The 102,938-nt window shown below is 49.9% G+C and overlaps 2 protein-coding genes across 2 annotated transcripts; both read left to right on the forward strand.

Annotated features, from left to right (window-relative positions):
• Positions 1-1,338: 1,338 nt before the first annotated feature.
• Positions 1,339-55,887, forward strand: Zc3h7b (zinc finger CCCH-type containing 7B). Its single transcript, XM_038344111.2, is given in 28 exon segments — positions 1,339-1,616; positions 26,278-26,336; positions 27,268-27,301; positions 27,424-27,621; positions 29,688-29,846; positions 31,386-31,466; positions 32,417-32,473; positions 34,913-34,955; positions 35,367-35,557; positions 35,832-35,859; positions 35,862-35,996; positions 35,999-36,028; positions 36,031-36,063; positions 36,066-36,109; positions 36,111-36,153; positions 36,943-37,001; positions 37,770-37,869; positions 38,246-38,407; positions 39,715-39,920; positions 41,262-41,362; positions 42,341-42,522; positions 45,239-45,324; positions 51,619-51,752; positions 51,906-52,011; positions 52,124-52,232; positions 52,447-52,580; positions 52,687-52,850; positions 53,182-55,887. Coding segments are annotated over 27 exon segments (2,934 nt in total). The 5' UTR covers positions 1,339-1,616; positions 26,278-26,283; the 3' UTR covers positions 53,444-55,887.
• A 17,259-nt stretch (positions 55,888-73,146) lies between these two features.
• Positions 73,147-86,049, forward strand: Tef (TEF transcription factor, PAR bZIP family member). Its single transcript, XM_038342102.2, is given in 7 exon segments — positions 73,147-73,764; positions 76,990-77,307; positions 82,473-82,546; positions 82,548-82,583; positions 82,585-82,660; positions 82,663-82,694; positions 84,469-86,049. Coding segments are annotated over 7 exon segments (903 nt in total). The 5' UTR covers positions 73,147-73,613; the 3' UTR covers positions 84,685-86,049.
• Positions 86,050-102,938: the final 16,889 nt, after the last annotated feature.

Below are 102,938 nucleotides of genomic sequence, written 5' to 3' on the forward strand. Positions count from 1 at the left end.
TAGCCACCTTAAATCCCTTCTAGAGAGAGCCCCAACAAAGAGACTTTCTATGATAGAATTCTACTTAGGCTCCCCTGAAGTTCTCAAATAGGTCTGGACTTTTGGGCTTCTGTATTTATCTCTGAATTGTATGAATTTTGTTTTACTTTTTAGACTTTTTATTATTATTATCATTATTTTTTGAGATAGCATCTCTCTATGTAGTCCTGACAATCCTAGAATTTGCTATTTAGACCAGACTGGCCTCAAACTCACAGAGATCTGGCTTGCCTTTGCTTCCTCAGTGCTGGGATTAAAGACCTGTACTACCTTGCCTGGCCCAGTTGTCCAAATTTTAGCAAGAATCCTGCTGAACTTGAATAGGGGTTTAACTAGAATCCTCCCATCTCTGAATACCGTGAATACTCATCTTCTACCAGTCCTCAAGGTGATGTTCCGGTACCTGACCTATCTCCAAGAAAAGACAGCTCAGCAGTTGCGAGCACTGGCTGCTCTTCCAGAGAGCCCATCTTATATTCCCGGCACCTAGACAGCGGCTCACAAACCTCTCTAACTCCAGTTTCAGGAGATCCAACGCCCTCTTCTGGCCTCTGCCAAACACCAGGGACATGCACAGTACACACACAGCCAAAACATGCTTACACACAAAATTAAAAGCAAAAACAAAAAAAAAAAAATCCAAAACTTGAATTTAAAAATACTTAAAAAGAATCCTGTTAGGTAGGGCTAGTCGAAATCACATCTTACCTTTCTTCGCTTTCTGTCCGCTGACCCTGCATTGCTCGTAGGAATTTCTAACTGTTCATGCTAAATTCAGAGATGAGCCCTATGTCCCTGCATCCACTGCAGTGGTCCCTAAACCCACCATGATGGCACTTCTTTGAATAAAACCAGTCTGGCTTTCTTAAACAAGTGGTTTTTTTTTTTGTTTTGTTTTTTTTTTTGTTTTGTTTTTTTTTCCCCCTTTAACTTTCCATACATGAAACCTCAGCCAAATAGACCGACTGAGTCCTGATTATCAACGAAAAGGGCACAAAACCACCAGGGGCTTGGAGAAGCACCTGGAAAGTCGAGTGTGGCTTTTAGCTCAGATTGGGGTTGGGGGGGGGCGGTGGAGAACGGAGGCGCTGGGTTGGTCCAGCATCCTCCCAGAAATGCAGAACTGTCAGAAGAAAAGCCCGGACAAGGAAGGGCACTTTTAAAAGAAAATCAAGGTGAATTCCAGGCATGAACCGTCCACTGGAAAGGGGGGCTTCCCGACTCCCCACCCCTTCCCCCCAAGGTGCGCAGCCCGCGCCGCCCACCCCGGGCGCGACTAGGCGAGGAGGAGCTGCGCTCTCTAGGACCCGAGGAGGGAGAGCTGCAGGGAGACGGAGCCTCCAGCGGGTGCTGCCGCGAGTGGCCGGCCGAGGGGGCTGGAAATGAAAGTAAAGCGCTCCGGAGCCACATGGACCGAGCTGCCCGGGCGGCGGCGCCGGGAGCAGGATGCGGCCGCCCGTAATTAAATAGCATTTACTCTTATTATTACTAATAATAATAACGTAATCATACCTCTAGTCATAGCATACCATTTATCGGGCTCGGCGCAGGCCCGCGGGGAGCGCAGCCCGGCCGAGGTGAGTGCTTTGGCGCGGTGGAGCCCCGTGGGGCAGAGGCCGAGCCACCGCGTCGCCAGTGGCGCGCAAGGTTGGGGCGCGCGAGGTTGGGGCGTCCGGGCAGGGCCAAGCAGGGCCGCGCGCGGAGGAGGCGCGGGAAGTCGGGGCCCGGCCACCTGGAAAGGCGGCTTTGCAAGAATAAAGCAATAGCACCCCCATTACCATGAACTATTTTGGGGGATCCCTGTGCAGATCCCCGTACCCCTGCCCCAAAGTTTCAAAGTTATTGTGTGGCCGGGCACCTGCCGCCTGGGAGATTGAGTCTCCACTGCAGCCCCCAGGGGATGTCTTGGCATTTTCTTCCGTGGTGGTGGTGGGCAGCAGTCTCCCCTGGGTATGGAGCTTTAGGGGTGCACGGATGCTTTGCGGATGCCACTGAAAGGGGGTGGTCCGAGCCTGGTAGTGGGGCCCCCCGTTTCTTTTGGATTCGCTTTGGATTCGCAGTGCCTAGGATGTGGAGGGGCCGCGGCGAGGGCTAGGGACAATGGCCGGCAGATGGGTTGCACCAGTCGGTTACAGCGGCCACGCGAGTCCGGGGATCCAGGGCCTGTGGGCCTAGCCCTGGGGGAGGGGGCGGCAGGAAAGGGGGGCGCGGTCTGGGTCGGCTGAGCAGGAGGACATTTCCGGTCGTGGCATCCATCACTGGCCTCAGAGGCCTCCCGGGTGGGCAGTAACCAGGCAGGGAATTTACGGGGGCTGCTGGGTGCTGGGACTCTGGCGACAGAGGGGCGCCCTTGCAGGTCTGGGACCCTAAAGAAGCAGAGCCGACCCCCACACACACACACACTACCCTCAGCGGGCAGAAGGTCCCCTCTGCCACTCATAATGTTTTTCTTTCCCGCTTAGAAACCCTTGGGTTCTGGTATTTGTAAAGTGCCTGGGTTGTGTGGTGGTGGTGGGGTCCTTCGCAGCGACAAAGCCCCACCCCCCATGCCCCAGGAGTGGGAATCGGGTAGAAAAGAGTTCGCTCTTGACAGAACAGGATGGCTGAGGTGCCAACAAGACATTAATGGGGAAGGCTGGGGGCTGAAGAGCCGAAGCTTCAAGTCCGGGATGCTGGAGGCCCACAGCAAAGTGATTGGGGGGGGGGGGGGTCGGTTTTCGGTTGTTAGCCAGGACATCAGTGCTCGGGCACAAGAATCAGAACCCCCACCTTCTTGCCATTTTCCCTAGTGTCTGCAGTTCATCCAGTTTGATGAAAATAGCAGAATGCAGATCCTTGAATTTTTACACAAATGCGATAATTATAGTACATTTAGCAACTGTGTTGGACATGAAATTCCAGCAGATTCTTTCCTTCTACTACCAAGGCTTACCCTACCACAGCTACAACCGTACCCTCCTTGATATCTTGACTTCTTTCTCCCATAGAAGTCTGCTGCAAGCTAGAAATGATGGGAGGCCCAAACCTGGGTGAAACAGGTTCTAGATGGTGTTTGTCTTGTGTGTGTGTCCTGAGTTGGGCATACGTGGGCTCATCTGCCCCTCATGGAACTTAGGCCCCGTAGACATTTTTCCATCCTTCTTTTCCATTTGTGGAACCGAGGGCTTAGAGAATTGGGTATCTTGCTGGAAATTTCCAGCTAGGATTCTTAACTAGTTATCTGACCCTGAATCTCCATTTTCAGGAGGGCGGAGATCTGAGGATGAGAGAGGGGCTTTGTGTTTCCTAGGTTGCCATAATGTCTGTTTAATGGTTCCTGTGAGCTTTAACCTAGTTTAGGTACAGTAGTTTGGAATGCGGCTTGTTGAATCTTTTTGGAAGTGGAGTTCATTGGGATGAGCCCGATTCTAAATTCTTAGGTTTGACAGTGCAATTGTCAGTGGGTTCGAGACTCTTTAAATAATAGTCTGTTTATAGCATTTGGTACGTGGATGTCAGTGTGTATGTGCATGCATGTGTGCACACAAGCACCAGGGTTTCTGATACACACCTCCCAGCACTCAGGAGTTAGAGGCAAGAGAACTGTGATTTAGGGGACAAGTTGGGCTACATTCCGAGACCTTCTCTCTCTCATTTGGTTCAGGGTTTCTCTTTGTAGCCCTGGATGTTTTGGAACTCGCTTTGTAGACCAGGCTGGCCTTGAATTTGGAGATCTGCCAGCCACGCCCAACTGGAGCCCTTGTCTTTAGAAAAAGAGGGGTGAAAAAAAAGAAAAAGAGGGGTGGTGGTGGCTGTTGAGGTGACTCAGTGGTTAAGTACTGTTGCAAAGGACCTCAGTTGAGTTCCCAGCATCCATATCCTGCAGCTGATAACAGTCTAACCAAAGGATCTGACATCTTCTTCTGCCTCTACCTACACTTCCATTCACGTGTACACACCTACATATACAAACACATAGTTAAAATATAAAATCTTAGCCTGGCAGGGGTGGCGCACGCTTTTAATCCCAGCACTCGGGAGGCAGAGGCAGGCGGATCTCTGTGAGTTCAAGGCCAGCCTGGTCTACAAGACCTAGTTCCAGGACAGGCTCCAAAGCTACAGAAAAACCCTGTCTCGAAAAAAAACAAAGAAAAAAGAAATAAAAAAAATCTTACCCAGGCATGATGGTGCACGCCTTTAATCCCAGCATTTGAGAGGCAGAGGCAGTCAGATAGATCTCTGAGTTTAAGGCCAGCCTGGTCTATAGAGCAAGTTCCAGGACAGCCAGGGCTACACAGAGGAACTGTCTAAAAAAAAAAAAAAAGCTGGGCATGGTGGCACATGCTTTAATCACAGCACTCAGGAGGCAGAAGCAGGTGGATCTGTGCATTTGAGGTTAGCCTGGTCTACAAAAGGAGTTCCAGGACAGCCAGGGCTGTAATGCAGAGAAACCCTGTCTCAAAAAAAAAAAAAAAAAAAAAGAGAAGGGAAGAAAGAAAGAAAGAAAGAAAGAAAGAAAGAAGGGAAAAGTATGTACAGTGCTTTTTATTTAGTTCATAACAAAAGGCCTTTCACATATGTGGGCTCATCTGTCCTTCCTAGCAATTACCGCAGGATTTCTTTACTTTTTTTTAATATACCAGTCTGGGTAGTAGATGGCTCAGCGAGTAAGAACACTGTTGATCTTCCAGAATACCAAAGTTCGATTCCCAGCACCCGCCTGGTGACTCACAACGGTCCTCACCTCCAGTTTCAGGGCATCTAAACCCTCTTCTGGCCTCTGAAGGTACCAGGCACACACATGGTACCCAAATATATATGCAAGCAAAAACACCCATACACATAAAATTTAAAAATAAAAATGTCATCCCTGATTATTTACTTACTGGGAGGGGGCGTGCATGTATCATGGTGTGTGTGTGTGTGTGTGTGTGTGTGTGGCAATCAGAAGACCATTTGTGGGAATCCTAGGTGTCAGACTCAGGCTGTCAGACTTGGTGGCAAGCACCTCTTTACCCACTGAACTATCTTGCCTTTCACGGGGTAGACATTTCAATACGTCTTTTCCAGATGGGGAATCGGAGGCCTGGAGAATTGGATGTCTTGGTAGAAGTTTAGAGTGGAGTTCGGACTCCTCTGTAGTTCTCTGCCTCTAGATATTTGTCCTTTCCCAGAGTCCTGTGCAACCTAGCGAGGGAAACGCTCCTCTGGTTAAGCTACTGTGAGGCAGGTCAGGAATTGAGCACCTTGTAGTCTGGCTGGAAATGGAAAAGTAAATTCATTAGGAAAATGGGCTGGAAAGTGGTTAAGAGCCTAGAATATATGAGTGCCAGATCCAGGGAGACCAGGGAGAGGCCCTGCCTCAAAGGCAATAGTGGACAGTGAGAGACGGGGACGCTTGGCACTCTGTTCTGTGCTTGCTCACAGGTGTGGGCATCCTGAGTGCATCCATGTACACACACAGTAAGTCTTTGTTTGTTTGTTTGTTTGTTTTTGTTTTTCGAGACAGGGTCTCTTTGTGTAACAGTCCTGGATGTCATGGAACTCACTCTGTAGACCAGGCTGGCCTCAAACTCACAGAGATGTGCCTGTCTCTGCCTCCCAAGTGCTGGGATTAAAGGTGTGCACTACCATGGCCTGGCACAAAATAAGTCTTTTAAGAATGAAACTGAACCCGGTGGTGGTGACACACACCTGTAATCCCATCACTTGGGAGGCAGTGGGGGGCAGATTCTTGTGAGTTTAAGGATAGCCTGGTCTACAGTGCCAGTTCCAGGACAATTCTGGGATGTAGCCAGGGCTACACAGAGAAACCTTTTCATGATAAACAAAAAAAAAAAAAAAAAAAAAAAAAAAAAAAAGAAAGAAAGAAAGAAACTTGAGAACTTAGAAAGAAAGGAAAGGAATCTGGCGTCAGCACACTGGGAGAAGACAAGGCAGCAACCTGGAAATGCACCGGAAGGCTTCCTGGAGGAGGAGAGAGCTGGGGATGAAAGAATAGGATGCTTGGCCAAAGTGGAGGACGAGGAAGGAGATCTTGGGTTAACATCTATTATTTCTGTGCTGGGAGGCTGATTTGTGTATCTTTTAAAATTTTCTTCAACTGTTTGTTTGTTTGTTTTTGGAGACAGGGCTTCTCTGTGTAGCCCTTGCTGTTCTGGAACTCGTAGACCAGGCTGGAACTCAGAGATCCTCCTCCCAAGTGCTGGAAATAAAGCCGTGTGCCACCATGGCCGGCTTTTTTTTTAAACATTACTATTTTTAAATTTAATTTTCTCTATTTGTAGTTCACGGAGGGTTGGTACTTGTGTTTGCATTTTACTGAAGAAGTTGGGGCGACTCAGGATTTGTGTGGTCACCCCAAAGTTACCTCACTGTATTTGAACCCAAGCCTTTCTGGCTTTGCGTGAGCTCCCGCCCACAGTTGTTGCCTTCCTCTCCACCGCCATGGAGGTGAGAGTAAAGGCCAGGGAAGCAGGAACTAGCAAATGCCACAGCCATAAGGGCTCACCAGGAAAGGTTAGCAGGCTCCTCAAGGCAAAAGTTTAATGAAGTATTTGAGTTCCCACACCCCGCAGAAAAGGCAAAAGGGCTGTAGAGGAAGCAGAGTCCTGAGCGTGGAAATCTGAATAATTCCATTCCATGGGGGCTTACCACCCTGGAGCTCGGGCACAAGACAGATATGGACCATTAGCCTAAGCTCTCCATGGACAGGAACTGGCTCTGCTTCAGCTCCTGCCTCCAGCTCTGGTGGACGTGCCAGGAGGACACATTCAGCCATTATGCTGTCAAATTGAATTATGCCCCAGTGTGGAGGAGGCAGGCTTATTGCGCCTGGGGTGGAAGGTCTTCCTAGAAGAATTTCTATGTGAATGCTTGAAAGATCAGATGAGAGAGGCCATTCCGAGCAGAGGCAGCGATGGGCGGAAACTGGGACATTTGAAGCCTGAGGAGTAAGTCACCAGGTACGGCCACAGGGTCGGGGCAGCCGTAAGTTCCAGCTGAAGTCCTGCGCTGTTGCTGTTGGCCCTTCGAGTCTCTGCACTGGAGTTTCCGTTTCTGGAAATGAACCCTGAGGTTGTTTTCTTTTCTTCTAAACTTTTAAATCAATTTTATTATGATTGCCCTTATTCTTTTGAGAATTTGGAGACAGGGTCTCACTGCGTTGCTCTGGAACTGGCTCTAGAGATCCTAGTTGGTGTCAGTCTTGCATTGACCTTCTGCCCTGCCTCTTAAGTGCTGGGATTGCAGGCATGCACCAGCATGTTGTGATGAGTCCTTAGGTTTGATGGTGTTTGACAGTAATCCAAGAGAGGTCAATGAAAGACGCAAGGTCAGGGCTGGCGAGATGGCTCACTTGTTAGAGCATTTACTGCCCTTCTAGAGGACCCAAGTTTGAGCCCCCCCCCCCCCCCCGCAATCGCATGTAACTTGAGTTCCAGGAGATTCATGGACACCAGCGCCCATGAGCACATACCCTCACACAGATAGACATGTATATGCATAATTTAAAATAAAACTATAAAAAAATAAAGAAAAAGTACCAGCATGACCTTTAATCCCAGTATTTTGAAAGAAAAAGCAGGCAGATTTTACCCTGGTCTACAGAAGACCTGTTTAAAAAAGAAAAAAAGTGGGGCTGGAAAGATGGCTAGGTGGTCAAGAGCTTGTGCTGCTCCTAGAGGTCCTGAGTTCAAATCCCAGCACCATCGGGTGACTTACAACTCCCTGTAACTCCAGCTCCAGGATCCAGTGCCCTCTTCTGGCCTCTAGAGGGATCTGCTCTTGCATTCACAATCTTCGCACAGGTACACATAATTAAGAATAAAGTTAGTCTTTTAAAAACTTATTTATATTAATATGTACATTGGTGTTTTGCCTGCGTGCATGTCTGTGTGAGGGCACCGGATCCCCAGGAACTGGAGTTGCAGATGGTTGTGAGCTGCCATGTGCGTGCCGGGAATCAGACTCAGGTTCTGTGGAAGAGCAGCCGGCTCTCTTCACCAGTGAGCTCTCTGCCCAACCCCCAAATAAAACAAATATTTTTAAAAAATGCAGTCAGGTGGTGGTGGCATATGCCTTTAATCCCAGCACTTGGGAGGCAGAGGCAGGCGGATTTCTGTGAGTTCGAGGCCAGCCTGGTCTACAGGAGCAAGTTCCAGGACAGGTTCCAAAGCTAGAGAGAAACCCTGCCTCGAAAAACTTTTTTAAAAAGTGGATCTAGAGGGACTTTAAAACCTTTTACTAATTTAGCAATCTCACCCAGTAATTCCCCTGTGGCCAACCCCCCATCATTGTATAGTTATGCACCATGATTATCCCCATCTTACTCAGAGAAGAGAGGTCAGTAATAGTTTAGATGACTCTGTTAGAAAAAAGGGGGTAGAGTGGGGTGGGGGCATGCTGCAAACGAAGCCCAGCCTGACTCCAGTAAGGGAACAGAAAGGGTGAGGGAGAAGCTGGTGGGACCAGCAGTGCAGGCCTGAGACTACGGGGTGGGGAGATCCGCTGAGGAAGGCTGGCTGCAGCCTGCATCTGGAGGCTACTATGTCAGCTCTGGGAGCCAGCACAGAAGCCAGCTCCCTTCACCGTAGTATTTAATGGCCCATAGCAAAGAGGCTCATCTTCCCTCCTCTGTCAGCACCAGCCACACAACTCCTTCCCACCTTATGTATCTCCCTGCTGAGTCTTCCCATGCAGGCATCGCAGTGCTTCCTGTGATGGCTTCTGCAGGTGTCTGTTAGCTCTGCTGCCCTAGCAAGCTGCGGGCGCCCTGGGGATCGAATACAGCATCTCTGTCTTCCGGACCCATCTGCTCTTCAGAACCACCTAAGTGACTTCTTCAGGAACAGTCCCGAGCCTTGTCTCGGAAGCTGAGGTGGAAATAAGGGCAGCCGCTGCTGCAGATGTACAGTGATTGGCACTTCTGTGCCCTTTCCTCTTGCCACTCCTTGAAGCACAGCAGCTATTACTGCCAGCACAGTTTTGCAGTGAGGGATCTGAGTCCCCCAGAGACAAGGAACACCTCCACAACCTATGGAGTCAGAGGCAAGCCTGTAGACTCCAGAATCCAAAGTGTTTTCTAAACCAGGCTGGTCTCAAACTCACTGTGTAGCCGAGGTTAGATTGGAATTCCTAATTCTCCTGCCTCCGTCTCTCAAGTGCTGGGGAGATGGCTCAGTTATAAGGTGCATGCTATACAAGCATGAAGATCAGCACCCATATTTTAAAAAGCTGGGTGCAGGGGCTGGAGAGAGAGTGGGGTTGAAGAGCCCCTGTTGCCCAGTCATGAGGAGTTTGCATCCAGTACCCTTGTAACAAGCAAACTTCTAACCCCAGATCCGAGGAGGGCGGGGACGGGAGGATCGCTGGCGCTTACTGGAATGCAGTTTAGCCAAGAAAATGTGAGCTGAGGTTTAGAGAGACCCCGCCTCAAAGAAGCAGAGAGTGATAGATAAGGACACTAGACAAACGTGTACGTGCACACACACACACACACACACACACACACACCCCTAAAAAGCTAGGCATAGTAGTGCACCCCTGCCTGGGGAATAGGAGACAACCTCACACATACACACAAGGCAGGATTCTGCCACTGAGCTATGTCCCCAATTCCTAGCCCAATTCTTTTTTCTTTTTTTAAGGCAGGCTCACATACTATAGCCCAGGTTTAGTTCTGCTTCAGGCTCCCCAGTGTAGCATGAGCTACCACACCTGCCCAGCCTGTTTCATATCTTATGTCTGGACAGGTAACATTTTTTTCTATCACCAACATTTATTTAGTCGATTATTTATTTACAGTAGGGTCTGATGTCTTGTCACAAACGGTGACATGCTTGTGCCACAGTAGTTTCGTGGCCGCCCTTCAAAAGGATGTACATCCACCTTCTAAGGCTCTTGTGCCTAAACTGTGGCTCTGAAAGGGATCAGGGTACCTGGTTCTCTGAGGTCAACAGATGCATCCTCCTGCCAGCTTGAGTTTCTGAAGTACCAGTGTCAGCAAAAACCATTTCCTGCCTGTGAGCTACGGTGACAGTCCGGGTGACAGTCCGGGTGACTGTCCGGGCCATGACCAGCCCTCAGGGGTTTTCAGAAGCTGCTCTGGAGCAGCTGTTCTCTCGGTCCACCCCACAAAGCCCGGCTCTGCCCCAGGTGGAGGGCAACAGAGCAGGGCGGAACTTTCAGGGTCTTACCTTTCATCCCCTGTTCTTGCAATGGGCATGCTGGCAGCACACACAGTATGTACCGTGCACACGGTATGTCACCGTTCTTGGTCTCTCTCTCTCTCTCTCTCTCTCTCTCTCTCTCTCTCTCTCTCTCTCTCTCTCTCTCTCTCTTAATTGGTGTTTTGCCATGGGTGTTGTGTCCCCTGAAACTGGAGTTACAGACAGTTGTGAGCTGCCATGTGCTTGCTGGGGGAATTGAACCCGGGTCCTCTGGAAGAGCAGCCAGTGCTCTTAACCTCTGAGCCATCTCTCCAGCCCATCTGTCTCCTTTTCTTTGGTTTGGTAACATTTGGCCTGTGTTTGGTGTGAGGGTTCAGCAGTGGGTTTTGAAAGCTCCAGAATGTTTCTGAATCTCCTCCCTTCTCTGCCTCAATCCAGCCTGGACTATTGTATGTAAGCCTCCTTAGGTTCTGACATTCTTCTTGTCTGTCTTTCATGCAACAGCCGGAGGGAGCTTCTTGAGATTTGAATGACCCTGTCATTTCTGCTGGAAACCTAGAATTTTCTGGACGTAGGCACAACTGAGGCCTGTTTCTCCGGTGGTGTTTGTAGCTCTCTGTTCAAGCCTCAGCCTGCCCCCTGTACCTCATTTTCCCCTTGACCTGCGTTTTCTTTGAACCTGCTCAGCTTGTTCTTACCTCAGGTCTTCACCCTCTGCTGGGTGCACACTTGTCCCCTCGCCCGTGGCTCAGATGCCACATCTTCTGAACTTAGCTCCTGCTTTACCACCATGAAACATCTCCTGTTTGTTCCTCACTCTTGTCATTGCCGTCCTTGTCTTATGTTTAACTCTGACCTATCATGTGAGCATGTGTGTTCATGTGTTTGCAGATATGCAGATGGGTGTACATATGTGTGCCTGTGCATGTGTTACTCCTCAGGAGCCATTCTTCTGTTGAGACAGGTCTATTGTTGGCCTGCAGCCCCTTAGGAGGCCAGAGTGGCTGGCCAGTGAATCCCAGGAACCCAGAGTCTGCCTGCCCAGCACCGGGATTATACGCATTCATCGCTGTGCCTGGCTTTTTTTAAAATTTATTTATTTTATGTGTATGAATGTTTTGCTTACATGTATGTAAGTGCATCATCACGTGCATGCATCAGATCCCCTGGGACTGTAGTTACAGACTGCTGTGAGCCACCATGTATGTGGTGCTGGGAATTGAACTTGGTTCTCTACAAGATCAGCAGGGTTTTGTAACTGCTGAACTCTCCAGAACCTGTGACCAACTTTTCTTCCTTCCTTCCTTCCTTCCTTCCTTTCTTTCTTTCTTTCTTTCTTTCTTTTTCTTTCCTTCCTTCTTTCCTTTCTTCTTTTTCCTTTTTTCCCTGAGAATGGGTGTCTCCATATATCCCTGGCTGTCCTAGAACTCCCTCTGTAGACCAAGCTGGCCTTGAACTCAAAGAGATCCTCCTGCCTCTGCCTCCCAAGTGTGGGGATTAAATGTGTGCGCCACCTAAAGGCTATGACCAGCTTTTTAATGTGGGTTCTGGAAATCAAGCTCTGGTCCTTGTCTCTTTTATGTACTGAGCCATCTTCCCAGACCAACATGTGACCTTTTTGTGTGCCTGCTCAACCATGATCAAGATCTGTGAGGGCTGGGGTACTGGAGAGATGTCTCAGTGGTTAAGAGGACCTGGGCTGGATTCCATGACCCACATGGTGACTCACAGACATCCATAAATCCAGTTCCAGGTGATCCAACAGGCATGCATGTGGTGCACATACATGTATGCATGTAAAGTTTCATACACATAAAGTAAAATAAAAAGTTAAAAACAAGCTATGAGGGCAGGGATTTGTTAACTGTGTCCCCAGTACTGGTGACAGCCGTGTTTATGTGTTGCATAAAAACAGCCGAGTTAGCCGCAGAATAGGCCTTACCAGAAAGGCGTGGCCCAGACAAAAACTGCAAAATCAGTGTCGACTGAGGCACTCAGTGAAGTAGAAAATACGGTCTGACCTGCTCAGGGAAGGACATACTAGTCTTGCCAGGTGGGTACGGCCAGCTCCGTCTTGCATATAGTAAAACTGAAGCTCAGAGAGGTCCCAGAAAGCAGTATGGGACGGTGATGGGAGTTGCTCCCAGGGCTGATGGCCACCACCAGAGCCTGCCTTCCTCTTGTCACTGGGCACCAGAGTAGGCGGTGCACTCCAATGCGACAGGAATCCCCCCTACACACACACCCCAGCAGAAGCAGTAACAAGCTCACTGCTCAGGGCACGAGAAGACACTGGAGGTAGTGTTGGACTGTGTCGCTCTGAGTGGTGACGTCTGTTTATTTTGCTCCTTATGCTTGCTTACAATTCCCAAGGGTGACCTGCTACTCTCCTCTTCCTTCACTTCCTTTTTAAGCTTAATGACGGCTTTATTGAAAAGGCTGGAGAGCCAACTCTGTGGTCAAGAGTACTTGCTGATTTTTCTAGAGTACCCAAGTTTGGTTCTTAGCACCCAGGTCAATCTGGTGGCTCCAAACGATCTGTAGCAGCAGCTTCAGGAGATCTGCTGCCTCCAGCCACCCCAGGCAGCTGACCTCACTTGCACACACCCACGTGCTGACACACACACCTATGGTAGCTAGAAGTCACAAGAATAAATCTTAAACAGGCACGCAGCACGCTCCCTTAATCCCAGCACTTGGGAGGTAGATCCCTATGAGTTTGAGGCTAGCCTGATCTCTGATCTACATAGAGAACTATATAGAGAGACCCTGTCTCAAAAAAAAAAAAAAAGATGGCCAGTTTCCAAGAAAGCAAACTTTAGGCTGCTGAGGCCTGTGGCTACTTTGTCGCATTTCTTTCTTAACCTACTTCCCTGGTGGAGCCTGGGGCGGTGCCAGCAGCTTGGCTTTCCTCAGCAATGGTGTGGCCTTGGGCCAGCCCCCATCCAGTCTGAGCCCTACTGTTCTGTGAACATGGGATGATAAATCCTACTTTTGCGATGATTACGGACACACGTGATTCTTTAGGATCAAGTCCTTCATTTATGGCCCTTCTCAGATCTCAATATTTAAATGCACCAAGTAAAATCTACAGGATTGCAAGGAAAAGTAGCTCTGTTCTACCAATGTGTAGTGTGTGTGCACATGTGTTTATGTATGGATGTGGATGTACATGTATAGTGTTTTGGCTCTTGTTTGTGTGTATGTGTAGAAGCCAGGGGACAGCCTTGGGTGCCATTCCTCAGGAGCCGTCTACTCTTCTTTCTTTTTCAAGATTTGTTTTTATTTTATGTGTATGTGTGTTTGCCTGCACGTATGTGAGTGTATGTCCCATGTGTGTGCCTGGTGACTGCAGAGGCCAGAAAAGGATTTCAGATTCCCCCAGAAATGGAGTTACAAATCGTTGTGAGCTGCCATGTGGGTGCAGGGCCGAACCTGGACCCTCTGCCAGAGTGGCAAGTGCTCTCCACTGCTGAGCTCTAGCTCCACACTGGGTTTTGAGATAGGGTCTCTCTCATTACCCCGGAACTCAGCGAGTAGGCTAGGCTGGCTGGCCAGGGAGTCTCAAGAACCTGCCTGTCTCCACTTCCCCATCATTGGGATTATAAGCATCTGCCCGTATGTCCGACTTCTCTTTTTGCATAGTTCCAGGGATGGAGCTCAGGTCCTTGTGCGTGCAAGGCAAGCACTTTACCGACCAAGCTGTCTTCCCAGCCCTAGAGCTCTTCCTTAGTTGATTCAACAAGATTTACCAGTGTGTCCGATGCAGCTACTGTAATTTCGAAGGTGTGATAAGCAGAACGCTTCATTATCTGCAGCCACTGAAATGCAATAAGAATGCAGCCTTTCTGAGTAACTCAAGGACAAGACTACAGTGCCGTTGCAGTCGGAGGGAACGCGAATGCTAGCTCTCGGGAGGGGTTTTCCCCGTCTACCCTTACAGCCCTGCCACAGATCATAGGTAACATGTTCAGGTGATCTGTGGAAATTAAGTATGACCCTCCCTGGTGGCCACGGAGCAGGAGTCCAGGAGTGGGCAGATATGCTTGTGAGGGCTGTGGGAAAGAGAGAAGGGCAGACCCAGGATGCTGGCCTGTAGGGCTGAGGATGGCGGTGAAACCTTCCTGCTCTGACTGAGGGAGCGAGACGGGAGCTGGGGTGGTGAGTACACGGTATGTAGCCGCCCTGCATTCTGGGGTCTGCTGCTCTGTAGTGAAACCTGAGGCCACGTGTGCATGAGGACAGAGTGAAGACGGTGTAGGGAGAGCCGTGCCCATGGCGAAAGTGATAAATAGGATGGGGCCCCAGAGCCGACTGCCAGGGTGCAAGTCCCAACGCTTAATCATTTCTCACAACGCGACTTGGGCAGGCTACGCCCTGTGCCTCTCTTTCCTCATGGGGATATAACTGTTCCTTTTTGCAGAGTATCATAAAGGCTAAGGGGAGGTTTCAGGCTTTCTGTGGTGGGAGGAAGTGTGTGTCCTGGGTGACTGCCATCAGCCTCCTGTTGTCCTCTGGTTCCTGGGCTCCTCCTGAGGGGTTCCCTTGTGGGTTTTTTTGTTTTGTTTTGTTTTTCAAGCAGGGGTTTCTTTGTGTAGCCCTGACTGTCCTGGAACTACCTTTGTAGACTAAGCTGGCCTTGAACTCACAAAGTTCTGCCTCCCAAGTGCTAGGATGAAAGGCGTGCGCCACCACCGCCGGCTCCTGATGGGTTCCTAAGCACTGTTTCTCTGGGCTGCTCAGAGATGAATCAGATGCTGCTCCACCTACAGGAGCTCATAGCTGGGGACTCAGGGACAGCACCGTGGTTCTAATGAGCTTGGGTGGGGTTGGGAGAAAGGCTTCCTAGTGGAGGACGCCCCCTGCAGGGGAGACAGCCCGATGATCTACCGGTCCAGGATTTGCCATGGCTCAGGAGAGGCCAGGCGTGCCTTGCTATGTGTGCTGCAGACACTGGCTAAAGAATGTGGACTTTGTCCTTTGGGTGATGGTGTCACAGGAAGTCTTGTTTGTTTGAACTTTTTGTTGTTGTTGTTGTTGTTGTTTTTCAAGACAGAGTTTCTCCGTGTAGTCCTGACTGTCCTGGAACTCACTCTGTAGTTCAGGCTGGCCTCAAACTCACAGAGATCTGTCTGCCTCTGCCTCCCGAGTGCAGGGATTAAAAGCATGCGCCACCATTGCCCAGCTTTAACTTCTCCTTCACAAGAAGTTGCAGGGCTGGAGAGATGGCTCAGCGGTTAAGAGCACTGACTGCTGTTCCAGAGGTCCTGAGTTCAATTCCCAGCAACCACTGGGTGGCTCACAACCACCTATAATGAGATCTGGTGCCCTCTTCTGGCTTACAGGAAGGGTACTGCATAAATAAATAAATTAATTAATAAAAAAAAAACAAGAAGTTGCAAAAACTGTACAAAGAATCCCCTTCACTCAGCTTCCCCTAACGGTGGCATCTTGTGTAGCTGATGTATAGTGTTAAAACCAGAGACCTGGCATTGGAACATTACTAGACTGGACAGTTTATTCAGGTTTTACTGGGTTTTTGTTTTGTTTTTTAGTATGTGTTTGTTAGTGTGTACACCACATGCTTTGAGAAGGAGAATGACATCAACATATGTAGTAATCAGATGCCTCTAGCCCCCCCGGAATGGGAGCACATTGGAGGGGTCTCAATGGAGGTTGTTGGTGAGAGGTGATGACGGCCTGTGGTTGTAGAGAGAAGCTGTAGTTTGTTTGTGGTTGTAGAGAGAAGCTGTAGTTTGCCTGTGGTTGTAGAGAGAAGCTGTAGTTTGCCTGTGGTTGTAGAGAGAAGCTGTAGTTTGCCTGTGGTTGTAAAGAGAAGCTGTAGTTTGCTTCTGGTTGTAGAGAGAGAAGCTGTAGTTTGCCTGTGGTTGTAGAGAGAAGCTGTAGTTTGTTTGTGGTTGTAGAGAGAAGCTGTAGTTTGCCTGTGGTTGTAGAGAGAAGCTGTAGCTTGCCTGTGGTTGTAGAGAGAGAAGCTGCGGAGTCAGGTTAAAGGTGGCAGGAACTGGGAGCTGAGACCAGATGACGGTCAGAGCTCTGGCTAGGGCAGAGGGCGAGAATGGAGAAGGCAGAGGTGAGGGGAGGAGAGGCTAAGTTCAGTTTGGAATGTGTTCCGTGGGAGGAGGCTCAGTGCAGCTGAGAAGGGCCTCCGAGACGGTGTGGTGGACATGGAAGTAAGTCTTCATTTTAATCTAATTTTATGTGTATGAGAGTTCTTCCTGTATGTAATTCTGTGCACTCTTGTAGGAACACCTGGAACTGGAGTTACAGGTAATTATGAGCCACCGTGTAGGTGCTGGGAATCGAACCCTAGTCCGCTGGAAGAGCTGCCTGTGCTCTTATCTGCTAAGCTATCTCTGCAGCCCACAGGCATGGGCCTTTTTTTTTTAACAATTTATTTTTATTTCTTGTGCATTTGTGTTTGCTTGCATGTATGTCGGGTCCCCTGAAACTGGAGTTACAGACAGTTGAGCTGCCTTGTGGGTGCTGGGAATTGAACCCGGCTCCTGGAAGAACAGCCAGTGCTCTTAACCACTGAGCCATCTCTCCAGCCCCAGGCATGGGTCTTAAAAGAGGAACAGGAATTGTCTGGGTGGGGGAAGTGTGGGGTTCTAGTTAGAGGGCCCAAGATTAGGAAAAGGGTGGAAGTCAGAGACAGCCTGGGCAGTGGGCATCCAGGTACCACTCTCCAGAAGGTGAGAGCTGAAAATCTGGCATGCTGAGGAGGGGGCATGCTTGGCAGAAGGGTGGACTCGTGAGTCATCGGCATGACTCATGAGATCATGAAATGCAGAAGCTCATCTGGGGACAACACAGGAGCAGGAGCACTGTCCTTTCCGTGGAATCTCAGGAACGTGGATGTTGAGGCCTGGGCAAAGGAGAGTCAACACCAGAGACAGCAGGAAGGATCCTAGAGGTGGGAGGACGCGGCAGATGCAGCCCGAGGTCCAGGAAGAGGCGAGTCAAAAGCTGCTACCTAAGCAGCAAGGAGGTTCCTGGGGCTAGGGGTCCACTTGGCTAATGGCGCATTGGAATGGTAGAGAATTGGAATGGAAAGGGTGAGAGCTGGTCTCTGTGTTAAGGAGTTGAGTGGGGGTGGAGATGTGTGTAATCAACTCTGGCTTTAACTGCAGTCAAGGCTGGGGGCGGGGTATAGTGTATTGTGCCGAAGGGAATCGGAAGCAGGAGTTATTGTGAACCAGGGAAGACTTTGAGCATGATGGGAGGTGGCCGGGGCCTGGAGCTGGGTCTGCTTGATTTACAGCAAAGGCGATGGTGCTGGATGTAGGCTCTGGGGCCAGACTTCCGGGGTTGGAATTCCATGTATATACCAATTCTGTCACTGTGGATGAGACAGTTCACTTTTGTGTACCCACAGTGTCTTGTCCTCTGCAAAATGGGGAATGTTCAGTGTCTATCCCATTAAGCCTTGTGGAGCTTCGAGGAAGTGATGACTTCCTCTGCCCCGTGGTAACCACTCAGCAGGTGCGAATGCTCTGTGAGTGTTCGCTTCTTTCAGTCTAAGTTTTTTTTTTTTTTTTTTTTTTTTTTTTTTTTTTTTTTTTTTTTTTTTTTTTTTTTTTGGTCTTTCGAGACAGGGTTTCTCTGTAGCTTTGGAGCCTGTCCTGGAACTAGCTCTTGTAGACCAGGCTGGTCTCGAACTCACAGAGATCCGCCTGCCTCTGCCTCCCGAGTGCTGGGATTAAAGGCGTGCGCCACCACCGCCCGGCTCAGTCTAAGTTTTATTTATTCAGCATCCACTAGTTCTTATCTGTGAAATAACTGGGTTGAATGAGCTGATGTCCGTCCATTCCTTCTACCGTCATTAATTTACTCTGTGGCCAGCACAGGACCATTAAGATGTCCAAAAGGCCAGCACAATTCCTCCAGGACCAATGTAGACGTGTCATGTCCATCTCTCCTTCATTCTCAGCTTTCCCCCTCTCTCCCTCATCTTGGTGCTAGGTTCGGAACCTAGGACTTTGAAAACCAGTGTTCTCAGGCTGCTGGTTCCCACCAGGTACCTGCCCTACTGAGTTGGTCCCAAGTCAGTTCTGTTCTGTGACTTGGATTTTGCCTGTGGAAAAAAATCCAAACTTTGCTGCGGAAACTGTTCTTGGCCCCCTGCTGTCGAGCAGATTCCAGCCCCTAGAGAAAATGACAGATGCTGGAGCATATTCTTTCGAACTCCTCCCCTGCGTGTAAACACACGGCACACAAAGCATTCTGGGATCTTCTGTGCTGTAGCTACACATGGAATCACTGCCATCAATGAAGGTATAGATTTAGTAGATGTGTCGTATTTAATTACTTAGGTGGATCCTTTATGGGCAAGCAGTAAGGCTGCTTCAAGTTTTTCTTTTCCTTTCTTTTTTTATGATTTATTTATTTATTTTTGTTTGTTTTTCAAGGCAGGGTTTCTCTGTGTAGCCCTGACTGTCCTGGAACTCACTGTGTAGACCAGGCTGGCCTTGAACAGGGAGATCCACCTGCCCATGCCTCCCAAGTACTGGGATTAAAGGCATGCACAACCACCTCCTGGCATCTGTCATCCATTTTTTAAGACTAATAGATTCCGTTAGAATTGGCCCATGCTAGCTGTATATAAGTTCTAAGTTGTATTGGACTTTGGATCTATTTATTTGGTGTGTGGTAGTTGTTTTTTGTTATCATAATGCTCATTTAAAAAATAATTATACATTTATTGACAAGATGGCTCAGTGGGTAACGCACTTGCTAAGCTTGAGTATCTGAGTTTGGTCCCTGAATCCCATGGTGGGAAGGGAGAACTGGCTCCTGAAAGTTGTCCTCTGACCTCCACATACGGCTGTGGCACATGCATCCTGCACTTATACATGTCCATGCACACATCATACACATACAAAAGTAACAAATAGAAATTTAAAAACAATATATTCCATGCCAGGTGTGCAGCACATGCCTATAATCCCAGCACTTGGGAAGTAGAGGAGGAAAACCAGAAGTTTAAGGCCAGGCTCAACTATATAGTGAGTTTGAGCCCAGACTGGGCTTTGATTGGTATACTTGTCTAAAACAAAACAAACAAAACCACCAGTAGCAACAATAACAAAAAGCAAACATGGGGCTGAGGGCTGGAGAGATGGCTTGGCAATGGAGGGACCCAGGTTCGATTCCCAGCATCCATTTGCAGTTCACAACTACCTACAACTCCAGTTCCAGTGGAATCTAACGCCCTCTTCTGGCCTTTGAGGGCACTGCACACACATGGTGCATAGACACAGATGCAGGCAAGACAGAAGAGGTGTCATATTCCCTGGAGCTGGCGATAGAGACAGTTGTGAGCCATGACAGGGATACTGGAAACTGAAACCAGATCCTCTGGAAGAGCGGCCAGTGCTCTTACCTGCTGAGCCATCGCTCCAGCCCGGAACCATTGTGAATGTGGACTTGTTCTGAGCCTTCCGTCTGTGATGGTGGCCGTGTGCTGGGGGATGGCAGAGCCCTTCGCCTTCGCTCACCTCTGCCTTTTATAGTCCTCGCTTGAATCACCTTTAATATTCGTATTTCTGCGTCTAGTCCCTGTACCAGCAGTCTGGGTTTTAAAGTTTGTTTATTTACTTATTTGCGCTCTCTCTCTCTCTCTCTCTCTCTCTCTCTCTCTCTCTCTCTCTGTGTGTGTGTGTGTGTGTGTGTCTGCCACAGCACACTTGTGGGAGTTGATTTTCTCCTTCCACCATGTGTGTCCTGGGGGCTTGGCAGCAAGTGCCTTTACCCACTGAGCCATGTCACCAGCCTCCGCCCCTAGGCTTTTTCTAGTATGCAGTTCAAATACTTCCAGTCTCTACTCCACCCCTGGCTCTATGTGTCCAGTTATCTTTTATAGCAGTACCCACTTTCTGATACCAAAATCTGAGCTAGACTACCCAGGCTGCCATGACAAGATGCCCGTTAGGACCCCACCTTCATGATATTTCACTCCCGCTCCCCCATAGGCCTGGTCCTCAGATGTAAATAGCTGATAGCTCTGCATAGAAACTTGGAGGAAACTCAAACATTTGGTGCATAATAACTGCCTATAAGAATTGTCTTCCTTGAGGAGGGGGAAGGGTAGGTGTGGGCTCAAAAACCACCAGGGCTGGGAGGTACTTTCCTGACACACCACTGAAGCTCCCTCCTGCCCGTCTCTCAGGTCTTTTTTAACTTGGGCCACTACATGGCCTTGCCAACCTTCCTAGCCTCAGGGAGTATTGTCTTCCTGTCCGTTTAGTAATGATATAAAATAAGTCTTAGGTATTTAATGCCAACTCTGTTTCTCACGGAGCAAAGCCTGACATGGAGCTGCCCTTTTTGTTCAAATTGCACCTTAGAGTGGAAGCCACAAATAACCCTTGCTGCACCTACAAACCCTCAAACCATCAAGGGAGGGTCTTTGTATTTGTTTGTTTAGCATGAGAAGTACACACACCCATGTGTGCACACACACCTATGTGCACACCCCACACGCACCTGTGCACGCACCCACACCCATGTATGCACACACACACGTGCATACACACCTACGCGCACACCCTGCGCATGCACCTGCGTGCACACGCACACACACCCGCACGTATGTGCACACATGCACACACGCTATTCACAGCACTCATTTCTTCTCGTCACTGAGATTTCTGCTCAGGTGTTACAGTTGCTTTCTCTGACTCTAAAATGTACCTTCCCGTCATTCTCATTTTTTGTCACGTGTTCTTCTTGTATTGCATTACCTCTAAAAAAAGACACTAATAACTTTGACCCTGGCTAGGTCCTGCTTGTCCAAGAACAGTAAAGATATTTCTGCTGGGGAAGTGTGTGCATGTGCGTGTGTGTGTTGTGTGTCCGTGATATATGCGGGGATGTGCGTGTAGGTGCCAGCATACCACAGTTCATGTCTGGTGGTCAGAGGACAAGTCTGGGCATCTGTTTTGTCTTTAGATTCCAGAGATTGAATTCAATTCATTAAGCTTGGTGACAAGTGCCCTTAACCACCTGAGCCGTCCCACCTCCCGCAAAAGATTGTATGACTGTTTTGCCTGCATGTGTATATGTATGTATGTCTGTCACAGGTATCCCTGGTGCCTGCAGAGGTCAGAAGAGGGTATCAGATCCCAGGAATTGATGTTACTGATGGTTGCAAGCCATCATGTGGGTGCTGGGAATCAAACCCAGGTCTTCCACTAGAGCCATCAAGTGTGCTAAGCCGCTGAGCCATCTCTTCAGGTCCCCTCCGGAAGATACTCCTGAAGTGTGCCCACTGCATTCCCGGATGGCTGTTCAGATGGATGCGTGGATGATGAGCACCTGTTGGTCATCTTCTGCCTCTGTTAGGCTTCTCACTGGGCAGTGAACCCTTTGAGGGCATGTTTCGCTGTTGTTATTTTTGTTTTTTTGTTTTGTTTTGTTTTTTTGTTTTGTTTTTTTTTGTCAGGGGGAGGATATGAGACAGAGAGATACGTCACTTATAGTCCAGCTGGCCTCAAAGTCCTTATGAAGCCAGGGCTGACCTTGGAACTCCTGGTCTTTCTGCCTCTCCCTCCCAATCCTGGTCTTTCTGCCTCTCCCTCCCAAGTTCTGGGATTGCAGGTGTGCACCCCTACACCAGGCCTGGTTTCCCCTTCTTTGTCTGGCTTGCAGAGTGTTATTGTCCGGGAGCTGTCCCTCTATCCAGTCTGCCACTCCCTGTGGGATTAGTGGTGTGTTGTCTGTCTCTGTGGGACATGAATAGATTGTTTTTGTGGTCTTCTTGTTCTCAGCAGGAATCATGGGGCAATGCCAGCAGGAGGCCTCTCAGTTGGAAGTGTGGAGTCCATGATATAGGGAAGATGTCTACATTTCCCCTAGAGTTTTCTCCTGGTCATGGGATGGGGCACCCCACTCACACTGCAGCTCTAGAGAAGAAGGGGACCCAGGCTTTTCTGATAGCATGGTTATACAAGTTCTGGGGTAACACAGATATTAGGGTGTCAGGCCAATTTGCATCCTTCTTAGCAGACTTCCTATTGGGACTCGCAGCCCAGTCACTACTTCCTGCATCACCCCCATCCTCCCTCGAGGATCTGTCCCCCTCTGACACCTGGCAGTTTCGAGGGCTGCAGCACAGCTCTTCCGCCGGCCCAGGAGTTCTCCAAGGGCAGCAAGTGGCCTGAGAGGGCCCCATCTCGTCCCCAGCAGCACCAAGTATGAAACTGTAGCAGTCATTGCTGGAACTGAATGCAGTTCTGTCTGGGTCTGTGCAGGTTTTTTGTTGTTTTGTTTTGTTTTTAGACTTGGGGTGGGAGTGTCTCTGTAAAGTCTTAGCTATCTTAGAACTCACGCTCTGTAGACCAGGCTGGCCTCAAACTCACAGAGATGTGCCCCTTGCTTTGTCTGGGCTCAGGTTAGGGGCAGAAAGGGCAGCTTTGTTACAGCCTGGCTTCTCCCCACGGTTTGCCTATACCACCACAGACCTGGGTCTCTGGCTGCACGTCCCTTTGCATTCATGTGGCTCTCAGCAGTAGTGGCACTGACGGGGAGGAGTGGTTGCGGGCCTGGTGAGTGTTTCTTGCTGGACCTTTCTTGTGGTGGCAGTCATCATGTATGGCAGATTCTTTCTTGAAAGCACTTTGAGAACCCAGGGGTCCGCTTTAGCCAGCACCCCTAGGTGTCCCCAGCAGCCTCTACCTGCCTTGTTGTTCTCCGAGCTGAAGTCTATTGACTGGGCTTGCTCTGAGGTCTTTATACACAGCAGGAGGACCTCAGTGATCCATGGAGACCCTGAGGCCTGAACTGTAAAGAAGCATGATATTTCCCACAGGGAGTGATGTCAGACAAATAGCCGCCTTGGGGGGCTAGGGGCAGGCCCCAAATACACTACCAAAGCTGAAAGGGTCTGTCTCTGATTTTGTAATTTGTTTTTATTTGGTTGTTTTTTGGTTTCTCTGTATGGCTGTCCTGGAACCTGCTTTATAGACCAGGCTGGCCTTGAATTTAAAGATCTGCCTGCCTCTGCCTCCGACATGCTTGAGGAGGGGTCTGCTGACCTGAGATCTGGTGCTCCAGAAGGGCCTCCACTTGCTGGCTGCATATCTTATGAACCATTTGAGCCTCAGTGTCTAGCTCTCAAATATGGATCCGTCACTTATGACTCTACACCCGCCGAGGTTGAATGAAAGGCAGCCAGGAGCCCTAGCTCGTGATGAGAGGAAAGCCCAAGAGCAGGTGGTCACCCAGAAGGCTTCTGCGCAACACTGACAAGCCTACTCCTGTTTATCCTTCAAATTCAGCTGTTTGTGGTGGTGGATACCTATAATCTCAGCACTCGGAAAACAGAGGCAGGAGGATCACCCAAGGCTGGAGGCCAGGCTGGTCTACGGAAGCCAAAGCTACATAGTGAGACTCATCCTAAAAACAAACAAACAACAACAACAAAACCCAGACAAATAAACCCAAAACAAGCAACCAAAGTAAAAGGCCAGTGCAACCCCCCTTTCCCAGGGCGCGAGCTGTCCCTTTGTGTCACCTAGTCTGTTCACTGCGGAAGTCTAGCTTCAGGTGACGCTTGGGGGCTGTCTGGCCATGCCTCTAAGTAGGTTGTGAAGCAGGCTTGGGGTATAGAAATGCCAGCTTTCTCACTTCATACAGCCGTTGTTGAGTTGAACACGCAGCAGAGGAACTCTGATCTGCCAGTGGTCTGCTGATGAAGCGCCTGCTGCAAACCAACCCTACAATTTAGGATTTCCTGAGTGCTACTTCTGCCAGTATCTGGGTGTGTGTGTTTGTTTGTTTGTTTGTTTGTTTGTTTGTTTGTTTCGAGACAAGGTTTCTCTGTAGCTTTCGAGCCTGTCCTGGAACTAGCTCTTGTAGACCAGGCTGGCCTCGAACTCAAAGAGATCCGCCCGGCTTCTGCCAGTATCAGGTTTTTGTTTCCCAAGGCTAGAGAAAAGAATAAGAGGCATCAAAGTCAGTCAACAGAGAAGACTGCTCTTAGCTCTGAGGCGGGAATTCTTTACCTGTTGGCACTGTGTCCTTGTTGAGTCTGCTGGGATGTCAAGGCTAAGCCTGATGTGGAAGTGTTTCTGCCTGCTGGGGTTTCCCGGAAGCCATGGACTCAGGAAGGTTGGTCAGGCTGGCCTCCGTCTCATCAGCTCCGAGTACTGGGATTACAGGCATGCGGCACAACACCTGGCTCAGTGTAGGACATCTTGATTGGCCGAAGAAAGGGGAAACTGTGGGATAGCCCTGGAAACAGGCGGGGGTCAGACAGGATCAAATGTCTGAATTTGAAAAACCCTCCCCGGGGCGTACTTGAGAAGGTTGAGGGACAGTGAGAAGATTTGCCCAGTATCTGGGAACAGTACAGGATAGGGGGTAAGGAGGGGCAGAGGTCAGATGATGAACGAGGTCCAAACACTGGGGACTCAGCAAACATGGGTCGAGACCATGCCATTGCCATGTGGTGCCCACAGAGGCTTCCCCTGCGTGGGACTGGGCCCCATTGCGTGGTAACTGGCATGGCCTTGCCTTCCCTGCTCAATTGTACGTCCAGAACAAGCCTTGACCCTCCAACGCTACCCAGGTTCCTGGCCAACACTGGATGAGTGAGGGGTGGTGGGGCTGTTTCAGGGACCCCAGAGAGACTGGTGCAGGAGAAAAGCCTTTGCACAAAGGCCGGGAGGGTTGAGGGAGCTGTGAAAGCAGGATGCAGGGTTGTGTGACAGGGGCAGAGTGGGGTGCAGGGGCTCATTCTGCAGACAGAGAAACGGAGAATAAAGATTGATTGAGAAGCCAGAGCTATCATGGCTGGCCTCCTGCCATGGCATTGGATTGCAGCCAGGTATCTGACCCAAGAACCACGATGTAGAGTGTCCTGTTAGAGGGAGGGGCAATGTGTGGTGACACATTTTCCTATGGTGTTTGACTATTATCTGTATCAGGAACTCGGCACTTGTCACCTTCCAGACCCTCATGCTAGTCAATGTGGCAGAATCTGCCATCAGCCCTATTACCTAAAGTCATAGTAAGTGTGAATGTTGAGCTCACACCCAGGTCTGAGTCCAACCAGACGGGTAGTGGGCGCGTGTCAGTGCTCCATAAAAACACACGGGGACTCCCAGGGATGACAATTATGTCCCCATCAGCTGAGAGATCCCCAAACTCCCTCATTGACTGGTGAAGACCGATAGCTACAGATGTGCCATGGAGAGGACGGAAGGAATAGACTCCCACATCCCAGTGCCTTCCTGGGCTGAGCTCCACGCCCCGGCCCAGGCCCAGGCAGGATGCTCACACCATCGTTCTTCCTAGGCAGCCATCACTAGGACTCACTAGTGGCCTGAAAGAATTGCTGGTGGACGTGAAAGAAAGCACATACTGTTCAAGTGTGGCTTTAGCTTCCTGCCACCTCAGGACCACAGCTGAGTTTCCCTTCGTGTGTCAGGGTGACCAGGACCCTGATGGAGCTAAGGGCAGGCCCTGTGCCAGGTGCCCTCACATACACGGTCGCCGGCCAGCTGTCCTTCTCACTTCTGTGTTCCTTCTCCTTGGCGGTCCTGTGCCCCTTGTCCCTGGGGGCACAGATGACTGCGTTCAGTGGGGAAACAAGGTTTTTCCTTTGAACTTGAGGTGTCCCAAGCCATCGTGTGGTGTTGGACAGGTGGCCCTCACCTGTGCCCTTCAAGCTCATCACACAAATGAGGCCAGTGGGTCCTGGGTCTGCAAGATAGCAGCATGGTGTGTGGTCTGTGTAGTCCTGAGATGGTCTCTCACTCTAAAGACCCCTTCAGCCAGGTGGTGGTGGTGCACGCCTTTAATTCCAGCACTCAGAAGGCAGAGGCAGGTGGATTTCTAAGTTCGAGGCCAGCCTGGTCTACAGAGCGAGGTCCAGGACAGCCAAGGCTACACAGGGAAGCCCTTTCTCAAAAAAATGAAAACCAACCAACCAAACAAAAACCCTTCAGACCTCTCCAGTGGGATGAGTGGGAGGGAAAGAGCCAGCCGCAGGTGGGGGAGGGACATCAGCCGCCCCTGGTCCACTCTGCCCTTGCTGTCTGACTGATGGACTCTGCTCTCCCTGCAGACACTGATGGAGAGGCAGAAACGGAAGGCGGACATCGAGAAGGGGCTACAGTTCATCCAGTAAGTGGGCAGTGGGCAGTGGGGCCGGCTCTCCTTTTCCTCCTGGCTGAGCCCTGCTCAGTGTGTACTGGGGTGTGGAGAGATGGGGTGAGCTGGGATGGGACCAGCAAGGCAGAGGTCATGAATTCCACAAGTCCATGTGTCTGGCCTGCCTGTCCTGCCTGTCCCTGGGTCTTATCCAGTATATCATCCTCCCCTCACCCTCTGCATCTTCTATCCTATGGAGCATCAGTTCTACCCTCTGTGAGGGACCAGGAGACAAGCCCCGCCCTTCCTCCAGCCTGACAGGTGCGAGCTCTCCAGAGCCTCTTCCACACGGAGCCGTAGCTGTTGGCCCTGAGTGACTTGTTGGTGTCTGACCTGACGGGTTGATGGCTGTCAGTGGGTCAGGTGCCGACAATTTGAGTTAGGTCAGAAGGGCGGGCAAAGCCTCCCAGACCAAGGGCACCTGAGGTGGACTCTGTGACTCTCCCTTGGGCTGAGGTACAGATTTGGTTCAGTGAGGTCGTGGTTGCAGAGTAGGGGTTAATTTCCTAGCAGCATTTCTGTCCCCGTACCAGCCACCCTTGCCTCTGCCGTGACCAGAATCCGATTATTCTCCTCTTGTCCTTTCCCAGGCCTGGGGGCTTCCTAGACCTGGCCAGGGCTACTCTGCCTTTGTGAGTTAGAGACCCCTGAAGTCTCGCTTTCCTGAGGAGAGGGCCGAGCTCACAGGCAGAGCCCAGCTGCTGGCTGGGCGAGCCTGGGGAAAATGCAAGTCTTTCCATCAGAACTGAGGGGTCTCGTGCAGCCCTCTCACCTTGTACCTCAGCCACAGCTGACTGAGGTCTAAGTGGGAGAAGCCTATTCCTGGCACAACCTCAGTGCCAGCCCTGGGGCTCCGCATTGGACCCATGGGCTCACACTGTCCTATGTCTCTTTTTCCTACCAGGTCAACACTACCCCTAAAGCAAGAAGAGTATGAGGTAAGTGTCACCTTGGTGGGTGGGTGAAGGGGACGGCTGTTGTTCGTGTTCAGGGCAGAAGGTTGTAACTGAGCTAGTCTGGATGGAGACCTGCTGAGGTCCCGTGTACCTGCCTTGCTTAGGCCTTCCTGCTCAAGCTTGTTCAGAACTTGTTTGCTGAGGGCAACGACCTGTTCCGGGAGGAGGACTACAAGCAGGCGCTGGTGCAGTATATGGAAGGGCTGAACGTGGCTGACTACGCTGCCTCTGACCAGGTGGCTTTGCCCCGGGAACTGCTGTGCAAGCTGCATGTCAACAGAGCGGCCTGCTACTTCACCATGGTGAGCCTGCCCCCTTTCCTCTCCCCGCCCCTACCCTACTCCCTTCTTCACCCCCTCCCCCTGCCTTCACCATGTCTCTGCATGCTCCTAACCTAGGCTTGATTCCTCCACTTCCTCCTATCTCTCTCTCTCTCTCTCTCTCTCTCTCTCTCTCCTTTTTTTAAAGATAGTGTCTCATTTTGTAGCCCTGGCTACCCTGGAACTCTCTATGTAGACCAGGCTGGCCTACAACTCACAGGGACACATACACCTGCCTCTGATCCTAAGTGCTCAGATTAAAGGTGTGTGCCACCATGACTGGTTTTTTTATTTATTTTTATTTATATGTATACACGTATGCCTGCAGGCCAGAAAAGGGCACCAGATTTCATTATGGATGGTCGTGAGCCACCATATGGTTGCTGGGAATTGAACTTAAGACCTCTGGAAGAGCAGTTAGTGCTCTTAACCGCTGAGCCATCTCTCCAGCCCAATATTTTATATTTTAATTCTATGTATATGGGTGTTTTGCCTGCATGTATATCTGTGCACCATGTAGGTGCCTGCTGAGGGAGCTCTGTCTGTTGGTAAAGCACTTGCCTTGTTGCTTTGGAAGCACAAGGGACCTGAGTTTGATGTTTGATTCTCAGAACACATACATATGTACATATGCACACATATACATATAGATATACTCATATATATATACACACACAGACACAGATGCCTACATATAGACACACATGTACTTACATATTTACACACACACACATTCACCCCCTTCTCCTTATATATAATATCAGTTGGCGCTCGCTGTCTAACTCAGTTCTTCTCAACCTTCCTAATGCTGTGACCCTTTAATACAGTTCCTCATGCTCTAGTGGCCCTCAAACTTAAAATCATTTTTTTAAATATGTATTTATTTATTATGTATACAATATTCTGTCTGTGTGTATGCCTGTAGGCCAGAAGAGGGCACCAGACCTCATTACAGATGGTTGTGAGCCACCATGTGGTTGCTGGGAATTGAACTCAGGACCCTTGGAAGAGCAGGCAATGCTCTTAACCTCTGAGCCATCTCTCCAGCCCCTTAAAATTATTTTTTAATTAACTAATTTACTTCTTTTTATTTGTGAGTGCACTGTCTACATGTCTGCCTGCATGCCAATCAGATCTCATTACAGATGGCTGTGAGCCACCATGTGGTTGCTGGGAATTGAACCTAGGTCCTCTGGAAGGGTAGCCAGTGCTCTTAACCTCTGAGCCCTCTCTCCAGCCCCCATAAAGTTATTTTTGTTGCTACTTCATAACTGTAATTTTGCTACTGTTATGAATCATAATGTAAGTACCTGTGTTTTGCGATGGTCTTAAGCAACCCCTGTGAAGAGAATTCAACCTGGGGGTCGGGATCCACATCTGAGAACCGCTGGTCCAGCCAGTTTCTTCAGTCAGTGACACCAGGTCCACTGAGACATCCCGTCTGAAAAAATAAGACGGAGGCCTCTGGCTCCTCCATGCACACTCCTAGGCACAGACACCCATAAACACAGTCATAGCCACAACCAAACAGCATCAGAAAGCATCCTCAGCCACAGCCCCACCCCAGATGAACTGTTAGAATTTCAGGGGTGACCTTTCTCCCTGATTGCATCTCTGTGAGGAGGGGCTACTGTCATTCTTAGTCCATGACGTTCCAAGCCAAGGACAGACAGGTCAACAGCTGTGTCACCCAGCAGGCTCACTGCTGCGGCTGTACCCAGTGTCCTGCTAGTACCTGCATCAGCCTGTCATCTTTACGCCATCAGAGTGAACGCTGCCCTCTCTCTCTCCGACCTCTGCCCTGAAGCTCTTCAGCCCGGTCCCCGAGGCCACTCCCTTTGCAGTTCCTCCTAGGGAAGTGAGGTTGCTTTCCGTGCCCAGGGTCAGAGGCGCTGACCAGCGGGCCCCCGGCTGTCGTCTCCCGCAGGGCCTGTCCGTGCCCAGGGTCAGAGGCGCTGACCAGCGGGCCCCCGCCGTCTCCCGCAGGGCCTGTCCGTGCCCAGGGTCAGAGGCGCTGACCGGCGGGCCCCCGCTGTCGTCTCCCGCAGGGCCTGTACGAGAAGGCGCTGGAGGACAGCGAGAAGGCGCTGGGCTTGGACGGAGAGAGTATCCGGGCGCTGTTCCGCAAGGCGCGCGCCCTCAATGAGCTGGGCCGCCACAAAGAGGCCTATGAGTGCAGCAGCCGGTGCTCCCTCGCCCTTCCCCACGTGAGTCCTGTCTCCCAAGCATGCGTGCTGGCCCTCCAGTGCTCCGTGCCACCACATACTTCTGAGTCGTAGGAGGTTGATGAGCTGGGACTGTGTGTCGCCATGGGTAAAACTGCAGTGTAGGTATATACCATCCCTCAGCCTCCAACAGCCCTGTGCTGCCAAACGTTTTCGAGATGAAGAGATGTTGGTGTTGGGCTGTCGCTGGGTGGGGAAGTGACAAAGAGGAATGACCAGAGAGCTTTGCTGGACACTCACACGTATGTCGCCCCTCGTGATTTAGTCACTGAAGACGGTATGTGCCTCACTCTGCCATTTGGTCACTTTATAAGTCCACACAGGCACACATCAAGACCCACTGCCCAGCTGGGTGGCGGTGGTGGCGCACATTTTTAATCCCAGCACTCAGGAGGCAGAGGCAGGTGGATCTCTGTGAGTTTGAGGCCAGCCTGGTCTACAGAGCGAGTTTCAGGACAGGCACCAAAGCTACACAGAGAAACACGGTCTCGAAAAAGCGAACGAACTAACTAACTAAATAAATAAATAAATAAAAGGCCCACTGCCCTTTGGTGACTGACTAAAACAATCCTGGGATCCAGGTGTGTTACTTTCTCAAACTCCCAAGCACTTCCTTTTTTTCCCCCCACCCCCGAGATGGGTTTCTCTGTGTAGTTCTGGCTGTGCTGGAACTCACTCTGTAGACCAAGCTGACTGACCTTGACCTTACAGAGATTCACCTGCTTCTGCCTCCCAAGCACAGGGGTTAGAAGCGTGCGCTGTCACCACCCGGCTAGCACTTATGTTTATCAGGTATAACTACAGTGTAGAATCCACAAAATGTCCTTCCTAGAAACTTTGTCTCTGGCCCAGTGGCTGGCTGTACAGGGACTCCTGTTCTCTTCTTTACTGGTCTTTCTAGAAAAGATATGGAGGGAAAAGTCAGACCAGCAGCATGGCTCCCCCGGGGAGAGACTGAGGCTGGAGTGAGTGAGAGCAACCAGGGCCTCTTGCACTCACTGTCACTCGCTGAATTCTAGAAATAAATAGTTAAGGGCTGGCGGTGTGACCCATAGTAGAGCACTTGCCTAGGATGTACAAGACTCTGGCTTCTTCCCCAAGTCTACAAAGAAAAAGAGATTAATAATAAAGAAACGTTAATCCCAGCATTTAAGAGGCAGAGGCAGGCAGATTTCTGTGAGCTGGAGGCCAACATGGTCTACAAAGAGAGCTCAGACAGCCAGGGCCACACAGAGACATATTTCTAGCACCACTAGAAAATGAAAATTACAGTCTGGCACAGTGGGTTGTACCCATAATCCCTGGAGTTCAAGGCCAGCCCCAGCAAAGGTAGCAAGTCCCTGTCTTAGAGATAAAATGGAAAAAGATAAAAGCAAATGTATTCCTTTGCCTCCCCCACTGTTCCCAGCAGTGACTTGGAAAGCCATTGTCACATCCCAGGGCCACATGAGATGTCCAGGAGCACAGCCGTGTGCACCGGGGCTACCTAACCCACCTAACCCCATGTCCTGCCTTCCACAGGATGAAAATGTCACTCAGCTGGGTCAGGAGCTGGCTCAGAAGCTTGGGCTGCGGGTGCGGAAGGCATATAAGAGACCCCAGGTAGGTGGGAGCTGGGGTGGGCATAAAGAAGTGGGGTGCGAAGGAGGGACTAGGCACTGTAGGGATCCCGAGTGAGGTAGCCAGAGCCTGGTAAGGACAGAGGGGATGACAGCAGGTGACCTTCCTCCCTGTTGGCTGAAAGCCCTGGAATGAGTAGCAGGACCTTGGGGAAGCGGAAAGAACAGCCAAAGCTCCCAGCTTACCTTAGACACCAGCTGTTAAAACACCTCCGTCCGCTGCCCTGCACGACTTGAACCACCCTGGAGATGGCCCAAGTTGACACTGGCGCCCTTCAGTTTTGTGTTCTCAAATGCTGCCCTCATGGTGCCTGTCTGAATGTTAGTGTCTGCTGGACTCCTTCATGTCCACATAGGTCACCTGCCGTGTGTCTGGAAACTGCGTGTCCCAGAACAGATGGCTTAAGTTTTTCTGGCCTGACCTTGGACATGTTACTGGTGTTTCCACCAGTTTCCACATCTGGAAGACAGATAATTAGGCCCACCTCAGGAGGCTCATGGGAGGACTAAAACGAGAAAATACGAGATGGCACCTGGCACATCATAGGAATGTGTATGTTTAGATCTTCAGTCCAGGTCACACTTGGAATTAATAAAAAATAAAAAGATAAAAAAAGCCAGGCAGAGGCAGGCGGATCTCTGTGAGTTCGAGGCCAGCCGGTCTACAAGAGCTAGTTCCAGGACAGGCTCTAAAAAAGCTGCAGAGAAACCCTGTCTCGAAAAACTAGAAAAAGAAAAAAAAAAAGAAAAAAAGCCCAATGTGACCCTGGGAGCCAGAGCAGGTGGCAGCGGCAGTCTGCAGGTAGGGAGTCTTGGGTGGCACCGAAGACCCCACAGCTGGTGTCAGGGTCTCTGTGTTGTCCTGACTGTGTGGGATGTTTTGCCTGTTTCCACATTCTTGATCTCTGTCCACCTCTCCCCAATCTCTGGCAGGAATTGGAAACATTTTCTCTGCTTAGTAATGGTACCCCGACTGGCGTGACAGATCAGGTAGGCGTGATCCAGGACCCCAAATGCTTCCCCAACTTCATACCAGTCTGTCTCTCTCCATCCATCCTAAGAGCTCAGGCCATGAACTACAAAGGCCCCAAACAGCACCGTGTCTTTCACCAACCCATTTCCTTATCAATCTATCGAACCTCATCCACAAAGGTCAGGACTGGTCACAGTTATGGAGGTCTGTGGGAAGCCCAAGCAGAGTGGAACTCCCCATGAAGAGGATAAGGCGAGGCCTACCTCAGTACAAGGACCACCTGAGAGCATAGACACCGGCAGCAGGTGGTGTCTAGGCTGAGCCCCTGGCATCCTGTAGAATCTACAGGACAGTCACATGGGAGATTTGGTGCTGTGTGCCCTATGGGCTTCTCCAGCATGGGAGTCACTTCTCTGGCCAGTTGGTCACTCCACCTGTGTGCCTAGAAGTGGGTGGCCTGGGCAGTGCTCACAAGCAGAGCTCAGACTCTACAAGGCGCTAGAACTGAGAAAGCAAGCTGAAGGAAGGCTGTGTGGGCTCCTTGTTGGGAAGCGGTTCAGCCTGGTAGAGAGGGAATGGGATTCACAGGCCAGAGAGAGCAGCCTGAGCAGAGGCCCTATAGTCAGGAGAGGAAGGGGCTCTCTCCACTGGTATAGTTCCTCAGGGTTTGGGAGAGTTTGCACATGTTGGGGGTCAGATTCTGAGGGCATCCTGAGAAATGACTCTGGTGCTGGAGAAGCCCACAGAGAACACAGCAGCCAGATCTCACATGTGACTATCCTGTAGATTCTACTCGGCACCAGGGGCTCATCTCTGAGGTGACCACTCCGCCCCTTCCCTCGGGCCTTTGGGTATCTTAGGCCATTATTGCAAAGTGACTATTAGTAGTAGGGGTTCTGTGCAAAAGGGCAGGGAGAGAAAAGCCAGGACAGGAGGGCTGGGTGGTCACTCTTGTCCTGCAGGGCCTAGGCAGCACTGATGGGGAGAATGACAGCTGTCCGTAGAGGTGTTCATCCCTGGCCTCCTTTGTTTTCCCCTCAACTCCTGTCTGTACGCACTGTGGGAAAAGCAGCTCCCCGATCGGCACGGCAGCCTTGATCTGAGCAACTTATCTGTGGTGTACAAACACCCCAGGGAACAGATGTGCACGTATTCACTGTGTGATCTGAGGACAGGCTCAGGGGTGGGGCCAGGAGAATGCCTGGTCCCAAAGAACTGACAGACCGGACAGGCTCAAGGCAGGCCTTAGTCAGACAGCCCTACACTGACCCAAGAGCAGCAGCCGCGGAGCATCTCACAGAGTGTTGGCTAAAACAGTAGGTGAGGCAGGGTGCTGGATGACTTCTGCTACCGCCCTTAGGGAGGGGCTAATGCTGAGAGTCTGGGCCTTCTCCACAGAACAGGAAGGAGACAGGGTCATCCTGGACACACAAGGTTCTGCTGGATGGTGAAGGGATCAGGGAAAAGAGGGGGTGTGTTCAGGGTTGAGGAGTGACTTGTGTCTCTTGTGGCTGAAACAAGGCAGAGGAGTTCACTGGGGCCCAGAAAGGGAGGCTGGAGAGCTGACTTCTCAAGCTGACCTCCTGACAGCACACACTACACTCGTGATGAGTACAGAGAGCTGCTTGTGCGGCTGGCCTCCTCTGCGCTCCGTCTCTGTAACAGTTCCGGACAGTGTGGCTCTGTGTCCTTTACAAACGAGGAAACTAGTCCAGATAGGGTGCGTGACTTGGCCAAACCAGAGAGCAAGCTCCAGCCTTTCCCCCAGCCCAGAGGATGCTCTCAGACTGTGACCCCAACACACACAGCCACAGAGTTCAGATTCTCCTGAACTAGGCCTGGGGTCTAGGGAATGGCTCTTCTGATTACTGGCCAGGTTGCTCCTTGTCCTCTGAATTCTGTTTCATCTACGTAATGGGGATTGGCTTCCACCTCAGATAACATTCTCCTTTGAGGGAAGGAAGCTTCCTGTGAGGCTGGGGGCTGAGCCTGGGAGGTGGTACGCCTTTGTCTTCGAATTAGAAACCATCTGTGAGGTGAGGGGCTCGGTAAAACCCTTGTCAAAGCCTTTAATCCCAGCAGGTGGATCTCTGAGTTCAAGGACAGCCTTGTCTACATAGTGAATTTTAGGACAGCCAGGGCTACACAGTGAGACCCTGTCTCAAAAACAAAAACAAAATAAACCAAAACCCTTGTCTGAGGATATGGCTAGGACTTCAGGTAAGGAAACTGAGACCCAGAGGTATAGCCCTTCTCTGGGACCACTGCGCCCTGTAGTGCACCTGCTAGGCTAGTTACACTACACCTCTCCTAACCCAAGCCTGCCCAGGCCCTGACTGAAAAGCCGGGCTACAAGTGTGGTAGGTGTTCGTTCCTCAGTGAGTGGCCGTGGGCTTAGTCATGTGGGCCCTGGGGCATCCCATCCTCCAGCTGTCACCTGACCTTCCTCTCCACAGGGAACGTCGAACGGATTGGGATCCATAGATGACATCGAGACAGGTACTGTCTCAGCTCTGCCGAGTGGGACACCTAATGCAGGACAGGAAGGGACACTTCCTCAGCTTGTCCTTTCCTTCACCTATGCCTGCCCCTGTTGAGTACCACAGTTCAGAGTCCTTGCTTCTTTGCTCTGTTCATGGGCTTCCAGGTTATAGCTAATAAGTGCTCAAAGAGGGCACTGCTAGCCCGAGAGAAGGGGGACACTGGTATGTATTGGAATGGAGTCAGGGCCATGAGGACCCCCCAGCTCCAGGCTATCTTCCTTCCTTGACTAGCTCTGGGCCTGGGGCAGGGAATAGGGAAAGCAGGTCCCCGTGGAACTGGGGAAGGAGGGAAGGTGTTGGCTTAGTGACTAGGCAACACCCCCACCACACAGGGCCCTTTCAGCTACTGAGCCCACCCCCTCCACAGACTGCTACGTGGACCTACGGGACTCCCCGGCCCTGCTCCCCTCCACGCCCACAATGCCCCTGTTCCCTCACGTTCTGGACTTACTGGCCCCCCTGGACAGCAGCAGGACACTCCCCAGCACTGAGGGCCTCGACGACTTCTCAGATGCGGATGTGTTTGGTCCGGAACTGGACACCCTCCTGGACTCTCTGGTGAGCCATGTTGCCTGACTTCTTGTCTGTGCCTCTAACCTGTCGCTCACGAGAGGCAAGGGGAAGGCCCCAGCTTCACATCACAGTTGGGAGGATAGAGGGGTCTTGCCAGAGTCTTCAGAGAAGACCCCAGGAGGAGTGAGTAGAGAGCCAGGGCCTCTTCTTGGAGCATTTAAGGCAAGGCTATGGAGGACTAGCTGGTTCCTAGAATGCCCCACCCCACAGCTGGATGGTCAGTTCGCTTCTGACCTCTGACTCTGTCCCCACTTTGCAGTCTCTGGTCCAGGGTGGCCTGCCTGGCAGTGTGTGCCTAGTGAGTTGCCTCAGCTGATCCCTGTGTTTCCTGGTGGGGACCACCCACTGTTGCCACCTGTAGTGGGTGGCTCCATCCCTGTGTCCAGCCCACTGCCTCCTGCCTCCGTTGGCCTTGTCATGGACCCCTCCGGAAGCTGGCTGCTTCTGTGCTGGATGCCCTGACTCTCCAGGGCCCACGCTGGACCCCCTGGATCTTTACCATACTCTGAGGCTCAGCTAGATGCCCTTGACAGCTTTGGGGTCAGCCCGAGGCTCCCTGGACAAGCCTGACTCCTTCATAGGTGAGGCCTTGGTGGGTAACACACTCTCTCTCTCTCCTACTCCCTTGACCAGTGCTTCTGTGTCTCTGATCTCTGCAGCTCTGTGCCTGCAAAGCACATACCCTCATCCCCATCATAGTCCAGGGCAGTACACACTGTCTTATCTCCTGTGCTCAGCACTGTCGGAGCCTGAGTCTCAGGCTGGGTGTCTTCATTCTAGATCAAACAGTAGAGCTGTGTTAGTGACTCCATCTGGTGCTCTCCCCAGGCCTCCAGAGCCCTGAACCTCCAGACTCAGGTCCCATGGATATGATTCTGATGCAAAGTTCTGAGCTCCCTTGGCTCTTCTCTGGGCTGGGAGCCAGAGACATAGGAAATTGAGCAGGCCTTTATAGGGTTGGCTTTTGGAGGTCAGAGATCGTCTAGGGCACTCAAGACTGAGGGACCCATGGGATGGCAGGGGTAGAGAGGAACCAGGGACTCCTTCTGGAGGGACCTAATGGCTTGGAGGCATAGGGTCTGTATGGTGGAGGATCATGGATGGCTGAGGTCCAGAGCAGGGGTCCTGGGGGAAATGTGGGTGAGCCAAGCTACAAGTCTGAACTTTCTCCCATGGGCAGCAGGAAGCCTCAGAAAGCATAAGCAAGGGTGGACATGTTGGAGCCTCTTTGCTCCAGGGCTGTGACCATGAAGATAGGAGGGTGGGCCCATGAAGCTTCTCTGACGTAGAAATCAATGTACAGGGCATCCCAGAAAGGCCCCTCGTGTCCTCAGTGCTAGGGCACATGACTTCCGTGTCTTTTTTCCTAGAAGAGACCAGCTCACAGGACCACCGTCCTCCAAGCAGTCCTCAGAAGCCAGCCCCCTCTGTGAGTAACTTGAGTGGGGATCCCAGACCAGGCTTCTTACTCATCCTGGGGTTATGAGCCCCAGATTGGGGGTAAGGTGAGCCCTCTGCATTGGTGAGATGCTACATTCTCCAAGAGGGACACCCTCAGAATAGACCAGCCCCAAGTGATCTCCTGGCCCTTCCTCCATGCTTTATGCAGAGAGCACACATTGGGCACTCCTTACCCTCTTGTGTGAGGGGGAGGCTGAGCAGCCGTAAGTAATGGCCCTGGTATTATCATGTCTCTGTCTCTGGGCTCAGCCTGCTCTGGATTCAAATAAACCACGAGTGAGCAGCGTGTATGTCAACTTCGGCTTAGATGCTAGCTGAGTGGCCCTAGAAAAATCACTGGCTTTCCTTGGGTCTACTTTTCCTGTCTTGATTTCTGGAACCCTGCAGGGAAGAGCATGGGTAGAGCCCTTAAACAAGCCTACTGGCATTTCTCTACCTTCAAGTTGATCTTTAATTCAAGGAAATATTCTGGGGCCAAGATGGCTTTTATTCATTGTCCTGCCTAAGCCCAGAGGCTTCAGAGGCAGGCCCTGATGTTTGTGGTACAAGAGTCCCCTTGTACCACGAATACAAGGCCTGGGAAGATGTGGAGGAGGGTCTTAGGCTACAGTTCTGATACTGGGTAGGACAGATTGGAGGAGGGGGTCAAAAACATACCTATCTCCACTGCATTGGCTGGCCCTGGTGGTCCAGGTACCACTCAGGGCCCAAGATGGCCAACATCCTCCCATTATAGCCGGAGCCCTCCATGCCCAACACCGCCTTGCTCATCAAGAACCCTCTGGCTGCCACCCATGAGTTCAAGCAGGCCTGTCAGCTATGCTACCCCAAAACAGGTAATCTCACATATGCAGCAGCACCCCTCTGCCCTGGAGATGCTGGGACTCTCAGGAATGTGGAAGCCAGGACCAAAAGTACCTGTCTATCAGTGGGAGATTCATGTAGGAAAACAAGGCCTTCCCCTGAAGGAAAGGAAGGGGTGGGCCCTGATGAGGACCCGCCCCCCGCCAAGCACCACCTTCACAAATCCAGAGCAGACTCATTATTAGGCCCAGACCTGTTGGGCAGTCATGTGGTGGCTTCCTTGGAGGGCTTCCCAAGTCCTCTCTCTTCCCAGCAAGAACATCCCAGGGGAGACACAGTGGGAGCTACAGTGACCCAGATGAGGGTGTTGGGTTGTCCTCGAGTTGCATCCCTGTTCCCTGTCCACAGGCCCCAGGGCTGGTGACTACACCTACCGCGAGGGCCTCGAACACAAGTGCAAAAGGGACGTCCTTCTCGGCCGACTTCGGAGCTCGGAGGACCAGATCTGGAAGCGCATCCGGCCCCGGCCCACCAAAACCAGTTTTGTAGGCTCCTACTACCTGTGCAAAGGTGAGTGGACCATAGCGGGGCTGGTGCCAGCCAGGTCTAGCTCCTCCCAGGCCTACAGCAGAATGGCCACAGGAGAAGATGAGGGAGCTCAGATAAAGCCCTGGGCCCGCCTGAGAGTCAGCCTCTCCTCTCTTGGCCTTGTCCAAAGACAGAGATCACTCAGGATGTCCTGTGGACCTGGAGCCATGTGACAGCCTGTACCATCCCATGTGAGATTCCCACAGCCCAGAGACAGCCAGGTTCTTACTCCACAATATTCCCAAAGGGATGGGAAGAGTCCATAGAAAACACATAGGAAAGGCTTGCAACTATCAGTTTTTTAATGATCACACTATTTTCCTTGTCCTCACTTCCAGCTCCTAGAAATTGGGTTAGCAATGAATAGACCTTATTTGTTTTTTATTAGTTTCCCTGAACAGCCATGAGATTAAGCACATCTGTACTGCAGGCACTTTGACCTCAACACCAGACATCTGCATAAAAACCCTTCTGCTCTCTGCCGGTGTGTGGTGGCGCACGCCTTTAATCCCAGTATTTGGGAGGCAGAGGCAGGTGGATCTCTGTGAATTCAAGGCCAGCCTGGTCTACAGAGCAAGTTCCAGGACAGGCTCCTAAGCTACAGAGAAACCCTGTCTCAGACAACCAAAACCAAAACTAAACCTTCTGCTCTCAACACCAGATATCAGGATAACTGTAGGAAAGAAAGAGAAGTTTTGAGAGTCCACCATGGCTCTGGCCTTGTGCTCTCACCCAGCTCATGGCAGCCGCACACACAGGCCTCCTAGACCATTCCGTCTCTGAAGCTGGGATGAAGGCCAGTGCATGCACACATCCACATTCCCCATCCTCAAACAGCCCCCCACCCCATGGCACATGCTCTGCCCTTTGAGCCTGATGGCCCAGGTCTTGGAAGCCATTTCCTGTACCACTTCCCTCTCCCTCTGCAGCTGAGGATGCAACCCACTCCTTCGAGACCTGTGGCCCGTGTTCCTGACCCTAGTCATGCAGTTAGTCACTTCCCTGGCGAATAATCCTAAACCCCCTCCTCTTTATGGAGATGTGCGTATTCTACAAATCCCTTGGCACACTTTGTCTTGCTTGACGTGCACAGACACAGTGGGGGTGTGTGGAGGTGCTAAGCATAGAGGTACTGGGGCCTGGTATTGGGAAAAACATTCTTCTGGGAGGTCATCAGCCACCAGTGCTCTGTCTTGGTGGCTCCGAGTCCTGCTGCCCACAGTGAGTCCCAGGTGCTGTGGGCTGCCTCCCCCACCTGGCAGAACATGTGTCCTACTGTCTCTTTGCAGACATGATTAACAAGCAAGACTGTAAGTATGGGGATAACTGCACCTTCGCCTACCATCAAGAGGAGATTGACGTGTGGACAGAGGAGCGGAAGGGCACCCTCAACCGTGACCTGCTCTTCGACCCTCTAGGGGGTGTCAAGCGAGGCAGCCTCACCATTGCTAAGCTCCTCAAGGAGCACCAGGGCATCTTCACCTTCCTCTGTGAGGTACCCACCTGCCCAACCATTTCATCAGTCCCCAGTAGTCCCAGGCATGCTCGAGGCTGGGCTGTGCCTCTGGTCAATTAGTCGTTGTAGGAGCTGTTGGCCCTGGAGCCTGTGGGTGTGGTGAGGCGTGGCTGGGGATCCTATTAGAACCCAGATCCTGTCTGGCTTCTCATTCTACGAAGGTGAAAACCAAAGCCAGGAAGAAAACAGTAATGACCCCATCTGTTCTTCCTGGGAATCCCGTAATGTGCCAGGATTCAGATCTTTATCCATACTTCCTGGGTGGCTCCAGCACACAGATACTGTTCTCATTTACTGGCGATGCTGGGGTTTGAGGTGAGGTGGAGCCTGAGGGCCATATGGCCAAGTCAACTTGCACTCCAAGCCCCAGCGCCTAAGCCCAGATCCCAGGACGAGCCCCACACTTCCTGGGGCCAGGTAGACCTAGAAGCTTGTCCAGTGTCATCCCCAAATGGTATAGTGAGTTTACCTTAGCTGTCTAGAGCAAGGTGTCCTTGGCCTGCCTTTCTGCTTCTCCCTCTGCCCTTCACCCATGTTCCAGGCTGGCCGTGCCTGCTCTGCTTCCTGTCAGTGACCCAGCTGTGCCATCCTTCCCAAATTTCTTCATTTTCTCCCAGGCCAGCTGGGATCCTAGTAGATCCAAATGTTAGGGGTTTGTTTGTTTGTTTGTTTTGAGGGGATACTGAAACAAAGACTCACTATTTGGCCCTGGCTGGCCTGAAATTTGCTATGTAGACCAGGTTAGTATTGAACTCACAGAGACCCACCTGTCTCTGCTTCTGAGCACTGGGATTAAAGGTGTGCACCAACCTTTCCTAGTCTTGGCTCTGTAGCTTGTTAAAAGTGGAGACAGTGTAATTTTCATCTCTGAGGAGTAAGGGCCTAGGCGGAGGGGTTTGGTGGGGCTCCACCCACCCCAATCTGCTGACCTTTAGAGCAGATAAACTTGTGCTGTCTTTCTTTAGGGAAGAGTTGGCTTGGGAATCATAGCTCACAGCCATAAGACAGGAGCTACTGAACTCATTTCTACCGTTCTGTGGCCTGCACAGTGAACCAATGGGACAAAGCAGGTTAATTATCCACAGCTTACAGTTGAGAAAACTGAGGCCCAAGGGCATGGAGTAACTTCTGCCCCAGGCACTGGAGTTGTGTGATGAGGAGACCCGAGGTTCGGTTCGCAGAGCCTGAGTTCTCTTCCACACTCCCCCTACCTAGGGCAGGGCTTACAGGAACCTTGCCTAGATAGCCACTGTGGAGTTCTACCCCATCCCCTCCCCAAGTGGCCTTGTGAAGGTCCCAGCCCATGCCCTCCCCGGACAGATCTGCTTCGACAGTAAGCCCCGGATCATCAGCAAAGGCACCAAGGACTGTCCATCTGTGTGCTCCAACCTGGCTGCCAAGCACAGCTTTTACAATAACAAGTGAGTCCTGCAGCTGGGCCGAGGGCCAGACAAGGGTGGGGCGGTTCCTTGACAGATAAGGAAAGGCCTCGGCCAAAAAGGACAGAATAGGAACCACATTTGTTGAACACTTACTGTCCAATCATTGTCTTGTGGTCTTGGGTATTTAATGGTCTCCACAGCCCTTTGGGAAGGGGTTACTGCTCCCCTTGTACAGAAAAGAAAGCTGAGGCTTGGGAAGAGCTTGGTCAGCAGACAAATATGGCCAACCAGCACCTTCCGTTGTCACGGTTTCAGTGTCAGACGGGATGGGAGGAGCTGCGTCAGGAGGACTCCATTGCCTTTGCTCCTTCTGGTTCTCTGTTCTGCTCCACCGTTAGGGATGGAGTCAGGCCCTGGAGTTATGCAGTCCCGGGTTTATAGCCCAGCCTGGCCAGGGTTGCTTGTAGGTTGGAGCACCAGCTTCTGCAGCCTTGTGTTTCCTCTTCCCTGAGAGTAATGCTGTTTCCATCTTGTTGGGTTCATTGAAGGCCACTGAGTTTCCCACCCAGAGGAAGTGCCTCACTATCATCCTCCTGGGTATAAGACCAGCTCTGGGGCAATGCCTCCTATTCATGGGCCCTCCCTGCTCCCAACCTGTCAATAGGTGGGGTCTGACACCTGTTAGTAGACAGGGTTTTTTGTTTGTTTGTTTGTTTTGTTTTTTTTGTTTTTCGAGACAGGGTTTCCCTGTTAGTAGACAGTTGCAAGCTGAGCTGGCCCCAGAGGTCTGTGATGGGGCGCAAGTAAAACAGAGCTGGCACTAAAGTCTTGAGTGTAGGATCCCTTTACCTCCTGTGCCATCCACATTCTGAGATGGGCTACTAGGGCAGGAGGTGCGCAAGAGCAGGCTCTGAGAAGGCTCTCTCCTCAGATTTGCTTGGCACTGGAAAGGTAGATGGAGGGCAGAGGGTGGTGGGGACCATAGTCAGCATCATGCTCGTCCCATATGCCCGCCAGGTGCCTGGTGCACATCGTCCGTTCCACCTCTCTCAAGTACTCCAAGATCCGTCAGTTCCAAGAGCACTTCCAGTTCGACGTGTGCCGCCATGAGGTGCGCTATGGTTGCCTGCGCGAGGACAGCTGCCACTTCGCCCATAGTTTCATTGAGCTCAAGGTCTGGCTGCTGCAGCAGTACTCAGGTGAGGGACAGGCAGAGCAGGTGAAGTAGGCTTGGAATTGGCTGGGAGTGAACAGGTCAGGGCCTGATGGCCAACGTAGAGGACCTCAGGTGAGTTCAGAAGCAGGAGGCTCCTGAGAGCTTCCTGGAAGAGCTAGGAACCCTGGACATCACAGAAGAGACAGAATTCTGCTCACAGGGAGCTGTGGGATCTCTCCCTGTCTAGACCTTGCCAAGATATAGATGGGAAAGCAAGAATGAGTGAGGCTCAGAGCCTGGTGGACTCAGACCTTAAAGCCTAACCTGCTCTAGCAACTCCACCTGCTGCCTGGGTAATGACCAATAACATTTCTCCCCATGCCTCCTTCTGTTTGTCCAGCAAGTGGATTCTCAGATATTCGCACATCCCGTCCATCCAACTGCTTTTCCGAGCACCCTCTCTGTCAGGGTATCCAGCCATGAACTAATGAAGACCCTCACTTTTGAGGACTTACATGGAGCAAGTAAACTAAATCCTAGGTTCAGGGACTGGAGAGATGACTCAGTGGTTAAGAGCACTGCCTGTTCTTCCAGAGAAACTGGGTTTAATTCCCAGCACCCACGTGGCAGCTCATAGCTGTCTGTAACTCCAGTTCCAAGAAATCTGATACTTTCACACAGACATATATGCAGGCAAAACACCAATGCAAATAAAAATAAATGATTTAAATCCTAGGTTCCATCTGACCTAGGATGCATAGTTTTCTCTACCGCCTGTTATGGTTTTATTAGCATTATTTGTTGCCAGGGTGGAGCATATATTTATTTGTATATATGACAATCAGTGTAGATGCTATCTATGTCTTAGAGTCAAGTGTGGTTTTTTTTGTTGTTGTTTTGTTTTATTGGGAAAAGGTTTCTCTGTGTAACCCTGGCTGTGCTGGAACTCAAGGCTGGCCTTGAACACAGAGATCACACCTGTCTCGTCTCTCAAGTGCTGAGATTATAGTGCCTGGCTGAGTCAGTGGTGTTTTGACTTCAGTTGTGCACCGCTGGTTGTGGAGGCAGCAATGGGAGAGGGAGGGAGGAAAGCATTCCTAAAGCGGTGAGAACTGGCCTGACTAGGCAAGGGCAGGGAATAATCCAAGCAGCAAGGGCTTGAGGCAGAAGATCCCCGGAGCAAAGCGCAGAGTGGAGACTCAAGGTCATCAGGGGTCCCAGTGTCTGAGAGTCTCTTGGCCATAAATGGAAATATAGTCCCATACTGCATTGATGTTTTAGTCAGTGGCGGGCCAAGGGACAGCGGTCTCACAATATTATAATGGGTCGGACTGTGCAATGAATTGGGGTGAATGAACAACACTGTTGCTCGTGCTTGGATTTGCTGTACTACATCTTTATTGTTGGAGAGCATTAGGAAACAAATTAAAATGCTCACTATGTATCCAAGAGATGACTCACAAGATAAAGGTGCATGCCACTCAGTATGGCCTGAGTGAAATCCCCAGACCCACAGTAAAAGAAAACCAACCCCTGCAAGTTGCCCTCTGATGCCCACACACCCGCCTGCACCACATAAACACAAAGTAAATAAACGTAGTAAGACGGTTGCTTTTAAAAGCCTGCCCTGTGATGCTGGCGCAGCCTCGTCCTGTTTACAGCATCTCAGAATACTGAGCATCTCAGAACAAAAAAGCCCATCGTTGGTATGACACATGACTGCAGTGGGCATTACTCTAAATCTGCTATGCAATGCCAGGAGGGGTTTTAGGTGAAATGGAGTTTCAGAATCTGATCGGCAGTTTCCAGGCCATGCTAGCTGCTTGGTGGAAAATGGAGGAACTAGGACATCAGCGGAGACACCAGGGAGGATGTAGCTCATACCAGGTAGTGGTAGCAGAGGTGAGAGAAGTGGTCAGATTCTGGGTATACTTTGAGGTGGAGCCAGCAAGATTTGTTGACGGACTAGATGTGATGTATTAAATGGAAAGTTATATCAAGGTCAATGCCAGAGTCCTGGTGCCTTAGTAGACTAGGGTTCCATATTCTGAGAAGAGGGGTGTACAGGAACATGCATGGGGGGCTAATGTCAGGGATCTGTGTGGGATGTGGGTTCCAAACTGACTCTTGGACCTCAAGTAGTGATGTTGATTGGGCAGCCAGAGGTGGCAGGCTGTAAGTCCAAAGGGAGATGTGGGCTGTCAAATTGCATTTGGGGGTTACCAGCAAGAATCTGACGTCAAGTGTGGTATGTGACCCGGGTAAGCAGTGAACAGAGTGGCTGTAGCACAGCCACAAAATGATTAGACAGCTGATTGTAGGAAGGCACTAGGAGCCAAGGAGCTACAGGGAGGGCAAGATTCAGGACAGCAGGAGCTGATTGGTACTTTGGAGCCATCATGCTGGGACATTGTCCTTTGGGACTGGCAGTGAAGAGCCATGTACCTTGGTGAGCCCCAAAGACAGTGGCCTTGGGACTGCCAAGCTGGATTCTGCCTGAGCCCCCAGTGAGAAAGGGCTTTGGGAAGAGCCGAGCAGCTGGATCTAGGAATGGGATGCTGGCTTGGGAGTCAGGAAGCTTTCTTCCTATGATACAGAACAAACAGGTCCAGAGAAGAGGAGTTTTTTCCTGCGATCCTGAGTTTTCTGTGGCTGGGACTGGCTGGGTGGGACTCCTCTGCTTGGACCTCGTCCCAGCATCCCAAGAGTGCTGTGTCTCATCCTTTGCCAAGGCCCATGTTTTCTTCCACCCTCCACAGGCATGACCCACGAAGACATCGTTCAGGAATCCAAGAAATACTGGCAACAGATGGAAGCCCATGCAGGGAAGGCCAGCAGCAGCTTGGTAAGGCCCTGGGAGTGGCGGGGGCGGGAGGATGGGCATCACAGGAGCTGTCCATTTCCTTTTACTGTGACGTGATCCAGAGTTGCACTCTTCCTGTATCCCTAGAGTTCACATTTCACTACTTGCTTTGTTATCCGTGTGTGTGTGTGTGTGTGTGTGTGTGTGTGTGTGGAGGGGCTTCCCATCTGCAACTGTGTATTTTCACATACATATATACATTTATATACATAAATGTGCACACTATTTTTGGGGGGTTTCTGTTTTGAACCATCTGGGAGTAATTGCAGATAGTTATCCCCTTACCACTTTTAAAAGGGTGTTCTGGGGCTGGAGTGATGGCTCAGCAGTTAAGAGAACTTGCTGCTCTTTTAGGAAACCCACATTTGATTCCGAGAACCCACACTGGCTCCCATCTCTTAACTCTAGTCCCAGGGAATCTAATGCCCTCTCCTGGCCTCTGTAGGCACTACACACAAATGGTGCAGACACACATACAAGCAAAATACCCATACACATAAAATAATAACAAGAAAATTTTGTAATAATAGATAGAACACTACTATTCAGATTCTGTCCCCTAAATTCTAAGTGACACACTGTTCTGTTGGCATGTCTTTTTCATCCGCTTTAATTTCAAACGTTCCTTCATGGGTCTTTGTCTTCCTTCATGACTGACATTTTCGAAGCCTCTGGTTTTACTCCTTCCCTGTGTGGTGGAGTGCCTGTTTCCTCCTGCTGCACAAGCAAAGCCATGGTCTCAGCTTACACATCAGGAGGCATGTCATCTCTAGCTGTCCCATTAGTGGTGCTAACTGTGTAGCTTGATTACGGTTCCCTAATGTAAAGTTATTTTTCTCTACTGCAATTAGTAAGAACGTTCTGGATCAGTAAGGCGTGCCTGTCATCCCAGCACTTGGAAGGTGAGGCAGAATTAGGTACTGAAGGCCAGCCTTAGCTACTTAGTGAGGTTTGAGGCTAGCTTGGGCTATATGAGACTATCTAACCTGCCACCCTGCCCCTCAGAAAAGCCTCAGGCACATGCCTTGCGTCCAAGTGAATGTCTCTGTAAGCTCCAAGTGGTGGCCAAGGATTGTGTTGTCGCTTCTCTCCTGGGCTCCACTGTGACTATGTGAGCCCCTCATGTAGTACTGAATGTGTGCCCGGTTTCTTCCCATCTCTACCACTCCCACCATCCAGTTCCCCTTAGAGTCTTCATCGTAAAGCCCACCAGCTCCCGCATGGGTGAGGCTTACAGGAACTGTCCCCAGCTTCAGCATGTTGAGGAATGGCCCTGTGGCTCAGTCATGAGGGCTGATCTTGTCTCCTAGGCCAGACCTTTCTAGACTTCTCATTTTTTCTCTGTCTCTGTCTCTGTCTCTCTGTCTCTCTGTCTCTCTGTCTCTCTCTCTCTCTCTCTCTCTCTCTCTCTCTGTGTGTGTGTGTGTGTGTGTGTGTGTGTGTGTATGATTTTTCGAGACAAGGTTTCTCTAGTTTTGGAACCTGTCCTGGAACTAGCACTTATAGACCAGGCTGGCCTCAGACTCACAGAGATCCACCTGCCTCTGCCTCCCGAGTGCTGGGATTAAGGGCATGCACCACCACTGCCCAGCTGAATGCTGGGTCTTGGGGGGGGGGGAGCTACAAACAAACAAAAAAAGCCAGCATTCCTCAGGAACTTATGAAATTGGTTGCCCACTCTACCAAAAGGAGTCATTCCCTTACCTCTGACAGAAGGGAAATATGGCTACCTGTGGCGCCTGTCAGCATGTCAGAGCACACACTGGCCTCCAGGTTCCTCCAGTATCACACACTTCAAAGTCCATACTAGTGTACAACCCTTCTCACCTCCTCCCCTTCCCTCCACTTCACTCCCTCCAACTCACAGGCTTCCCTCCCCAGCTGCTCATTCTCCTTCTGACGCTGCTATTCTGCTTCCTCTCCTCCCATCTCTCTATCTCTTTGCCAATGTCTCTTATTCTTATTTCTTTGAGATGAATCTTGCTACAGTCTGAGCTGGCCTTGAACTCAGAACCCAACTGCCCCGCCTCTCGAATGTGGAGATTACAGACATGCAGTACTATACTCAGTACCCAACTGCCCCGCCTCTCGAATGTGGAGATTACTCAGCTGCCCAGTTTTCTTTCTCTTCCCTGCTTCCCCCTCACTTTTGCTCCTGGCCAGGAATCCAGCAGGGACATTGTGATGGGCTCAGGTGGGCCCTTTTGGGTAGTCTTCTAAAGACAGCACAGAGTCCTGCCCCCCTCCATCCTTCCACGTCCTCTCTTCTCTTCCTAACCAGCGGTCAGTCCTTCCAGAACCACCCAAGGTCAAGGGTGGTTTCTGGTTGATGGTGCTTTATCCCTCCCCCACTGCCAAGATTCCTCCCTGCCCACCAGGACACCACCTAGGCCTAGCTCAGGAACTGGCCCAGGCGTGAGGCTCTTGCCTGCTTACATCTAGAGAGTAAAGTTAGTAGGCCTGTGAAACCAGGGGCCACCAGGGCAGACACTGCTTGGGCCCAGTGCCTCTGACTTCTCATACTGTCCCTTGAAGAAGCACAAAAGCTCTTACCAGAGAGGGGTAAGGAATTGCTCTGAGCCTCCTCTGCTCAGCCAGGTGTGTGATCTCTGTGCCAGGCACTATTCTGAGGGAGCTGGTGGGGACAAATGCACCTGCTAGCCTGAAGAAACCAAGGGCTGCCCCAACAGGCAGTCCTACACCCAAGCCCCTGGGCAGGTGAGGAGGGAGAGGGTCTCTAGAAACAGAAGGGGTGGAAGAAAGCTAGAACAAGTTAGCCAAGGCTGCCTCTGACTCCCCACTGTCCTGGGCACAGAAAAGCAGCTCTTGCCTACAGAGTAAAGGCAGGGACAAGGTGTGGAAGAAAGGTGGGAAAGGAGCCTCGGACTAGCTGGACATGGCCCCGGGGAAGAAGGGTCCTGAATCCAAGGCTGTCTGTCCTCCTGCCTAAGGCCAACTTCCCACCTCTGAACTCCTCCTCCGGGCACTTGAAACTGGTTGGTCAGACAGGTAGTTTAGCCACTGAGAGTGGCAGCCTTGTCATAGGAGAGCTCTAGGAGGGCCCCTGAAGCCTGAACTGAGTGTGTGGGTAATGCACACACCAGTGTGTGTAGGCCAGAGGCGGTACCAGGTATCCTCTATGTTCTGCCTTTTCCTTTAGGCGAAGTCTCTTGCTGACCCTAGGGCTTGCACTGCTTGGCTATGTCCTGTCTCCACACCACCCAGTGCTGGGGTTCCAGGCATGTACAGAACCTCACCTGGATTTTACTGAGGTGCTGGGAACCAGACTGTGGTCTTCATGCTTATGTGGAAAGCACTCTTATGTGCTGAGCCATCTGTCCTGCACTTGAGCTGAATTTTGAAAGACATTTTTTAGAATAAGTTGCATGAAAAATCAAGGAAGGGCATTCCAGGTAGAGACTAGCACGTGACACAGCATGCTGTGTCCAAGGACAGGGCCTGCTACATTTTCTCCTTCTTCGCTTGTTTTCATCTGAGTAGTTTTTATGCAACACAGATATGGGTGTATAAAGATGGGCATATAAATCAAAATTTTTGTTGTTTTGAGATTCTCATTATATAGTCCAGTATTTCCTGGGACTAACTTTGTTGATTGTTTGTTTTTCTGGGACTGACTTCATAACTTATGCAAAGTCTATTAATTTTTAGAAATCTTAATTTGTAGTAGTTCCCCCCTGCCTTAGCTTCCTAAATGATGGGATTACCAGTATAAGATATCATATCTGGCTATAAATTAAATATTTACTAATGATAGGCCATAAAGAAATTTCTTTTATTTTTGGTATACATATAATTTTATTGTGTATTAAGTTGGAAGAAAACATTAATGAGATGAATGTGCTTGTTTAATTTTACATAAAGAACTACGCAGTGGCTGAAGAGTTGAAACTACAGAATGTATAGAGACAGCACATCTTGGAATTGATCAGTGTTTTGTTTTTATAGTTGTTAACGCTGAGAACATCACGGTGCATAAGTATGTAGTACAGAACAGCAGGAGTGCGCTTAGAACCATGTCAGAATTGACGGAAATTCAGTGCTAACCCACACCAAGATTTATTTAATCATTTAAAAAAAGAATCTCAAATGACAGTTGGAGACTCAGATGACTCAGCCATTTAGAGTGCTTGCTGCACCAGGTGTAGTAGCACGTGCCTTTAATCCCAGCAGAGGCAGGCGGGTCTCTGCTCAAGGCCAGCGTGGTTTACAGAATGAGTTACAGGACAGACAGCACACAGGGAAACCCTGCATTAATAAACAACAACAGCTTTTGCAGAAGACCCAGGTTTGGTTCCCAGTACCTACATTAGAAGCTCACAGTTGCCTGTAACAGCACTTCTCCTGCATCGCATGCACATGAAGTACATGAACTCCCAAATGTGCACGTGCATGTACACACAACACAACTTTTAAAAATGAAACTCGAGTGAGCAACTCAACAGCAATAATTTTAAAACTGACTCTCTCTCTCTCTCTAACTTCCCCCCTCTCTCTTATCGCTATGATGAAACACCACAAACAAAAGCAACTTGGAGAGGAAAGGGTTTATCTGACTTAGGTATCCTGGGTCACAGTTCATTGGGAAAAGCAAGGCAGAAAGCCAAGAAGGACAGGAACCTGGAGGCAAGAGCTGATGCAGAGGCCAGAGAGGAGTGCTACTCCTCATGGCTTGCTCAGTCTGCTTTCTAATAGAACCCAGGACCACCAACCCAGAGATGGCACCACCAATAATGGGCGAGGCCCTCCCTCATCAATCAGTAATTAAAAAAAATGCCCTACAGGCTTGCCTACAGCCCAATCTTATGGAGACATTTTCTCAGTTGATGGTCCTTCTTCTAGGATGATTATAGCTTGTGTCAAGTTGACATAAAACTAGTCAGCGCAGCCTCAAACTCACAGAGCTCCATCTGCTTCCACTGCCCCAGTGCTAGGATCTACCACCACGCCTGGCAGTGTTTTAAGAAAAGATGTGTATGAATCGTATGTACACCACATGCATGCCTGTTGCCCACAGAGGTCAGAAGAAGGGAACCAAAGTTATGGGTGGTTGTAAGCCACCATATGGGTGCTGGGAACCAAATCCAGATCTTCTCTAAGAACAGGTACTCTGAACCACAGAGCCATCTCTGTAGGCCCAACAGCAATTTTTAAAAATCAGATATGCTAAACAACGCAACCCAAGGATACATGAGTTTAGCATTTATATGCTGAGATAGGGCAGTAGGAAAACGGTAAAACCTTTGTTTCCTGTGGGCTATTATTTTCCTAACGAGCAGGCACTGCATTTCATGAAACAGTAGTGTGGGATCTGAGCCAAGGTCAGGCAGTGTTTCTAGGTGACACTATGCACAGTGCAATTGTTCATATCAGGTGCCTAGAGTCAAGGGCTGGGTAAAGTGGCATGATGCCACAAGGATGCGTGTTGTCAGACACACTCCCAGTTCCCTGCACACTTACGGATTAATTTCTCATTGTTGTATATTCTGGTTTATGATAGGTTTCCGTATCTCCAAATCCAGTCCTCTGACCCTGTGTGAAAGGGCTACAGTGACTAGGAGCACACACTGCTCTTGCAGAGGACTTAAGTTTGGTTCCTAGCACCCATGTCAGCGGCTTACATTGCCTGTAATTTTAGCTCCAGGGGCATCTAACCAATGCCTCTGACCTCCAAGGGCACCCACATACACGTACACAAACCCACATGTATGTACTTAATTTAAAAATAGGCTGGGATCCAGGCAAGGTGGCGCACACCTTTAATCCCAGTACTCAGGAGGCAGAGGCAGGCCGATCTCTGTGAGTTTGAGGCCAGCCTGGGCTACAGAATAAGTTACAGGAAAAAAAGGCTAGGATGATAGCACATGCCTTGAATCCCAACACTAGGAAACAGACTGATCGGTCTCTGTGAGTTCAATTCCAGCTTGGTCTCCACAAGTTCCAGAATAGCCAGTGATATAGTGAGACCCTGTCTGAAAATAAATAAATAAATTGAACATAAATCATTCAAAGGAGGAGTTATTCTGTTCAGTGGTTGCATAAGCCAGGCCTCTATGAAAGTAAAGCTAAGTGAGGCGCAGTTGGAGAAGGCAGAAAGACTCCCCCGCTCGGGGTCCCTACCACATCAGAGGGCACTGTCTGCCAGCAGAACTGGACAGTATGCTAGCCCATTTAATTAAGACTTAGTGGTCCCAGGACTTCCAGGCCTAAGGCCTGGTGGCTATAGCTTCACCAACCTACTCCCCCATCTTCCAATAGGGTGCCCCAAGGACACATGGGCCCAGCACCTTTGACTTGCAGATGAAGTTTGTGTGTGGTCAGTGCTGGAGGAACGGGCAGGTGGTGGAGCCAGACAAGGACCTCAAGTACTGCAGTGCCAAGGCCCGGCATTGGTAAGATATGGGGCAAGACGGGGCACTGCCAGAGTACCATGAGGAAGGAGGCCATGACTTGGGAGACCAGGGCTCTGAGAGAGGAAAGACGGTCTCATAACTTTGAGGGTTTCTCTCTGATTCTCCCCAATGAGTCCCATCTTCGATCTACAGCTGGACCAAGGAGAGGAGGGTCCTTCTGGTGATGTCCAAAGCCAAGAGGAAATGGGTGTCGGTGAGGCCATTGCCATCCATTCGAAACTTTCCACAGCAATACGATGTGAGCACTTTTGGGGTGGGCAAGAGGTTGTAGGCCTTGGAAGGCTTCTAACTGGCCAACACAATGACACAGCCTTGTGGGACTCAGCAGGCTTTCCTTTGTCCACCCACAGCTCTGCATCCATGCTCAGAATGGCCGCAAGTGCCAGTATGTGGGGAACTGCTCCTTCGCACACAGCCCTGAGGAGAGGGACATGTGGACCTTCATGAAGGAGAACAAGAGTAAGTGGTAGACTTGTCCTGCATCACTTCATTGCTAATACCTCCTGAATCCTGCTGGGGCCTTCCCCAGACCCAGCAGGCCCTGTCAACTAGGGGCTTCTTGTGAGTGATTAGCATAGCAGCAGGGCCTACGATGTTTGTGCCAAGTCCAGCAGGGTTAATGGGTAGAGTGTATAGGGAAGCCCCCTCACCAGTCACACTGTCCCCTGCCCAGTCCTAGATATGCAACAGACCTATGATATGTGGCTGAAGAAACACAACCCAGGGAAGCCAGGAGAAGGGACACCCATCAGCTCTCGGGAAGGGGAGAAGCAGATCCAGATGCCCACAGACTATGCTGACATCATGGTAAGCCCTGCCCACATGTTGGGCCAGGGCCAGTTGGGAGGGCAGCCTGGAGAGGCTGTGTGGGGTGGAGGTGTGGAAGTTGGCACCCACAAAACTCTGCTCCCAGATGGGCTACCACTGCTGGCTCTGTGGCAAGAACAGCAACAGCAAGAAGCAGTGGCAACAGCATATCCAGTCCGAGAAGCACAAGGAGAAGGTCTTCACCTCCGACAGTGATGCCAGTGGCTGGGCCTACCGCTTCCCTATGGGCGAGTTCCGACTCTGTGACAGGTGCTAATGGCAGCATGATGGGGCAGCACAGAGGGGCAGGTAGAAGGTGGGCCTGAGGACAGGGATGTTGTGACAAGCCCCATCCCCTTGACTTGGTTTATCTTGGCTATGAGTACAATGTAGTGCTGGGGGTGGTCAGGATGGAGGGGTGGGTTCAGACCTATCTACCCCTCCTTTACAGCATGGATCAGGTCCTAGAGAGTGCTACTGTGTCAGGGGTTCCCTGAGCTAGGACCTGAGCTGTCTCGGGAGAGGCACATCTTAGAAAGGTTGAGTTAGCCCCAGGTAGGAAGGCATAGAACTCAGGCAGTGAGCCTTCTACCACCCACAGGCTCCAGAAGGGCAAGGCCTGCCCAAATGGGGACAAGTGTCGCTGTGCTCATGGACAAGAGGAACTCAATGAGTGGCTGGACCGGCGCGAGGTGCTGAAGCAAAAGCTGGCCAAGGCCCGCAAGGACATGCTTCTGTGTCCACGGGATGATGACTTCGGCAAATATAACTTCCTGCTGCAAGAAGATGGGGACACCACTGCTGCCACCCCAGAAGCCCCCATTGCTGCAACTGCTACTGCCACCACCACCACTGGGGAGTAGGGCCGAATCCCAGCTGTGGGCAAAGTCCTGGGGTCGGGGGTGGGTTGGGGACAGAAAGCCTTACAGAACGGCCAGGGAGGGCAGGTTAGTTGGGGGCAGGGGACTACCCCATCTGGCAGTCTCCAGTCCCCTGGGTCCCTGTCCATCCTTTCCACCCCCAACACCCCAGGTGTGTGTACCCAGGTCATGTGCTGCAGCCCCAAGTGGTCCCAGGGTCCTTGTCCTGTCAAAATGGGGGCAGCCCCTCCCCAAGTCTAGCTCTCCTGGTTGGAGAGGGAGGGGCCTGGCTGACCTCTCTCCAGCTTCAGCCTACAGCTTTAATTCTGTCTGCTCCTAAAGGGCTGGGGAGCCTAGGGTCCCCACTTGAATCTGCAGTAGGAGGGTCCTTTTACCTTTCTACCTTCTCCTCCCTTTCCCTGGGGACAGATCAGGACACAGCAGAGGGCAGGCCCTGATTAGCTTAAAATGTAGTTGTGAGTGGAGCTGGAGACACTGAACTGGTCACCTGGGGCCTCAGTTTCCTGCTCTGTGAAAGGGCAAGGGCGAAGGCAGGTGATGTCTGGAGCTAGACCAAGGCGTCTAGGTGCTCCTAACAACCATCCCATACCCAGCCATCTTGTGAGCCACTATTGAAGATGCAGCCCAAACCCTATTTTGCAGAAAGGAAAACTGAGGTCTAGCAGGAGGAGTGATTTGCCCAAGGTCTCTAGCCCTCAATTTGGTGCAGATCTGGGATGTAAACATTGGTCAAAAGACCCCCATCCATTAGCAACTAGAGCCGCTGGGCACCTCAACCCCAAACGGCATTCCTGGGAACCAGGAAAAGGCTGCTGAGACAATTGGTTTTGTTAGAACCCTGTGGGGAGATGTTGTTGGGGTAAGCTCTACAGGTTTTATTTCCAAGAGCTTACACAGAGAAATGGTAGAATACAGGCACCATGAGCTCATGTTCTGCACAAGGTACAAGGCACCGGGAGAGTCCAGGTAATAATGAGAGCAGGGAGGTGACCTGGGATCTATGGACCACTATGCAACATAGCTTCTCTTTCCTGGGGACCTACTATAAAGACCCAAATATACTGTTACGCCTATCTATCCAAGCCCCACCCTATGCCTAACCCTGCTAGCTGCCTAGGACCCTAGCTGACCCCTGGCCCATGCCCCCACCTACCAAGGTCTCTTCCATCATCTGAAGTGTGTACACCCCTTCATCCCATGACCCATGAGTAGACACAGCATCCCCTGGCTCCCCAAGACATTCCAGAATGTTCCACACCATTGGCATAAGAAGTGGGGCACCCCAGAAGGAACCAGAAACTAAGGCTAGCTAGGAGTGAGATGGAACAGACACTCTTTATTTTTCATTCAGCCAGGGTTGCTAGTCCTTGATGGCATAATGATAGGCACCTGGGCATAAGGGACCCATTCCTCATGCTGTCACTGCCCACCCTTATCCCAATAACCATGGCATGTACCTTTTCCTCTCCCCTGCCCCCTTTCCCTACCCTCAGCTGGCCAGCATGGCAGAGTTTGGGTGCTGTGTGGCTGGAGAGGAGGTGAGACCACATCCAAGGTGGGGGCTGTGGCCATGAATGTTAATGATACTTGTTCTCCTGACCTGTGGTGTTGCAGTCTGTTGTCACCAGCCTTGTTTTTAGTGTGTATATATGTCGCCCCTGTGATGCATATATACACAGGTATTAAATATATCGCTCTATATAATATTATATATGTGTGTGGTATCCAAGGGATCTCTTCTAATGAGGGCTAAAGATAAAGAATTTGGAAAAAAAATGCAGGCATCCTTGTGAGTTTTGAGGTACTGATGAGGTCATCTAGCTGTTTAGGGGATTGGGACTTAACCCATGGCTCAGAGATGATTTGTGCAGAAAGGGCAGGGTGTCCCACACCTGGGCCCTGCTCTGGCTGCTAGTTTTGTTTCCCACACATCCATGTCTACAGGGGAGTACCAGTGTGCTCAGGAAAAGGACATGGGTAGCGTGTTTCCCACCAGAGAAGGGTGAGTCCAGACTTTTCCTGTTGTTCATCTGTCCAGGGGTCCCTCTAAGATCTGGACTCCCTTACATTCTAGACCCGATCCCTTACAAGGAAGAGAAAAGAGACATGGATGACCTGGGGTGGGAGACAGCAAAACATTTTAAATGATGAATGCAGTTAATTGCTTCTAGCTTGAAAGCTAGAGTTGAATGGGGCCTAGGAGGCAAGAATGAGACAGACAGTAGACATGGAGTGGGGCAGTGGAAGGGGATGCTGCATTTCTCAGCTGGGCAGTAATCAATCTAATGGTCCTTTTAAAATGTCTGTATTAAAATTTAAGAATACCACACTTTAATATTAAATATCATAAGGTATAGTATCTTGATAATAATGTAGATGTTTTAATAACAATTTTTGTCCTTAAAATAAAATGAGAGAGAAACTTGCTTCTTTTAGCCTTTGTTCAAGAAAACATACGTGTGCACTTTGACTCTTGTCCCCCAGGTGTCGCTCCTGTTCCTCCCTACTGCATCTACTCAGGGGGCCAGGGCTGCCCAGGACTGCTGGGACAGAGCTGGCCCCAGCTGGCTGTGCCTGGGGCAAACATTCCAAGGGGTGAGAGGCAGTGAGGTCTCTGTGTACACATGGAGACCCAGCTGACCCAACTCAGCAGCACCCTGTTAGCAGGGACAGGCTGTGCCCTGTACAAGTGGTCCTAGGAGCCACCCTTTGCCAGCTTTCGTGCAGCTTGCCTGCTCACAGCTCTTCCTGTGGGACTGCCTGTGCCTCTTGCTTTTATCATCATGTGCCACTCTAGATTCTGTGCCCATTTTGGGTGCGTCCAGGAAGGTGAGGGGTCATGCCATGCTTTACAATGTGATCCAGACTGCAACCTCGACCCTCTGGCTCAAGGAAGACCCAAGGTTACATGCGAAAGTTTCGTCACCTATTTTTGTAGGAGTGGATGCACCAGCCTTGAACATTTGTCCCTGCTTCTGCTTTACCAAATGCTGGAATTATAGGCCTGTGTTACCACGCCCAACAGCTTCCTCAACTTTTAAAGACTGGGCATCTCTCTGATCTCACGGAAGTGTTTTTCAAATCTCCTGAGGTATGTTCAGTCTAATGTGAATGTTCACCAGGTAGTCTCACTATAGAGCCCTGGCTGGCCTGGAATTGTTTTCCCCCTCAAGACAGGGGTTTTCTTTGTAGCCCTGGCTGTCCTAGAACTCACTCTAGTTCAGGCTGGCCTCAAACTCAGAGATCCACCTGCTTCTGCCTCCCCAAGTGCCAGGATTAAAGATATGTACTACCATGCCTGGCTGGAATTCTTACTGTAAACCAGGCTAGACTCAAACCTGCATGGATGATCCTGCTTCTGCATCCCGAGTGCTGAGATTCTAAGTGTACTTCACCATGCCTGGCTTGCCAGTTAACTTTAATCTACTGGATACAGTGGCCTGGGAGCAAAGGTCCTGGACCTGTGAATTCCCTGAAGACAGAAGTTCTATTGGCCAGGTATGCAGGAGGTACTCAAATTAATAAATGATGGAATGAGAAAAGTAAGACTTAATCTCAGCACTTGAGAGGCAGATGCAGGCAGGGGCCAGCCTGGTCTACAGAGTGAGTTCCAGGACAGCCAGGGCTATACAGAGAAACCCTATCTCAAACAAAACTAAAAAAACAAGCCTGTCTTTGGGCTGGAGGGCAGATATATAAGCTTGCAATGGGACATTCCTTAAACCCAGGAAATTGAAGAATGAGCAGTAAACCTAAGGGGTTGAATGAACCCAAATTTGAAATTCCCTTTACTTCTCTTCTGATGTTCACTTGGCTCAAGTTAGGAAGCACTACCCAAGTGAGCACTCACCCCATGCAGACCCGTGGGATACAAGACCAACTATCCAAGAGACTATTTTTCTTTGAGTCTGCAGTCTTTTATTTTTTTGCTTTTTGTTTTGTTTTTCAAGACAGGGTTTCTCTGTGTAGCTTTGGAGCCTGTCCTGGAACTCACTCTGTAGACCAGGCTGGCCTCTAACTCCAAAATTCATCTGTCTCTGCCTCCTGAGTGCTGGGATTAAAGGTGTGCGCCGCCACCACCTGGCTTGCAGTCTGATTTTTCCATCATAATCAGTGGGCACTTACTATTCTGCCTTCTTCCTTTTCATTTCTTTCACATCTGTAGTTCCCTGTACCACTGAAACTGGATGTTCAGAGTGTCTGGTGGTCACGCGGTGGACGATGACCCTGATGGAACATGGGGCTGTTTCTGGCTCTGGGTTGCGTGACACTGCACCGAGAAGCACTGACATAGCACCAGCTCCTGTACTCTCTCCCAGCTTGTTCCTGGGGCAGATGCAGGGCCCACCAAGGACCTGAAGACCTTTGTGGGTTCTGCGAAAACATCAAATAGTCCTTAACTAGGGGCCTGTGTAGTTGGCTGGGAAACACCCATGCCTCAGGAAAGGGTGGGCCTAAGACACTGGACCTGACTAATGAGCGGTACATTTCTAGCAGCCCCTCTGACATTGGTTTTGAGCCTGGAAGTTAAGTAGACCCTGCTAGCCAAAGAGAGAGCAGAAGACCATCAAAGTCCTTAACCAAGTTCTTGGAAGGGACCTCCATGTGGAGGTCACTGCTTGCCTCCAAATAGACATAGCTGTTGTCACATAAAAACATCTTGTTAGCCTGGCAGTGGTAGCACACACCTTTAATCCCAGGACTCGGGAAGCAGAGACAGGTGAATCTCTTGAGTTTGAGGCCAGCCTAGTCTACAGAGTGAGTTCCAGGACAGCCAGGGCTACATGGGGAAAAAAACCCTGTCTTTGAAAAAAAAAAAAAATCTTGCTAGTGAACTGGGACAAATATGGTCAGTGAAAAATGAAGGGTGAAGTACAGGGATGGAGTCAGGACACTGATTAAAAACAGATGTAGCCCATCGACCTCCAAGTCCAGAAACCCTGGACATGTGGACAACCAAACTCTGTCTACAGCCCCTCCAAATGTCTCTAGGAACATATTCAGCCATCCTTTCTCCCGGCTGCTGCCATCCTAGCCGCCCTGGCCCAGCAGTCTGCTGATCACTGGTGACGCTGCCAGGTGAGTCCCCTGATTACAAAGTAAGGGTATCAGTATGGACCTTGAGCAACAGGACAATTTTCCAGAGTTAAGGCCTTGCTAGGTCTGTCGTTTAGCTCTGAACTATTTGCAGGCTCTAGTCTGGTGTCACATATATGGTACATTAATCTATCTTCTATTGCGTAACAGGATGCTTGGGACCAGATCATCTGTGAAGAATGGACGTTACTTGACCTGCATCCCTGAGGGCTAAAAGTACAAGAAGCATGATGGGTCAGCAGCGGCATCTGGTGAGGGCCCCTTGCTGAATCTACACGGCAAAGGAGGCAATACAAGCTTCCTAGGATGGGGTCTCTCTATTTAACCCTGGCTGTCTTGGAACTCACTGCATAGACAGGTTGTCAGGCTTGGTAGCAAATGCCTTTATCCCAAGCCAGATTACCAGCCGAAATCTTGAACATTGGATCCTCCTTCTGTGGCCTCCTGATTAAGGGTGCATACTACCCACCATGTTGGCTTCTATCTCTGTGGTAAGCCAGTTTTGCACTAGAAATAAAAAAGTTCTGGGACTGGAGAGATGGCTCAGAGCTAAGAGCACTGGCTGCTCTTCCAGGGGTCCTCAGTTCAATTCCCAGCACCCACATGGTGGCTCACAACCATCTGTAATGAGATCTGGCGCCTTGTTTCTCACATGCAGACAGAACACTGTATACATAATAAATAAATCTTAAAAGAAAAAGAAGTTCTGGGGCCAAGTACCATTTAATGCATCAACCCAGCCCAAGTCAGCCCCTGGCTACAATTACAGTACAACTCAAATCTAAAGGCCAGCCCCCACCTCATTCTCACCTCACGGGTACAGAGCAAAGGGAGATTGGCAGGAGGGAGGGTTCCTCTTATGCTCACTAGACAGCCTCTGATGGCTGAAACATACAGCTGTTCAAAACAAAAAGTAACTCCATTTTTATAAGTGTACATGTGCAGAAAGAAACACTGGAAAGTTAAATAAGAAATTAAATTTATTATGAGAAGGAACAGGGTGGGGGAGAAGGGCCAGGGATAGAAATGACAATGCTGAAGTATAATTTATGGGGTCTGGAGGGGTGCCTAATCTTGGCTGTCTTCTTGACTACATCTGGAATCAATTAAAACGCAAGCAGCTGGGCACACCTGGGAGCGGTTTTACTGACTGAATCCTTTGAAGTAGGAAGACCCACCCTAAATCTGGGCTACATCTTCTGGTGGCTTTTTGTCTCCTTGCCCTCACCTGTGCTGATAAGTTCACCTACCCTGTTGCTGTGAGGCATCCCTTCAATAGTATTAGAACCTACTTCTTCTGGCCGGATTCCAGCAGCTCTGTAGGAATCCTTCCTGCATCAGATTGAACTGCTGAGACATCCAGTCTCTCAGGACTGAGCAACTGTCAGATCCTTGGTCTTTCTGTCATGAGACAGCCAATCCTGAGCTACCCAGATCACAGCCTGCATCCTAATAAATTGCATATATATTTTGTTCTATCAGCTGTGTTCCTCCAGAGAACTCTAATACACTGCTCTTGAAGAGCAGCCAAGTTCAGTTCCTAGCATCTACATTGGGCAGCTCACAGCTGCCTGTAACTACAGTTCCAGTGGATCCAACTCTGTCCTCTGCTCCCACAAACACCCAGACACACACATCTACACAGAAATGAAAATAAATAAATAAATAAATAAATTTTCAAAGGTTTTGGGCTTTGATCCATGTACTGAGGTTTCTATACAAAAATTAAAAGGTGAACAAGATGACCCAGAAGGTTAAGGCACTTAAAACTAAACTGCACAACCTCAGTCCAGTCTCCTTCCAAACATAGTAGAAGGAGAGAACCAACTCCCACGAATTGTCTTCTAACCTCACATGTGCACCATGACATGTGAATGACCATACAAACACACACACACACGGGGCTGGAGAGATGTCTCAGAGATTAAGAGCATTGCCTGCTCTTCCAAAGGTCCTGAGTTCAATTCCCAGCAACCATATGGTGGCTCACAACCATCTGTAATGGGGTCTGGTGCCCTCTTCTGGCCTGCAGACATACATGGAAGAAATGCTGTATACATGATAAATAAATATTTAAAAAAACACACACACATACATATGCAAATAAACAAATAAATGTTTAAAATGTGTAATTGGAAGTAGCCAGGCACGGTGATGCACACCTGTAATCTTAGCACTCAGGAGGCCACAAAAGGATTAAAAGTTAAGATTACAGCTGGTGATCTGACTTGGGGTAAAGGTACCTTGCTGTCAAGCCTGACAACCTGAGTTCCATTTCTGGGATTCACACGGTGGAAGAAGAGAACCAACTTACAAACTGTCCTCTGACCTACACACACATGCCATTGTGTCATTGTGATCACCTACACATACACACAATATAAATAAATGAATGTAATAATTTTAAAAAATCAGGGCAATAATGGTACACACCTCAAATCCCAGCACTTGGGAGGCAGAAGCAGGAGGATCTCTGCGAGCTTGAGGCCAGCCTGGTCTACAAAGTGAGTTCCAGGACAGCCAGAGATGTTACACAGAGAAACCTTGTCTTGAAAAGCAAACAAAACAACCCCCCTCCAAAAAAAGATTTCTTTTCTTCATGTGTATAAGTAGTTTGCCTACATGTACGTATGTGTACCATGTGTGTTCCTGATGCCTGCAGGGACCAGTAGAGGGAGTTGGATCACTAGGAAGGGTAATTAGGATGGTTGTGAGCCACTATGTAGGTGCTGGGACCCAAACCTGGGTCTTCTGCAAGAGGAAGAAGTGCTCTTAACTGTTGAGCTAACTCTCTAGCCCCAATTTAAAAAAAAAAAAGTCAGGCAGTAGTGGTACATGCCTTTAATCCCAGCACTTAGGAGGCAGAGGCAGGTGGACATACAACCTGGTCTACAGCATGAGTTCCAGAACAGCCAGGGCTACACAGAGACACCCTGTCTCAAAAATCAAAAACAGAGGAAGCCCATTCCTCCCCAGTCCTGTACAGACACAGCAGAAGCAAGATGAGACCTGCCCCGCAGAAAAAGATAGGTATTTTGAAAATACCTTGACTTCAAAATTGAAGTCAAAAGGTATGTTACATTGGAGAAGAGATTTTGCTTTTGTTTCTACAGGAAATGAGAGACTGTGGATTCATTCTGAATTAAGAAAAATCAGGTTTGATCAAGGAAGACCACCTGAGAAATCTCCAGTAGGAACTGATGGCCTGGATATCTGAGTTTACATCCAGAACAGATTCACGACTGCTGCCTGAGATGATCAAGACTCACAGGATACTCCAGTCAGGACTTGATCATAATTATAAATTTTCTTTAGGTCCCCATAAGATTATCAGTGCCTCCAACCAGCAGGAAGTAGCCTGGAATATTACACCCACATTCCCAAAAAATGGACTATGGATATTTTCCTTTGTTAAAAAAAAAGAGGGGGAAATGGTGGGGGACAATTCTGTATTCTGTTAATTATGTTTTAAATAAATGCTGATTGGCCAGAAGCCAGGCAGGAAGTATAGGCAGGACAACCAGACAGGAAATAGAGGCGGGGCAATGGGAACAGGAGAATTCTGGGAAGGAGGAAGCCCATTCCCCCAGTCCTGTCCAGACATGGCAGAAGTAAGATGTGACCTCCCCGCCAAAAAAGGTACTGAGCCATGTGGCTAACATAGATAAGCATGATGGATTAATATAAGTTATAATAGTTAATATGAAGCCTGAGCTAATGGGTCAATCAGTTTATAACTTAAAAAAACAAAAATGGGGTTGGAGAGATGGCTCAGCGGTTAAGAGCACTGGCAGCTCTTCCAGAGGACCCGGGTTCAAGTCCCAACACCCACATGGCAGCTCACAACTGTCTGTAGCTGCAGTTCCAGGGGATTGAACCCTCTTACACAGATATACTTGCAGGCAAAACACCAATGTAATAAAATAAAAATAAATAATTAAAACAGAAAAAAAACAGAGGCTGGAGAGATGGCTTAGTGGTTAAGAGCACTTGCTGCTCTTCCAGAGGACCTGAGTTCAGTTCTCAGCACCCACACTGGGCAGTTCACAACCATCTGTAACCCCAGCTCCAGAGGATCTGATGCCTCTGCCCTGCTTGGGCAGCTGCACTCACATTAACTATACCCACAAATAAACACATACACCTACAAACTATTAAAAATAATAAAAATGAATCTTTTTTAAACGGGGGCAATGGTAAGGGGTGGGGAATGAGAGAGGATCTATGAAACTGTAAAGGAATTTAAGTGAGGGCTTAGAGTGTTTGCCCAGTACACACAAAGTCCTCAGTTCCATCCCCAGTCCTGGAAGAAAACAAAAAAGGAAGCTGGCCAAACCTGGTGGTACAAGTCTAATCCTAGCTCTTTGAAAGGTTGAGACAGATCACAAGTTCAGTGCCTGCCTGGGTTAAAGAGTGAATTCTAGGTTTGTAGGTTATATATAATCTATAATATGTAATAATTTTTCAGTAAGTTGGGGAGAATCACTCGGGAGGAAGAAAGGTAGTTAAAGAATTCACTAAAGACTTGGAGCAGAAGCCAGCAGAGGCACCAAGAGCATTTCCGACTGTATAAAATGTGATTCTGGAGAGCAGCCAAGGATCTTGGTGGAGATCAGCCACAGGACAGAAACCAAGAGCCTCGGAAGCAGGCCTGAAGAGGAGGTACTGGTTCAGTTTTGGAGTTGAGCCCCAGAATCACTTTCTGGCTTGTTCAAGACTACACAATCTGGCATCTCTGCCTAAATCTGACCCTGTGGTATCACTCTTGGGAGGATGAGGATATAAATACAAGTCCTTGACTTCACCCATACACATTCAATGTCCTGAGAATCACAGTGGACCTGTGGGAAAAGAAAGGGTCTATGGTAGGTAGCCAACTGCCACTTAAAGGACAAAGAAGCAAGGTAGTAAGTCATTCAGGACAAGCCTGAGCCAAGTTGGCAGAGATGTCCCCTTTCAGTAGTGCCCATGCTGCCAACCATCCTAGGGACCTACCTTCCCCTTTTCTCTTTTTTGAAAGACCAAAGAGATTTGGAGAACAGGCTTCAAGTTCTACAGATAGTCTAAAGCCCCAAATAAACGTACATGTCTATACAGGGCTCATGTGCATGGCACATATACATTCAAACATGCCAAACTCCTTGGGGCTTACAAGCTCCCATGTGAAGGCATGGTGTCACTACATCTTCTGTGCAGAGCTGCCTGGGGTGCTGGTCTTGTCTGCCATCCTTTTTTCCTGCCACCTCGGATCCCAGCCCAGGTCAATTTCCACAGTGTGCCCTGAACCTGGGCCTCCAGGCCTCCCCCACCCCTCAGCTCCTTCTATGTGCCTGTGCTCACTTGCTGTGGGCGTGGAGCTCTGCTCACCTTCTCATCCGGCAGCCCTGGTTATGGCTCCCAGACTGGGGGGAGAACTTCCCTTTGCAAAGTTAGATAACAGGCCAGGTTCTCTGTCAGAGGATTGGCGCGGTGGCTCCACGTGCTGCAGCTGGCGCAGGGCCAGGCCCGCCCTGCCAAGCAGCGGGAAGGAAAGGCCTGGCTGCAGCCGGAGCTGGCAGGTGGCCGAGCTGGGGGTGGACAGGCGGGCTGGGGTTGGGGCTGCCCATTGGCTGCCTCAGGCTCACACCCCGCCTGCCTCCCTAGCCTGTGGCTCCCTAGCCAGCCCCTGTCTCTCCAGCTGCTTCTAAACTCAGGAGCAAGCACCTCCTGCTGAGCCATGTCGAGCTGCAACCAGATTGGAGTGGCCCCTGCCATGGACATGCCTGAGGTCCTCAAGTCCCTGCTGGAACACTCTTTGTCTTGGCCAGAGAAGAGGACAGGTAGGAACACAGGTGATCTATATTGGCAAGGCACCTAAGTGTCCAAGGGGTGGGAGCAGGCACCGGGACAGTAGCAAGATGGGTGAGGAAGGGTTGCAATGCAGAGAAGGACCCCCGGTGTGTGTATGCCATTTCAGTTCTGGGGTTGCCCCCCATACCTACTGGCTTTGGGCTCTATGGACAGCGTGCAGCTCCTGATAGGTGCTGTGCTCACGTGGGACAGGGACAAGACTAGAGTGTCTGAAGAAGCTGATTACTTCTTAAGCTCCCTCCCTCTGCACATTGGGGGCGAGCAGAGGAGTGGCAGAGCCAGTAGATTTGGGCAGCAGCCGTGTCTGGAGAAGGCTCTCTGCGCCTGCCACTTGCTCACTGCTGTAGGGCTGAACTCATGGATGGGATGCAAGCTGGTTATGTAACAGAACCACAAGCCACACGTTCCTAGGATACCACAGGCAACTCCAGGGCTAGGGACAAGCAAAAGAATGGCGTGCATGGCGGAGGTGCAGAGGGGGCAGCTTGGGTAGCCAGTACCAGGTATCTCACACATTTTTCCTGGGAAAGTTAAAGGCTCTAACTGCTCAGCTTTGGGGAGTTGGGAAACCAACTTGGGTACTCTCTCCTGATATTTATGTTGCAAAATTTCTCAGGTTCACCCTAGGTTCTTACTACGTTTTCTGGTGGTACTGGGGATTGACCCTAGGCCTTTTGAATGCTAAGCACAAGTTTTGCTGCAGAGCTGTACAATCAACCCCCCCCTTCACTGCCTTTAGAGAAGACCACCCTGTCTCTGTTGCCAGCGGGGACAGGCCAGGCATCTGCCTCATTCTGTGCTGGCATCTGATACATGTCATCAACCTGGTTTCCTTGCAGGACTTCTTCCTGGGTGCTCCCCAAACTTTAGAGCCAGAGGACAGCCCCTGGTTCCTTTCACCTGCTGGAGCCAGGAATGGGCTTAATTTTGTTAACTAGGGGGAGGCAGGACAGAGTTTCTGATGCTGGGAAATGCTATCTGAGGTAGAGGGTTTCCCCAGAGCTTATGGCAAGGTCCTCAGAGGGCTCTTTAGACTACAGCCTATGGTGTCTTTTTTTCTTTCTTTTCCTTTTCTTTTTCTTTTCTTTTTTTTTTTCTTTCTTTCTTTCTTTCTTTTTTTTTTTTTTTTTTTTTTTTTTTTTTTTTTTTTTTTGAGCAGGGTTTCTCTGTGCAGCCTTGGCTGTCCTGGAACTCCCTCTGTAGACCAGGCTGGCCTTGAACTCACAGAGCTCTGCCTGACTCTGCCTCCCAAGTGCTGAGATTAAAGGCGTGCACTACCATGCAGTTTCTAGTGCTGAGGCAGTTAGACACCCTCCTAGGCAGGCATCAGAGGTGTTCCTGCATCCAACTGCGCAAAGGACACTGGCAGCTGACCAGTTCCATACCCCGACATACGCCTGGGAGAACCCCCTGACAGATGAGCCTTAGCTAAGGTCCTTATCTACAGCTTTCTGCCATCTCTGCCATCTTTGTAGACAGGCCCAACTGGAAGGCTTGCTGAAGTGAGAGCAGAGCATTTCCATGCCTGCAGGTACTAGGGAAGATGATGCAGCACCCTCATGACCCCACCCAGCTGTCCCAAGATGCCTGTTGGACTGCAGACAGGGTCAACTCACAGATGGGCAGGGAAATTTCTCAGGGTGGACTCGGCACTGTTCTTTGCGTGAGACTAACAATGCCTCCTCCAAAGTGTGGTGACAACTGCTAGTCACTGGCTCCCAGCTGTTATGCAGAGCCCTGGAAAAGCTGAAAATTCCCTATTCTTCATGGGCAGTCAGGGCCCATACTTAGCAGAGACTTGCCCAAGGATTTAGGCAGAACTTTGCCAAGATCTGGTAAGTTCCGCCTGAGGACTAGTTAGCCCGATTTAGCATTGTCTTAGGCTGGAGTCTTGTTACTTCATGTGGCACTTGACTAAAAATCAGAATGTGCCATCCCACAGGACTGACAGCAGCATGTGGCTAACTGGGGAAAAATTAAGGGGAAAGTGGTGGGGGAGCCAATTATGTCACATTACTACCTACAGTCACTACACCCCAAAGCTCCTGGACCTCTCAAGCTACTAAATGTCCACCCCAACAAGTAAGTGCACGCCCACCACGCTGGAGCAGAGGCTCAGCAGTCTTGTGAGGAGCTTTACAAGTTCCTGCTGTGGTCTTTCTCCCATTTCCCATCACTGCTTTGGCCTCTGTGGGAGTTGGCAGAGCCAGCAACTTGCCCTTCCTCCATGAAAGAGGTAGGTTTCTCTGGAGGAGCCTGCAGACCTTCCTTTCCCTTTTCTTCCACTAGCCCGGACATCGCAGCACGGCCAAGTCACATGCAGGGTGTAGTTACTTTCCAGTGGGAAGGAATTTCCACAAGAGCAGTGCAGAGTGTGAGAAATTCCAGGTGTGCCCTCGAGAATGTTCTCCCTGCAGCTGCATGCTCAATTTTCTAGTTCAAAGACGCTTCCCAAAATTCACATGGAGCCCCACTGGCAGCGCCACGGCCTGTTGCAGCCTGCACAAACTTCTGCCTCTCCCTGGTTCCCAAGTAAGTAAGCTTTCCTGATCAGTACTGACCAGACTTGAGACTCCCTTGGTTGCCTGGTTGTCCTTACTCTGAGCCACAATTCAGCCAGCTTCCTACAGACTGGGAAATCCATGAGCAAAAGGATGGAGCCATTCTCCAAGCTCTGACTCAGTTTCTCACCTCTGAACCTATAAAAACCATGTTTCCTGTCTCTGCTCTTGTACTTTGCCCAAAGATTCTCTTTCAGGGCTCTCTCCATCTCCTGCTTCTTTCTTCTTCAGTCTCTTGAAAAATCTTGAGTCTAAATCATGCAGCTAGCTTTTGATTACCTACCTTTCCTCACCCACAGGGCCTAAGCTGCGCTCACTGGCACCCTTACCCACCTTTTGTCTTCTCCACTTATCCAGGCCTCCATTTACAGGAGCCTGACATGCTTTAAAGTCAAACTAGCTCTTCACTTTGAGCTGGGCAGGGAGGGACACTCCTGGGCAAGGCAGCAAAAGGCAAAGCCTTAAAATCAGGGTCAGGATGTGATCCTTGGCTCTGGGCCCAGAAGAGCCTAGCCTTAAGAAAGGATGAGGAATACCTGTGCCACAGGCTCGTTGCCAGGACTAAATGTGCTGTCTCACATGGAAGTGTTTCAAACTGTGACACCATGCTGTTTTCTCTGAAGGGCCAAGAGCAGCATGGCTGACTTGGTGTTTGCTCTTTCCACCTATAATCTGACCCTGTTCCCTTCCTTCCTGCATTGACAATCTGACCCTCATTTCCTTATTTTCACCTTCCTTTGAAGAGCTGGATGTTATGAGATTGTGCATACACAGAGCTGTTTCCTTGGAAGTGTGTGGTGAGACTCCTGAGGCATGATACCATCCGCCCTACAGGACAGGACAATAGGTAGAAATCTTAGAGGTACTTGCTGGAGTACAACAAAAGGGTACAGCAGAAGGGATTACTCCAGTCCTCGTGGTGAACTGAAGTAAACAGGCTGCAGGTGGACTACATGCAGCCTGGACTGACCCAAACTTGGTCTTAGTAGAGGTCTATATGGGGACTCACACAGCTTGGGGTGTTTGCTCAGGATGGAGAAGATGGCATAGGGCTGTCTATGTGCTGGATATATTCTGAGTCATCATTCCTCATTCCAGCCTGCTCAGTGATGCATCTTCTCATTCTTTTAGTGAAGCATGAACTCAGAGAGCTTGGCCACCTCAGGGCAAATAGGTGAGTGGCCCTTTCCTTCCTCCTGAGAATCCCAGGGTCTTGTTTTCTGCTCCACCCTACCACCATTACAAACATGAAAAACTCATCTTCATCAAGTCCCAGCTACTGGTGGCAGTGTCATAAGGTGTCCTTTCCAGGTGGCTTTGAATCTGGTCGACCCCAAGTGAGGCTGCTAAAGGACTGACTGGTGCATGTGACACCCACTCCTGCATCACTGTGTGCAGCAGCATTGCAAGGGGGTCCGGTTCTCCATTCTGCCAATGAGAACACTGATGATCCAGGATGGGAGGGCCACACAGTTGTCAGTGAGGTCACTCAGCTTCTGTTCCAGGCTCATGCCTAGCCATAGAATTCCCTGATCTCTGAAACCGTGTGGTGTTTCTTGGTCATTCTGTTATTCATTACTAGCTTAGTGAGTATTTGCTATGCTCTGGCTCAGGCGTAGATGAGACAAACACTGTCCTTGCCCAACTCCAGCTGCCAACCCAGTGAGGAAATACAGCAACCATGGGTCCAGTTGCCCTTGCCAAGGGTGACACCTCAGCTAAGACCTGGAAAGTGAGGCGGAGCTGACTATGTGAAGGGCTTTCAGGCTGTGGGGAAAGCACCACAAAGGCCCTCCATTTGCACAATGAAAGGGCACTGGTGCCAGCCACAGAAGGCGGGCCATGGGGGACAGAAACACTAGTGAGGTTGGAAAGATCCCAAGGACAAGACTTCAGATGTTGGGCCATGAAGCCTGCACCTGCTTCTGCATCACCAACAGGACTTCAGCTAGGGAAAGCAGACTGTCAGGCGCTGGTGGGTCAGACACTGCATGGGCTAGCTGTGGTGGGAGGAGGTCTTCTCCATGGTCATGGTACTCTTGGGACAGCTCATCTGTTATCCAAACCCTGGGAGTGTGCAAAACACAAACCAAATAGGAAATAAGGACTCTTGGGAGTACTGAAGGGAGAGGCAAGAATTTACAAAGAGGCTCCACCCTCCACTTCTACCCTAGAGCACATTGAGACCAAAGTACAAAGCACAGACCCACATTTTCCCGGCCACAGGTATGTGAGCTACAAAAGAGTTGCTGGCAGGACTAATGCTGGGGACTTGCTGAAAGAATGGCTCATGCTTGTTCTTCCAGATTCCAGCGTAAGTCAAATACACGACTGTTAGCTCATATTAATAACACAAGATTTGGCTCTAAGAAGTTTTAACCTTCTTACCAACCCCAAGCAAGGAAAGCAAGCCAATAAGTATTTATTACTACTCTGAACAAAGCATTGTACTTGCCAGCAGTTAGTATTGGGACAATGAGGTTTGACTTTCTAGAACTCAGTGAAAGTCTTACTATCAGCCTGCTTTTGCTCATTCCTGGTTCCTGTGCCATCTGTCAGTCCTAGATGCGAAGTAGTCAAGACCACTGTGGGGTCCAGGCTAATGAAAATCACGTGCTTTGGGTTGGTCAGCAGATTTCTGGCTGAAAAGAACAGACCTAAAAAAACTATTCCCATCCTGGCAAATAGCATTTCTCACCCTGTTCTGGGGCTGGTTTAGTTTCTGTAACCTATCCTTATGTTCACAGCCTCATTATCACACACAAAACACTCCTGAACCAACACATCCTGAATGGAAAGCAAGGGGCTGGGCGGACACTCATGCACCCATCTCACACACTGCTCCTGTAGTGGGTACCTGCCAATGCTTATCACAGATAATCTACACCACCCCCTACTCCCAGAGGAAAACCACTGGGGCTTACAAGTCCTTTGCACGGTGCTGTAAGCAGGTCATACAGGCTCAAAGGAGAGTCTCCTCGGGTCTGCCTCTCAAGCCCAAAGTCACAGCTGCTCCAGACACCCTGAGGTGGACTGGACTGGAAACCTACTGATGGCCAGACATGGTGGCAAATACCTTTAATCCCAGAACTTGGGAGGCAGAGGTAGGTTGATATCTGTGAGTCTGAGGATAGCCTGGTCTACAAATAGTAAATTCCAGACCAGAGCAGAGATACACAAAAAGATCCTGTCTCAAACAAAAACCTATAATTGGCCAGCAAGATTGCTCAGTGGGAAAAGGCACTTCCCACCAGGATTAACAACCAGAGTTTTATTCCCTGGAACCCATGGTAAAGGAGAGAACCAACTCCCAAAGGTTGTTCTCTAACCTCCAAACCTGTGCCATGGCACTTGTGTGCACACACACATACACACACAATAAATAGGTGATTAATTAATAAGCTATTATTAGAGCCTAGAAATGTAGCTCAGTTAGTAGAGTACTTGCCTAGCATGCACAAAGCCTGGGTTTGATCTCCTATACTCTATAAAATGTTGATGATGGCGCATGCCTATAATCCCACACACCACACAAAGGTGGTAACATGATACAGGAGGTGATGGCAGGAGAACCATAAATTCAAGGTCGTCCTCATCTACATATCAAGTTTGAAGTTAGCCTAGAGTACCTGAGACCCTATCTCAAACATTTATCAATACAGGAGACTGTGATGCCACACATCATACCTCTCTCTCTTTCTCTCTTTCTCTTTTCTTTCTCCTTCTTTCCTTCCTTCTTCCTTCTTTTCTTAAGACAAGAGTCTCACTATGTAGCTCTGGCTGTCCTGAAACTCACTCTGTAGACCAGGCTGTTTTGGAATACACAGAGGTCCACCTGCCTCTGCCTTCCAAATTCTGGGATTAAGGGTGTGCACCACCACACCTAGCTGCCACATACTTTTAAAGTTTAACCAGGCACTGACATGCTCTTCCTAGGTAGTCTATTTCTTTACAAGGCTCACACACTATGCCAATTAGCAAATTACTTTGCACCAACACTATTCCTCTTCTGTGAGAAGAGGCAAGGTTACAGTTATGGCCATAGCAATGACAGGAGAGGGCAGTAGAGAAATGCAGCTGGGGTTCTTGAGGTCAGCTGGAGAAGGAAGACGGAGTAATGTCTCTGCCTTCAGGACAGTGTTGACTGCTGCAATCCCCACAGCCTGTGAGAAGGCGCTGCAGGGCCCTTAAGGCTCCTGAGTTGGTTATCTGGGGGAAACACCTCCATGAAGTGTCAGTAGAGGGGAGACTGAATGCTAGATCAGTTTCCGAAGCCTCAGCCTGTTACCTTCATGCATTCTAGTCACTGGCCTATTAGGTGAACTGCTCCAGGCTGGCTGGCTGATGGATGCAACAGTCATCATCCATCTGGGGGGTAACCATAGCTAAAAAGAGACGGGGTGGAAAAGGAAAAGGAGGGGGAGAGAGGACAGGAAAGAGGAATGGAAATCTTTCCTTCTCTCGACATGTCATCTTTGTTAAAAGCAGGTAACTTGCCACTCTACCACGTTAGGGATTGTTATTTTTCCGCCTCTCAATAATATAATATTTAGTCATGAAAATATACATTTAAGTCTAGTCTAGCAAGCTCCTCTATAACCTAACGAGCCGGAGGATCGTTTTTCTTTTTACAAATCTTATGCAATATTTTGCTGTGTGCGCGCACGGGAACTGTGCTCATGGAGGTCAGAAGAGTCTGTGAGAGTTATGGCACCAGGGAGTGAACTCTGGCTGTCACACTCGGCAGCAATCACCTTTACCCCACGAGCCATCTCACTCCCCCAGCTCTTCGATGTATGTTGTTCCGTTTTCGTGGAGCTGCTCTTTTCACTTTGTTTCTAGGTCAGTTTCTCCTAAAGATCTAGACACACATGTAATTCCCGGTAATAATTCTGCGAAACATGGCTTTTCTATGCAGTTCTCTTTTTCCACGCTGGATTTATATCCACCAATTTTAATTAAGTTAGGCAAAGTATTTATACTACAGGCCAGATCCTGCCTTATCCCCCTCTGGCATAGGAAGAGAACGAAACAATGGTCTGGAGGCATCTGACCTCTAACTAGTATGGTAGCAACAACTTGAATTTGGGATTTGAAGTCCTTCAAGTCTTTTCCTTTAGGCCTACTCAGCTACTCAATTTCCTTTTCCTCAAGTCTCAACAAAATTCTAATTCCAGGCGCTTTCAGCTGTCTGCTGCTGCGTTCTGGTTCTGCACCTACCGCAGGAACCACAGGCGGCCTTTCTGCCAGACGCTCCTCCCTCAGAGGCAGGGTGCCATGGGAGGGACACAGTTTAAACAGGCCAAGTCCCTGCCCCTCTGGGACCTTAATCCCAGAGCGTCTAGTATTGTCTGGGCTTGAAGCCGAGCATGACTTGTTCTGCAAAGAGGCACAAAGTTCCGCGAGCCGCCTTGAAGGTCTGTTCACCCTTTCACGACTTACAGGTTTCCTAAGGAACCCAGAACGGCTGGATTTTTTTTTTTTTTAAAGAAGTGGATCTCCCAGAAAATGCAAGACAGGTAGTTTCTGGTTTGTTTTGATTCTGAGAAAGTTAAAATTTAATGACAAGAAAGGGAAATCCTAGCTGTAAAGGAGAATTTGGGGGTGTCCCAAACTGTGTTGACTGTCTAGTTTAATGTTGAATTTTAAGATTGAGGTAGAGCAAGCGGTATTCCGAAGGTCGCAAGCGAGCAGCGTACGGAAGTACGCCCCGACCCTTGTTCGTGGCTAGGTCTCAAGAATGCGCTCCCCACGTTAGTGTTTATCCCGCAGCCACGCCTGCTCCCAATCCCCAGATCAGCGGGAACTTGACACCCGCTTGAGCGGCCGGGCCTGGAACCAGCCTGCTCTCCGCCAACCTCGGGGGCGCGTGGGAGGAGAGCTGGCGGGGTACCCACATCCCAGTCCCCGGACCCGGGCAGAGTCCACCGAACAACAGACCAGAACAGGCCAGGCCAAGCAAGGCCAGGCCAGGCCCAGCCCCGCCCCGCCCCGCCCCTCCGCGCCGCAGCCGCACGTGCACAGCCTCGTGCAATGGTGCCGGCCCCGCCCTCTTGGCCCATTGGCTGACGTGCGCCTTCCCCTTGCCGCCCCGCCCCTAGCGGGCGGCCTCGGCTGCCGCTCCACGTGACCCTCGGGGTTGGGCCGCGGCTCCCAGTACCGCCTTCCTCAGGGGTGGCTTCTCCGAGGGAAGGAAGAAGAGGAAGCCGCGATGGACTGGGAGGAAACTTAGGAGTCACGAATGTGGTGGCTAAGAGGACACGACTGACCGAAACGAAGCGAGGCGCTCCACGGAAGGCCAAGATGTTCCCGGGCGGGCGAGGGGGGGGGACGCTCCTCACCTGGCCCCGCACGTGTCAAGCGCGTTTGGCCACCCCAGCCAATCTCGGCTCGAGGAGCTGTGACCGCCCTCGCGCAGAGCACACCAATCGGAAGCCACGCTCCGGGACCGCCGTCCTGGTCTCATGAATAATGAATGAGACGGGAGCCTTCCGCGGACCGGGCGGGGACGGAGGGAGGCGGGGGTGAGGTGGCGCGTCTGCGCAGTGCTGCCCGTGTCAGCAGCTGCGGCGGGTCGAGCCGCTCCGGCCCATCTCGGGGTGCGGGCGGGGGAGGCAAGGCGCAGGAGCGGGTCTCAGGGCACGATGTCCGACGCGGGCGGCGGGAAGAAGCCGCCTGTGGAGCCGCAGGCGGGGCCGGGCCCGGGGCGTGCTGCTGGGGAACGGGGCCTCTCGGGCTCCTTCCCTTTGGTCCTGAAGAAGCTGATGGAGAACCCCCCGCGCGAGACGCGCCTCGGTGAGGGGGGGCGGCTCGCGCGTGTCTGGGGGCGGGGTTTCTGCAAGGGCGGGGCCTTGTGGGGGCGGGGCGGGTCCGGTCAGAGGTCAGGGTGAAGTGGTCCAGCGTAGGGGGGTTATGCGGGCCGGGAGATGACTAGGGACCTGCCGGGCTAGGCCTGTGGACTCGAGAGAAAGTCAGGGGGCTCTCTGGAAAGGACAGGTCAATGGAACTTTGCAAGGAAGCAGCCACTTAGATGGGGCTGCAGCGGGGCTGCCTGCATCCAGATCCTAGGGAGCCACTTGCCTAAAATGCCGGTTCCTGGGCCTCTCCCAGCCTGCGGATCCCAGGACAGAAGCTTGTATTTTAAGAAGCACCCCACTGCATCATAGTGGGTGCAGAGCCCACCACCAAAGTTTGAGAAGCACTGACCAGTGTAGCACATGGCCTTTTATGTCTTCGGCCCGTCCTGGAGGAGAATGATTCTTCCTCTCCGGGAGTGGACATTGAGCAGGTCCACTGTGCTGCTTTACTGGAAATGTGTCCCTGGGCGGCTGCTGAGGTACAGACGGAGGAGGTGGTGTGGAGTGACAGTCCGCGGTGTCTTTAAGGGGATGAAGGATGGGTAAAAGTGGGACGGGGGTGAGTATTAGAATGCAGCCACTGAGGGTTCTTCACCTGGTTAGCAATGGCAGGACTGGCTTCATAGTATTGCCCAGGCCACAAGGGTCCCTGGGGCTTTGTATGGAAGGCAGGCTTGACCTGGTATTTGGCCTGGAAGAGCAGTAGGACCGCCACCTATTGTAGGGTTTTAGGTGCCTTCAGGTGTGCTTTCCGGCCGAGACCTTCGAATTCTCGAGAGCTGAGTGTAATTAGGGTATATGGAAAGAGATAGGCGTTGTATGGATTGCCTGCACTGACAAACTCATCGCCCCTCCTGAAATGCCATTTCTCTTTTCCTGGGTGTGTTCTGGGGCTGCTGTGCTTCTGGTTGTCACTGTTGGGTTATAAATAGCTTCCGCTCATCAGGTGAGGCTAGGTTCTCCCCTCCTGCTTCAGGACCTCGTGCACAAACCTTTTTGTTTGTTTGAAGAGATGCTCTGCTCCAGATCTGAGAGGAAGACAAAGGGCAGGCTGGTGCTCACATCTGGCAGCTCTTGTTAAGGTTACAGCGATCAGCAGTCCTTCTAGTGATTTTACCTGACATTTGCACATGCTCGCAAGCATCTTGACACAGTCTTGTCTTGTTTAGCTTATTATCTACACTTTGCAGGCGAAGAAGTTGAGGCTCCTGAGAGGTGTCTCTGCTTCCTCAAGGTCACGTGGGTGGGCCTTTGGCTCTTGATTTGGTGCTCTTTCTGCCGTCTCAAGCTGACAAACACTGGTGTCAGTCCCTGTGATTTAAGCGCTGGGCACGTCAGGCATTTACCTTTTACAGCTAATTTAAAATTTCACCTTACAAACACTGAATTAAGATAGCCTGGGTGGTGCCTGCTTTATAATCCCAGCACTGGAGATGTAGAGGTGGGGGTCACTGGTTCAAGGTCATCCTCTGCCGCACATCAGTTTTGAAGTCAGCCTGGGCTTCGTGGAACCCTGTCTAAGAAAAATCAGAAAAAAAATAATAGTTTCAATTGCTTTGGTCAGGCAAAATGTGGAACTTCCTGTTGCTTGTCCTTCTGTAAGGCTACTTTTTTATCTCCTCCCTTCTTTTACCTCTTTTGATCCCCAGTGACCCCACCCAACTGGTCCAGTCATTTCTGAACAGAATGTGGAGTCAGAGACAAGCAGTGAAGCCATCTGGTCCACCCAGCACACAGGCTTGTAATTTTGTTGCTTCCCAGTTGTTTTTAAATCAAAGCCTGGTTATAAAAAAAAAAAAAAAAAAAAAAAAAAAAAAAAAAAAAAAAAAAAAAAAAAAAAAAAAAAAGGCAGTTGTAAGAATTCAAGTTAAACCGTATTAGAACCTTACGAACAAGTTCTGTTTGTGAGAACCTCCACCTCGCTGAGTCTGGTCATTTTTATTGGACTAATAGGCTAATAGACTGCCTTTTAGCTGTCTGGTCTTGGGGCCCAAGAATGGCTGCTTTATCTCCAGTATATTTGATCTCTCTCTCTCTCTCTCTCTCTCTCTCTCTCTCTCTCTCTCTCTCTCTCTCTCTCTCTCTCTCTCTCTCTCTCTCATACACACACATTCCTAAATCCAAAGTTCACAGTTGTCTTCCCTCAGTTTTGAAAACCCAGCATGAATTTGTCAGGATTTTACCCTCCACATCTGATTCCCCTCCTTGTCGCTTTGCTTTCCTTCTCGTCACGTTTCTCTGGTCTTTTCTTCTTGATTGAGCTCTCTTGGATATCCATGTGCATAACCTCTGACTAAGACAGGTGGGATTTGATCTTCACTAATTGATTAGCATCACTTTAAATAGGAACAGTTTTCCTTCTCCAGCTCCACCCCTCTCCATCCTCCCAGGAATCCTGCCTCCACTCTTTTCTACTATTCACGGTAAAAAGGCCTTTTGTAATGGTTGCTCTCGGTGACTATACCTGAAGCCCATGTGTATAAAAATCCAGTCCTCTCCAGTCATTATACAGGTTCCCATAGCCACTGTGTGCTTAGCCTTTTCGTTGGCCCCTGAAATCTAGAGCTGAATCAGACACAATCTGCACCCTGGGTGAGCTCCCTGTAATGTGTACTGGGTACTTACATACTCAATAGAAGTCATCTTTGTATGTTACCACTGATCTTGGAAAAAGAGGTGCTTTATATTTATTGACAGTGAAAAACACTGAGGCTCAGGTTAAATAACATGGATCAGGTCGCATGTCACACAGGAGACATAACTAGAGAGAATGGGACAGGAGAACCCAGAAGTTACTGGCTAGAGGGCCTTTAGCCCTTTCCACACTGAGATATCAGGAAAGGTCAGAAACACCACTTCCTTCCATGTAGCCTCTCCTACAGATGCCTTGCCCACAGCCTACTCTGCAGTAACTCTGGGATCACCTCAAGCCCTGGAGTATGCCACTAGCATTCCAGAAAGGCCACCCCCAAAGGAGACCAGCCTGCTGGTTCACACACCAGGTTATAATGGGAAGACAGGACATGCTCTTGAAACATGTATATGGGGTGGGGATTTAAACAGGCCTCTGAGAGAGATGGGGTTTCTCTGAGGCTCACTGCCTGGCCCCGGGATGAGGTAGTTACTCTCTTGTGTGGTGTCTCATCATAGACTTTGTTTGCAGATAAGGAAAAGGGGAAGGAGAAACTGGAGGAGGACGAGTCGGCAGCAGCCAGTACCATGGCCGTCTCTGCCTCCCTCATGCCGCCCATCTGGGACAAGACCATCCCCTACGATGGTGAGTCTTTCCACCTGGAGTACATGGACCTGGATGAGTTCCTGCTGGAGAATGGCATCCCTGCCAGCCCAACCCACCTGGCCCAGAACCTGCTGCTGCCCGTGGCAGAGCTTGAAGGGAAAGAGTCTGCCAGCTCTTCCACAGCGTCTCCACCGTCCTCCTCTACTGCCGTCTTTCAGCCCTCGGAAACGGTGTCCAGCACAGGTTGGTGACAGTCTCATCTAAGGAGCCACTTCCACTGAGCTCTGCTATGTTTCTGAAGCAGGTCCTGATGGGCTACAGGTTAGAGGGACCCTCTGTTCCAGAGTCTTCAGTAGTGTCTATAAGGCTGGGGGTAAAACAGTTAGGCCTGACGAATTGGTCTGTCCTCTGCTGGGGCACTGCACATGCTCAGGATCGTGGAATGAGTTCCCAGGCTGCAACTTGCAGAAGAGAAATCCTACTCTGCATTTGATACAGTTCTTTTATGGCAGTGGTGTTTTGGTCACAGATTCTTGCAAAGTTTAGGCAGTGTTTTTAAACACCACTGTCATTGACATTCTGACTGTAAGTGCAAACATATACTAGGATTGATTCTATGCCAGACATAACAAAAGTCATTGAGATGATCTTAGGAGATTATTTGTGCTATCATCCCTGTTTTGTAGATGAGGAAACTGAAGCACAGGGAAAGTAAGAAACTTGCCCAAGTCACTGATAGGACTGAAGTAGCACTTGAACCCAGGGTGCTTGTCGGCATAGGCAGGTGCCGCTGGGGAACTAGCACAAATGCCATTCCCACTGCTCCAAGATTATCTTCAGGATCTAAGACGTGTTTTACTGTTTCGGTCTGGGGGTTGATTTTTTTGGTTTGTGTTTTCATGTATGAACATAAATCCAAGCAGAAAAGATGTGTCCTGTTTCAGAAGCTACCCAGAGTTTCTGTAGCCTCAGAGACATGATGGCACGTCTCCTGGGACCCACACCATGAAATTCTCATGGTATGTTTCTGTTTAACTTTTCAGAAGAGAATTTTTTTTCAAATAAAATTTAAAAAGTAAGAGGTTGGAGTATATATATCACTGTTAGAGCCTTTTACTGTATACCTGAAGTATTAATGTCCTCTTTTTAGATGTATTACTTTTAGTTATGAGAGGCAGGTGTGTGCACATGAGCGCAGGTGCTTGTGGGGCCTTAGGAAAGAGCACTGCATCTCTTGGAGCTTGAATTACAGGATGTTGTATGATGTGTGATATGATGGGATCTGAGCTCAGGTCAGCTTCCAAAGCAGCACATGGTCTTAAGCACTGTATCTTTGCGGCCCCAATGCAAGAGTCAAAAAGAAAAAATCAGATTCAGTGTTATAGACCTGCAATCCTTGTTCCTCAGAAGGCTGAAGCAGGAGGATCACAAGTTCAAAGCCAGTCTGGATAACATACTGAGACTCCCATTTTAAAAAATAAAAAGAGGGACCAAAGATGCTTTGACAAAAGATAATGGCCAAGTGGGAGTGCTTGTTTAGCGTGCAGAAACCTTGGGTTCTGGACTGGAGAGATGGTTTCAGTGGTTAAAAGTGCTGGCTATTCTTCCAGAGGATCAGGTTTAATTCCCAGCACCCACATGGCAGTTCATAGCTGTCTGTAACTCCAGTCCCAGGTTATCTGACACCCTTTTCTGGTGTCTGTGGATACCAGGTGTAAATGTCGTATGTAGACAAATATGCATACACATAAAATATTTTTTAAAAGCCTTGAGTTTCTTTCCCAGCACTGCAAAATAAATTTAATTAATTAAATAAAAATTAAGATAGAGGGAAATGGGTGGGAAAAATGGCTCAGCCAGTAAGAGCGCTTATTGTGCTGGGCGGTGGTGGCACACGCCTTTAGTCCCAGCACTTGGGAAACAGAGGCAGATGGATCTCTGTGAGTTCGAGGCCAGCCTGGTCTACAGAGTGAGTTCCAGAACAGGCTCTAAAGCTACACAGAGAAAGAAACCCTGTCTCAAAAAAAACAAACAAACAAAAAAAAGCACTACTGTTCATGCAGAGGACCTGAATTTGCTACCCGTCACACACATTGTGGCTCGTAACCATCTATAACACCAGTTCCAAGGGATCCAACAGGCATGTATGCAAGCAGAGCATTTTTACACATAGAGTAAAAATGTCTGTCTCACAATCATGAGCTTCTTAGCACAATGTGAACATGGCAGTCCTGGGGAATTAGATACTGGCCAGTCAGCCAACCTGCCTAGCCAAATCAGTAAGCGCCAAGTTCAGTGAAAGACCCTGTCAACCAAAAATAAGATTGAGTGGATTGGTAAGATGGCTCAGCAGAGAATGGAATGCTGGGAATCAAACTTGTGTCCACCAAATGTGTAGAGATCAGAGGACAACAGAGCCCAGGATCCATATAGTGGAAGGAGACGATCAGCTCCTGGAAGTTGTCCTCTGACCTGCACAACATGCAGTGTGATAGACATGCAGATGCACACACTTAACAAATAAATAAAACAATTGAAAAGTTAAATAAAAAAGATGGAGTGATGGAGACCACTCAACATTAACTTCTGGCCTTGTACATTCACACATATATACTTAGAGCCACACGTATGTACATCACAGTAAAATTTTTAAAAATATTTTACATGCGAAATTGACCCATAAATTGTGTCAGTTGAAGATATGGAAATGGGTTGGAGAAGTGACAGCCATTAAGAGCACTTACTTATTGTTCATGCAGAGGATATGAGCTTTGTTCCTAACACCAACATAATGGCTCGCAGCCATCCATAAGACCAGTTCCAAGGGACCCAGCAGGTATGCACATGGTGTAAATAACATGCATGCAAGTAAATCACAGACCTGCCTGCCTCTTTCTCCTGATGCCACCATGCCCACCCTAAGGAAGGATTTTTTTTTTCTTTACGTGCATTGGTGGTTTTGCTTGCATGTGTGTCTGTGTGAAGTTGTCAGAATTCCTAGAGTTGCAGTTACAGGTAGTTATGAGCTGGCATGTGGGTGCTGGGAATTGAACCCAAGTCCTCTGGAAGAGCAGTCAGTCCTCTTAACCACTGAGCCATCTCTCCAGTCCCTAAGGAAGGAGTTTCAGTGAAGTATGTGCTTGCAAGTGTTACAGTTCAGTGGATTCTCACAGGGTGAACCACTCATTTCCAGCACCGCCCAAATCAGGATACAGAACTATACTGGTATCCATGACTCTGGACAGTTGTCTTCTCAGAGGTAATCCCTGGCTGTCCTGGAACTCACTATATAGACAGGCTGGCCTCAAACTCACAGAGATCCACCTGCCTCTGCCTCCTAGGTGCTAAGATTAAAGACGTGTGCCACCATGCCCAGCATTATTTATTTTGCATATATGAGTGTTGCCTGTTTTGTATGTGTGTGTACCATGTATATAAAGTGCCCATAGAGGTCAAAGGAGGACGTTGGATCCCCTAGAACTTGAGTTACAGGCAGTTGAGCTGTCATGGTAGATGATAGGAACTGAACCCAGGTCCTCTGCAAGAGCAGTTAAGTGCGGGCTAAAGAGATGGCTCAGCGGTTAAGAACACTGACTGCTCTTCCAGAGGATTGGGGTTCAATCCCAGAACTCCCGTAGCAGCTAACAATTGTCTGTTAACTCCAAGATCTGATGCCTTCACACAGACCTACATGTAGACAAAACACCAATGCACATAAAATAAACCAAATAAATTATTTAAATAAAACAAAGCAGTAAGTGCTCTTAACCACTGCTCCAGGGACTCACAGAGACAATATAACATACATATACACACACCTTTGTGTGGTGTATGGGGGGAGTGCTTATGTATATAGCAAGTGATAACCTAGAGCTTCGATCACCACACTCAACCCTTATCCAGTTGGAACCTAAACTTGACCATGCCGCATTTGTGCTATGAATATCTCAGTGACTTCCTCATTTCAAGGGAAATGTCTATATTAGCAACATGGACATTTAAGCCAGATAATTGGGGGTGGGGAGATTGTAGAAAGATTTTTTGGTTTTAATTTTGATATCTTTTTAAAAAGATTTTTATTTATTTATTTATTATGTATACTGTTGTTCCACCTGCATGTATCCCTGCAGGCCAGAAAAAAGGCACCCAGATGTCATTACAGATGGTGGTGAGCCACCATGTGGGTGCTGGGAATTGAACTCAGGACCTCTGAAAGAACAGCCAGTGCTCTTAACCTCTGAGACATCTCTCCAGTCCTATTTTGTTATCTTTTGTGTGTAGGGTTGTCTAGCAGCATAGGCTGCTACACACATGCTGGTTGCACCCTAGAGTCTTGATGTGGCCAGATATTTCCTGCAGGGCAAAATTGTCCCCTGTTAAGAACCATAGCTTTGCAGGGCAGTGATGGCGCACACCTTTAATCCCAGCATTTGGGGAGAGAAAGGCAGGTGGAATCTCTGACTTCCAAGGCTAGTCTGTTCTACATAGCAAGTTCCCAGACAGCCAGGGCTACACGATGGCTTTAACTTTCTATGTTATACTGTGTTGTCTCTGCCAGGACACTACCAGGGATATAGTTGGCATTTAGTAACTATCTGTTGGCTGAATATTTGGTATAGGCCTGTTGGTAGCATTGAACATATAGACCAGGGGTTCAGTTTTCTTCTCACCACAACTCTTATCTCAACACACAACCTTTGACCTCTAAAATTGACATTAATTCAATGTTTACCTATAAAGCAATTAGCCATGTGGGAACCAGGAGGAGCAAGGAGCCAGAAGCAGCCAGGCCAAGAGTCAGATTTTACTTCAGTTATTTACCTGTGGGATTCTGGAAAGCCGTTGGATTTATCTGAGCGTTGGTATCCTTTTCTGTAAAATAACAGTTAGCATTTGTTTCCTTTCAGTATCGTAAGGCTAAATGAATGAGCACAGCAACTGACATAGTGGACTCAGAAGCAGAACCCATGCCAGTTCTCAGCCTGTGTCCTTATTCCATGTTGCTCATGGAGAGATTCAGCTGGTTTTCATTCTTGGAGAACCTGAGACATTGGAGGTTGAGGGTGTATGTAATGATTTAGTGTTTTGCTTACCATTTCTCGGGGAAACAAAAACATTTAAAAATCCTGTCCTTTGGTGTGTTCTGTTCCTAAAGGGGGAAAAATTGATGGGCTGGAGTGACGCAGTGGTTGAGCACCTGCTTAGCATGTGTGGACCCTAGCTTTGATCCACAGCACACAGAAAAAGGGCAGGAATCATCTCAGGAATTGAACCACCGTGCCTTTCTATCTTTAGGGCTGCCGATGTGGTTTTCTTAATGGCAGTAGTTTATGGAGGTTGTCTGGTGGGTGATGTGTATTTTCTCTGTCCAGTGAGATGCTTCTAGATCTTCTGCCTCTGTCTTTCAGAATCGTCCTTGGAAAAGGAGAGGGAGACTCCAAGTCCCATTGACCCCAACTGTGTGGAGGTTGATGTGAACTTCAAATCCTGACCCTGCTGACCTGGTCCTCTCCAGTGTGCCCAGGTGGGGAGCTTTTTTAACCCCCGGAAGCACAAATTTGCAGAGAAGACCTGAAGCCACAGCCCATGATCAAAAAGCCAAGAAAGTCTTTGTTCCTGATGAGCAGAAGGTAATCCTTTATTAAAGGCACAGCAGTGAAGCAGTGATTTCAGAGTCTAGGGTAAGCTGTGGCATAGCTCAGCAGTACAGTGAGTACAGTGCTTGCTGGCATGAGAGGCCTGAGCTCCATCTTAGCACTTCAAAGAGAAGTAAAGTGGCAACGCACACCTTTACTCCTAGCGCTCAGGAGGCAGAGGCAGGCAGATCTCTGAATGCTAGTCTATCCTGGTCTCCAGAGTGAGTTCCAAGACAGCTAGAGCTGTTATACACGGAAACCCTGTCTTGGAAGACCAAAGAGGAGAGAGGGAACTAGAGTAGGACTGACGGGTTTTTTGTTTTATTTTGGTTTTGGTTTTGTTGTTTATTTTTATTTTTTATGTGTGTTTTGAGACCAGGGTTTCTCTGTGTAGCTTTGGGACCTGTCCTGGAACTCGCTCTTGTAGCCCAGGCTGGCCTACAAACTCACAGAGATCCGCCGCCTCTGCCTCCCAAGTGCCTGGGATTAAAGACGTATGCCACCACATGCCTGGCCTCATACCTGATTTTTATATGGAGAACTCTTCCTACCATAGATACTAGAGGAGCTCTGTTTTTGGAGCCACATCAGCAGCAATTTGATGGGAAGAGAGTTAGGCAAGGTTTGGCCCCCAATGACTCAGATAGTTCCCTTCTTCCCAGAGCCTCTGGTTAGTGTTCCACTTCTGGCATTAGTCCAACCATGGGGAAGAGAAGTCACTAGACCACAGAAAGCAAGGTTGAACAGTTAAAGACACCTGTATGGCTGGGGAGATGGCTTCGTTCTCATCCTTCCTAATGCTGCGAACCTCTTAAATACAGTTCCTCATTGTGTGGTGACCCCCCCCAACCATAAAATTATTTCATTGCTACTTTATAAATTAATTTTGCTACTGTTATGAATCATAATGTAAATATCTGTGTTTTCCCGTGGCCTTAGGCAACCCCTGTGTAGAGTTGTTTGCCCGTCCCCCAAAAGGAGTTGCAACTCATAGATTGAGAACCACTGCTTAGTGGGTAAAGCATTTGCCACCAAAAAAAAAAAAAAAAAAAAAAAACCCAAACATAAAGAACCCATGTGAAAACTGTAACAGTGTGTGTGTCTGTAATCCCAGTGTTCCTTTGGGAGAAGAGAAGCAGGGGTAGGAGAATTGCTGGAACTCTGGGCCACCTATCTTGCCAACAAACAGTGAACAACAAGAGACCCTGTCTCAAATAAGATACGACAATGAGGACTGGCCCCCAAAAGTTTTCCTCTAATATCCACACATGTAATAATGAGGCATGGGCGTGCACCTCTCTCTTCCTTCCCACTCCCTCTTTCTTGCATAGTCTTGTAGAGTCAGGTTGATCTCAGGGGACTGCACTTAGCTTGATGGGCTTTACCACCTCTAAGGCAAGGCACAGCAGCATAAGTCCTTCATCCCAGCACTTGGAAGGCAGAGGCAGGCAGATTGGTGGGAGTTCAAGGCCAGGCGGTCTACATAGTGATTTCTTAGACGAGAGCCATATAACAGAGACCTTGTCTCAGAGAGAGATGTTAACCAGTATGCCTGAAGGAGGGCAAGGGCCAGAGCACACAGCTGCACACTGCCTGTCAAGGCAGACTCTTGACACACGCTGCAGCCTGCCCCTCTGAAGACAGGGCATTGTCCACAGTATTCCTTCTTACCACAGCATTGAACTGTGGGGGTAGTAGACCTGGGGGTGGGGAGATTAGGTTCCCTCAGGGGAACACCAGACCACCCACAGAGGGTACTTTCCCGCAGGATGAAAAGTATTGGACAAGACGTAAGAAGAACAATGTGGCAGCCAAACGCTCCCGGGATGCCAGGCGCCTGAAAGAGAACCAGATCACCATCCGGGCCGCCTTCCTGGAAAAGGAGAACACAGCCCTGCGGACGGAGGTCGCTGAACTTCGCAAGGAGGTGGGCAAGTGCAAGACCATCGTGTCCAAGTATGAGACCAAGTACGGGCCCTTGTAACCTGTGCCCCTTGCCCCGCAGGGCACTGCCTGCACTTCAGACCTCTGCCTGGGGCTCCCAGGACCCCACACTCGTGTGGAGACTTAGGACTCTTCATGGGCACATGGTCTGCTCTAGGAGCGTTCAAACGTCTCCGCCTTCATTAAAACATGGCCAGCACACGTGGTGACTTCCCCAGGGGATCAGGCTCCTCTCTGAGGGGGAAGCATGAGTGAATCTACGTAGACGGGTAAACGGCCCCAAGTTTCTCTTCTTGGATGTCCCAGCTGAATCAGAAGGGACCTCTGGAGGTCCAGAGCTTCTCCACAGTGCTCAGGCTTTCCTAGCCTTCCCTCAGTCTTCAGTCTGGACTGACAAGGGCTGTCTACAGAATGAGTCATGATTGTTGTCACCCTCATGTTGTCTCAGGTAGCAGGTGCATTTCCACTTGGGGTGTGTCTGTCATGCACCTCATTGTCCCCAAAAATTCTTTGAGAGAAACATTCATTCCCATCTGTCTCAGAGGCCAGGACACCCTAATACTCTGTAGTGTGTGGAGGGTGGTGGGCCACGAGAGTGGGGTCTCTGCATAGCCTGGAATTGGAGTGGAGTTTGGGGCTACCAGCAGAAGTGCATCCTACCCTTCTTAGCTCCCACATCCATCCCTTTTATCTTGTGGCTCTCAGACCTGAAGCAGCCCTGGAATCAGCTCCCTCTACATCCCACTTGCTACGGAAGAGACATTCCCAGGGTGGCTGCTCTCTGGGCTCCAATTGCCAGCACCTAGGGAGGCTTTCATACCTCCAGGCCAGTCTGGAGGCTCCTGACTTCCGCTTGCCTGGCTTCTGGTTATTCTCACCCAGTAACCATTCTCAGATCTTAGGCTTAAAAAGAAACCCCATCACCTAGGAAACTTAAGCTTCCTAGTCCAGGGTACCAATTAATTCTACATGGCATTTAGGAAACTGGCCTCCACAGCCTCCTGTTGTGGGCACCAGAGTGAGGGGCTGTCTCTTGTGACGCTCCATTGGTTCCTTGCTCTGACTCACTGATGTGTCCCAGGCCAGAATCCAGTCTCCCTAAAGGCAGAAAAGAGCCTTTCACTTCTCAGACAGAATCCTCTCCGTGAGTATCAGGGTGCAGCCTCATAGGAGTGCAACTTGCCGAAGTCACAGTACAGATCTCAAAGAACAGCAGCTCTGGAGACATTTACACTGGCCTGGAGTCCCTCAGTCTTGGTCTCAGGAGTCAGGGGCCACACAGGTCTGGCCATGGAGTGGAGCGATTCTTGCAGCTTTGGCTTCCTCTGCCTCACAGCTGCACCCTTCTCTTACGTTTGACTGAACTTGTCCTCTTGCTCTGCCCCGAGAGTTGGCTTACGGACATCCGTGGTGCAACCCTCTGCTCATGCTGGTGTCGGTTAGGGCACCCCTCTAGGAGGTTGTGTTTTACTTTGCTACAGGGTGGGCAGCCTGTGTATGAAGGAGGACAGACTCCTGGTGACGAGGCGTGCTTTTTAATTTATTCTTTAACACTGGCTTATTAAACAGTGATGCTTTAGTTTGGGGCCCCACAATCTTTCAAGGACTTTTCATAATTTTAAGACCAGGGTCACAAACCCGCTCTACTGGGCCATGCCGACTGCAGCCCAGGGCGATGCCCTGCTCCTCCTGGGACCTGCACATCACCTCTTGACAAAGGTCCCTGAGGCCAAGGGAGGTCTCCCTCCTACTAGGTCCATGACTTTGACTTTGGTTCTGTAGGAACCATGTGCACACTTGTCACTCTGTTGTAACCACAAAGGGCAGTTGCACCCAGCATGTCAGTGTCCTGCCCTGGCTGCCTGCCTCCCACCCACCCCACCCGGCACTCTGAGCCGGCTGTTCACCCAGAGGCAGTTCTCACTTCCTTACTGGTGGACAGGCCTTGAGCTAAAAGGCTTTTCGTTCACTTTGGCTAGAAAATGTAAGGTTTGTGTTTTTTAAGTTTTAGTTTTTAAGGAATGGATACTTAGCTCTGGATGCCATCTGTGTTCTGACCCCAATGGGTGGGTTGGGGCTTTATGTGTCTCCCTTGGTCCTGCCTTCTGCCTTGTGGTGCCCTCCTTCCTTCCAGAAGTCAGGGGGGTCTGGCTCCTCCTAAAGTGCTTACTTGGAATATGGTATGGCGCTCACTTCTTGGAGAAGCCTTTGAATGAAAAGCAGTGGTACGGGAAGAAGCATGCCTGGAAGTTGACATCTTGGAGAAAAAAGTGTTCACATAAGCTCGGCTCCTCTGTTGGCTTTAGGACCCAAGACTGTGCAGAAAGAGTTGATCTCTGCTGTTTGTCTTGCCATGAAAGTCTCCTGACTCACTCTAGGAGCTGACGACTGAAGCCTGAGTCTCCTGCACTCAGATCTTTGATATCTTCTAAAGAGTAGCAGGCTTGAGAAACCAACTTCTATTTGGCCCTCCGTGGGTTTGCCTTGGGATGAGAAGTGCTGTCACTTCCTAAGCGTCCTGTTCTCTTGCGACCTCAGAAAAGATGCATGAATGAGCTAGAATGCTACAGGAATGTACATACAAGACATATCTGTATAAGAGAACTACGCACGTTTGGAGAAAACTCCGCCCTGTGGAGTACCTGCCTGAGTCACCTTATCCTTGGCCCAAAGGCTGAGTTCTGTGGGTCTGACTCCTTGGTTGGGGACGGTACTAGGCAGTGAACCTGACCCCTGGTCCACACTCCCTGCTGAGAGGGTGCTGTGTTCTGCTTTCCACTCAGGCAGCTCCTCCAGTTCTCCAGCCTGGGGACACGCGTGAAGCTCTCCAGTGGCTCTGAGAGGTGTGCTCCTTGTAAGGAGGGGCGTGGAGCTCCTGGTTTCCAGGGCTAAGCCCCACCCACAGCTTCTTTAACATCTGTTAATTAAGTGCAATAAATTTTTCTAGAAAAAGGCAAAGATGATTTCCAGGTAGAGATTGCTGTCTTTTGGTATTAGGATGCCAGAACACCACTTGGTTTTATTTTTCTAAGTGCATGTGATTGGTAGAATGTGTGGGGCTCTGCATCCTCCCCAGGAGCCGCATTCCAGCGGCCCCTCTCCCTACCTTTGTTGGGGGAAAGAGGCCAGGAGAAAACCCCTTTGTCCCAGCTGCAGAGGTAGAAGCAGACAGCAGCCCATTGGCCTTATGTGTGTGTGTGCCTGTGCGAGTGTGTCACTGCTGGTGGGCCGGAGTGATGTGGTAGGGAGGGAAGTTGGGAATGTATCCTTTTCAAACAAAATTAAATATTTTGAGACGAGAATTTGGTGATGGTCTTTTATGTTATTCCCTCCTTTGTCTCCTTTCTCTGTATGTTAGCATGAGAACCAAGCCAGAAAACTTTATCTCTTTGGCAGCGCCTTTGTCAATACCAGCTAGATATCCTTGACCCAATCACCTGACTCCTCTGTGCCTTAGTTTCTTCACCTGTCAAATGAAAGTAATTTCTACCCTGTTTATCTTGAGAGAGGAGGACACACATCACAGCAAAGGTAGTTTGAACAGACTGAATAATCAATAAAAAGACCAGGAACTCAAATGCCTGATGGCAACTGTTTAAAAAAAAAGATCAACTAAGAATAAATGTTTAGCCAAGTGGTGGAGGTATACATATTTAATCCCAGCACTCGCGAGGAAGAGGCAGACCTGAGTTCGAGGCCAGCTTGGCTTACAAAGTGAGTTCCAGGACTACACAGAGAACCCGTCTGGGGAAAAAAAAAAACCTTGCCTTTCCCTCCTCTCTGCCCCATCTTCTGAATCCTTCCCTGCCTCCATTCTTAGCAGCTCCTGCTTTCTCATCAAGACCTGTACACCCCACCACCTCAACTCCTTTTATATAGTCAAAGCTGTTCATACTTGAGATCCCTGTGGTTTCTCAACATTTGTAATTTTATTTGTCAAAGAAAAAGCTGTACCTGAGGATTGGAGAATCGTTGTCCAGATGGGCTTTTTAAAATAGCCAACCTTTAATCCCAACACTTAGGAGACAGAGGCAGGCTGATCTGCAAGTACAAGGCCAGCTCGTTCTACATAGTGAATTCCACGTCAGATAGGTCTACACAGAGCAACCCTTTTCAAAAAAACAAATTGAAAAAGCCAGGCAGTGGTGGTACACACTTTTAGTCCTAGCACTCAGGAGACAGCGGCAGGCGGATCTCTGAGTTCAAGGCCAGCCTGGTCTACAGAACAAGTTCCAGGACAGGTTCCAATGCTACAGAGAAACCTTGTCCTGAAAACCGCCCCCAAAAAAGAAAAAAAAAAGCCATTCTGCAAATAAATACTAAGAAACTCACAGTTCCCCTGCCTCAACCTCCTGAGTGCTGGAATTAATAGGTGCTGGTGGTTTTTTTAATATATAACTTGTGGGTATGTGTGCCTGAGTGCGTGGGCCTGTGGAAACCAGAGGCATTGGATCCTTTGGAGCTGCAGTTAGGGTTGGTTGTGAGCTGCCTGACCTGAGTGCTCAGGGAAAGCTCAGGTGCTCTGTAAGAACAGTAGGCGCTCCTAACAACCACTGAAGCATCTCCAACCACCAGGTGTTACTGTATAACTCAGGCTGGCCACCATCCCCACAGCTAGAGGTCTGTAGCATCACATTCAGTCAGGAGTGTGATCCAGGCAGCAGGCACTGGGGCACCCTGTGAGCCTCTGCTTACCTTCCACCAGTGGATGTGCAGCAGGCTGACTTCCAGGGGCCCCGGCTAGTGGAGGGAAAGGTCTTCAGGCCTTGGTCTGCTGCTTCCAGTTGTGCTGCCTCTCAACACATCAAGTACCTCACTGCCCTATTCCACCCTCAAAACTCCAGAATGGAATTGGTGTTTCAAGAGGAAAAAAGCCGAGCATTACGTGGTGGCCCACACCTTTAATCCTAGCACTCGAGAAGCAGAGGCAGGTATAGCTCTGAGTTTGACACCAACCTGGTCTACAGAGTGAGCTACAGGACAGTCGGGACTATAGAGACCTGTCTCCCCCCCCCTCAAAAAAAAAAAAAAGGTCAGGGCAGTGGTGGCGCACGCCTTTAATCCCAGCACTCGGGAGGCAGAGACAGGTGGATCTCTGAGTTGGAGGCCAGCCTGGTCTATAGAGTGAGTTCCAGGACAGGCTCCAAAGACAGAGAAACCCTGTCTCAAAAAGGCTAGAGCTGTAACTCAGTAGGACTAATGTGCCTGAAACTATGAGTTCAATCAATTCCCAGTGCTGAAATAAACATTACAGAAGGAAGAAAACTGAGGTCCAGAATTGCTCACGGTCTCTCCCATATACTATCAGAGCTGAGATCCCAACCAGCGTTGAAAGATAAGCAGCCTCAGGTCCCTGGAGTCCTGTCGGCTTCCAAACCCTCACTGTTTTCCCCAGTGTTCTCTCCTACCCAAGGCCAGTGTCTGGCCCTCCCCCTCCACTCCCTTTGGCCAGCAGAAGTCAGCCACAGTGGCCAGCCAGATCTGGTGTCTCCCTATGGACTGCCTGAGCCTGTGAGACTGGCGGCAAGAGCCCTGCTCTACCTGGCAGGAGTGGAGACGAAGAAACTATTGTCTACACAAGAAGAAGGCACTGCCTGATCCTTTCCCACACCTGCACAGATGGTTCCCCAAAACCTAGGCTCTTCCACTATGATGGTTGAGATGGGCCACCGACTTGACAGGTTCTAGAAGGCAAACCTGGCACACCTGTGAGCAATCCTCTAGACTAGGTTAGCACCTGGGCATGCCTTGAGGGCTAAGCTAAATTAGAGTGACATGGGAAGACTCAGCTGGGGGCAGCACCTTCCCATGGGCTAGGGACCTGCTCAATTAAAAAAAATGACAATGAAGGGGCTGGCAATTTTGGCTAAATCTGACAACCTGAGTTCCATCCCCCCAGGACACACATGGTGGAAGATTCGAAGCATGCGAGCGTTGTCCTCGGACCTCTGCACACCTGCATTTAATGCTTCCCCAGTAAATTTAAAAAACTAAAGATAAGCTTTTTTAGTTTGTTTTATTTTTTGAGATGGGGCATGGCTACCCTGGAACTATGTAGACCAAGCTAGCCTCGAACTCCCAGAGATCCACCTATGCCACCACACTCACCAAATTCTGGCTTAATGTTCCCTTCTGGGAAGGTGGGTATGAAGAGGGACATTAGACCTGAGGGACATTAGACCTGAGGTTCCAACCACTCTCACCTGTGCCCTCTCCCAGTTGTAAATCTGCCTTAGCTACACAAGGGACAGGACAGTCACGGTGACATTGTGATTACAAACAGGACTGAGGTCCAAAAAGGAAAGTGATTCCTGTGAGAGCAAAACAATTCACCCTCAACTGAAGCACGAGTTAATAAAAACTCAGGGGTTCAACCTGAAGATCTGAAAAGCAAAACAGCCAGCCATTGCCTCTTACCTCGACCTCGACCTCAGTCTGAAATGGCGATCCTGCCTCCAGGAATCTCAGAATGAGACTGTGTGTTGAGAACTGTTTCCTCTCATTTTATCATCCTCTCTAGGGCTGGGATTAAAGGCGTGCACCACCCGGTTTCTATGGTTTCTAGTGGCTACTGGGATTAAAGGTGTTTGTCGCCATAACCTGGTCTATAAGGCTGACCAGTGGAACTGTTTTACTCTCTGATCTTCAGGCAAACTTTATTAAAATACAATTGAAATGCCACTGCACTCAGCCTCCTCCTTGATCCTTTCCTGCTCGCCTCACTTGGGCTCCATAATCCAGACTCTGGGGCTCACTCTCTAATAAACCATTCTTACTAGGCCAGTGTCTCCTGGAAGGTTGCTAATATAGAAATGTGGGTGGTTAATTAAAGATTTTTTAAATATTTATTTATTCATTTATTATGTATACAATATTCTGTCTGCATGTATGCCTGCAGGCCAGAAGAGGGCACCAGACCTCATTACAGTTAGTCGTGAGCCACCATATGGTTGCCTGGAATTGAACTCAGGACCTTTGGAAGAGCAGGCAATGCTCTTAACCACTGAGCCATCTCTCCAGCCCATGGGTTGTTAATTAAGTGGGTACCTATACAACTGTATGGAAATCAGCATCGCTGGGGTGGGACTTTTTGGTGATTAGCTGTTTGTTTGAAATACACACACACACACACACACACACACACACGTCTTTGAGACAGAATCTCACTGTGTAACCCTGTCTGGCCTGTAACTAACTGTATGTAGATCAGACTGGCCTTGAATTTACAGCCATCCATCTGCCTTTACCTCCTATTGGATCAAAGGAGTGTGCCATCCTACCTGGCTCATTCATTTCCTTCCTCAAATTTTTATTACATTGATATAGTCTCTCTGTATATGTGAGCATGTGTGTATGTCATACCCACACATGCACATCACAGTGCACATGTGGTCAGAAGACCACTTCCTCCACCATGTGGGTCCCAGGGACTGAGCTCAGGCTGTCAGGCTTAGTAGTAAGCCTCCGCCCAACTAGGCCATCGCTCTGCCTCCCCAACTTTGAAATATTTTTTTCTCTGTCTCTCTTCCTCTCTCTCTTTCTTTTGTCATTTTCATTTTTGTTTTGAGACATACTTTTCCTGTTTTGTTCACTGGTCCTGAACTCCTAGACTCAACAATCCCCAGCCTCAGCCTCCTAAGCAGCAGCTAGGACTACATATATGTGCAGCTGGCACCGTGCCTTCCCTCGCATTTCCCTTCACAGAGTCACTGTTGACACCCTGATTTCAGTCCCAGCCCCCATCCTATCCAATAGCCCTCCCAGTTCTCAGATCCAGCCAGGGCCCTGTCATCTCACCACCACCACCCCGCCGCCAGCATCATCCTTCTGCCCGGGTTGCAGCACCCTCGTCATCCAGTCTGTTCTCAAAGCAGCCTTGGCATCCACCCAGCATGTCCTATGACTCCCCAGTACCCTCGGAGCAAATCTGAGCTCACATCCAAAGGCCCACAATGGCCAGCCTCCTGTCTCCCAGGCTCCACTTGGTACTCAGGTCTAGTTCTTTGACCAGGTGCCTCCTGTGTCACAGTGCAGCCTGCTCTGTCTGCACACCTCTTTAGACTCCGGCTTTTCTCTCTGACAACCCAGCGGATCCGTATGGGCACAAGGCCTTGTTGTGGTATGGCCATGCCACCACTAGGTGGCGATTCAGAGCAATCCAGGGCAGTGACTTAGGGGCCTGCACCTGAGGTTGTCCTTAGAGCAAAGCCTCCCCGACCTTCTGCCAGATGGAGCTGTGGAGCACCAGCTGACTAACTCTGCACTACTGGCCTTCCAATGGCTCTAGTGTACAGTCTAGGATGTCCACAGACCCTGGAGAGAGGGAGGATCAACTACCACAGACTGGACTTCCAGGCTCTAGGGAGGGGCCCAACCCATAGGCTCCAAAGAGTGAGGTTGGGGAACTGAGTTCAGCCAGAGCACAAGGTATGGAATAAGAGATTCGACCTAGAGCTGAACCCTCTCTTCCTAGTCCTCTGGATACAACTGACAGACTGGCTCGGAGCCTGGATTTCCCTGTCTGCCAAAAGGACAAGGATTGAAACTCTGGGGAGCTGAAGTGGCCAGCTAGGTTATACCTGAGGCTGGGGGGGCTTGCTCAGGTGTGCAGGCAAGCAGAGTGTGGACTTGGGATTCCCAAGCAGAAAGACAAGAAACCAGGGGCCTTGATGTCCCTGCTGTCAAATAGGATGTCTCAGGGGCCGCCCCTGCCCTGAGGCCTGTGACCTGAACTATCCATGTCTTCTGTGTGTGTGTGTGTGTGTGTGTGTGTGCATGCGCACATGTTGGAGATTGAACTCAAGGCTTTGAACATGATAGGCATGTGTTATACACATCCAACCCGTTTTAAAGAACCTTATGCCCATTTTACAGATAAGAAAACTGAGGAATTCAGTGCTAGAGAAATGGCTCAGTAGTTTAAAAGCACAAACTGCTCTTGCAGAAGATCCTGAATTTGGTTCCCAGCATCCATCTCAGGCCCTCACAATTGCCTGTAACTCTAGCCAGGGGCACTCTGGGAGGCAGAGGCAGGCAGATCTCTGTGAGTTTGAGAAAAGGCATGGTCTACAGAGCAAGTTCCAGGACAGGCTCCAAGCTATACAGAGAAACCCTGTCTCAAAAACAAACAATAATAATAATAATAATAATAATAATAATAATAAACATCTGGTGGCTAGGTGGTGGTGGTGCATGCCTTTAATTCCAGTACTTGGGAAGCAGAGGCAGCTGGATCTCTGTGTGTTCGAAGCCAGCCTGGTGTACAGAGTGAGTTCCAGGACAGCCAGGGCTACACAGAGAAACCCTGTCTCGAGAAACAAACAAACAGGGCTGGAGAGATGGCTCAGAGGTAAGAGCACTGACTACTCTTCCGGAGGTCCTGAGTTCAATTCCCAGCAACCACATGGTGGCTCACAACCATCTGTAATGAGATCTAGTACCCTCTTCTGGCCTTCAGGCATACATGGAGGCTGAACACTGTGTACATAATAAATAAATACATCTTTAAAAAAAGAAGAAAGAAAGAAAAACAAACAAATTAATTAATTAAACATCTTATGAAAAGAGAACAGGATCTGAAAGATTAATTGCTTAGCTGAGCTCACACAGTGAGTTGAACTTAAACCCCTAGCTCTGGCCTTCTGCTGACTCTGCAGTGTAGAGACAGGGAAGGGGCCTAGGAATCTTTTCCTTTGGTTTCTACCCACCTGGTAGGAAACGTATATGCCTGCCTGTCCAGCTTGTGCTCTTTTGGTACAAGGGACAATATGTCCTCTGGGGAGATGAAAGGGAGAGAGCTGTTAGTGGAACATAGAAAGGCTGCCAAGGTTTTGGGGACCCTAAGCGGATACTGGGCTTTGCAGTTCTCCTAAGGGTTCTGAGCTGTTTGCCAGAAGGGAGTCCTAAGGCATATGCAAAGGTTGAGGATCCCATCCTTCCTGCCTAGCTTTAGATGCTTCCCCGCCCCAAACATCTCCTGGAGACCCTGTCAGAGCTTTGCTCTCCTTCATCCTCCCCTGGACCTCTGGACTTACGAGCCCTGGGGACAAGGACCCCGTTGGAGTCACAGCTGGACTGTTAATGATTTCCAGCAGTGTTTATAAGAGGGACAACAATGTAGGTCCTGGCTGGACACTCCTAGATGGCAGGCTTTATGCTCGGTGCTTTTCAGGTGTGTTCCCAAGCATCTTTCCCGGTGTTCTCAGGGAGTTTCATATTGTTAACCCTATTGTACAAGTAAGCAAACAGGCACAGAGAGGTGAAGTAATCTGCCCAAAGCAGTACAGCTGAGAAATGCCAGGGGCAGGATTCAAACTGAGGTCTGTCTAGGTCCAGAGTCTACACCTCACCCTCTTGCCGCTCCAAACTGAACTGTTCAGAGATGGAGATTCCAGTCAGGCCTGATGGTGCACACCTTTAATCCCAGCACTGGGGAGGTAGAGGCAGGTGGATCTCTGTGAGTTCGAGATCAGCCTGATCTACACAGCAAGGACCTTAAAAGACAAAAAGAAAATCAAACCTAGTCTTAGTGGCTGCTCTGAGACTCAGCCAGGACTTTCAGTTGTGTAGGGAGTCTACCTGATGACTGCTAGCCTTTGTGTGGGATCCTGGACCCTCTGTATTCTCTGGGTTTTAGGGTCCCCCTGGAGGTGCAAGCGGTGCCTTCTCAAGAGACCTATCTGTTTACCTGAGCAGGCTAGATTTTGTTCTGATCATAAACACTAGCACTGGCCTGGGTTCCCATGGCTTCTTGGAAGGAAGCCTGAAAGATGCCTCTCAGGCATAAGAACTAATTTAAGATGTGGGAAGGAGAGCAGAGAGTGTGAGGTGGGGTAAGCTGAGTGAGGGTGGGGAGCTGGCCAAGGTCTGATGGTTTAAAAATACATCTGTCAGCTACAGCCTGGGCTCCCGGGGCTTAGTGACATCACAGGGGCACAGGATGTCCCTGGCAGAGGCTGGGGAATCGCAGAGGGGGACATGGCAGGGGGAGGGGCAGAGGGGCTCCTGATCTACCCCTTTTTGTGCCTGGAAGCTAGGGACAAAAGGGATCATCAGTCACATTTCCTCACAGATCCCAGTCTGCATGTGAAAATATGAGGATCAGAGAGCTTGTTCCTGAGACCCCAGTTTGAGAGATTTGGGGGAGCTCTAGACACAAGCAAAGAGTGCCAGCTTAGCATTTGTGATCCTGGAAGTCTGCTGGGCATGGGTGGGAGGAGCATTATTTGGTGGACAGACTCCTTCCCTCTCAGAGGAGGACTGGCGTGGGGGAGTGGGTACGGGGTGGGGAGGTGCAAGCAGGAGAGCAGGTGGAAGTCTTTGGCTTGGTGGGCTATCAGAGAGAGCTTCTGCTCCAGACTCTGCTTGGCACTCCCAGCACCAGGAGGGACTAGGTAGGAAGTAGCATTGTCATTTTTCAGATGACACTGAGACCCAAGGTGGACAAAGTGGCCTGCTCAAAGCCAGACGCCCAAGCACAGCCACGTCCAGCTAGGATGGGATCTGGCCTCCTATCTAGTTCCATAGCTCTTAAAGGAACCGTTTTGCAGAGCTAAGATGGAGCTTGGGGAGGGAGGGAGGGAAGGAGGGAGGCTGGGGTTCATCTCTTACTCTTCCTCTCTTCCCTCTGCTGTGCTCAGAGTAAAGTTCAACTCTTCGCCAGACCAAGATTCTCCTTGGGGCAGCCTTCTCTCTGTTGAATCTGCAACCTGTAAGCCTCAGCCTCACCCAGGTGTTCATGGACCCCAAAGTGATTGCTATCTCAGGCCTCTAAGTAGTTGAACAAGCTATTCTGGCTGTGTGGATTGACCCCACCTGTCTCTACCTAGGCACCTTCTCGTGTCTACTGTACCATCAGACCATCTCATAATGATAACTGTGGTTGCTGTTTTCCTCTTCGTGGCTAATATATATTTTTTTAAAGATTGATTATTTATTATGTACACAGTGTTCTGCCTGCACCTACCCTGCAGGTCAGAAGAGGGTACCAGATCTCATTACGGATGGTTGTGAGCTGCCATAAGGTTGCTGGGAATTGAACTCAGGACCTCTGGAAGACCAGCTAGTGCTCTTAACCACTGAGCCATCTCTCCAGCCCTGGACCAATATATTTTTAATGGTTGGATCATTTTTTGTTTGTTTGTTTGTTTGTTTTCGAGACAGGGTTTCACTGTGTAGCCCTGGCTGGCCCATAACTCCCAGAGATCTGCCTGCTTTTGCCTCCCTAGTATTGGCATTAAAGGAGTGTGCCAACACCGCCTGGCTGGGACCTTCTCCAATCCCAGTGTCTAACAAATGCCTGGATGAAGGAATTAAGTCGGGTCTTGAGTCTGCCCCTTTCTAGAATGGACTTTGTCCATGTCTTATGTCCTCTCCAAACCTTATAAAGTGGGGTCAAGGTCCACATTTTGGAGTTTATAGAGGCTGGGATTGGCTGTATCTTCTATTAGGCATTAAGGGGATGAGGAGCAGTGGGGTGAGGACACCGGAGGTCAAGTTTGGCTGTTCCTGCTTGGCCTCATCTATCCTCCAGGGAGGCTGTCACATGCCCTCTGGCCCCGACTTTCCACCTAGCTCATGAGATCAGTGCAGGCCTCAGTCCCTGCCTGCCCCTCCTACTTACCCCACTTGGTTTCCAAACTTTAGAAACCCTGGGGAGGGGCCTGGCACTGGGGAGGTAGAGGCAGACCGATCCCTCTGGGTTTAGAGGCCAGCCAGGGGATACATAGTGGCTCTGTGTCAGAAAATAAAGCAAACTCGAATCAAACTCTGGGGATGCAGAGGTTCAATTATTGCCAAGGTGACCCATGCGTAAGAGCAGGAAGGCCCTGATGTGGAAACCTGATCCTGCAATGTTAAGCAGCTTCCCAGTGACTGTGACCCTGCTTTAGGGGCGCTTCCCTGGGCCAGCAACGGAGTGGAGGATAATGATGCCCTGATCAGGAGAGGTAATGCAGTGGCCTTGCGCCCCTTCCTCTTTTCTCAGGAGTGAGGGGCTGTACCAGCCCTGGCACCTGCAGAATCAGTTCTAGGCCGCGGAGCCCACATAAATAGCGCCAAGGCGGAAGACGGTGTCAGCGCAAGTCGACTGCAGGAACCGAACTGCCGCCGGGAAGCGGAAGGCCTCAGCTCCTTTGCGTTGGTACTCCTGACACCCGGGCTCCGCCCCTCCTTCCCTGCGTCCAGCTCTCTTACTCCCTCCCAGCATCCCGGCTCACACTCCTCCCCTCCCCAGGCCCAGACGCGGAGGCCAGCACGGCGGGCGCCGTGGGGGCCGTGCAGTCACGCGCAGGGAACAGCAGGCTATTCATAGGAGGACGTCCCCGCCTGCCCGGCCCTCGACTCGCCTTACATAACCTTCCTTTCCTTCTTCCTCCTGTGCACTCTACGGGGCGGGGGGGGGGGGGGCGCGCTAGGCAGCCTCGTGGAGTCCAGCCTCCTGTTTCCCCCTTACTGCCCACAGGGAAACTGAGGGCCCGCCCAGGCTGGGCACACCCAGTGCTTATGGGCGTGGCTGCCTAGGTCCGCAGAGGTTAGTGAACAGCCCAGCCCCACCTGGGGCCACAGTTTCTCTTGCTGAGGGAGGTCGGTCCGTCCCGCCACCCCCGTGTCCCGTTCCCCACCCCACCTCCACCCCACCCCCGCTCAGGAAGATTCCACCCAGTCAGGGAAAGGTGCTGTCCCTGCCTTGCCTCTTTTCAATGACCTTGGGCTGACTGTGCCTCTGAGTCTCAGTATGCCTACCTACAAAATGGCCTTTTCCTTCTAGCATAGTAAGAAGAAAAAAAAAAGAGCCTTGTCACCTGGTGAACATAACCAATGACTGGGGAACTTACTTAGTGGTCCCTGATGACCTCTCAGGGAACCTGGCATAGTACAGGGCAAGGGCTCAGCCCTGAGTCCCTGGGATAGTCAATTCCTTGTGGACCTTGGCTCTGCTCTAGGCCACGGGTGGAGCTGGAGCCCATGTCCCATGTCCTGGTGTCCAGTGCCAGTAGGACCCCCAGGAGCAGAACATATAATAGTCACTGCAGCCCCTTCTTCACATCCCCACCTCAGTGGACCACTATCTGTGGCAAGTTGTTTGTCTGAAAAAGAGAGAGAGAGAGAGAGAGAGAGAGAGAGAGAGAGAGAGAGAGAGAGAGAGAGAGAGGAGAGAGAGAGAGAGAGAGAGAGAGAGGAGAGAGAGTCTGCAGCTCTGGCTGCTGTCCTGGTAACTACTACAATTTACTACAAAGACCAGGCCTATCTGGAAGTGGCAAAGATCTTCCTGCCTCAGCCTCCCAATCGCTAGGAGGATTAAAGACTGCCTGGGACTCACCGTGCAGCCCAGACTGGCCTCAGAATTGAACCAGTCCCAGATGGCTCCCCCCCACTTGCTTGGAGCACCTAATAAGAGTCATTTTTTTTTTCTAGGATGGGGAGACATCTGGCCTTTCTCTGATGCTGGCAGCTTTGTCTCATTTACAAAGCGGAGACAGTCACTTCTACTTCTCTCTCCTAAGCCTGGTTCACGACAGACAGGATGAGAACTTTTGTCCCTGCTCCACTTAGTGGCCTGGAATGTGAGCCAGGGTTTTATGCTCATCTTACCTTCAAATGACAAAGGGGAGGGAGGACATCAGCGTCCTTTTATAGTTGAGGAAACCAAGGGATGAAGCAACACCATGTGACATCCTGGCTTGCATTTTCTTATCATAGCCTCTGGGCTGTAGCCCAGCACCGGAGAAGAAAATAGAGAAGTTTTTCATGGGAGCAGAGAGGTGGCTCAACTATTCAAAGCGCTTGGTACCCTTACAGATGACCCAAGTTCCATTCTCAGAACCCATACCAGACAGCTCACAACTGCATATAACTTCAGCTCCAGAGGATCTGACATGCTTTTTGGGCCTCTGCACCTACATGCATATATCCACATGTCCACACACACTTTAACACATAAATTTAAAAAAAAAAATCTTAAAAAATAAAAAGACTGGGGAAACTGTCAGTCATCTTCTTGTGAAGCTCTAATTTTGTTAGTGACACTGGTGTATTCAGGACACCACAGGCTCCAGCACCACAGGTGGCAGCACCAAACTCTGCTTCCTTTGGTGAATGTTTGCCAAACGAGTGAAGGAATGCCTGTAACCCCCTGCCCCCGACAGCCTAGCTTTCCTGAGTCATTGGCTCACGTGCGTGCCTGGGACTCTGTCCAACAATATTCATAATGAGGGCAGGCATCTGGGGTCATCTGTTGTGTCCCGAGGAGCCCCTTAGCCCTTCTCTGATCCAGTCCCCACCTTTGAGAACCCCCTAGGGTCCACTCAGCTGGCCTTGACTCTTTGGCCCATAGGGGAGGCTACCCGAGAGCCAGAGCCACTCCTTCTGCCGTCTGCTGTGCGTCCCTCATGTCTAAAACGAGAGTGGAGAGCCGACTGTGGCGTTTTCAACAATGAACAAATGAGCCTTTAATAAACAAATGTCATTGTTGTTCATTGATGCGGTCACAATAGTGAAGCTTATTCCATTAAGTACTTTCTTTGTGAGAGTCACCAGCTCAAGGCCTGCCATGTACTCACACCTAAAGTAGCAGATGCTATTTTTCAGCTCAAGAGCTATATTTCCAAGCCAGATATGGCAGTGCACACCTTTAATCCCAGCACTCATGGGGCAGAGGCAGGCGAATCTCTGTGACGTTGCATAGCGATACCCTTTCTCAACACTTAAAACGAAAGAGCAGAGTTTTAGAGGGGTTGTAACTTAATTGAGTCACACCGCTAGTAAGGAAGTAAGGTAAGGGATCCAGGCCAACATTTCGGGAGTTCTGCTCAAAAAGAGTTGTGCTCAAATGATAGCAGTCAGTGATACAGGGAAACAGAGACATGAGGTAGAGAGGAACTGCTGAGGTCCCCACAGGGTGTCAGGCTCCTTCCTCCAAAGAGCTGGCCCTCTTCTTGGCTAAGGTGGCAGGCCAGGTTGTAAGAACAAGCCCTTTGCTCAGGCTGGCTGCCCCCCACCCAGTCGGCCAACTGCCCATACCCTCTGCCAGCCACTGTTCCCTGTCAGTCAGCCAAACTGTGAAGCGGTCTAGGACATTGTGTCCAGAGAAAGGTCCCAGCAGGCTCCCTACCTCTGAGCCCCATGGTGCTGAACTGGCCCGCCTCTCTGGGCCTTGGGCCAACCTGGCCTTGTCCCCAAGCCCTGACATGAACAGGAGGCCTGCGCTGCCCCTCCCAGAGACTGAAGTTCAGCTAGCCTTCTGCCTACCCCACTTCCAGTCTTTCCTAAGAGGGGTACCCTGCTCATGCCCTGGAGGCCAACCCCTGACCAGTCCCATGGGACAGGCTCCCAGGGTGCCTCTCAGGATAAACCAGTGGCTGCTAAGATGTCTGTTTTTCTGCCTTATGATTTTTTTTCTTGTTTCAATATGCCAGCCAGTTGATTAAAGGTGAGAGAGGACCTCTTAAGACAGAGACCCAACTGTGTGTGTGGGTGGGTGGGGGGGGCTGTGCCCTGTGAGATGGGCGTGGTCTTGTTCCTCCACTGAAAGATAAGAAAGTTGAACCCAGAGTGACCATCTTTATGAAAGCCACACAGCATAAACGGATCCCACAATGTCGAGGAGGATGGCGGCTGAGGAGCATGGCCCTCAGGACAACTGTTACCCATACTTAAGTCTGTAACTTCATTGTTTGTTTGCCTGCTTTTTTGAGACGCCATCCATCTCACGTAATCCAGACTGGCCTCACACTCAATATGTAGCCTAGGGGGCCTTGACCCGCTGTCCTCTCGCTGTCGTGAGTGCTGGGATTGCCGCAGTGTTACCACCATGCCTGACTTTAACTGGACACATTTGGACACATACCCTTGAATCCATCACCACTCACAACCAAAGTACCAGATCTGTGTGTTAGCTGTCAAGGTTTCCCTGTCCCTTCTAATCTCCCTTTCACGGCTGTCCTTGCTCCATCCTAAGGCACCCACTAATCTGCTGCTTTTAGACTAGTTGACTTTTTCTATATTTTTTTTTCCCTAAATGGAACCAAACAGTATGCATTTTCCCCTCTTTAGTCTGGCTGACATTCCTGTTTTTATTTTAAGATTCACCCGTATCTGTCCCATGTCATCAGTGGTCCGATACTTTTTAACCACAGAATGGTAGTTTCTAGCATGGATGTACCAATACAACCTGGTCAACCACACAAGAACAATAAGATGTTTCTGCTTTGGAGTTCTTTTTATTTTACTTATTTATCTTTTGGAGACAGGATCTCACTATGTCGCTCTGGCTGTCCTGGAACTCATTCTGTAGACCAGGCTGGCCTCGAACTCACAGAGATCCACCTGCCTCTGCCTCCCGAGTGCTGGAATGAAGGGTGTGTACTACCACTCATGGTATACTACTTATAGGAAACAGTAGACATGAAATAGATCATCTGATAAACAAACACATGATGATCACAAAGGCCCACTCTGTGCATTATTTGTTTGTTTGTCTCCTTGAGAAAGGTCCTGGCAGGCCTGGAACTGGCTCTATAGCCCAGGCTAGCTTTGAACTTTTCACATTCCTGCTTCTGCCTCCTGAGAGCTGCAGGAGTCATGTATGTGTGCTACCATTCCTGACTTTCCTCTTTTCTTAATTTTTTAAAGATACATCTATTGGTTTATATTGTGTCGGGTATAGCGGGGGCATCATGAACGACGACACACTTGTGGAATCAAGGACAACTTGCTGGGTTCTTTCTTTCCACCGTGTAGGTCCCAGGGCTCAAAACTGGCAGGCTGGTGGCAGGTGCCATTACATCACAGTTTGAGGCTCTCCATTTCTGTACTCTGACTGGCCCTGGTGGCTTTGTGGAGCTTTCTACACGTGCTATGCTCATGTGCTCATGGCTTCAGCTCCTCCAACCTTGAGTCTTTTTTTTTTTTCTTTTGGTAGCCCTGGCTGTCCTGGAACTCACTTTGTAGAACAGGCTGGCCTCTGACTCACAGAGATCCTCCTGCTTCTGCCTTCCAAATGATGGGATTAAAGGCATGGGCCACCACACTGGCCTAGCCGTGGGTTTTGTTCTTCATCTGCCTTCACCACCAACCCTCCCTGCCGGGGGGTCCTCTCGATACTAAGCCCAAGGGATCTCACCAGGTTCCACCATGGCACTTGGCACATGCGCTGGCCGGCCCTATTTCCTCCCCTGCTGGCTTTTATCCACCTTTCCACCGTCTGAAATGCCTGCCAGAGCCAGGTGGGAGCCTCCTCTAGGCACTCATTGCTCCCTACGCTTTCCTCTGGCATGGATCTGCTCAGAGTGTTGA

The sequence above is a fragment of the Arvicola amphibius genome, chromosome 9, assembly GCF_903992535.2.
Source record: "Arvicola amphibius chromosome 9, mArvAmp1.2, whole genome shotgun sequence".
Lineage (NCBI taxonomy): Eukaryota > Metazoa > Chordata > Mammalia > Rodentia > Cricetidae > Arvicola > Arvicola amphibius.